Raw genomic sequence first — 144,179 nt, 5'->3', positions numbered from 1 at the left:
TGGAGGTCAAACAAGTCTTTCATGAAAATTATGTACTATCTTCCCTAAAAAGCCACCAAGCCCACTTTTACCATTTCACAAGTTCACAGACCCACTCGGAAACCATCCATGGGTCATAGATTAAAAGTTTCAGCTTCAAGGACAGAAGCTTAGGACTTAAGTGTGGGAGGAAGTGACATTCAATGGATGATGTGAGCAGGAATGACTTCCAACTCCACCTTTAGTCACATTTCTGGCTTCACCCTCTGGCTACCTGGGAGGTTTCCTACCCAATGGACTATAGAACAGACTAGTATAGGATTTCGTGTTCCCCGTGACATTTCCCTAGGAGGTTCATTGGAGAAGACAACACTCATCTACTCTACAAAAAGGACTTCCTTAAAAATCTATGTTGTATGTTCACTGAAGCACTGTTTACAATAGCAAAAAGATGGAAGGAACCAAGGTGCCCATTAACAATTAATCAATAAATAAATTATGGTATATTCACACAATGGAATACTATGCATCGATAAAGAACAATGATGAATCCATGAAACATTTCATAACATGGAGGAATCTGGAAGGCATTAGGCAAGTGAAATTAGTCAGTTGCAAAAGTATAAATATTGCATGAGACCACTGTTATAAGAATTCGAAAAAGAGTTTATACAGAGAAGAAAATATTCTTTGATGGTTATGAGTGTGGGGAGGGAGGCAGGGAGGGAGGGAAGGGGTTTTCACTAATTAGATAGTGGATAAGAACTATTTTAGGTGAAGAGAAAGACAATACACAATACAGGAAAGGTCAGTACGACTGGACTAAACCAAAAGCAAAGGAGTCTCCTGAATAAACTGAATGCTTCAAAGGCCAGCGTAGCAGGGGCAGGGATTTGGGGACCATGGATTCAGGGGACGTCTAAGTCAATTGGCATAATAAAATCTATTAAGAAAACATTCTGCATCCCACTTTGGTGAGTGGCGTCTGGGGCCTTAAACGCTAGCAAGCGGCCGTCTAAGGTGCATCACTTGGTCTCAACCCACCTGGAGCAAAGCCAAATGAAGAACATTAAAGACACAAGGTAATTATGAGCCCAAGAGACAGAAAAGGCCACATAAATCAGAGACTCCATCAGTCTGAGACCAGAAGAACTAGATGGTGCCTGGATACAACTGATGACTACCCTGACAGGGACAACAACAGAGAATTCCTGATGGAGTAGGTGAGCAGTGAGATGCAGGCCTCAAAGTCTTGTAGAAAGACCAGACTTAATGGTCTGACTGAGACTAGAAGACCCCTGGAGGTCATGGTCCCCAAACCTTCTGGTAGCCCAAGACTGGAACTATTCCCAGAGCCAACTCTTCAGACACAGATTGAACTGGACTGTAAGATAGAAAATGATACTGGTGAGGAGTGAGCATCTTAGCTAAAGTAGACACATGAGACTATGTGGGCAGCTCCTGTCTGGAGGAGAGATGAGAAGGCAGAGAGGGACAGAAGCTGGTGAATGGACACGGGGAATACAGGGTGGAGAGAAGGAGTGTGCTGTCTCATTAGGGGGAGAGCAATTAGGAGCATATAGCAAGGTGTATATAAATTTTTATATGAGAGACTGACTAGATTTGTAAACCTTCACTTAAAGCACAATTAAAAAAAAAATTATGTTGTAAATCCTAACCCCTACGCCTGTGGCTGGAGCTCTGGTGGTGCAGTGGTTAAAAGCAAGGCTGCTAACCAAAAGGTTGGCAGTTCGAATCCAGCAGCTGCTCCTTGGAAACCATATGGGGCAGTCCCTACTCTGTCCTGTAGGGTTGCTATGAGTGGGAATCAACTCGATGGCAATGGGTTTATACCTGTGGTTATAATCCTATTTGTGAGTTCTCTTTGAAATGGTAATGAGATAGTATTAGTGTAGAGTGTGTCTTAAGTTAATCTCTTTTGTGATATAAAAGATCAGATTGAGAGAGCAAGCAAGCTCAGATGGGGGAAGATAGATGCCATGCCACAAGAGGTCTTTAAGGAATCAAGAAACAGAGGCTGAAAAAAGACAAGGAACTTCCCCCAAAATCAACAGAGAAAACTTTCCCCTAGAGCCAGTGCCTTGAATTTGAACTTCTAGCCTCCTAAACTGTGAGAAAATAAATTTCTGCTTGTGAAAGCCACCTACTTGTGGTATTTCTGTTATAGCAGCACTAGATAGCTGAGACAATAGAGAGAAAGAGAGAGCACAAGAGTTTTACTTCAAGCAAATGGCTCACGCAACTGCAGGGACTAGTAAGTCCCAAATCCATAATTCAGGCAGGGCTGGAGACTTCTGCTGGCTCACAGGATTGTGGGAGCTGGTGAATCAAAAATCTGCATGTTAGGCAGCATGTCAGAGACTTTGTAGGCTTCCATCCCAGAAAATGGGGGTCAGACAAAGAAAAGAATGCAAGCATGCTTTGCCAGAACATTCATTTATATACTGAAGGCAGGCCACATCCCCAAGGAAACTCCCCTTTCAACTGATGGGCTGGTCATATCAGAGCACATCACAAAAGGTGATTACATTATATTGCATTACGAAAGAACAATTAGTCCACTGTCTGCCAAACCACTGAGAATCATAGCCCAGCCAAGGGGACACATAACACTGACCATCACATACACCACAGGATAACCAACAGTTAGCATTAGAGTCTCAGCAGGAAATGATGACCAGGTCCATAGCTCTGGAAATAGGCACAAATATGCACTGAGTATGGGTCATCAGTTCCCACCTCCAAAGTTTCCCTCCCACCTTCTGGTTTATAATCAGCACCATCAATGGGCTGAGGAAGAGCACAGTCAGTAAAATGGTAGAAGTAAATGGCAAAAATAAATGTCTGTCTGAAGGCCATACAAACAGTTCTCCTAAGGATGAAAGGGAGCCTTGATGTCAGTGGTTAAACCTCTCAGCTGCTAACTGAAAGGTGCGTGGTTTGAACTTATCAGCTGCTCCATGGAAGAAAGATGTGGCATTCTGCTTCCATAAAGATTTACAGCCTTGACTTCCGGCCAACATGGCACCATAGACAGAAGCACCATGCCGTCCCTCCAGAGCAAAGGCCCCTAAAAACTAAGTAAAACAGAGACAAACGCAATTCCTGGGACCCAAAGTGTCAAACAAAGAGATAACTCAGCCAAACACCAAATGGAATAAGAAACTGACAGAGGACTGAGAGCAAGGAGAGATACTTCCCAAGGTTCCTTTTCAGCTAAAACAGCATGGATTTGCCATCCTGGACTCCTGTTGGAGATCAGCTGACAGGGAGCACAGGGAGTAGCTTCACGAAGTTCCCAGCAGAAGACAGAGCACCCGGTAACCAGTGATACACGCTTTCCCACCCCCCATCCTCTTCCTGTTGCTCTACCTCTGAGCTTCCTGGCTGGCTGTGGTGGCTCGGCCAGCTGGAAAGCGCAGCATCCGTGCTGCTTGGATTCACCCAACCCACATCACAGATTGGTGGACAGGGAGTTTGGGAAAGCAGCTTCACGAAGTTCCCAACAGGAGACAGAGCACCCAGTGTTGAGCAATATAGGCTTTCCTAACTGTCACCCTTCTTCCCCTCCCCATTTGGCTTCTTCTGCTTCCCACCAGCTGCAGTCTTTTGGCCAGGAGGCAACTGCTTCCACCCGGGGCCACCTGGATTCACCACACCCATACTGGCCACGTCCCTGAGCTGGCGTAGCTTCTTTTCATCTCTTTTGGTTTCTTCAGTGCCTCCCACCACCTCCTCCTCCCTTCTCTTGAACACCTGGTTCCTTGTTCCATCTTTGCTTCTTCTTGAAAGGCTGTGAAAGCCCTGTTCAACTGGGGATCCTCTCCCCTAGCCCACAACACCACACTTGTGGAATCCCTGGGGCTGTTTTTTGGTTTTTTTTTTTTTTTTTTTTGCTTGTTTAGTTTTGTTTTACATTGTTCTATCTTGTTTGGTTGTTTTCTTTCTCTTTTCACACTTGGGAGCCCCTTCTAGCCAGGCTGCACTACATGGCCTAGGAGCCACTCCTTCAATCTGAGCACCCACCTAGGCAGGATCCCTGGGGCATTTCTTTCTTTTTTTTTCCCCCCTTTTTTTCTTTCTTTTTCTTTTCTCCTTCTCTTTTTTTCCCTTTCTGTCTTCCTTCATTTCTCAGTTGTCATCTATCTCTACTTACCTTCTTTTCCAGTCTCCTGAATACCTGGTACTGTGTAGTTTTTTTTTTTCTTCTTCTTCTTCTTTTCTTTTTTCCTTTTTGTTTCTCTCCATTTCTTGGGTTCTCATCTCTACTCCAACAGCAAGCTCCCTTTGCACTTTTTTTTTTTGGGGGGGGTGTGTGTGTTTTTTTCCCCTTTCTTTGTTTTTGGCTCCTGTTTCTCTCTCTTCTTTCCCACACCCATACTAGCTCCATACATCACAACCACCCCCCTCTTTGCTGCCTACCTGCACCATGCGCTGAACATCACACCTCTGAGCAGCACAGGCACAGCCTACCGGAACCTGCCCAGCACCGATTCCTGGCCTGCCCTGTCAGCCTTAGTATGTGCCACAAATAACCCATCCCAGCCCCTCCCCTTCAGCTCGATCTGCCCTGCTGCACCATAGCTGAGTGACTGGCCCTGCCCATTGGACAAGGAGGTGAAAAGTATTGTGACTACAGGCAAGCAAACAACAGAGAATGCACAGCCCGCCTGCTCAGACATAACCAAATAAAACAAAAAACCAGGACAAAACAAACAAATCTATAATCAAGAAGCAAAGAAAATAACTACTGAATATCTCAAAGACAGCAGACAATACCAAAACATATTTAAAAAAGGGGGGGGAGGGGAACAGGACGGTTCCAGTAGGTGTCCAAAATAAAATACCAGATGACTTTCCAGTAGAATAAAAGACACTAGAACTACCTGACAGGGAATTCAAATCTCTAATATCCAGAGCTATCCAAGAGCTGAAGCAAAAAGCAGACAAAAATAAGGAAAAAATAGACAAATTTATGGAAAAGGCAGACAAATTTGTGGAAAAATACAGGCAAAACAACGGAATAATTCAGGAAAATAATACAGGAACAAAATGACAAAATAAATTCACAACTAGAAATCATACAAAAACAACAATTAGAAATCCAAAAGATAAACAAAAAGATTTCAGAAATGGACAGTGGAGCAGGTTGAAGACAGGGTTACTGAAATTGAAGACAAACACTTGGATACAACTCTGGAGAAAAATCAGAAAAAAGAATGAAGAAAAATGAGGAAACCCTGAGAATTATGTGGGATACAGTCAAAGCAAAAATCTGTGAGTGATCGGAGTTCCAGAACAGGGAGAGAAAACAGAAAACACAGGAGGATCATTGAAGAATTACTGACGGAAAACTTCCCTAATGTCATGAATGATGAAAAGCTAACCATCCAAGCAGCTCAACAAACCCCATATAGGATAGAGCCCAAAAGAAAAACAAGGCATATCATAATCACACTTGCTAAAACCAAAGACAAGGAAAAAATCCTGCGAGCAGCTCAAGAAAAACAAAAAGTCACATACAGCGGAGAAACAATAAGACTAAGCTCTGATTATTTGGCAGAAACCATGCAATGGGATGCAAAACCAAGCAAAAACCAAGCAATGGGATGATATATATAAAACCTCGAAAGAAAAACATTGCCAACTGTGAATAATATATCCTGCAAAACTTTCATTCAAATATGATGGTGAAATTAAGACATTTCCAGATAAACAGAAATTAAGCGAATATGTAAAAACAAAACCAAACCTACAAGAATTTTTAAAGGGAGTCCTTCAACCTGAGAACAAACAACATCAGACCACAGCCTGAATCTAAGACGGAAGATTGTACCAGCCAGATACAAGGGAAATAGTAGTCCAAAGGACTAACGGACTGCATCTACCATGGCCTCCACCAGACTGAGTCCAGTACAATGAGATGGTGCCTGGCTACTACCACTGACTGCTCTGACAGGGATCACAATACAGGGTCCTGGATAGAGCTGGAAAAAAATGTAGAACAAAATTCTAACTCAAAAAGAAAGACCAGACTTGCTGGCCTGACAGAGACTGGAGAAACCCTGAGAGTATGACCCCCAGACACCCTTTCAGCTCAGTAATGAGGCCGCTCCTGAGGTTCACCCTTCAGCCAAAGACTGAACGGTCCCATGGAACAAAACAAGACTAAAGGGGTGCACCAGCACTGGGGCAGGGTCTGGAAGGAAGGAGGGAACAGGAAAGTTGGTAATAGGGAACCCAGGATTGAGAAAGGAGAGTGTTGACATGTCGTGGGGTTGTTAACCAATGTCATAGACTAATGTGTATACTAACTGTTTGATAAGAAACTAGTTCTGTAAACCTTCATCTAAAGTACAATTAAAAAAAAAAAAAAGATTTACAGCCTTGGAAACCCTATGGGGCAGTTCTGCTCTGGCCTATAGAGTTGCTATGAGTTGGAATTGACTTGATGATAACAGGGTTTTGTTTTGTTTTTTTACGGAAGAATGAATGAATTATATTTGAATAGTTGAGCTATGTGGGGACAAAAGCAATGGTGCTCAGACAATATTATACACTAAGCATCTTTAAGGCCAAATTATTAGTATCCAGAATTTACAAATCAGGTAAGAATAGTGAGACAAAGCAGAAGGCTTGTTTGCTCAAAGGGACAGAGGTAGCTGCAGACAAGAGGAATGGCTTATCCCAGGAGAAGCCAGGATGACTCCCAGCCCTGAAATTTAGCTGGCAAGTCAAGAGACACTCGGGTGGCTCTTGCCCCGGGGTTCAACAACCTTTTCAGAGAATTACACCAAAGCACCCATCCCTTTCTTTCTGATGAGTCCAGCTACACAAGCCTGGTCACTGAACAGAGAGGTTGGGGAGAAAGTCAAATTTCTCTCAAACACTGGCCTCCATGAAGACACAATGAGATAGTTTGGGAGGGATGGTAAGACTGATTAGTTCAGGAAATGTACATAGTATTTTTTTTTTTTATAGGGTGGAGGGTGAACGTAGTAACTAACGGATAACTAAAGAGGCTTGCATTTCTGGCAGGGCTGAGGCAGGATGCAATCATTCTAATAAAGTCTTCCAGGACAGTGGTCCCTCATTCTACAATATTAGACCCAAATACTTTGCTTAGTGCTATGGCAGCAAGTAAAGAGCTCGAGCTTCCCTTGAGCTTCATGCTGTCTTACTGAAACTTCTGGGGCAGCCATTCCCTTAAGAGGAACTGAAAGTCCTAAGCTAACAATTCACTTCAGAAACCTGGATGCTACGCTTTCATTCCACATTTGGGATACAATTATCTAATTTTTCCCCCACGATAAAAAATTCTAGAAGTAATACGCACAATTTTAGGACTTTTGATACATATACCCAAATGTCTAAAAAGAATGGTTGTCTCCAAAATATACGCGAACGGAAACGTCCATTTCTCTAGTCTTCTTTGCCATCTTTGCCATTCAGCAGGAAAATGGGGAACATTTTTCTCTGTCTCAATTGACTTTTTTTTATTTTAATTAGTAGTGAACCTGGGCTTTTTTTCTTATATTTATTTCTATATTCTTCTTTTGTGAATTGTTTGTCCTTCGCCAAATTTCTGTTGAAATGTTATCGTTTTCCTTAGTAACTTCTATGATATCTTTAAATCTGACAGCTATTAATATTTTCCTAGCTTGTCACGTGTTAACTTCATTTCATGATGTTTTGCCATACAAAATTTTGGGTTTTAATGCAGTCAAATCTACCAACCTTTCTCTTTATTGTTTCTGTCTTTGTTACCATCGTTAAGAAAGCTTTTCCCAGGCCAAGAGTATAAAAATATCAATACGTATATTGTTTTGGGTCTTTTGTTGGATCTGTGTTTTAGATTTTACATTTAATCCATCTGGGGCTTATCTTAGCATAAAGAATTAGGTAACTATATAACTATATTTTTTTCCCAAATGGTTAGCCTTTTATTGAATTATTGAACTGTTTATTGAATTATCTGCACTTCCCCTGTTGTGAAACGCATGCAAACAGGGGTAATGGATCTTTGGCAACTTTTCAAATCTATACTGCTGACAAGGATTTCTCTTTCCCACTCACCCTGTTCCCCTCCTTCCTGTTGAATATTTGCCTTAAGATGCAGGGGTTGGCTGAGTACTGGGCCTCATTTAAGGCCTGAACAAACACTGGTAAATATCTGTCTCAGGAGAGTTGGGTCTCTTGGAATTTCAACCCCAATCCCAGCTGCTTTCTCCCTCACTTTCCTTTCAATGTTTTCATTTTCCTAAAACCACTCCAGTGAATTTATACAGATTTGTGTAGAAAAAAAAAAAAAGTGACTACAGTCCCACTTCACAGCCGTCTTTCCCCACCAAAGGATCTAAAACTTGTGTCCTCAGGTCCACAGCTGGTACTGATCTCAACAGAACTGATATGCCCCAGTGACCCCGAGGCACTTGGTGCTGTTGTCAGTACGGTGCAATGAATTACTTAATATGGCCCTTCTAGCCACAGTCTTTGTGACTTACACACGGTCAATGAGTGGGACCATGCAAATAAGGTATATGAAACTCTAACAAGGGGATTGGTCAGTTTTGCCATCCCACTAGGCTTAAAACGAGTGATCCCAGAGCAGGAACATGAAGATCTCACCACCGCCCAAAAAGAAGAGCCGAGAGTGGAGCACATCCCAAAGGACCCAGGGGCCCTGCACTGAGAAGCTCCTGGAACCAAGAAACAGAGAGAGCTGTAACACTGAAGATGGCAAGAAGCAATGGCAGAAAAATGGCAGCATTAGAGGCAGGAGATCGTCAGGAGTCAGCACAGTTGGCTTCCCCGCCCATGGAGTGAGAAAGCGGAGCGCCTTCGTGTAGGAGGCTTGCTGGCGGAGTTGGGTACCTCTGTGTACTTGATGGAGCTAGGTTTGCTGACCCACGGAGCTAGGGCTGAGTGCCTTCAAATGGAGGCTTATTGGCAGAGTTGGGTGCCTCTGTGCGCTTATCAGCACAGCTAAAAGAGCTTTGTAACACTTGCCCAAGCAGGGCAGAGGCCAGCCCAAAGGACCAAGGGCCAGAGAGAAGACAGTACAGCTGAGAAGAGGCTGTCCTGATCAAAGAAGTATATCCTGACCGTTCCTCAATCTGAATTGTAACCTGTTAAACCAAACCAAACCCACTGCTGACAAATCGATTCCGACTCATAGCGACCCTATAGGACAGAGTAGAACTGCCCCATAGGGTTTCCAAGGAGCAGCTGGTGGATTCAAACTGCCGACCTTTTGGTTAGCAGCCAAGCTCTTAACCACTGTGCCGACAGGGCTCCTGTAACCTGTTACTTCCCTAATAAACGCCATAATGGTGAGTATTGTCTGTGAGTTCTGTGTGGCCATTGCAACAAATTATCGAACTCAGCAGAGAAGTGGAATGCCGCGGGAAGAACAGTTGGTGTCAGAATTGGTAAAAAGGTTGGCGCGCGGAGGCATGTCTGACCTCATAGGAATCAGCCTTGGGCTACTGATCTTGGTTCTCCTTCCCGCTTGTGAAGTTAGATGAGGAGATCAGACGCCCCTGCCACGCCATTTTTATAGTTAGCACTGAAATTATTCTGGGCCCTGGGAGGACTGCAGTCTGACTGACACATAGTCTTGGGAAGGAATGGAGTGGAGACACACATTCAGCACCCCACATCAATCATCAATCAGACTGGGCCTTTGCTTGTCTTGCTTGGGCTTTTAAAAAAAAAAAAAAAAAAGGTGCCTGTGGCTGCTCTAGAGAGAGTGGTGGTTGGACCTCTATCTCCTGGCATCCCTACCCGTCTCTCTCTGACTCTGGAACTAATGTCAGGAGAAGGTACCATACGGATCTCTGCAATCGTGCTGAGGTGGGTTGAGGAGTGGGGGGCTTCAGGGCAACTTCTGCTGCACGCTCCAGGGGCTTCTCTGCGTGATGGCTGCCAGCCTAGGCTTTGAGGAATGCGCTGTGTTTGTCTTCTCCACTAGACTGTCTGCGCCCTCTGAATAGGGATTACGTCTTGCTCATATTTATGTCCCCAATACCCTGCACAGCTTCTTACACTTAAAAAAGGACTCAGCAAATATTTGTTGAAAAAACTAAGTAATATTATGTTACAATAATTGACATTTAGGAATCAACGTATTATTTACATGACACTTTTGCATACTGTATGAAATTGTTTTGTGTTGTATTGTGTTGTGTAACAGATGTGTGGCTTTTAGGTAGATTGTACAACATTAGTAGTGGCATCCCCTTGCCCTTGTGTCAATTCCGACTCACAACAACCCTATAGGACAGAGTAGAACTATCCCATATGGTTTCCAAGGTGGTAAATCTTTATGGAAGCAGACTGCCACATCTTTCTCCTGCAGAGCAGCTGGTGGGTTTGAACCACTGACCTTCAGTTAGCAGCTGAGCACTTTAACCACTGTGCCACCAGACTTATATATTAAGAAGAAATAGTAGTACAACCTAACCCATTGCCGTCGAGTCGATTCCGACTCATAGTGACCCTATAGGACAGAGTAGAACTGCCCCATAGAGTTCCAAGGAGCGCCTGGTGGATTTAAACTGCTGACCTTTTGGTTAGCAGCTGTAGCACCTAACCGCTGTGCCACCAGGGTTTCCAGTAAGTATAGTAATAGATAGTATAGTAGTAGTATAGTAAGAGAAACATTCCTTATGAAGTCCTATATTTAATAGGATAGGTGAGTCTACTGAGTGGAAACTCTGGAGCTGGGTTCCTGGAGAAAAATAAACTGGGCAAGAGCTCTCCTGGATGAGAGGCAACAGAGAAGGCAATTCTGAAGGCAGAACCCACAAACAAATGTAGCCTCAGCTATCAGGAACTTAAATATCATTCCTCTTGGGGAGATCAGGATCTAATAAATGCATATCTGCAGGAGGCTGAAGGCATTTTTGGAAGCCATTATCTCACAAATAACTCAAAAGCAACCCTGCCTCCCTCCCAGGATCACACAGTAGCTGCTTGACGCCTCTGGTCTTGTCTCTGTTCAAAGAAGCCCCATGAAAAAGAGCTCCTATCCATTGAGCTGATTTTCAGGATTCACAAATTCTCAGTGCTTCAGTCACATCTTTAAAGAAGGAAAATCTCATTTGTCACCCTAGGAAATACTGTTTTCCCCCATGACTCATAGAGTACATGCAGAACTAGTTCTTCTAGGTTCACTTACACACCTGCCTTTACTCTGAAGAAGGACAGGAGAGCGCCTGGACCCTAGCCCTTCACATGATGCCTTCATCCAGCTTCTGTCTCTGCCACCTGACCCTATCCCTGGCCTTCTCCACCAAGAAACCTGTCCAGAGTCCCACAGCTAGTCAGTGGTGGTGCCAAGATGCAAACTCAAGACAGTTCCAGAACCCATCCCTTATTCATTATTCCTGTTGTAGGGGAAAAAAATCACAGTTTAGTAAAGCAAAAAGAGAGTTTTATTTGACATATATTCAAAAAGACAAAAGTGGGACACAGACAAGCATGCTGCCAGAGCTAATGTCTGCTCAAATCTGAGGAAGGGTACAGAATCATCAGTATATACTAACATCACAAAAATGGGTAGAACTGTCGAAAGCTTCACCTTTTCACAGATTGCCTAGAAACTGTGGTCTTACATTTTGAGTTATATTTCTTAACAATCATTGGCATAGATTCTGTAACCCGACAGTCAGGAGGGTCTTCATTGGTCCGACAAATTTATATTTGCTAAATGTTAACAGAAAAAGATAGGAGTGGAAAGTCTTTAGTGTCCTGTTTGATTGGCTTTATGTGAAAAGTTCCCTAAAAAAATATTTTTCTTCCCTAAAAGATAATTTCTAAAATTGTCCTATCTATTATCTCCAGGCCCAGTTAATATGTCCTTGTGAGTCCTTGCGGGCCCAGTTTCAGCTGGGTCATATTCTCTTTGCTCAGGGACAGGGAATAATTCCAATATTATTTTCTAAATCATTCCTCATCACTAAAAAGGTGCTGAGAAAGCGTATTAAGAGGGTCGGAAGGGTACAGTTCTTCCCCAGACTTCAGAATTCTCCTTCCAGGCCCTCGAAATCTAACCGTGCCATTCCAAATTATCCTTTCCCACAGCTTTGAAATGTTTGCTCCTTGCTGCAAAGCCCTAATTACAGAATAGTCTTTGCTTAGGCAGCAGCTCAACACCAACACTTTATCAACTGATTTCTCCCAAGATTCTATTTCCTTCCACCGATGCCCCATTTCGTGAATTGGCAGCTTCTTGATCATGTCATTTCTAGCCTTTGCCATTCGGTCGATTTCCACGCATAGCTACCCTATTAAAAAAAAAAAAAAAAAAAAAAACCCTATAGGACAGAGTAAAACTGCCCATAGGGTTTCCAAGGCTGTAATCTCACAGAAGCAGACTGCCACGTCTTTCTACCGCAGAGCAGCTGGTGGGGTCCAACTGCCCATCTTTCGATTGCAGCTGAGCGCTTTAACCACAGCGCCACCTTGCTAATCTTATGCACACCGCAGCCTCCGTCAGCTCTGCTCCGCGGTCAGGAAGAACCTTGAGGCTCAGGGCTCGGTCTGAGCCGAGCAGCCCGACCCCACGGCAGCCGAGCGCCTGGCCAGCCGGGCAGAGACGGCACGGCCTGGCGCTTGCCGAACTACGCTTCCCACCGTGCTCCGGGAAGCCGGGACCTCCGAGGCCTCGGCCCCGCGGGCAGGCGGGCTCGCGCGGAGGCTCCTGGGAGTTGTAGTTTGGCTCCGCTCGCGCCGGCGCGGCTGCGGGCTGACTGCCGGCCTTTGTCTGTCTGAGGGCGCGCGCCGCTGGGGTGAGTGAGGCCGCTGGCCCGGGTCAGCGCGCCGGGTGAGGCGAGGCGGGGCCGCGGCGTCAGGCTCCCGCCCCCGGGCCCTCGGCCTGCCAGCGCGGCCCCCGCGGCCCTGACCTGGCCGGCCTGGGCCCTGAGGGAAGCCTTCTTCAGGGGCGAGGTCTGCGGCCTGGAGAGGAGGGTTTAGCTGGACCCGAAATCGGGGGCGCTGAGGTGCAGGGTGAAGTCTCCAGGCGGTCGGGGAGGGTCTGCCTGGGAGGAGCCGGGGCCCCTTCGACTGCCCTGCCGCTCCGCAGGGCAGGTCCTGGGTGGAGACCCCGCACCCAGGAGGCGGTGAGGAGGGGGAGCCACAGGCAGGTGTGCTCCAGGTGCCTGCGGCGAGAGTTCCAGAAACCTGGACGATGGACAGCCAGAAAGTGCAGTCTCAAGAGAGAGAGGAGGCAGACGTGTCTGGGTGGAGAGTGGGAGGAAGGACAAACTGGATTCAGGGTGTGTGAGGAAAAGTCACACGTACCCAGAGTCTCCTGGTCGTGAACCCATCCCCCAAAAGGTTTACCCCTGCTTGTCGTCCTCTCCTTCCAAAGACTTTCAGTTTTAGGCCTTCGACCAGTAGGTCATCTCAGAGGCCCTTCACACGTGGTTTCTTACTTTCTCAGGAGCTACCTGAGACGTCATTGTTATTAACCTGTCTAGTAAGTGAGGAAGAGTCAGGACTGTGGTTACTTGCCAAGGTCACATACTGGGGAAGTCAGGACAAGAATCCAAGTCTCTCACAGCCTAATTCCAAGCTTTTTCCAAAGAATTTAATAGCCTTTCTGATAGGAAGTATTTTCTATTATAAAGCTACTTTGTCCAAAATCTTCAGGAAACTGATACCTCAGACTAACAACTTAGGAAGAAAAATATGCTGATTTCCTCTTACTAATCAAGGAGGTGCCTGAGACACAGCTGAGTTACTTGTTGAAGAGCGAACTTATAGCATGTGAAGAGGCAGACCTGTAAATTCTACCTATCCCTTCTGACTAAATTATTTTCTGGAATCTTCCCCGATAGAGTCCAACTTTAGGCAGTAAATGCCATGTACTTTTCCACTGACTCTGAAGTAGGTACTTAGTGGACGTGTAGTTGTTGAGCAATAGTATCTTAGACTCCCACTTCCAAGTGAGCATCCCAGCACTCTGATAGGGATTCCTTTGTAACTTATACTCCCAAGTTGGAGGTGAGTCCAGCCACGCCATGGGAGAAAGATACGGCATTCTGCTTCCCTTAAGATTTACAGCCTTAGAAACCCTATGGGGCAGTTCTATTTCCTGTATGGTTGCTATGTGTCAAAATCAACTCAAAAGCAACAGGTTTGGTTTTTGGTTTATTAGAGAGGAACAAAGACTACATTTTGAACCACTGGATAAATAAAGAGTAAAAATTCAGTAAATAGGATCCTGAAGAAAATATTCCAAAATGAAGAATGTAAAAAAAAGATAATGTGAGACACACACAAGTAGATTCCTGGGACCTGGAAGGAGAGTAATTCAATCTGGCCAAACACGACTCCCTTCTGTTCCGTTTTATAAGACTTCTCAACAGCTTTCTAGTGATGAAGAACTGGGGAATTATCTAATATAAGAGCATAGACTTTGGGTCCATAAAGTCTTGGATTTGTACCCTTGCTCCACCTTGACTCCTTGCTTCCTGTGGAACCAGGGACAAGTTACCTAACCTAGTTGGAGTTCCTGGGGCTTGGTTTTGGAATCCAGAATAGCTCTTCCTTTCCCCAAAATGGACAAGTGTTTACACTTCCTCAGAACTAGCATTCTCAAATCTTGAAGGGTAGGAGAGGGGTGGGTCTGGAACTTACTCAGAATTACTAAAAAGTAACATGTAATTCCTAATGTTGTTAGAACCTAGGGGGAACTGGAGAGGAGAACTGGAGGCATTTCCATCCTGGAACCAGCATAAAGGCTGAATTGTTGGTCTTTTAGATTCTGAATTCCTTTGGGGACTTGGAGGATGAAATAGCAGGTGGTTAGATGGACGAAGGAAATGGAAGATCCCAATCACATGCAAGACTAAGGTACAAACAGGAGTAATCATTATCTTAGAATTGACAAGAAGAGTTATGTGTTCATGTGTTCACTGCTTTCCTGCCTCCTGTTCCCTCCTGGACTCATTTGTGTGTGGTCTTGGTACCTTTGGGTCCAGCTTGCAGTTATAGGTGACTGTGAATTACATCAGGCAATCCAGATTTCCTCTATTCACTTGCACCCCAAAGTGGCACTCTTGCTGACTTTATCCTCACCACTTAACTCTCCTGCCCTGTCTTGTTTGTTTTTGTTGTTTTGTTTTTGTCTGTTTTTCCCCCCTCAGGTTTCCAAGAACAGCCCATGGAAAAGTTATATGAAGAGGTGGTGATTAAGGTCCTACAGCAGGAGTGGACATGTTTGGATTTCCAACAGCTACCCTGCTGGACTGTCATGGAAGATATGCCCAGAATGTAGCATTTTTCAGTGAGTGAGTTGGTTGATGGCTGGGATGTCCTCAGCTCGCAGAGTTCAAATCCCTGTCCTCAGAATGGGCCAGCAGTGAGGAAGCAGAGGAGACCTTCCCTTGGTGGAACTCACTGTTCTGGGGATTATAGGAAAAGCCTGCAAACTGGGGTTAGAAGTAATAGTAGAAACAGAGGAGGAACAGAATTTCAAAGCAAGAAAGAGAACAATCTTGATACGGAGATAGTCTTGAAGTAGTCTCTGAGAGAATGAATAAGCAGCTTTAAATCTCAGAGTGATCACTGAATAAGGGTAAGACAGGGGACCAAGGAGAAAATTTCCTGAGGCTGACACTAAGCAAACTGTTAATAGTGATAAATGCACCCATATTTACAGTACATTAGGAGGCTTAGATTAGAAAACACTGTAAGTATCTGCATGGGAAATGTGTTAGGATAACTTCCAAAACAAAATTAATTTCACTTCCACCCTAACTTAGTATACTGAAGACAGCATGGATTTTAAAGGAAAAAAATTCCTTGGATCAAATTCTATAATTGTCCCGACTACTTCTGTGATATCAGACAAGTTATTTCTTTGAGATTCAGGCCCTTCATCTGTAAAGTGAGACGATACGCTCCACCTTGTAGGTTTGTAGGAATTGGCAATACTAAAAGTAAAACACCGAGGATTCTGCTGCATATTTCCTGAGGTTCTGGAGCTTACTTCAGAGCCCTGGTGGCACAGTGGTTAAGAGCTTGGCTGCTAACCAAAAGGTCGGCAGTTCGAATCCACCGGCTACTGCTTGGTAACCCTATGGGGCAGTTCTGTTCTGACCTATCGGGCCGTTATGAGTCAGAATCAATTTGGGATGTATGGAGCTTACTTTACTGTCAAAGGAGTGGAATGTGGAGCAGAAGTGGAATTTTAATAAAGCTAATGAAATTTAAGCTTCAGGCCCCTCGCGTGCATTGGTCTCTTCCAAGTCTCTGTACCTAATTTTATACTTTTTCTTAAAGGGAGCCTCTAAAATTTAAAGCTTCAGGCCCTATATATCCTGGATTAACACCTGTTTTGGAGTCAGATGAAACCGAGGCACGAGGCTCTGTGTGATCCTGTGTAGTCTTCAGAGCCAGTTTTCTTACCTGTAAAGTGGAGATAAGCATGTTCACCTTACAAGGTTACCTGAGAGGCTAAATGACATCAAAATCGGAGGCAGGACGATGCTGTGGTGCATGCCTAGGTTTGAGTCCTGACTCTGTACTTACTGGCTGGGAGACCTTTAACAGCATCCGAGTGCTCTCATTTCCTCATCTGTAGCAGCCTCGTAGGATTGATTTAAGGATTAAATTACCTATGCGAAGTTTATAGCATAATGCCTGGCCCATAATAAGCACTCAAAGTGTTATGTTTCTTTTTTTTCTATTCTTCTCACTCAGCATATTGGTGCATCTTACATGACTTCCCTCTCATTTTACCAGATGTGATGACAGAAGCCCACCACAAATATGATCACTCTGAGGCCACAGGATCCTCAAGCTGGGATTTCCAGAATTCTTTCAGAAGAGAGAAGCTGGAACAAAAATCCCCAGATTCTAAGACACTTCCTGAAGATTCATCTGGAGTGAGACAGAAGGTCTATGATTGCCAAGAATGTGGAAAATCCTTTAGGCAAAAAGGTAGTCTAACGTTACATGAGAGAATTCACACTGGTCAGAAGCCCTTTGAGTGTACACATTGTGGAAAAAGCTTCAGGGCCAAAGGAAATCTTGTTACACATCAGCGAATACACACAGGAGAGAAGCCGTATGAGTGCAAGGAGTGTGGGAAAAGCTTTAGTCAACGAGGCAGTCTGGCTGTTCATGAGAGACTCCACACTGGACAGAAACCCTATGAGTGTATCATTTGTCAAAGAAGCTTCAGGAATCAAAGTAACCTTGCTGTTCATAGAAGAGTTCACAGTGGTGAGAAGCCCTACAGATGTGATCAATGTGGAAAAGCCTTCAGTCAGAAAGGAAGCTTAATTGTTCACATCAGGGTCCACACAGGCCTGAAACCCTATGCCTGTTCACAGTGCAGGAAGAGTTTCCACACTAGGGGGAACTGTATTCTGCATGGCAAAATCCACACAGGAGAGACACCCTATCTGTGTGTCCAATGTGGAAAAAGCTTCACTCAAAGAGGGAGTCTGGCTGTGCACCAGCGAAGCTGCTCACAGAGGCTCACTCTTTGACCACTCTCTTCAAGAGAAGTTCTCTTTTTGAATTAAATGTACAGAATCCTCCTTAAGACCAAGCAACCTATCCAATTCTAAGGAATGGAGAATCTTTCAGAAAAGCTATTATTGGGTAGGGCAAACTGACTTTTCCCTTTTCTCCCAAGTCTGGAAAATAAATGTCTTGTTTATTATCATTATCAGTTATGATTCCTAATTTCTGTCAGTTTATTTTTACCTGATTTCCCAAGGTTCCCCTATTAATCCTGAGCCACACTTGCGATTGTTCTGGGTGTAGCAGATACAGATTTTAAATTTATAGTTGATACCATCACCTTTAAAAAATATATATCAGCCTCTTATCAATCCCAAGGTTCTTTTCAGCCCTACATATTCAAATTTCTTGTTTTGCATTCAAGGCCACTAGGCAGAATTCATGGGGCAAATCTACATACATATTCTCTTATTATCCGGATGATACCCCCCAGTAATTTATTCTAGCAAACCACTCATGCCTGTAGAAAAGACTTTAGCCTCTCCTTTCAAAAGAATATTGCTTTCCCAGCCTGCAAAGGTTTGGAGTTTGTGCACTCAGATTTACTTCAGTCCTCCATTCCCAGGTGGAATGGAGATAATTAGCCTGTAGCCAAACAGTTGTCTATTTGGCAATTTCTTGAAAACTCTAAGCCTAATTATCATGCCTTCTATTTAAGGACTCTGGGGGACATAATGACTTTCACTCCCTCTTTGGCCATAGCAGCAATATGCTGGGGATACAGTCACCTAGAAAGGACACAAGGGGTCTTATTACTAAGCCCAGATTTGCAGTCAATAATTTCAGTCCTCTGCCAAAAGTGTTCTTTTCCTCCTACACAGAAACTTGGAAGTATAAACCACTCTAGTTTTGTTTACTTCTAGGGGGTGAGATTTGAAGGGCTGGAGAAAAGATGGTTTTCAAGGGAAATTTCCATTTTTTACCTTAGCCACCCCTACAATTATTATTATGAGCATCTATTTACTTAATTAAAATGATTATGTAAATGTGGTTTTCTTGATAAGATACCATTCCATTCTTTTTAAATAACAAAGTACTGATCCTCTACAAGAGGCATCTAATGTAATAAACTATAGACTCTAATCCCCCAAAATTTATCACACCAAATATTAAGCATCTAGAGAGGTAAATGATATCAAAGGTCTTTAAGCATTGAAACACTTTAGAAATACTATAGATTTGAATAATAATACAATATTGCTCCAAAAGATAACCTGGTAACATTTGATGATGCATACAAGCTGTTAGTAATATCCTAATAATAGCCACAAAATGGAAACACCCAACAATGGGTGAGGGATAAAGAAATTGTGGTATGTTCAAACAATGAAATATGACTCACCAATGAAAAAGCATACAACTGATACGTGCAATAATAGGGATGAATCTGAAACCCTTATGTTGAAGGAAAATCACACACACACAAATGTAGTGTATAATTCCATTATATGAACGGAATTTATTTAAAGAACAAGCAAAACTAATCTATAGCAACACAGTCAAACACTGGTTGCCTCTGGGGGGTTGGAGGGGCACGTGAGAATTGAAAGGGGAATGAGGGAACTTTACAGAATGAGAAAATGTTCCACACCTCACTTTAGGTGGTAGATGCCCAGGTCTATGTAGAAAGTCCAACCATCCTGAGACCACCATGCTGGACAAGCTGCACATAGCAAGCTCAGCTGAGCTCCCAGCAAACAGCGCCAACTGCCCGCCATGGGAGTGAACCATCTTAGATAGCCAGCCCAGTGGAACCTCCAGATGGCTGCAGCTCTAGCTGACATCTGACCCAAAACGCATGAGAGACCCCCAAGTAGGAACTGCCTTCTCAAATTCCTAACCCACAAAAGCATGAGAAAAATAAACAGTTCTGGGTTTATATCCCCATATTTTGGGGTAATTTGCTATGCAGCAATAATAAAACAAGTTATTTTAAAAAAAAGAAGCCATTGTGGAAAAAATCAGGAGGAGCAACTTTATATTATCTCACAGATTAAATCAAAATGGGAAATTATTATTTTATGATTCACCAGGAAGTTTAAGGTTTAAAAATGAACATTTCCTTTGACAAAATGGGCATCTACTACCTGAAACAGGAGGCAAGATAATAGATTAGTAAACTGGATCCAAGATATAAAGTGAAAAAATAGCTGCTGAGGACCCTGGAAGCATTGACCCTGTAGCTGAACTAGGACTCAGGTAATACAAAACCTCTCAATCAGTTAAAAGCCCTGTAATTGATGTTTTTTCACTATTGCTCCTCTCATCTGACTACTATTTAAAGTGGAGATATGACTTCAATGGAATTGCGCTCTCTTCCACCATGTTTGAGACTGGAAATGCAAAACTGCTCCCTCTGATGGATGATTCAATGTACAGAATATCTGGTAACCCCAATAAAGCTACATCAAACAGGAGCGGGCCAAAAAAGGAGACCAGCCTTTGACTCTAGTTATTATTAACACCCAATCATACAGTAGGAAAGTGTGATGGTTAATGGTATGTGTCAGCTTGGCTAGGCTATGATTCTCAGTGGTTTGGCAGACACTCTGCCATTACTTTCCATTTTATGATATGATTTGAGCAGCCAATCAGTTGAAAGTGAAGTTTTCTTGGGGGTGTGCCTACCTACAGAATATAAATGGGCAGTCTGGCAAAGCCGGCTCTTTTTCTTGCAATCCTCTTGTCACCTGACCTTCGGTATTGGGAGGTAAGCCTGCAGAAGTCTCTGGCCTGCTGCCTGACCTGATGATTTTGGATTTGCAAACCCATGTGATAAGAGAGGCCTTGGGCCTACACACAACCTGCAAATTTTGGGTTTGTCAGCTCCTGCAACCACGTGAGCCAACAGAAGTCTTCGGCTTGTTGTCTAATCCATGGATTTGCAACTTAGCAGCCCCACGATTGTGTTACCCACTTCCTTGAAGTAAATTTCTCTCTCTATGTATCTATGTGTGCTTTACTGATTTTGCTCCTCTAGAGAACACAGACTAAGACGTCTGGTACTGAGAGTGCTTTTAAAGGGACAGATTTAAAGGCACTAACGACTATTGTCAGCAGAAAAGAGGGCACTTTTAGTCCATGGTGTAGTATGCCAATAGAAATACACAAAATATCACCACGATTGGAACAAATATTTGTGAGAAATAAGGCTCTGGGTGGTTGTGTATTTTGTACCTTTATCAGCATTTCTGTCAAACTAAGAAGTATAATGAAGCTAGCTCGTTGGTCCTACTTTCACTAGACAAAGTGGAGAAAGCAAAAGGATGAGCTCAGGGCTTCAGAGTCCCAGCTTCGGTACCGCATAAAAGAACTGAATGTTGCTGTCTGTGCCCTGAAAGAAAGCTTTATGCTTCTTTTCTTATTTTTTGTTGTAGTTGAGAATATATATAGCAAAACATATACCAATTCGTTTCTACATGTACCATTTATTGACTCTCATTACATTCCTTGAGCTGGGCAACCGTTCTCACCCTCCTTTTCTGAGTTGTTCCCCCCTCATTAACCTAAATTCACTGCCCCCCAAGAGCCTTATTTCTTGTAATAACGGAACTGATATTGTTGAAAACCAAACCCAGAGTCTTATCCTAAGAGTGGCTGAATTACAATGCAATTGAATTCCCAACCTCCAATGGTGTCTGAGTTAAAGTGAGGGCATTGATTGGGAGGAAATAGGATCCTGAAATTTTGGATGGGGACATATGGGCAGATAATATTGAAGCCGGGGACATTGAGCCCCTAAATTCTGTTGAACCACCCTGCCAACAGAACCAGCCCTCTCACTCCCATCTAAAGAAATAACTCCAGCTTTGTCTCCTCAGCCACCTTCCCCAGTAAAGCCTTCCCTTCCACCCCCATCTGATGAGGATAACCTATCAGTGTCTGAAGAGTCCTTGTCTGAGACATTACCTGGGTCATTGCTTGGGGCATCGCCTGAGGCAAATGTCTTACATTGTTGAATGTCCCTAGGACCTACCCCACCACCCATTTTTGCCTTAGATTGGGTTTTCTAGAGAAGCAAAACCAGTGAAGCGTATATATATATATATATATACACACATAATATATATACACAGCACATGTGTGTATATAGATACAAAATATATATATATGTGTATATATATATATATACACATATATATATATATATATACGCATATATACAGAGAGAGAGATTTACATCAAGGAAATGGCACATGTGGTTGCAGAGGCTGGGAAGTCCCAAGTCTTGGGTCAAGATGGAGGCTTCTCCTGACTCATGTAGCTGCAGGGTCTGGTGAATCCAAGATTGGCAGGTCAGACAGCAGGCCTCTAGCTCACAAGCTGTGGAGGCTGACAAATCCCAAGATCAGCAGGTAAGCTGCTAGCTCAAGTCCCAAGACCTGGAGATCAGATGCAGGATCCAGAGCGAGCAAAAGCCAATGAGCTTTGCCAGAAAGTCTACATATACTGGATGTAGGTCACACCCCCAAGAAAACTCCCTTTCAACTGATTAGCTGTTCATAACAGATCTCATCATGGAGGTGATTATGTTATATCAGATCTCATTATAAAGGTGATTACTCCATTACATAGCTGCCAAGCTACATCATAACTGCCAAACCACTGAGACTTATGGTCCAGCCAAGTTGACACACAACCTTAACCATCACACTTCTAGATCTATAACTGGACTTAAGTTCCAGCGAGCCCCAAGAGGTAACGTACAAAGTATGACCCATGAGGAGGTACGCTACACTCCGAAAAGTACTTGATTTTTCTAATATGTACAAACAGAAACCTGGGGAATATGTATATGAATGACTATTAAGGGTGTAAGATAATGGTACAAGGAACGTAAAATTGGATCAGTCTGAGTTTATTGATATGGGTCCACTAAGCAGAGAATCTTCATTCAATGTTTCAGCTTGAGAGATTAGAAAAGGATCTGATAGTTTATTTGGTTAGTTGACTGAAGCATGCACCAAGAGGTGGCCCACGCTAAATGAAGTTGAAATGCCAGACCTACCTTGGTATGCTGTAGAAGAAGGTATCCAGAGCTTGGAGGAAACTGGAATGCTAGAGTGAGTTTATCTTGTGGGAACCACAAACCCACCCAGTGAATTCCCAGAGGAAACACCTTCACTACAACTATAAGGAATAAATTTGTGAAGGGAGCCCCAGCATCCTTGAAGCCTACTGTGATTGCTCTTATATTTAGGTCAGATATTACAGGGGGAGGAACCCTGGTGGCACAGTGGTTAAAGCAATCGACTGCTAATTGATAGGTCAACAGTTCAAAACCACCAGTGACTCCACAGGAGAAAGATGTGGCAGTCTCCTTCTGTAGGGATTTACAGCCTTGAAAACTCTATGGGGTCGCTAGGAGTCGGAATCGACGGCAGTGGGTTTTGTTTTTGTTTTTTTATTACAGAGGTAGCTGCCCTAACTGAATTAAGACACCTAACTACAATTGAGTGAGCCCTGGTGATGTAATTGTTAAGCACTTGGCTGCTAATGGAAAGATCTGGGATTCAAACCCACCAGCTGCTCCATGGGAAACAGATGTGGCTGTCTGCTTCTGTAAAGATTACAGTCGTGGAACCCTATGGGGCAGTTCTGCTCTGTCCTACAGGGTCACTATAAGCCAGAATCAAGTTGGCAGCAACAGGTTTTGGTTCATTACAAAGGGCGGGTGGCAGGTGTCACGTGATGGCACTTAATCACCAAAGACAAAGTAGGTGCGGTTACAGTAATGGATGGCAGACTCAAAGTAGTACTCAGAATAGTCCGACTCACATGAACATATGCCTATGGCTGCTTAGTCATGATGTCCCTAGGAGTGAAACAGATAGGAAACCTACTAAATATTTACTTGATCTGTAAAAGTGGGAGAATTCTAGGGTCAAGTGAATGGCAGAATAGAGAATCACCAGAACTGCAAAAATACGGTCACACCCCCTCAATCAATTCCCAGATTTGAGCCAGTTTACAGACCCATAACCCCTTGAATGAAGGGGAGTCCAGGACCCCTTGAGGAATGTTCCCACTATACTGACAAAAATTTATACTGTTAACTTTCTCCCAAACCTGTTGCCGTTGAGTCGATTCCAACTCATAGTGACCCTATAGGACTGAGTAAAACTTCACCATAGGGTTTCCAAGGAGCAACTGGTGGATCTGAACTGCCAACATTTTGTTTAACAGCCGAGCTCTTAACCAATGCGCCACAAGGGCTCCATCTTTCTCCTAGCTTTCTCCAAAAGTATCTATGGCCTTTTACAACAGTGACTGTACAAGCGACTAGAAAAGGAAATAATCCAGACTTTGGGAAGATTACTGGACAATGGTCTGAACTGACACTAATTCTAGGAGACCCAAAACCTCACTGTGGCCCACCAGTCAGAGTAGGGGTATATGGAGGTAAGGTTATTAACAACGTCTTAGCTCAGGTCCATCTCACAGTGTGTTCAGAGGGTCCTCAAAGTCACCCTGTAGTGATTTCCCCAGTTCCAGAATGCATAATTCGAATAGAAATACTTACAAACTAGCAGAACCCAGAAAAGTAAAAGATGGAAACAACCTAGATGCCCATCAACAGATGAATGGATAAACAAACTGTGGTACATACACACAATGGAGTATTACACAACGCTAAATAACAACGATGAATCTGTGAAGCATCTCATACCATGGATGCATCTGGAGGACATTATGCTCAGTAAAATAAGTCAGTCACAAAAGGACAAATATTGTATGAGATCACTACCGTAAAAGCTCATGAAAAGGTTTACATACAAAAAGAAACAATCTTTGATGGTTATGAGGGAGAGGAGGGGTGGAGATGGAAAAACACTTAATGGACAGTAGATATGCGGTAACTTTGGTGAAGGTAAGACAGTGCACAATACTGGGGAACACAGCACAGCCTGTACAAGGCAGGGCCACGGTAGCTCCACAGACACATCCAAACTCCCTGAGGGACTGAATTGCCGGTCTGAGGACTGTGGGGACCATGGTTTCAGGGAACATCTAGCTCAATTGGCATAACAGAGTTTATAAAGAAAATGTTCTATATTCTACTTTGGTGAGTAGCATCTGGGGTTTTAAAAGCCTGTGAGTGGCCATCTAGGATATTCTACTGGTCTCACCCCTTTGAGAGCAAGGAATAATGAAGAAAACTAAAGACACAAGGAAAAGATTAGTCCAAAGGACTAATGGACCACATCTACCATGGCCTCCACCAGACTGAGTCCAGTACAACTAGGTGGTGCCCAGCTACCGCCACTGACTACTCTGACAGGGATCGCAATACAGCATCCTGGACAGGGCTGGAGAAAAACGTAGAACAAAATTCTAACTCAAAAAGAAAGACCAGACTTGCTGGCCTGACAGATTCTGGAGAAACCCTGAGAGTATGGCCCCCAGACACTCTTTCAGCTCAGTAATGAGGCCACTCCTGAGGTTCGCCCTTCAGCCAAAGATTGAACAGGCCCATGGAAAAAAACAAGACTAAAGGGGCACACCAGCCCTGGGGCAGGGACTGGAAAGTAGGACAGAACAGGAAACCTGGTAATAGGGAACCTAGGGTTGAGAAGACAGAGTGTTGACATGTCGTGGGGTTGTTAACCAATGTCATACAACAATGTGTGTACTAACTATTTAATGAGAAACTAGTTTGTTCTGTAAGCCTCCAGCTAAAGTTCAATTAAAAAAAAAAAAAAACTAGCAGAACCCTCACGTTGGATCCCTGACATGTGCAGTAATGGCTATTATGGAGGGAAATGCCACACAGAAGCCATCAGAATGGCCCCTACCTAGGAAAACAGTAAGCCAAAAGCAATACTGCATTCCCGGAGGGATTGTATAGATTAGTGCCACCATGAAAGACTTGATGGATGCAGGGGTGGTGATTCCCACCATATCCCCATTCAACTCGCCTATGGGACCTGTGCAGAAAACAGATGGATCTTGGAGAATAACAATGGATTACTGTAAACTCAACCAGGTGGTGACTCCAGTTGCAGCTGCTGTTCCAGATGTGATTACATTACTTGAGCAAATTAATACATCTCCTGGTACCTGGTATGCAGCTATTGATCTGGCCAATACCTTCTTCTCCATCTAGGATACTAAAGATCACCCAAAGCAGTTTGACTTCAGATGGCAAGGCCAGGAATACACCTTCACTGTCCTACCTCAGAGGTATATCAACTCTCCAGCCCTACATCCACAGGGACCTTGATGGCCTTTCCTGTCCATAAGATGTCACACTGGTCCATTAAATTGATGACATTATGCTGACTGGACCTAATAAGGAAGTATCAATAACTCTAATAGTAACCCTATGTACAACAGAACAAAACACTGTCTGGTCCTGCACCATTCTCACTATTGTTGCTATGTTTGAGCCCACTGTTGGAGTCACTGTGTTAATCCACCTTGGTCTTCCTCTTTCTCGATGACCCTCTACTTTACCAGGCATGATGTCCTTCTCCAGGTACTGGTCCTCCTGATAACATATCCAAAGTACGAAAGACGACATCTCGCCACCCTCACTTCTAAGGAGCATTCTAGTTATACTTCTTCCAAAACAGATTTGTTTGTCCTTCTGGCAGCCCACGGTCTTCTTTATTCATATTGTCCAGCTTTTGCATGTGTATGAGGTGACTGAAAACACCACAGCTTGGGTTGGGCACACCTTAGTTCCCAAAGTGACAACTTTGCTTTTTAACACTTGTAACAATGGCATTGGGTCACTGCCTGACCTCCTCCAAATTCACGAGGGGTAAGGAGAACCAAGATCAACAGCCCTAGGCTGACTCCCGTGAGGCAGAGGCCAGACAAGGCTCCTCTCTCTGCCATCTCTACCGATTCTGACACCAACTGTCCCTCCCATAGCAATCTCTACTGGAATCAATAATTCATTGCAATGGCCACACCAAACTCTCAGACTATATGTCTTACCCATCAAGTGCTGCTATAACAGAAATACAAGTGGATGACTTTAACGAAGAGAAGTTTATTCTCTTACAATCTACTAGGCTAGAAGTCTGAATTCAGGGTGTCATCTCCAGGAGAGGCTTTCTTTCTCTGTCAGCTCTGGAGGAAGGTCCTTGTCATCAGTCTTCCCTTGGTCTGGGAGCATCTCAGCACAGGAACTTCAGGTCCAATGCACGTGCTCTGCTCCCGGTGCTGCTTTCTTGGTGGCATGAGGTCCCCATGTCTCTCTGCTTGCTTCTCTCTTTTATATCTCAAAAGAATTGGCTTAACACAGTATCTAATCTTGTATATCTCATCAATATAACTGCCACTAATCCATCTCATTATATCATAGTGATGGGATTTACAACACATAGGGAAATCACATCGATAAAATGATAGACAATTATACAATACTGGGAATCATGATCTAGCCAAGTTGACAGATATTTTGGGGGGACACAATTCAATCCATGACACCATATTCACAATTATGGGGCTTATTAGGGAAGTAACCCTAGTGGTGCAGTACTTTAAAGCTATAGCTGCTAAGCAAAAGGTCAGCAGTTTGAACCCACCAGGTGTTCCTCGGAAATCCTAGGGGCAGTTCTACTCTGTCCTGTAGGGTCATTATGAGTTGGAATCGGCTTGACAGCAATGGGTTTGGGTTTTTTTGTTGTTGTTGCTTTTTTTTAGGGAAACAACAGTTACAATTCAGGCTCAAGAACACTCAGGATACAGTTCTTCCATCAGGATAGCCTCTCCCCAGCTGTGTTCACAGGCACACCTCTCCCTGGCCCTTAAAAAAAAAACTCTGACCAAAGGTACTCACCTTTCTCTTTACACGGGCTGGGAAGCCCACCACGCTGTCTCCTGCTGCTGGGACTCTGCTACCTTGTTTCTCCTTCCTTGGTGTTGGGCTCCTCCTCTCTGCTCTGGAATTGGCTCTCTTTTAAGGCAAAACCGACCAATCCCCTTGGTAGGCCACAATTACCCTATCACACAATCACCTGGGTGGGAGTTACAAGACCATGGCTAGAAAGGCCACACACAAAACTAATTAATCACACTGCAACACTTTAAGGGGTCTTTTGCAGCAGATTTCCAATTGCAATATATTGTCTGATTTCTTGACTGTTGCTTCCATGGGCATTGATTGTGAATCCAGGTAAAATGAAACCCTTGACAACTTCAATCTTTTCTCTGTGTATTATGTTGCTTATTGGTCCAGCTGTGAAAATTCTGGTTTTCTTCATGTTGAGGTGTAATCCATACTGAAGGCTGTAGTCTTTGATCTTCGAGTAAGTGCTTCAAGTCCTCTTCGCTTTCAGTAAGCAAGGTTGTGTTAGGAAGTTAATGAGTCTTCCTCCAGTCCTGATGCCGTGTTCTTCTACCCATAGTCCAGCCTCTTAGATTATTCGCTCAGCATGTTGTTGTTGTTGTTGTTAGATGCAGTTGAGTCACTTCTGACTCACTGCAACCCCACGTACAACAAAAAGAAACACTGCCTGGTCCTGTGCCATCCTTGCAATCGTTACTATGTTTAAGCCCATTGTTGCAGCCACCGTGTCAATCCATCTCTTTCAGGGTCTTCTTTTTCCCTTTACCAAGCATGATGTCTTTCACCAGGAATGGTCATTCCTGATAACATGTCCAAAGTAAGCTAGATGAAGTCTTGCCATCTTTACTTCCAAGGACCACTCTGACTGTACTTCTTCCAAGACAGACTTATTTCTTCTCTGGCCAGTCCATGCTATATCCAATATTCCTCGCCAACACCACAATTCAAAGATGTCAATTATTCTTTGGCCTTCCTGATCGTTCGGCATACAGACTGAATAAGTATGATGAGAGGATACAACCCTGATGCACACCTTTCCTGATTTTAAACCATGCAGTATCCCGTTTTTCTGTTAAACAACTGCCTATTAGTTCCACATGAGCACAATTGTTTTGTAATTCCCATTCTTCACAATGTTACCCATAATTTGTTATGATCTACACAGTCAAATGCTTTCCATAGTCAATAAAACACAGGTAAACATCTTTCTGGTATCCTGGTATTCTCTGCTCTCAGCCAAGATCCATGTGACAACAGCAGTGATATCCCTCATTCCACGTCCTCGCCTGAATCTGGCTTGAATTCTGGAAATTCCTTGTCAATGTACTGCTGCAACCATTTTTAAATTATCTTTAGCAAAATTTTACTTGGGTGTAATATTAATGATATTGTTTCATAATTTCTGCATTTTCATGAATCACTCTTTTTTGGAATGGGCACAAATATGGGTCTCTTCTAGACCATTGGCCAGGTAGCTGTCTTCCAAATTTCTTGGCATAGAAAAGTGAGTGCTTCCAGCATTGCGACTGTTTGTTGAAACATCTTAGTTGGTATTCTGTCAATACCCGGAGCCTTGTTTTTTACCAATCCCTTCAGTGCAGCTTGGATTTCTTCCTCGATCATATGCTACATCCTGAAATGGTTGAAAGTGGACTAATTGTTTTTGGCACAGTGACTATGTGTATTCTTCCACCTTCATTTGATACTTCCTGCAGCATTTCATTTTTTTGGCCATAGAATCCTTCAATATTGTATCCCAAGGCTTGAATTTTTTCTTCAGTTCTTTCAGCTTGAGAAATGCCAAGCGTGTTCTTCCCTTTTGGTTTTCTAACTCCAGGACTTTGCACATTTCATTATAATACTTTACTTTGTCTTCTCAAGACACACTTTGAAATCTGTTCAGCTTTTTTACTTCATCATTTCTTCCATTCGCTTTAGCTGCTCTATGTTCAAGAGCAAATTTCAGAGTCTCTTCTGACATCCATTTTCGTTTTTTCTTTCTTTCCTGTCTTTCTAATGACCTTTTGCTTTCTTATGATTGATGTCCTTGATGTCATTCCACAATTCATCTGGTGTTCAATCATTAGTGTTAAATGGGTCAAATCTATTCTTGAGATGGTTTCTAAATTCAGATGGGATACACTCAAGGTCATACATTGGCTTTCATGGACCTGTTTTAGTTTTCGTCTGTTCTGCAGCCCCCCGGCCTCATTCTGACTGATATACTGAGCCTCCCCATCATCTCTTTCACCGATATAGTTAATTTGATTCCTGTGTATTCCATCTGGTGCATTCCACATGAACATTTGCCATATGTTGTTGAAAAAAGATATTTCTAATGAACATGTCGTTGGTCTTGCAAAATTCTATACTGCGATCTCCAGTACCATTTTTATCACCAAGGCTATATTTTCCAACTACTGGTTCTTCTTCTTTGTTTCCAAATTTTGTGTTCCAATCTCCAATAATTATCAGTGCCTCTTGAGTGCATGTTTGGTCAATTTCAGACTGCAGAAGTTTGTAAACATCTTCAATCTTCATCTTTGGCATTAGTGGTTGGTGCATAAATTTAAATACTAGTCATATTAACAGGTCTTCCTTGTAGGCGTACGGATATTATCCTACAGTGACAGCACTGTACTTCAAAATAGATCTTGAAATGTTCTTTTTGACAACGAATGTGATCCCATTCCTCTTTTTGTTGTTCCCCGCATAGTAGGCCATATGATTGTCAGCTTCAAATTAGACAATACCAGTCCATTTCAGCTCACTAATGCCTAGGATATCTATCTTCAAGCATTCAATCTCATTTTGACAACTTCCAATTTTCTTAGATTCATACTTTGTACATTTCAGGAATGCTAGAGTGTGGGAAATCAACCCGATAAAAATGCAGACACTTTCCACATCAGTGAAATTTCTAGGGGTCCGGTGGTATGGGGCATGTTGAGATATTCCTTCTAAAGTGAAAGGTTAGTTGTTCCAGGGAACACAACAGAGAACCTCTGAGGGAGCAGGAGAGCAGTGGGATGCAGACTTCAAATTCTCATAAAAAGACCAGACTTAATGGTCTGACTGAGACTAGAAGGACCCCAGTGGTCACAGCCCCCAGACCTTCTCTTAGCCCAAAACAGGAACCATTCCCAAAGCCAACTCTTCAGACAGGGATTGGACTGGACAATGGGATAGAAAAAATGCTGGTGAGGAATGAGCTTCTTGGATCAAGTAGACACTTCAGAATATGTCGGCATCTCCTATCCGGAGGGGAGATGAGAGGAGAGAGGGGATTAGAAGCTGGCGGAATGGACATGAAAAGAGAGAGTGGAGGGAAGGAGTAGGTTGTCTCATTAGGAGGAGAGCAATTAGGAGTATATAGCAAGGTGTATATAAATTTTTGTATGAGAGACTGACTTGATTTGTAAACTTTCACTTAAAGCACAATTAAAAAAAAAAAAAAGGTAAGTTGTTCCATCTGGTCACGCCTACAATTAAAAAGGAGTCACAACACCTGGTGGATTTCTATGGCTTTTGGAGGCAATATATCCCCCATTTGGGTGTGCTACTCTGGCCTATTCATTCAGCGACTTGAAAATCTGCTAGTTTTGAGTAGTGGCCAGAACAAGACAAGGCTCTGCAACAGACCCAAACTGCAGTGAGAAGTTCTCTGTCCCTTAGGCCATATGATCTGGCTGACCCAATAGTACTTAAAGTTTCAGTGGCAGAAGTTTCAGTGGCAGATAGAAACGCAGTTTGGAGTCTTTGGAAGGCCCCTATTGGTGAATCACAGTGCACACCTGGAGGAATTTGGAGTAAACCTCTGCCATCCTCTAGAGATAACTAGTCTCCTTTTGAAATACAGCTTTTGGTTTGTTACTGGGCCTTAGTAGATCCTGAATGCTTAACTATGGGCCACCAAGTTACCAAGCAGCCTGAGCTGCCCATCGTGAGCTTGTCATCAGTTTGGACAAGCACAGCAGCACTCTATCATTAAATGGAAGTGGTATATAGGAGATCAGACTGGAGCAGGACCTAAAGGCACAAGTAACTTACACGAGGGAGAGGCCCAAATGCTCATGATCCCCACTCCTGTCATATTACCTTCTCTCTCCCAGTCTGTACCTATGGCCTCATGAGAAGTTCCTTAAGTTCAGTTGGCTGAGGAAGAGAAAACTCATGTCTGATTTACAGATGGTGTGATTGTTAAGGTTGTGTGTCAACATGGCTGGACCATGAGTCTCAGTGGTATGGCAGTTATGATGCAGTCTGGCAGTCTTATAACATGTGATCAACTCCATGATGAGATCTGATATAATGTGATCACCTCCATGATGGGATCTGCTATTAGTAGCCAATCAGTTGAAAAGGAGTTTCCTTGGGTATGTGGCCTGCATCCAATATAGGTGGACTTTCTGGCAAGGCTAATGGACTTTTGCTCACTGAGAATTCTGTAGCTGGCTCCTGTTCATCTGACCTTCAGTTCTCGGGACTTAAGCTAAGAGGCTACCTGCCATCTTGCCTGCCAATCTTGGAATGTGTCAGTCTCCAAAGACAGTGAGCCAAAAGCCTACTGTCTAACTTGCCAATCTTGGGTCCACAAGCCCCGACATCTATGTGAGTCAGAAGCCTACTGTCTAACTTGCCAATCTTGGGTCCACAAGCCCCGACATCTATGTGAGTCAGAAGAAGCCTCCATTCTGACCCACAGACTTGGGACTTTCCAGCCTCTACAACCGTGTGAGCCATTTCCTTGAGATAACTCTATATAAGCTTTACTGGTTTTGCTTCTCTAGAGAACCCAACCCAAGGTATTTGGTACCAAGAGTGGTTCTAGAGAAACAAAATTGTAAGGATGAGTTTTTTAAATTGGTTCTCAAGTCTGGTTAGTCTTAAAGATGTTGACAACTATGCTTCCAGGAGTAAAGAGGGTACTGACAATCCATCGCATGAGGCTGCAATAGAAATACGCAAAATATCGCCACCAATAGATCAGGTATTGGTGTGAGGTGAGGGCCTGGGTGACTGAATGTTTGGTATCATTCTATAATTTTGTCATAATGAGAAGTATAAGGAAGCTGATTGGTAAGTCCTATTTTTGCTAGTCAAAGAGATGAGCTCAGGGATTCAAAGTCAAAGCTCAAGGGCCACATAAAAAAAAAAAAAAAGCCATATTTCTTATAGTAACAGACCTGATATTGCCAAAAACGAAACCAGAGTCTTATTGTAAAAGTGGCTGAATTACAACATCAACTGAATTCCCAACCTCAGATGGTGTCTGAAGTTAAAGTCAAGGCACTTTAAGAAAGAAATGTAAGAAATGGGATCCTGAAACTTGAGATGGGGATATATGAAAAAATAATCAGGAAGCTGGGGACACTGAGCCCACAAATTCCATTGAACCACTCCTGCAACAGAACCAGCCTCCTCACGCCCATCTGAAGAGATTACTACATCTTTGTCTGCTAAGCCACCCTCCCCAGTAAGACCGTTAGCCCCTCCACTCCCATTTGATATGTCTGAAGAGCCTTTGTCTGAGTCATTGCCTGGGGCATTGCCTGAGGCAGATGCTTACAAGATAATGATGAATGTTCTCAAAATACATCTCTACCACCCATTGTGGCTTCTAGACCTATTAAAAAAAAAAACACTAGACTTAAGTCACAGCGAGCCCCAAAAGATGAAGTACAAAGTGTGGCCCAGGAGGAGGTATGCTACTCTTCAAAAAAACTGCTTGACTTTTCTATAATATACAAACAGAAACTTGGGGAATATGCATGGGAGTGGCTATTAAGGATGTGGGATAATTGTGCAAGGACCATGACGATGGATCAGTCTGAGTTTACTGATATGGGCCCACTAGGCACAGATTATTCATTCAATGTTTCAGCTGGACAGGTTAGGAAAGGGTCTAATAGTTTATTCAGTTGGGTCGCTGAAGTCTGGATTATATGGTGGCCCCTGGGTTTTTTTTTTTTATCCTAAATCAAGCTGAAGTACCAGACCTGCCTTGGTATACTGTAGAAGCTATCCAAACTCTTAGGGAATCTGGCATGTTAGAATGGATTTATTGGGTTAGACCCACAGACCCACACATGGGGTGCCCAGAGGACACATCTTTTACCACAACAGTAAGGAACAAATTTGAGAAGGGAGCCCGAGCATCCCTGTGATTACTATCTTATATAAGCCAAATTTGACAGTGGGTACTGCCCTTACTGAATTAAGACATCTAACTACAATGAGGAAACTCTGGTGGCGTAGCAGTTAAAAGCTACGGCTGCTAACCAAAATGTCAGCAGTTCAAATCCACCAGGTGCTCCTTGGAAACCATAAGGGGCAGTTCTACTCGGCCCTTTAGGGTTGCTATGAGTCGGACTCAACTTGACAGCAATGGGTTTTTTATGGAAACTACAATGGGGCTGATTGGACCCCATGGTAGTAGGGGCCACGTGGCAGCACTCAATGACAAAGACAAGGTGGGCATGGTTACAGTAATGAACAACAGAGTCAAAGCAGTAATCAGAATAGTCGATTTGTATGGACTTATGGCGTTAGCTACATAGTCACGGTGTCCCTGGGAATGAAACAGTTAGGAAATCAATAAATATTTACTTGATTTGTACAGGCAGAAGCATTCTAGGTCAAGTGAACAGCAGTCTAACTGAAATCACTAGAATAGAGTCACAGCTCCTCAATCAATTCCCAAACTTCAGACAGTTTACAGGCCCAAGACCCCTTGAATGAAAGGTCCACTTGAGAAAAGACTCCAATACACTGCCAAAAGCTTATACTATTAATCTTTCTCCCACCCTTCCTCAAAGGAATCTGACTTTTTTGAGAGTGATTGTTCATTTGGGAAAAAGAAATAATCAGACATTTCAGGGATTACTAGATACTGGCTCTGAAGTGACACTAACTCCAAGAGACCCAAAACATCACTGTGGCCTACCAGAGTGGGGGCATATGGAGGTCAGGTTATTAATGCAGTCTTAGCTCATGTCAGTCCAACAGTAGGTCCAATGTGTCCCTGAACCCATCCTGCAGTAATTTCCCCAGTTCCAGAAAGCATAATTGGAAAAGATATACTCAGTAACTGGTGGAACCCCCATACTGGATCATAACAAGTAGAGTAATGGCTATTGTGGTAGGAAAAACCAAGTGGAAGCCATTAGAATTGCCCCTACCTAAGAAAATAGTAAACCAAAAGCAATAGCACACTCCTGGAGGAACTGCAGAGATTACTGCCACCATCAAAGACTTGAAGGATGCAGGGGTAATGATTCCCACTACATCCCCATTCAACTCACCTACTTAGCCTGTGCAAAAACCAGACAGATCCTAGAAAATAACAGTGGATTGTCGAAAACAACCAGGTGGGGATTCCAATTACAGCTGCTGCTCCAGATGTAGTTTCATTGCTCGAGCAAATTAATACATTTCCTGGTACCTGGTATGCAGCTATTGATCTGGCTAATGCCTTTTTCTCCATATCTATTTCAAGGGATCACCAGAAGTTTGCCTTCAGCTTGCAAAGCCAGCAATACATCTTCAGTTGCCTACCTCAGAGGTACATCAACTCTCCAGCCCTATGCCATAATTTAGTCTGCAGGGATCTTGATTGCCTTTCCTTTGCACAAGACATTACACTGGTCCATTACATTGAGGACATTATGCTGACTGGACCTAGTGAGGAAGAAATGTCAATGAGTCAGGACTTATTGGTAAAATATTTGCATGCTAGAGGGTGGGAAATTAATCCCACAAAAATTCAGGTGAATTCCACCTCAGTGAAACTTCTAGGGGTCTAGTGGTGTGGGTCATGTTCAGATATTCCTTCTAAAGTGAAGAAGTTACTGCATCTGGCCCCTTCCGTGACTAAAAAGAAGGCACAACTCCTAGTGGGCCTCTTTGGATTTTGGAGGCAACATATCCCTCATTTAGTTGTGCTACTCCAGCCTATTCATCAAGTGACTCAAAAACCTACTAATTTTGAGAGGGGCCCAGAACAGAGAAGGTTCTGCAACAAGTTCAGGCTGCTGTGCTAGCGGCTTTGCCAATTAGACCATAAGATCTGGCTGATACAATAGTATTTGAAGTGTCAGTGGTAGATAGAGATGTTGTTTGGAGTCTTTGGCAGACCCCTATTGGTGAATTAGTGAAGACCCTTAGGAATTTGGAGCAAATCCCTGCCATCCTATGAAGATAACTACTCTCCTTTTAAGAAACAGCTTTGGCTCATTACTAGGCCTTAGTAGAGATTGAACGCTTAACCACGGGCCACTAAGTCACCGTGTGGCCTGAGCTGCCCATCATTAACTGGGCGTTGAGTGACCCACAGAGCCATAAAGCTGGACACGCATAGCAGCACATCATCAGTAAAAGAAAGCGGTATATATAAGATCAGGCCAGAGCTACACACGAAGGCACAAGTTGCATGAGGAAGTGGTCCAAATGCCTATGGTCTCCACTCTTCTCCCATTACTTTCCATCTCCCAGTCTGAATCTATGGCCTCACGGGGAGTTCCTTATGATCAGTTGACTGAGGAAGAGAAAACTCATACTTGGTTTACAGATGGTTCTGTGCAATATGCAGGCACCACTTGAAAGTAGACAGTGGCAGCACTACTTCCCCTTTCTGGGACCTCCTGAAGGACAGTGGTGAAGGAAAATCCTCCCAATAGGCAGCATTTCAAGTGCAACTGGTTGTTCACTTTGTTAGGCAGGTGAAATGGCCAGATGTGCAACTGTATACTGATTCATGGGCTGTGGCCAGTGGTTTGGCTGGATGCTTCTGCCAAAATTACCATCCATGGATATAACAGAACGCCTTATTCACCATCATGGTATCCCACACAGCAACATCTTGGATCAAGGCACTCACTTCACAGCACTGAATGTAGCAATGGGCCCATGCTCAATGGAATTCACTGGTGTTACCCTGTTCCCCAACATCCTGAAGCAGCTGGCTTGATAGAACAATGGAATGGCCTTCTAAAGACATAATTACAGAGCAAGCTACATGGCAATTATCTTACAGAGTTGAGCAATGTTCTCCAGGAGGCTGTATATGCTCCTAACCAGCATCCAGTATATAGTGCTGTTTCTCCCACAGCCAGGATTCATGGGTTCAGGAATCAAGGGATGGAAATGGGAGTGGCACCACTCACTAATACCCCTGGTGACCCACTCACAAAATTCTTGCTTCCTGTCCTCATGACCCTATGCTCTGCAGGTCTAGAGGTCTTAGTTCCAAGGGGAGTAATGCTCTCACCAGGAGACACAACACTGATTCCACTGAACTGGAAGTTAAGAATGTCACCTGGCCACTCTGGGCTCCTTATGCTGCTGGATCAACAGGCAAAAGAAGAGAGTCACAATATTGGCTGATGTGACTGATCCTGATTACCAGGAGGATATCAGATTGACATTATACAATAGAGGCAAAGAAAAGTATGTCTAGAATGCAGGCAATCCCTTAGGATGTCTCTTAGTACTACTATGCCCTATGATTAAAGTCAGTGGAAAAATACAGCAACCCAATTCCAAAATTACTACTAATGGCCCAGACCCTTCTGGAACGAAGGTTTTGGTCACCCCACTAGGCAAAGAACTACAACCAGCTCAGGTGTTTGCTGAAGGCAAAGGGAATACAGAAAGGGTGGTAGAAGGTACTTCTAAATACCAGTTACAATCACGTGACCAGTTGCAGAAATGGACTATAATTGCTATGAGTATTTCTTCCTAGTACATGTGCATCAAATATTTTTGTTTTCTCCACTTATAAAATATAAGGTGTAAGCAGGGCTAGTACGTTTTCAGTTGTGCATGTGTTAGTTCTATCATGTTAGGCGCAAGTATGACTTTATAAAAAAAATTGTCTTTTATTCAGAGATTATGTATGGTTTAAGAAGACTTGACAAGTGCCAAGGTTGACAAGGCTTGTACTGTGATCATTAAGATTACATATCAACTTGGCTAGGCCATGATTCTCAATCATGGCACTTATGACTTAGTTTGGCAGTCTTATAATGATGAGATCCAATATAACGTGATCACCTCCATGACAGGATCTGCTGTTAGTAGTCAATCAGTTGACAGGCAGTTTCCTTGGGGGTGTGGCCTGCACCCAATATAGGTGGACTTTCTAGCAAGGCTCACGGGCTTTTGCTCGCTCTGGATCCTGTAACTGGCTCCTGTTCATCTGGCCTCCAGTTCTTGGGACTTGAGATAGCAGATCACGTGCCATCTTACCTGCCAATCTTGGGATTTGTCAGTCTCTGCAGGCTGTGAGCCAGAGGCCTGCTGTCTGATGTGCCAATCTTGGGTTCACCAGCCTCTGCAGCTGAGTCAGGAGAAGCCTCCAGTCTGGCCCACAGACTTGGAACTTTCCAGCCTTTACAACCACGTGAGCCACTTCCTTGATATAATTCTTTTTATATATTTATATGCTTTATTGGTTTTGCTTCTCTAGAGACCCCAGCCTAAGACAGATGGTTTGTGCGATATGAAGGCACCATACAAAAGTGGACAGTGGCAGCACTGCAGCCTCTTTTTGGGAATTCCCTGAAGGACAACAGTGAAGGGAAATCCTCTCAGTGGGCAGAATTTTGAGCAATGCACCTGGCTGTTAACTTTGCTTGGAAGGAGAAATGGCCAGATGTACATTTGTAAACTGATTCATGAGCTGTGGCCAATAGTTTGGCTGGATGGTAAGGTACTTAGGAGCAACATGGTTGGAAAATTGAAGACAAGGAGGTATGGGGGAGAGGTGTGCGGACAGACATCTCTGAATGGGCCAAAGCATGAAGGTATTTGTGTCTCATGTGAATGCTCAGTTGTCTTAGTTACCTAGTGCTGCTATACCAGAAATACCACAAGTGGGTGGTGACTTTAACAAAGAGAAATTTATTTTCTCACAGTTAGGAGGCCAGAAGTCCAAATTGACAGCACTGGCTGTAGTGGAAGGCTTCCCCTCTGTCAGCTCTAGGCCAAGGTCCTTGCTCCTTGGTTCCTTGGCATCTTCATGTGGTGTGGCATCCATCTTCACCCATCTCTTCTTGCTTCTCTGTATCGAATCTACTGGGTTTATATCTCAAAAGAAATTAACTTAAGACATGTCCTACACTAATATTGCCTCTTTAGCATAACAAAGAAAACCCATGCCTAAATGACATTATAACCATGAATACAGGAGTTAGAATTCACAAGACATATTTTCGGGGGACACATTTCTATCCATAACACATCAAACGGTGACCTCGGTAGAAGAGGATTTTAACAATCAAGTTGATAGTATAATGCATTCTGTGGATACCAGTCAGCCTCTTTCCCCAGCCACTCCTGTCATTGCCCAATGGGCTCATGAACAAAGTGGCCATGATGGCAGGGAGGGAGGTTATTCGTGGGCTCAGCAACATGGACTTCCACTCACCAAGGCTGATTTGGTTACAGCCACTGCTGACTGTCCAATCTGTCAGCAGCAGAAGACCAACACTGAGTCCCTGATACGGCAACTTTTCTTTGGGGTAATCAGCCATCAAGCTGCTCGCAGATTGATTACATTGCCCCACTTTTATCATGGAAAGGGCAGTGTTTTGTTGCTACTGGATAAACACTTAACTTCAGATACAGATATGCCTTCCCTGCACACAATGCTTCCACCAAAACTACCATCCAAGGAGATAACAGAATACCTTATTCACCATCATGGTATCCCACACAGCAACATCTTGGATCAAGGCACTCACGTCACAGCAAATGAAGTGTGGCAATGGGCCCATGCTCATGGAATTCACTGGTCTTACCTGTTCCCCATCTTCCTGAAGCCGCTGGCTTGACAGAACAATGGAATGGCCTTCTAAAGACACAATTACAGTGCCGCTATGTGGCAGTATCTTGCAGGGTTGTGGCAATGTTCTGCAGGAGGCTGTATAAGCTCCAAACCAGTGTCCAATATATAGTGCTGTTTCTCCCACAGCCAGGATTCATGGGTTCGGGAATTAAGGGGTGGAAATGGGAGTGGCACCACTCATTATTACCCCTAGTGATCCACTTGCAAAATTTTTGCTCCCTGTCCTCACAACCCTATGATCTGCAGGTCTGTAAGTTTTAGTTCCAAAGGAAGGAACGTTTCCACCAGGAGACACAACACTAATTCCACTAAAGTAGAAGCTAAAAATGCCACGTGGCCACTTTGGAACCTCATGCCTCTGGAACAACAGGCAAAAGCAGGGAGTTACCATAATGGCTGATGTGATTGATCCTGATTACCAAGAAGAAATTGGATTGATATAACGTAATGGAGATAAAGAAAAGTATGTCTGAAATGCAGGAGATCCCTTAGGGTGTCTATTAGTACTACCATGCCCTGTGATTAAAGTCAATGGAAAACAACAGCACCCCAATTTCAACATGACTACTAATGGCCCAGACCCTCCAGGAATGAAGGTTTGGGTCACCGCACCAGATAAAGAACCACGACCACCTGAGGTGCTTGCTGAGGGCAAATGGAATAAAGAATGGGTGGTAAAAGAAGGGAGCCCTGTTGGCACATTGGTTAAAAGCTTGGCTGCTAACCAAAATATTGGCAGTTAGAATCTACCAGCTGTTCCTTGGAAATCCTATGGGGCAGTTCTACTCTGTCCTATAGGGTCACTATGAGTCAGAATTGACACGACAGCAAGGGGTTTGGTTTTTCAGTTTTGATGAAAGTAGTTCTAAATACCAGCTATGACCACAAGACCAGCTGCAGAAATGAGGGCTGTAATTGTTACGAGTATTTCTTCCCTGTTTTGTTATGTTTGTGCATGTGCATAAAACACCTTTTCTTCCTTCATCCCATTACTTACTACAAAATACATGATGTAGAAGGGGCTAGTGAGTTTTCAGTTGCATGCATGTTAGGCACAAGTATGACCTTATAATTGTCTTTATATAGAGATTATGTATGGTTTAAGGAAATGCGTATAGGTGCCAAATTGACAAGGGGTGGACTGTGAGGCATAATGTTATGTGTCAACTTGACTAGACTATGATTCACAGTAGTTGGCAGACACTATGTAATCCATTTCCATTTTGTGATCTGATGTGAGCGGCCAATCAGTTGAAAGAGGAGTTTCCTTGGGGGTGTGGTCTGCCTCCAGTATATAAATGGATGTTCTACCAAAGCTCACTCTTTTTTCTCAATCCCGCATTCTTCTCTCTGCCTGACCTATGTTCTTGGGACATAAGCCTGCAAAACTCCCTGACCTGCTGCCTGACTTGCGCATTTTTGGTTTGTCATTCACAACCATGTGAGCCAACAGAGGTCTTCACCTTGTTGCCTAACCCATAGATTTGGGACTTGCCAGCCCCACAACTGCACGAGCCATTTCACTGAAGTAAATTTCCCTCTCTACAATTCTCTGGCTTGCTCCTCTAGAGAACCCATACTAAGACAGAATCTGTGGAAGAAAGATGATTCATATTAGATTTTACTAAATTATGAAAGGGATCAAATGATTCCAGTTTAGGACTAAACCAAAAGCAAAGAAGTTTCCTGAATAAATTGAATGCTTTGAAGGCCAGCGTAGCAGGGGCCGGCTTTGGGGACCATGGTTTCAGGGGACATCTAAGTCAATTGGCATAATAAAATCTATTAAGAAAACATTCTACATCCCACTTTGAAGAGCGGTATCTGGGGTCTTAAACACTAGTACGTGGCCATATGAGACGCATCAATTGGTCTCAACCCACCTGGAGCAAAGGAGAATGAAGAACACCAAGGACACAAGGTAATTATGAGCCCAGGAGACAGAAAGGGCCACATAAACTAGAGACTACATCAGCCTGAGACCAGAAGAACTAGATGGTGCCCACCTACAACCGATGACTGCCCTGAAAGGGAACACAACAAAGAACCTGAGTGAACAGGAAAGCAGTGGGATGCAGACCTCAAGTTCTCTTAAAAAGACCAGACTTAATGGTCTGACTGAGACTAGAAGGACCCTGGTGGTCATGGCCCCCAGGCCCTCTGTTAGCCCAGTACAAGAACCAATCCCAAAGCCTACTCTTCAGACAGGGATTGGACTAGACAATGGGACAGAAAAAAATGCTGGTGAAAAATGAGCTTCTTGATCAAGTAGACACTTCAGACTATTTGGCATCTCCTGGCTGGAGGAGAGATGAGAGAGCAGAGAGGATTAGAAGCTGGTGGAATGGATACAAAAAGATAGAGTGGAGGGAAGGAGCAGGCTGCCTCATTAGGGGGAGAGCAATTATGAGTATATTGCAAGGTGTATATAAATTTTTGTATGAGAGGCTGACTTGATTTGTAAACTTTCACTTAAACCACAATAAAGATTAAAAAAAAAAAAAATGGTTCCAGTTTAGAAAGTGGAGAATGTAAAAATCAGAAAAAAAAATCCTGATGCACACTGGGGTGTACAAACTCTAAACCTCTCGGTGACAGGTAAGCAAGCAATAAGCAGAAATACTCAACCTGTATACGCAAGCCCCTCTAACAGTGCAACAGTGTGAGTTAAATGTACCTGTTGGCAGAGCAATGAGTTATTTGGTACCCTGCATGGTAGAGGCTTTAAATAAATAGTTTTATTATACCTCAAGTCCAGGACAATGACTCTGCCTAATATAACTGAAACACTCCCCAAACCTATGACCATTTTTGGAGCCCTCGTGGCACAGTGGTTAACAGCTCAGCTGCTAACCAAAAGGCTGGCAGTTCGAATCCAACAGCTGCTCCTTGGAAACTCTATGGGGCAGTTCTACTCTCTACTACAGGGTCGCTATTAGTCAGAATCGACTCAATGGCAAGGGGTTTAGTTTTTGTTTGGATGACTATTTTGGGGATAGGTCAGCAATGCATGTGAAGTGGAAGAATAAACCACTGTCAGCCTCCATCTGAATCTAAATTACTTTTTCACTAAAAAGCATACTAAGTCCATCAAATGTTAAAAATTCTGTGGACTACATAATTCTGTGTTAAGTTTCAGCAGGAGAGTTTAGGCTTGCCCAGTTCCTCTGGATATAAAGTTATGTCTGCCCCTAGGGCTGAGGGTGGATGGAGTTGATAAACTATGACATTCCACAGGTTATTTCCTAAGTAATGGCAAACAAGGCAGAAAATCCAGTCCCTACTGCACCTACCTGTAGATCTTATTTTTCAAAAAGCTTCTCATGCCTATAAAACTAAAGTTGTATAAGGATAAAAACATTGCCGTAAGAAATAAGTAAATAACCTATAAAGTACAAAGAAAAAAAAAACCCACTGCCTAGTGTATATATTAAAAACATGTCTATAAATTCTTTGATACACCCCTTTGAAGAAGTTAAACTTAATCCTTCCCCCCTTGAGTGTGGCTGGTCTTAGCAACTCATTTCATCAGTTAGAATATGGTGGAAGGGACAGTGTGTCACATCAGAAACCTGGCCATAAAAGGCATTATGGTTCCCTCCTTGTTCACTTTCTATGGGATCATTTGCTCTGGGGGAACCCAGTTGCCATGTCATGAAGAAATTCAAGTAACCTTATGGTGAGACCTGAATGGTACGCAACTGAGGCTCCTGCTAAAAGCAATGTGATTGAACTACCTTGGAAATCAATCCACTAGCCTCAATCAAGCCCTCAGATGACGAAAGCCCCAGGTGACTTCTTGACTTCAGTGTCTTAAGAGACTTTGAGCCAAATCTGTGCAGCTAAGCCACTCCCAAATCCCCAATCTTAAGGAAATGTGCGATAATAAGTGCACTGTTTTAAGCTGCTAAGTTTTGGGGCAATTTGTTATGAAGTAATACAGGGTCAGCAAACTACATCCTATGGTCCAGCCACCTGTTTCTGTAAATGATTTTATTGAAACAAAGTTACACCCATTCATCTACATATTGTGGATGGTTACTTTCACATGAAAATGGAAGAGGTAAGTAGTTGAGATCATATGGCCTACAAGCCTGAAATATTGACAATCTGACCATTTAAGAAAAAATTTGTAAACACCTGCCATAATAGATAATTAATAAAACAGGCTTAGAAAACAAAAATTAGTCTCGTGGTTCTGTTTCTGGCAATGGTAGATTTGTTGACAAGCAATCTTCTCAATAAGAACAACTATAAAAGCTAGAAAAAATATTAAAAACAGAAAACTCTGCTGGAGGGTATTAAGAGACCTACCAAGGCAGTGAGAATTTATGGGGCTAATATCTGGAAGAGGAAAAGAGCCAAGAATTTGGAGCTGTTTTTCCTGATCAAGGTAATTGCTGATTCTGAAAGTGCCTTAGTCATCTAGTACCACTGTAACAGAAATACCACAGGTGGATTGCTTTAACGAAGACAAATTTATTCTCTCACTGCCTAGTAGGCTACAGGTCCAAATTCAGGAGGTCAGCTCCAGGGGAAGGCTTTCTCTCTCTGTCAGCTCTGGAGAAAGGTCCTTGTCATCAGTCTTCCTTGGTCTGGGAGCATCTCAGCACAGGAACCTCAGATCCAAAGGACACCCTCTGTTCCTGGCACTGCTTTCTTGGTGGTATGAGGTCTCCAACTCTCCGCTTGCTTCCCCTTCCTTTTATCTCTTGTAAGATAAAAGGTGGTGCAGGTCACCCCCCAGGAAAACCCCCTTTACATTGGATCAGGGATGTGACCTGAGCAATGGTGTTACATCCCACCCTAGTCCTCTTTAACCACAGGCAGAGGTTATGATTTAAAATACATAGGAAAATCATAAAATGGAAGACAACCACCCATGACCTAACCAAGGTGACATATTTTTGGGGGGCACAATCCAACCTAGTACAGAAAGCACAAGCAGTTGCTAAAAGTCTGGGTCACTGAACAGGCCTTCCAGACTCATATGCAGTTAAGTGACAAAAGAAAGTTTGGGGTAAAACAGGAGGTAGAGGCCCTGGTGAAATCACAAGGCCCTGAAGGACTAAATACTACACGTAAGAAACACGTAAGAGTGGACTATAAATAGAATAACAATCATAAGGCATGCATCCCAGCTTTGAATAACCTCAATTCCTGATCAAGAGAATCTTCTAGACTGCTCGCCAAAAGCAAAAGCAAATCATCTCTGGAGGAAGATAATATCATCCGGAACCTCAGATTATCTCTGTATTTTCATTCACAATGTTCACCACTCAATCACAAATAACTAGACATACAACAGAAAATAAAAAGACTGAAAATCAAGAGAAAAAAACAGGTAGTGAAAATAGACCCATTGGACACCCAAGCATGGACTTTCAAAATGCAATGATTAACATGTTGTTGTTGTTGTTGTTAGGTGCCGTCATGTCGGTTCCGACTCATAGCAACCCTAAGCACAACAGAACGAACCACTGCCCAGTCCTGAGCCATCTTCACAATCGTTGTTATGCTTGAGCTCATTGTTGCAGCCACGGTGTCAATCCACCTCGTTGAGGGTCTTCCCCTTTTCTGCTGACCCTGTACTCATCTGCAAGAAGTTAAATGCAAAGATACATATTTTCAGCAAGGAACTAAAAACTATTTAAAAAAATAATCAGATGAATATTCTAGAACTGAAATTAGGAACTCACTGTATGGGTTTAATACCCGATTAGGCACATGTGATGAGAAAGTTAGTGATATAACCACAAGGAAACATCAGGCAAACTCAAAATGAGGAAAATTCTTCCAAAAAAAAAGTATTTGTCAAAAATATTAAAGCCATAGGAGACAAAGGCTGTAAAAAAAAGTTCCATCTTAAACGAAACAAAGAGACATGATAATCAAAAGCAATACCTGAATGCAGGCTGAACACTGAAATAGAAGGGTTAAAGTGCTGTAAAAGTTGTTATTGGGTCAACTGACAAAACTGGAATATGGACTGTAGATTAAAAAAACATTAGATACAAGTATTATATCAATATTAAACATACTGAAATTGATAACTTTCTAAAAGAAAACTTATCTTTAAGAAGTATAAAAGTTGTGCAGAAATGAGAATGTTCACACATTGTGAAGAATGTAACCAATGTCACTGAACAATTTGTGTAGAAATCGTTGAATGGGAACCTAAGCTGCAATGTAAATCTTCACCAAAAACACAATCAAATACTGTTTAAAAAAAAAATAGAAAATCTGAAGTATTTAGGGGGGTAAGAGCCATAACGTAAAAAAAAAAAAAAAAAAAGAACAGAAACCTGAGATCTGTGGTAAAATGTCAAATACTCTAATACATGTGTAACTGAAAATCCAGAAGAACAAGAGAGAGAAGAGTGGGCAAAAGAAGTGTTTGAAGAGACACTAGTTCAGAATTTTCCAAAATTAATGAGACAATCCCAAGCAGGAAAGAAAAACAGGCCTAAATAGCACATACTCAAATTGCTGAAAACCAAAAATAAAGGGAACATCTTGAAAGCAATCAGAGAAAAAGAAACTACACAAATGGTAGAAATAATAAGAATGGCAGCTGGCTTGTCATCAGAAACAAGAGTCCAGAAGACAGAGGAGTGACAGCTTTAAAGTGTTAAACCAAAACAAAAACTGTCAACCTGGAATCTATAGACAGCAAAAATATTCTTTAAAATGAAAGCAAAATAAAAACATGTTCAGATAGACAAAAACTGAAAGAATTCATTTCCAACAAGCCTGTAGTATAAGAAACATGTTTTTTAAAAGTTCTATATACTTACGGGAAAAAAAATCTCAGATAGAATCCTGGTTCTGCAGAAGGCAACAAAGAATACCAGAAAGAATATAAAGGTCAGAAAATATAAAAGACCTTTACAAATATTATTCCTATTTTTATATGTATGTATTATTAAATTTCTTTAAAGATTTTTTGTTTTATAAAGTAAAAATAACAAAAGAACATGGAGTTTATAAAATCTATAAAAGATACATGACAACGAAAACACAAAGGAAAGGTAATAATTGAAAACTACATTAATAAAGATCTTAAATGTTAGTGAACTAATAGAATACATTTAATATAGATTCTGGTATTCTAAAGACATAAAGTATCATCTCCAGAGAAAGCACACACACCACACACACACACAAAGAAACAAAGCTAAAAAGTCAACACAACAGATAAAGTGGAACGCTAAAACACTTGATTTGGCCAAAAATGGGGGCTAGGGAAAAAAAGAACCTATTAATTTGAGAATTGGCCCAAAAAAAGAAGGCTGATCATCGTTAACATGGCACCAGCTAACATTTACCTTGTCCTTACTACGCATATGGCATTCAGCTAAGCACTTTACATTATCTCCTTTAAACCAGTTGGACAGTTTTTTTTTAAATCTGCACATAGTAGAAGCTTGGATAGGTTATATAACTTGTCAATGGTCGTGCTCCCTGACGTCAAAATTCGTGTTCCTAATTTCTGTCTTAAAGCTTTTAGATACTATTCTATGGCCTACTTTTTTTCACATAACATACTATCTACTCCATCCTTTTTATTGACTGTGTATGTTTCAATCACCTCACATGCATGCGAAAGCTGGACAATAAATAAGGAAGACCGAAGAATTGACGACTTTGAATTACGGTATTGGTGAAGAATATTTACTATAACATGGACTACCAAAAGAACAAACAAATCTGTCTTGGAAGAAGTAGTGTCAGAATGTTCTTTAGAAGTGAGGATGGTGAGACTTGGTCTCACATACTTTGGACATGTTATCAGGAGGGATCAATCCCTGGAGGAGGGCATCATGATTGGTAAAGAAGAAGGTCATCAGAAAGGAGAAAGATCCTCACTGAGATGGACTGACACAGTGGCTGCAACAGTGGGCTCAGACCTGACAGTGATCCTGAGGACAGTGCAGGGCCAGGCAGGCTTTTGTTCTCTTGTACGCAGGGTCGCTGAGTTGGAACCGACTCGACAGCACCTAGCGACAAAAACATTGTATTCCATGGGTAGACTGTATTTTCCAAAATGGTCACAGCATGATCCGATATTCTCTCCTTACAAAGTGATCCTGATATTCCACCCATGCAGAAGTGTGGTCTCTGTTCCCTTCCCTAGAATTTGGGTAGGCTTGACTAAGGCAGAAGTGATGCTGTTATTTCTGAGACTAGGTCATAACAGGCAACAGTGGTTCTCTACCTGGTTCTCTCGGAACACTGATTCTTGGAAGCCAGGCACCATGCTGTGAAGAAGCCCAAACAGCAACAAGAAAAAGCCATGTGTAGGTATTGCTGTCAGCAGCTCTTGCTGAGGTCCTATCCAACAGCATCAACCACCAGACTTGTGTGAAAATCTTCAGATCAGTGTTATCTAACAGAAACAGAATGTAAACCACAAACGGGGACCACGTATCACTTCAAATTTTCTACTAACCACGTTAAAACTTAATTTTAATATTAACAATATATTTGACACAAATTTAATTTTAATTATTTTTATTAAGTATTATTATTGAGATTTTTTAAAATAACTTTTATTGTGCTTTAAGTGAAAGTTTACAAATCAAGTCAGTCTGTCACATATAAGCTTATATACACCTTACTACGTACTCCCATTTACTCTCCAGCCCGCTCCCTCCTTCCAGTCTCTCCTTTCGTGACCGTTTTGCCAGTTTCTAACCCTCTCTACCCTCCCACCTCCCCTCCAGACAGGAGATGCCAACACAGTCTCAAGTGTCCACCTGATACAAGTAGCTCACTCTTCATCAGCATCTCTCTCCAACCCATTGTCCAGTCCCTTCCATGTCTGATGACTTGTCTTCGGGAATGGTTCCTGTCCTGGGCCAACAGAAGGTTTGGGGACCCTGACCGCCGGGATTCCTCTAGTCTCAGTCAGACCATTAAGTCTGGTCTTTCTATGAGAATTTGGGGTCTGCATCCCACTGTGAGATTTTTTTTTTAACACTGTCTTCAAAGTCTGATGTGAATTTTTCATTTACAGCATTTCTCAATTCAGACTGCCCACATTTCCAGTGCTCAGGAGTCACTAGTGACAACCATATCGGACAGTGCAGCTTCAGGTGATTCCACCACTGTCTTAGATTCCTGCCCTAGGCCAAACACCCAATAGTGGGCAGATGCACTTGACAGCTGTTTATAAGGCACGTACACTCATAGCTTAGGGGAAGGACATGACCTGCCATACTGGGACAGGTGGAGACTACACCTGGGAACAGGGTGAAGAACCAAGGGTTTTGGGAGGGAGCTTTATAGTACTAAGAATGTGTGACAACCCTTAGCTCCCATGGGAGGATGTGACTAGCTTGTTTGACTAATTCCATGGGCTGGCAGGGAACTGAAGCCCACTATTCAGCTATAAGCTGGAAACTGCACCTGGCCTCTGTGATAAGGAGAGTTGTTTGGCTAGGGGACCCTGAAGCAGAGTGGTGAGGGGAACTTAGAGCATTCGAAGCCCTCTTGATTTTATTAGATATCAAAGTAGCAGATAATATTGATCATTCATTTTAGGCCTTACATCGCAACTTCCCAACTGCCAAGTCACCTCAAGCCTTGAGTGTTCCTAGTTGAGACCTCAGTCCTTCAGACATGACGGAGTTGGAAAGCTGTTCCTAGTATGCCCTTTCTAAACTCCTCCTCACACACAGAATCAGTGAGCACAACAAAATGGTAACAACAGTAACTGGGATACTAGCCTATAAACATTCTATAATTTATTTAAACATTTCCCTATTTAGGTGTTTCTTCTACCTTCTTCCCAAATTTTTATTATTATGCTATGTTGAGCAATAATATCTCTGTAAGCTAGTTTAATTATTTCCTTATATAGTTTGAGAGTAGCATTTCTGGGTCAAGGCAAACATACTTTTAGTAGATTTAGATTCATATTGCCAAACTGCTACCTAATTTTTAGTTTTCACTAACAATCATGTTATCTCAAGAATAGACGATGCAGTGAACACTAATAACAGAAGACCAGATGAGTTGTGGAATGACATCAAGGACATCATGCATTAAGAAAGGAAGAGGTCACTAAAAGACAGGAAAGAAAGAAGACCAAAATGGATGTCAGAAGAGACTCTGAAACCTGCTCTCAAAAACAGAGTAGCTAAAGCAAAAGGAAAACATGATGAAGCAAAAGAGCTGAACAAAAGATTTCAAAGGGTGGCTCAAGAAGACAAAGTAAAACTATTATGATGACACATACAAAGACCTGGAGTTAGAAAACCAAAACGGAAGAACAAGCTCAGCATTTCTCAAGCTGAAATAACTGAAGAAAAAAATTCCAGCTTCAAGTTACAATAATGAAGGATTCTATGAGCAACATACTGAACAACGCAGAAAGCATCAGAAGAAGGTGGAAGCAATACACAGTCACCATAGCAAAAAGAATTGGTCAACATTTAATCATTTCAGACAGCAGCATAGGATCAAGGACCAATGGTGCTGAAGGAAGAAGTCCAAGCTGCACCAAATGCACTGACAAAAAACAAAGCCCCAGGAATGGATGGAATAACAACTGTGATGTTTCAACAAATGGATGCAACCCTGGAAGTGCTCATTCATCTCTGCCAAGAAATTTGGAAGACAGCTATCTGGCCAACCAACTGGAAGAGATTCACATTTCTGCTCTTTTCAAAGAAAGGTGATCCAATTAAATGCGGAAATTATCAAAGAATATCATTAATATCACATGTAAGTAAAATTTTGCTGACGATCATTCAAAAGGGTTTGCAGGAATACATCGACAGGGAGCCACCAGAAATTCAAGCCAGATTCAGAAAAGGACATGGAACAAGGAATACCATTGCTGATAACAGATGGATCTTGGCTGAAAGCAGAGAATACCAGAAAGATGTTTACCTGTTTTATTGACTATGCAACGGCATTCGACTTGGTGGACCATAGCAAATTATGGATAACATTGTGAAGAATGGGAATTAAGAACACTTAATTGTGCTTCTGATGAACTTGTAAACAGATCAAGCAGCAGTCATTTGAACAGAACAAGGGGAAACCATGTGGTTTAAAGTCAGGAAAGGTGTGCACCAGGGTTGTATCTTTTCACCATACTTATTCAGTCTGTATGCTGAGCAAATAATCCAAAGTTGAACTATATGAAGAACGGGGCATCAGGATTGGAGGAAGACTTCATTAACAACCAAAATTATGCAGACGACACAAACTTGTTTGCTAAAAGTAAAGAGGACTTGAAGCATTTACTGATGAAGATCAAAGACTACAGCCTTCAGTATGGATTACACCTCAACATAAAGAAAACAAAAATCCTCACAACTGGACCAATAAGCAACATCATGAAAAATGGAGAAAAGATTGAAGTCGTCAAGGATTTAATCTTACTTGGATCCAAAATTAACACCCATGGAAGCAGCACTCAAGAAATCAAACGATGCACTGCTTTGGGCAAATGTGCTGCAAAAGACCTCTGTAATGTGTTAAAAAGCAAACATATCACTTTGACAACTAAGATGTGCCTGACCCAAGCCATGGTGTTTTCAATTGTTTCATATGCGTGGGAAAGCTGGGCAACGAATAATGAAGACCGAAGAATTGAAGACTGTAAGTTATGGTGTTGGCGAAGAATGTTGAATATACCATGGACTGCCAAAAGAACAAACCTGTCTTGGAAGAAATACAGCCAGAATGCTCCTTAGAAGCAAGAATGGCGAGACTTCGTCTCACATACTTTGGACATGTTATCAGGAGGGACCAGTCACTGGAGAAGGACATCATGCTTAGTAGAGAGTCAGCAAAAAAAGAGGGAGATGCTCAAGGAGATGGACTGACACAGAGGCTGCAATAATGGGCTCAAGCGTAACAACGATCATGAGGATGGCACAGGGCCAGGTAGTGTTTCTTTGTGTTGTGTGTCACTATGAGTCAGAACTGACTTGACAGCACTTAACAACAATCACATACATGTGCCCAACTGTGACGTTTTTGATTAATTCCATCCTTTTCAAGTTTCTTGCACCAAAGGCTTACTTCCTTTCTTTTTTATTTTGTCACATTCTTCTATGATTTTCCCTTAAGTTTTAAACTACACCAGTGATATATTTTCATCGTAAAGATTCAAGTAATGCAATAAACTACATAGATGGGGTACTATGCCATTACTCTATGACTTGGCTTTTTAGATTTCCTCCAACTTTCTTTTTTAACTATCATGGGATCTTTCAATTGCTACATAACATTCCATAATAACTACATACTGATATACATTTAGGTTCTTCCCCCATTCCACTAGTCCAAACCCATACAATGAATATCCTCACAAGTGTAAAGTTCTCCAGGATTACAGGCACACAGAATATTTTTATTGAAAGAGCAGTTTTTTGAATGTCCCCTCTTTGACGTCAAAAGGAGTGAACTATTCTAAACGATTTACCACACTAATTACATTTGACAGATCTTTGTTATGAATTTTCTTATGCTGTTTAAGTGCTGAACTTTGGGGAAAGGCCTTCCCATGTTCATTACAATCATAAGGTTTTTCTCCAGTATGGAGTCTCCGATGTTCAACAAGGCTTGAGTTCTGTCTGAAGGCTTTCCCACATTTCTTACAGTAATAGGGTTTTTCTCCAGTATGAATTCTCTGATGTCCAACAAGGTTTGAGCTTTTTGTAAAGGCTTTCCCACAATCACTACACTCATGGGGTTTACCTCCACTATGAGTTTTCTGATGTCCAGCAAAGGATGAGCTATACCTGAAAGATTTTCCACATGTACTACAGTGATATACGGTTTCTCTCCTGTATGCATTCTTTGATGACTAATAAGAGTTGAGCTCTTCCTAAAGGCTTTTCCACATTTACTACACTGACATGGTTTCTCCCCCATATGGATTTCTGATGCTCCAACATGGTTGAGTTATCCCTGAAAGCTTTCCCACATTCATTACATTTAAAAGGCTTCTCTCCACTATGAATTCTCTCATGACGAGTAAGGGCTACGCTCTGAGCAAAGGCTTTGCCGCAGATGCTACATTTGTAGGGTTTGTGGCCAGTATGAGTTCTCTGATGACTTTAAAGGACTGAATTCTTTCTGAAAGTTTTTCCACATTCACTGCATTTATGAGGTTTCTCTTCAGAATGAATTCTCTTATGATTAATATATGTTGAGTGCTTTTTGAGGAATTTCCCACATTCAATACATATGTAAGGCTGCTTGTCTATGTGAATTTTATGATGATTTAAAAGGGATGAGCTGCTCATAAAGGCCATCCCACATTCTTTACATTTATGGGGTTTCTCACCAATATGATTTCTCTGGTGGTTAATAAAAGAGGAATTATATTTGAAGACTTTCCCACATTTCTTACATTTATAGTGCCTCTTCTCTGTGGATCTTCTGTCCTCCCAATCCAGACTTCTTTCCATTATGACACTTTTTGTTTGCTCTCCCAGAAGAGATTCTTCAGAAGTATTTTGCTTTAGAGTTGATATCTTTGCTTCAAACCAGTACTCCTGAACTAAAAGAAAAATTTTGAAAATTCAATTGTTCTCTATGTTGAAAATCTTAAAATAAGCGTTGCAGAAGGATAAGGATAATTCTACATAACCAAGGGTTATGTAAAATTAATGTGTCCCACATGCAATTCTTGCTAAGAAAGATAGTAAGACTAAAGATAGGAGAAGTGAGAAGGAGTCTAAAAAATCGGAAGAAAGTTATACTACAAATAAGGTATTTAAGGAATACAAAAAATATCTACGAGTTAGGAAGGTAAAACAGGAAACAGCCAAAAACAAAGAATAGATAGGAATGTGAAGGATGATCAGAGAATAAACACAAATTTGGGGAGAAAGCCAAGTTTCACAAAGCAAAAGTCATGATTACTACAGCAGATTCCTATAGGGTGACTGGTGTACTTGAGAACGTTACAATGTCCTCAAGAACTTGAGAATTAACATTTCTCTGTGACAATTTAACTGCGAATCAACATTTAACCATCTGAGAAGAAAATTTTAAAAGTATTGAAGGAATCAAAACAGTTGCCAAGCCAACAACATTTTAGCGTAACCTAATCTAAGTTTTAAACGTATCTTATAAAGAGCATGCTGATCAACAGGTGAACTATGTGATTTTTCTCTAGCTGATTACAAAAGTACAGACACAAGATGCAAGAGAGAGTAGGCAAAAGGGATTCTTTCAAGGAGGGTCTGCAAAACAAATGGAGCCAAACTTGTGGTAAAATCAACAATCGTTCAATTATTTTACAGAATGGATACTTTCTTTTAAAAATAATTTTTATGGAGACACCCCAAAAGTATGGCCCAGACACCCTTTTAGCTCAATAATGAAGTCACTCCTGAGATTCACCCTTCATCCAAAGATTAGACAGGCCCATAAAACTAAATGAGACTAAATAGGCACACCAGCCCAGGGGCAAGGACTAGAAGGCAGGAGGAGACAAGAAAGCTGGTAATAGGGAACCCAACGTTGAGAAGAGTGTTGACACGTCATGGGGTTGTTAATTAATGTCATAAAACAATATGTGTGCTAACTGTTTAATGAGAAGCTAGTTTGTTCTGTAAACCTTCATCAAAGTACAAAAAAGATAAAAATAACTTTTATGCATACGTTTGTGCAGGTGTCCATGTTTATATATTCTTATATATTTATATCTATCAGTCCAGGGGAAATTCCATAAATCAGAATTAGTTCAGACTAATTTTCTTCAGGAAAACCAAATTAGAGGTGAAGTCTGGTGAGAAATAGCCCAGATCCTTCAAATGGGCTTTAATGGAATATGTATTTAATACATAATGATGACACTAGAGAAAATTTCAGGATACTGATTGTAACGGTAGATGAAGGCAAATTAGTCAGATAAGGAGAAAGGCACACACACAGATACCTGCTCCATGACAAAGGCGGCCCTGAAGGGCAATGAGGAAAAGAAGAATTTGCATTGGCACACTTTTTTGGGGAAAAAAGTAAACATGAACCTTACTTCATACCATGCACACAAATCAAATTTAAGAAAAAAGTAGATAAAATGTGAAAGACCAACAATAAAGCTTCTAGAAGTTAACACAGGAGAATGCCTTCATGAAATTGGGGAAAGGAAAGATTTAATAAACAGGATACAAAAAGTATGGACAAGAAGTGAAAATATTGTTAAATTAGAGTTCAATAAAATTAAGAATTTCTGTTTATAAAAAGACAATTAACAGTAAAACTGCAAACCACAGAGAAGGGGTAATACTATATATGCAATCAACAGAAGGCTTTTTGAGTAGCTACTGCACAAAGATGATATGCAATGGCTAATAAACATTTGAAAATGTCCTCACTATCATTAGATATCTGGGATATTATCTGAATATTAAAACCACAACACACTACATACCCACCAGAATGACTAACTTCAAAAGACTGACAACACTGAGTGTTGCCAAGGATATGAAATAATGAGAACTCTCACACACTGATGGAGGAAGTATAAATTGGTACAAAACTTTGGGAAACAATTTGGCATATGTTGAAGACTTGAGTATCTTATGAAACAGAAATTCCACTGGCATATGCCCAACATAAATGTATCCACATATGAACCAAGAGATATGTATAAGAATGTTCACAACAGCATTCATAATAGTCCAAACCTGGAAACATCCAAAATACCTTTCAATGGTACGAGATAAACTGTGGAACAGTCATATAATGAAATATTCTATATCACTGGTTTCTAAGTATGGTCCCAGACCAGCAGCACCTGCATCAGCTTCACCCAGAAACTTGTTAGAATTCTTAAACCACATTCCAGACCTATTAAATAAAAAAAGTCTGCAGGTGAGGACTAGTGCTTTGTATTTTAAAATTCATTCTGATGCATGCTACAGTTTAAGAACCTTTGCTCCACAGCAAGGAAAAATGGATGAACTGCACAAAATGTTGTGTGTAATAAGCCAGACAAAAATACTACCTACTATATGATTCCATTCATATAAAGTTGAAAAACAGGCAAATATTAACTACAGTGTTAGAAACCAGAACAGTGATGACTTCAGAGGGGAGGGAAAAATATGCATAAGGACTGGAAGGTATCTAGATATAACTACTGAACAATGTCTTAAACAAATGGTACTTGCAAAGCTGGATTTCCACATGCAGAAAAATGAAACAAGAGCCATATCACATGCCATACATAAAAACTAATTCAAAATGGATCAAAGACCTAAACATTAAGTCTAAAAATCATACAGTTCTTGGAAGAAAATATAGGAGCAAAGCTTTGAGGCCTAATTTTATTGAATGACAGATTATCAAACATGACAATCAATGCACAAGCAGCAGAAAACAGATAACAGGGACCTCATAAAACTTAAATTTGTTCATCAAAAAACTTTATCGAGAGAGTAAAGATACAACCTATACACTAGGAAAAAATCTCCAGGAACGATTTAACTGATAAAGGTCTAAAATATATAGAAAATTTCTATGATGTAACAACAAAAAGACAACCCAATAAAAACTTGGCAAGAGCATGAAAAGGCACTTCACCACAGAAATGATGCTCAATGTCATTAGCTATCAAAGAAATGCAAACCAAAACTACAATGAGATACCATGTCACTCTCACTAGGATGGCCAACATTAAAACAAAACTGTAAAATAACAAGTGTTGGAAAAGGTGTGAGGAGACTGGAAAACTCATCCATTGCTGGTGGGAATGCAAAATGGTACATCTTGAAAGTACAGAGGAAAAGAACGAACAAATCTGTCTTGGAAGAAGTACAACCAGAATGCTCCTTAGAAGCAAGGATGGTGAGACTATGTCTCACATGCTTTGGACATGTTGTCAGGAGGGATCAGGTCCTGGAGAAAGACATCACGCTTGGTAAAGCAGAGGGTCAGGGAAAAAAAGGAAGACCCTCAACGAGATGGATTGACACAGTGGCTACAACAATGGGCTTAAGCATAACAATTGTGAGGATGGTGCAAGGCCAGGCAATGTTTCACTCTGTTGTACACAGGGTCTCGATGAGTGGCCGACTCAATGACACCTGACAACAACACAAAGGATATACAAAGTATAAATAGAAAAAAATGAGAACCAATAGCAAAGGAGAGCAGAGAGACAAGAAAGACAAGACCATTGAGAAAAGGGAAGAAAATGCTTTCCCATTAGTTTGCCAAAAATAACACTATCTGACAGTAAGGAAACGATGCTTCGGTTTGGAATCTGTCCCTGCCACTACGTGATCTTGAACAAAAAACATACGATCTCTGATTCTATTTTCTCTTTTTTAAATTGAAAAATTACAGCATAGGTTTCTAATCTATATTCCTATGAAGCTCAAAGTCAATTAAAGGGAAAAAAAAACTGGATGGACTAGAAACAATTCCAAAATTCGTCATGTGGGTTTAGCCAATGGTTAAACCAAAAAACCAAACCCATGGCAGTCGAGTCGATTCCAACTCTTAGCGACCCTGTAAGACAGAGTAGAACTTCCCCAATTGGGTTTCCAAGGAATGGTTGGTAGATTCGAACTGTCAACCTTTTGGTCAGCAGCCAAACTCTTAACCACTACACCATCAGGACTCCAGCCAATTGTTAGGTGTCCAAAAAAAGCTACAAAGGTGAGATACAAAAAACAGTGTACACAGCCATTTAACAAGCTAACCATGCGAGAATCTGAAAGGAATTGAGAATGGACAGAGGGCAGAAATGATCAAAAGATGGCCTGAAGAATGCCTTAAAACAGAGGGGGAAAAAATGCGTAAAAAGACTGAGGATTTCAAGGCAGGGAGTCATGTGCCTCAGGCCCTTATGAATGGAACTGCTCTCCGTAAGACTGAATGAGAAAAATGACACGTCATTCAACATGTTGTTGTTGTTGTCATTGTTAGCTGCCGTTAAGGATGATATTAAAAGAAGAAACTAGTGTCATGCCCCAGCCCTTCTGTGCAGACATAGGAGCTCTAGAATGAGCTCTCCTTACTAAAATCCCCAACCTGCTCTTCCTCACTGTTCTCTGTGAAATGGCTTTCACTCACCTGCACAGGTACATGATGGAACGTCTCGAACCTCCATCCGGGGCTCTGCCCCTTGCTCCAACTGGGTGATTAGTTTGGGTTTGGGAGACAGAAGTCCTATTCATAGAGAAAAAGAACGTGACTATGCTTATAACCACAAAGAGTCATCCTAGACCTCACTCTCAACTTAGGGGGTCTACAAGGAGCAAGGACATGTCAAGGAGGCCTAGAAGGTAGTGTGAAGGGTGTCCAAATCATGTAGTCATAGAAAATACATGAAGAAAAGTCAATTAGAAACCCAGGTCCTCCTTGAGGATGAGAAATTTGTATTTTTGGAAGCAGATGAATCGTGGCATAAAAAATTTAGAGAACTGGGCTAGCTCACACGACAAAGCTGCCTAACTCTGTATGGTTCTGAATTTTCTGAGGTATGGAAGGGGCATAAGCTTAAAAAAAAAAATCGCTTAAGAATTTTAAATACCCCAAATCATTTACCCTGTGAAAACACAAAGTTGCCCAGCAGACCCACTGTAAGTCAGGGAGAAAGACAGCCTTATCTGTGGACACCAGATTCCCATAGTTTTCCAGCATCACGTCTCTGTACAGGATCTGTTGAGTAGCATCCAGGTGTCTCCATTCAATCTGAGTAAACTATATACAGCTAACTCCCCAAACGTCAGTGATCCCTGCAAGCCAAACCCAATTCTGTTCTTCCAGGAATCCCAAAGTAGACAGCCAGGAAGGCTTCGCTGGAGAAGAAAAGCAAGATGTTCAAGGCCAGCTTTCTGAAATTTCAGACTGTGTTTACAGGGAAGGGAATGAGACACCATTAACAAAAGGACCAAGAAGACAAAGCATAGGACATACTCAAGTAGCCGACTTGTTCCACTGGAATAAAGAATCAAAAGAGAAGGAGCTGGGGCAGGGTGAGGTCTGCAACCCCTCACTGTAGCCACGCTGCCCTCCTCAACATTCTTCCAACATGCCCACTATGCTCCCACCTTAGCCTGGCATTTGCTCACCCCTCACTTCATCGGGTCTTTGCTTAAACGTTACTTCATCAAAAAGGTCTTCTCTTTTCTCCTCCCCCATTCTCTACCACTCTCTATCCTATTGTTAACTGCCATCAAGTCGACCCTCAACTTATAGCAACCCCGTGCACAATGGAATGACACACTGCCTGGTCCTGCGCCACCCCCATGATCGGCTGCAGATTGGACCGTTGCAATCCACAGGGTTTTCGTTGGCTGATTTTTGGAAGTAGATTACCAGCCTTTCTTCCTAGTTCATTTTAGTCTGGAAGCTCTGCTGAAAACTGGTATCATAGCAACACACAGGCCACCACTGACACGGGTGGTGGCGACACATGAGATGTACTGGCTGGGAACTGAACCTGGGTCCCCTGCATGGAAGGCAAGAATTTTACCACTGAACCACCAATGTCCTCATCTCTAGCCAGGTATCCAGCTTTATTTTTCTTCACAGCGTTTCTCATTGTCTGGCAGGAGAGGTTTATATTTACTGTCAGTATTCAAGCATTTATTCAATCAACGAATAATACAAAGTCTGAAAGACATACTTTATCCTAGAATTTACAGTGACCATGGTCTGATTCTGGGGCAGATTACTTAAAATCAGAATTGCCTTTTACAGAAGCAACTTAATATTTACCAGCACAGTGCTATGATCTAAGGTATATATCATCGCTTTGAATTTCCACATCTGTGTCAGGCATTACGGAATCTATTTTGTGGACAAGGATACCAAGGTTGAGAGTTGAGAGAACTTGATCAAGGTCACAGGACTGAGGAGTGGAGTATAAAAGGCAGCTATAAAAAGTGGTAACAAGGCTATGAGCAAATTGGAGATAATAACTATTAACATATTAAAAGGAAAAAATGGGTAAGCCTAAAAAATACATATGCGAAGATGTTTCCAATAAAATAATTTGTTTTGTTCAGAGTGGTAGGAATGTGGGTTATCTTTGATTTTTAAAATTCTCTTTGTTACTGTCAATGTGCATAATAAAAACAAGTCATTTTAAAAATATTCAAATATTATTTGTTTATTCCTTTCAAAATGCTCATTACTTCCTGTCAACTTCCCAAAGTCCTTCAAAACCCAGTTTTCTCCAGGATAAAGGCATTCTAAACCCTGAATATTTCCAACTTGCTCTGGGGTCAGTCTGTTAGTGTCTTCACTCCTTTTTCAGGGCATTCCCCTAGCCACACCCCATCCTCCGTAATTGTGCAACTTTCATTTATTTTCAGGAAGAGCTAAGATGATCACCTCCACCACTCCACCGCGCCCTGAAGACTTCAGAACTCTGCCTTCCCTGTGTCCTGTGCATCACTGATACTTTAGCTTCTAGGTCTCAGGATGCTAAACATGTCTGTTTTTCATTCTCTGTGAATCTGCAAGGTCCTTGGGGGCAACAGCTACACCTTGCTTATGAAGTATTCTTCAGTTTCTAGCACTCTAGAAAGTATGGATAGCAATAATCTATTTGGTGGGTGTTAGGGATTGAACTGTGGAATCCTAACCTCTATATATGTGGATGTGATCCTATTTGGAAGCAGGGTGTTTTTTGTTATGTTAATTAGGTCATGTCACCGTAGGATATCTGAAACCTAATTATTTCTGAGTTATAAGGAACAGCACAGAGACGAGCAAGCACAAACGGGGAAAGATAAGTGCTATACCACATGACCATCGCTAAGGAACCGAGGAATGCTGAAATAGACATGGATCTTCCCCCAGAACTGACAGAGAGAGAGCCTTCCCCTAAAACCGGTACTCTGAAATCGGGCTTCTAGCCTTCTGAAGAGTAAGAAAATAAATTTCTGTTACAGTAGCACTAAGAAACTAAGACAGTGGATGACTATGTGGAGAGAAGAAGGCATGAAAAGACGACAGTGGGGAGGGGGCCTTTCTCTGTAGAGATGGACCCATCCAGGATTGGTTCAGGCATCTTGGTCCAAACTCCGTGCAGAGAAGTTTCAGGGCAAGAGGCATAAACCCAATCTCCCTTCGAAATACATGGTAATTTCTCAGGAAAAGGGAAAATCAAACTTGCCTGGATTTGGGCTCTTGGTAGTCTTGGGGCCATGTGTCTTGACTGTTCACCCAGGCAAGGGCAGACAATCTTGTGCAAGTCATTCTGGGGAAAAAGAAAGGAAATATGAGGAAGTCCTCCCATGTCCTACACTAACTAAAACTTACCACAAGCTGGATGAAACTAATCACTGCCCTCCCTACTCCCTATAAAGGTCACTAAAAAGGTGAAGGTAGTTAAGCTCAGGAAGAAAGCCCATCAAACTGTTGCCTGGAACCTGGCTTTGAGTCCAACCTTGCAGCACCCTCCGGGCCAAGCTGAGGCTGTTAGTCAAGCACCTTCACAGACGCGGATGGAAAGTCTCACGGGTGACTCAATGTTTGAGGCCTCAGCACAAGCCTTTAAGCTCCCTATGATGTGCCCATCACAAGTGAAGAAAATATTAGCTCCAGATGATGAATACTGCATAGCTCCTGAGGGTGGGACCCTGCACCACCTTCCCTCCTCTCCTACCCCAGCTTTTCCTTGACCTGGCCCTCAGGAAAGAAGGGGTACAGGCAGCTGAGGTCTCAGCACCCCAGCCTGGTGGCTGCTGCTCCCACACCTAGCCAGGTGGTCCAAGTAGGGCTAAGCCACGTACTCAGCGGGGAAGTGACATTCCACAGGGACCCCAGCCAACACAAACCCCAAGCTATGCAGGACTCACGCCCAGGAGGGCACAGTCAGAAATGGAAGTGGCCACCTCTGAGACCTCTGGGGAATGTAGTCTGGGAAATACGCCGGTGTCTTAGTGTCCCCATTCTGGACACACACTGGTATTACCTTGGAATCTTTAAAAACCAGATACCTTTCTTTCCTTTGGGAACCTGATCCAGGACCTTCGTTTACTTATATATGGCTAATATTTACTGAGCCCTTACACAGCAGATATCATGCAGAATTTTCACAGCCAAGAAAAGCACAATTATTTCCATTCAGTAGCTATGAGATCTGATATAATGTAATCACCTAAATGATGGTATCTGTTATGAGCAGTCAATTAGTTGAAAGAGAGTTTCCTTGGGTGTATGGCCTACATCCAATATAAGTGGACTTTCCGGCAAAGCTCACTGGCTTTTGCTCACTCTGGATCCTGCAGCTGGCTCTTGTTCATGTGTCTGCCAATTCTTGGGACTTGAGCTACCAGCTTAACTACCCATCTTGGGATTCGTCAGCCTCCACAGCCTGTGACCCAGAGGTCTGCTGTCTGACCTTCCAATCTTGGGTTCACCAACCTCTGCAGCTACATGAGTCAGGAGAAGCAACCAGCCTGACCCATGTACTTGGGACTTTCCAGCCTCCAGAACCACAGGAGCTATTTCCTTGATATAAATCTCTCTCTATATATTTTTATATGCTGCACTGGTTTTGCTTCTCTAGAAAACCCGCCTAAGACATTTGGTACCAAGAATCGTTCTACAGAAACAAAACTGTAAGGATGAGTTTTCTAAATTGGTTCTCAATTCTGGTTAGTCTTAAAGATGTTGATGACTCTCCTTCCAGGAGTAAAAACGAACTGCTAATCCATGGTGTGAGGTGGCAATAGAAATATGCAAAATATCACCACTAACAGATCAGGTATTGGTGAGAGGCAAGGCTCTGGGCGATCGGGTGTTTCATACCTTTCCACAATTTTGTCATAATGAGAAGTATAAGGAAGCTGGTTGGTTGGTCCTACTTTCGCTAGGAAAAGTGGCCCAAACGACCATAGTCTCCACCCGTCACATTATCTTCCCTCTTCCAGTCTGCAGCTATGACCTCATGGGGAACTCCTTATGATCGGTTGACGGAGGAAGAAAACACTTATGCCTGGTTTACAGATGGTTCTACATGACATGCAGGTACCACTTGAGAGTGGACAGCGGCAGCACTATAGACCCTTTCCGGGGCCTCCCTGAAGAACAATGGTGAAGGGAAATCCTCCCAATGGGCAGAACTTCCAACAGTGCACCTGGTTGTTCACTTTGCTTGGAAGGAGAAACGGCCAGATGTTCGATTATATACTGATTCACAGGCTGTGGCCAATGGTTTGGCTGAAAGGTCAGGGACATGGAAGGAACATTATTGGAAAATTGGTGGCGAAGAGGTATATGGATAGACATCTCTGAGTGCTCCAAAGTGAAGATATTTGTGTCTCATGTGAATGCTCACCAACGGGTGACCTCAGTAGAGGAGGATTTTAACAATCAAGTGGATAGAATCACACATTCTATGGAAATCAGTCATCCTCTTCTCCCAGCCACTACCGTTATTGTCCAATGGATTCATGAACAAAGTGGCCATGGTGGCAGGATGGAGGTTACGCATGGGCTCGGCAACATGGACTTCTACTCACCAAGACTGACTTGGCTACAGCCACTGCTGAGTGCCCAATCTGCCAGCAGCAGAGACCAACACTGAATCCCCGATATGGCACCATTCCTTGAGGCGATCAGCCAGCAACCTGGTGGCAGGTTGATTACACTGCACCACTTCCATCATGCAAAGGGCAGCATTTTATTCTTACTGGACTAGACACTTATTCTGGATATGGATTTGCCATCCCTGCACACAATGCTTCTGCCAAAACTACCGTTTATGGACTTACAGAACGCCTGATCCACCATCATGGTATCCAACACAGCATAACCTCAGATCAAGAGACTCACGTCGCAGCAAATGAAGTGCGGCAGTGGGCCTGTCCTCATGGAATTTACTAGTCTTACCTGTTCCCCATCATTCTGAAGCAGCTGGCTTGACAGAATGATGGGATGGCCTACTAAGACACAATTACAGTACCAGCTAAGTGGCAATACTTTGCAGGGTTGGGACAATGTTATCCAGGAGGTTGTATATGCTCTAAACCAGCATCCAACACATGGTGCTGTTTATCCCACAGCCAGGGTTTATGGGTCCAGGAATCAAGGGATGAAAATGGGAGTGGCACCCCTCACCATTACCCCTAGTGACCCACTGAAAATGTTTACCTCCTGTCACCGTGACCGTATGCTCTGCAGGTCTAGAGGTCTTAGTTCCAAAAGGAATGCTCTCACCAGGAGACACAACACTGATTCCATTGAACTGGAACTTAAGAATATCACCCAGCTACTTTGGGCTCCTCATGCCTCTGGATCACAGGCAAAAGAAGGGAGCTATTGTATTGGCTGCTGTGACTGATCCTGATTACCAAGAGGAAATCAGATTGATAACGGAGTTAAAGAAGAGTATGCCAGGAATACATGAGATCCCTTACAGCAGCACCTCTTAGTACTAACATGTCCTGTGCTTAAAGTCAATGGAAAACTACAGTAACCCAATTCCGACACAACTACCAATGGCTCAGAACTTTCAGGACTGAAGGTCTGGGTCACCCCATCAGGCAAAAAACCATAACCAGCTGAGGCTAAAAGGGAATATTGAATGGGTGGAAGAAAGCAGTTCTAAGTACCAGCTACAGCCATGTGACCAGTTACAGAAACAAGGACTGTAATTGTAAAGAGAATTTCTTCCTTGCCTATGTCCACTGAGTACTTTTGTTTTTTTCACTCATAAGATGCAAACAGAGCTAGTGCATTCTCAGTTGTATGCATATCGTGTCATGTTAGGCGCAAGTCTGACTCTATAATTGTCTTTGTATAGAAACGTGAATGGGTGCGAAATTGGCAAAGGGTTGACTGTGATAGTTAAGGCTGTGTGTTAACTTGGCTGGGCAGTGATTCTCAGTAGTTTGACAGTTATGATACAGTTTGGTAAAACTATGCAATGATATAATCACTTCAATAATGAATTCTGATATAATATAATCATTTCTATCATGAGATTTGTTATGAGTTCAAAGAAATCAATTGAAAGGGAATTCCCTTGGGCATCCAGCCCACATCCAATACAGGTGGACTTTCTGGCAAAGCTCACTGGCTTTTACTCACTCTGGACCCTGCAGCTGGCTCCTGTCCATCTGACCTCTGGTTCTTGGGATCTGAGCTAGCAGCCTGCCTGCCGAACTTGGGATTCATCAGCCTCCGCGGCCTGTGAGCCAGAGGCATGCTGTGTGACCTGCCAATCTTGGGTTCACCAGCCCCTCCAACTACATGAGTCAGAAGAAGACTCCAGCGTGACTCACGGACTTGGGACTTTCCAACCTCCAGAACTGTGTGAGCCATTTCCTTGATATAAATCTCTCTCTATATATATATTTGGAGAAAAGGCCTGGCAAACTGCTCCCTTAAAGCTTACAGCCTAGGAAATCCTATAGGGCAGTGCTACTCTGTCCTATAGTGTTGCTATGAGTCAGAATCGACTCAGTGGCACACAACAACAACAAGAGAACTATGTGAACCATTTCCTTCATATAAATCTCTCTACATATAATTTTATGCTTCACTGGTCCTCCTTCTCTAGAGAACCCAGCTTAAGATACTGTGCATTAGTTCACCTGCCTTGGAAAACAGATATAAACCCCATTGCTGTGAACCTCAGTACCACTATTTAGGTAAAAGGGCTTCTACAAAGGTTCATCACCATATTGTGAGCTTCTCAAATAGGACCTACAAGGCCTAATCAGTGGTAAAGATGATGAAAGGGGGATGGACCAACGTCCCAGAAGAAATCCAACAGGACCATCCAGGGTTGTACCTCTCACCCATCCTCTTCTCCCACCAGTTTCTTGCATGGGTTCTCAGATCATACATGAGAGTCTGCAGACAGCACAGAGCAGCTCCATGTTCCCAAGTTCATCATAAGCTGTCAGCTTTGCCATGAATGCGCTGCAGCTAAGGACTGTTGATGCCGTGGCCTCTCCAGCTCTTTTCCTCCACTACCCCTCTGCACCAGCCCCAGCCCGCTATGCCTCATGACCCTAGAACCTTCAACTTTTCATTGCAACAGTCTCTGAGTGCTGCACCAGTCCTCGCAAACTTTCTGTGCTTAATTAATAATGATGCTTCCTCACGGAATTTGGGTTTGAACTTTCCCAACGTGACTCTATCAGTGATCTACTAGAGTCTTCGTGGAATAAGTGGAGTATATAATGAACATACCAAAATAAAGGACATCTGTGTCTATGTATAGGAGCCCTGGAGGCATGGTGGTTAAGAGCTCGGCTGCTAACCAAAAGGTCAGCGGTTCAAACCCACCAGCTGGTCTGTGGGAGAAAGATGTGGCCGTCTGCTTCCACAAAGACTGGAGCCTTGCAAGGTCACAGATGCTCCACAGACATATCCAAACTCCCTGAAGAACCATATTGCTGGGCTGAGGGCTGTGGGGACCATGGTCTCAGGAAACATCTAGATCTACTGGCATAACACAGTTTATAAAGAAAATGTTCTACATTCTACTTTGGTGAGTAGCGTCTGGGGTCTTAAAAGCCTGTGAGCAGCCATCTAAGACACTCCACTGGTCTCACCCTTCAGGAGCAAGGGAGAATGAAGAAAACTAAACATACAAGGGAAGGATCAATCCAGAGGACTAATGGACCACATCTACCATGCCCTTCACCAGACTGAGTCCAGTACAACTAGAAGGTTCCCAGCTATCACCACTGACTGCTCTGACAGAGATCACATCAGAGGGTTCTCGACAGAGCTGAAGAAAAATATAGAACAAAATTCTCCACTCACAAAAAAACACCAGGCTTACTGGCCTGACAGAGACTGGAGAAATCCTGAAAGTATGGCCCCTGGACACCCTTATAGCTCAATATTGAAGTCACTCCGGAGGTTCACCCTTCAGCCAAAGATTAGACAGGCCCATAAGAGACAGGCCCAAAACAAGACTAAAGAGGCTGAGGTGGGACCAAGATGGTGGAGTAGTCAGATGCTTCCGGCGATCCCTCTTACAACAAAGACCCAAAAAAACAAGTGAAATGATTATATTTAGGACAAGCTAGGAGCCCTGAACATCAAAGGCACAGTCAGAAAACGGCCTGAGTGACAGGGGAGGGAGAGACAGGTTCAGAAGCAGACAGGAGTTGCTGGACCTGAATCGCAAGGTTCCCTCAGGCACCATTCCCGGGAGCGACTGCAGCAGGCTGGTAGTAACATTTGGCCATAGTTCCCTCAGGGAAAAACAGCCAGCTGCACAGCCTACTCACACCCCGGAACCAGAGAAGAACGGTGCTCTCAGCAAAAGCCAAGTAATTGTGTATATTTTACCACACCGTCCCTTGCCCCTGTCCCCAAGCCAGCTTCATTGGCTGTCAATTTCCCTGGGCCTCAGATATGCCCTGCTAAAGGCCCTGAGCCATTCTCCCAGCCTTGGAGAAGGAATAAATTCAAAATTGGGGAAAAAGATGAATTTGCTAGCTCCACTAACCTGGGGAGCTCAGGACAGACACAGCTCCTGTCCAGGCATAAAAGGTCCATGGACTTTGAATACCCTTCCCCCCTGCATGGACCTGTGTGGGCCTATTTCAGGAGAACAGGCCCCTGTTGGCAGACTGCAACCATTTCAGCTGTGCAGTGGAGAGGTGGGTGTTTGATGTCTGACACCGCTTTCCATATTAAACAGGGTCCTCACCTACCCACATCAGGGGCCTAAGGGCTGGTAGCTCCACTCAGGTCACCCAACCACCCGCGACAGGGGTCCAAGGATAAGTGGTACCTCCCAGTCACTACAACCAAAAGCACTGGGTACCCATGGTCCGTCTGCAGAAGCCACCCACCTGTGCACTCTAGGGAATAGAGACGCACTTTCCTCATAGACACTCGGGGGACGGCTGTCAGTCCCTTGCCTTGTTCAGAGTATGACCCCCTGCTGTAACCAGATAGCTGTGCCTACACCAATCACTCCTGCCCCTCTAAGACTGTAGGACAGAGCCTGTACCACACACTTGATAACCAACTACCTGGACACCTGAGCTGAATCCATAAAGAAAAGTGAAAGGACTCCTAAGCTGATATACCTGATAACAGCTGCAGCCACCTGATGACAAGACATTAGAGCTTCAAAGGTGAAAATAATCAAGCTTGCTCACTCAAGCAACCTATTTGGGCATATCAAAAGGAAACAAAGCAAGAAGCTAGGATACAGTAAGCAAACATAAAATAAACTAATACAATAACTTACAGATGGGTCGGAGACAAAAGTCAATATCAAATCACATAAAGAAGCAGACCATGATCACTTCAACAAGCTCTCAAAACTAAGAATCAGGGGATCTTCTGGATGAAGGTGCATTCACAGAATAGCCAGATGTGGAATACAAAAGATTAATATACAAAACTCTTCAAGGAGATTAGGAAGGAGAACATGCAATACACAGAACAAGCCAAGGAACACACAGATAAAGCAGCTGAAGAAATTAAAAAGATTATCCAAGAACAAAAAGAAAATTTAATAATCTGCAAGAATCCATAGAGAGACAGCAATCAGAAATTCAGAAGATTAACAATAAAATTACAGAGCCCTGACAGGGAACACAACAGAGAACCCCTGAAGGAACAGGAGAGCAGTAGGATGCAGACCCTAAATTCTCATAAAAAGGCCAGACTTAATAGTTTGACTGAGACTAGAAGGACCCCTGAGGTCACGGTCCCCAGACATTCTGTTAGCCCAAGACAGGAACCATTCCCAAAACCAACTCTTCAGACAGGGATTGGACTGGACTATGGGATAGAAAATGATACTGGTGAAGAGTGAGCTTCCCGGATCAAGTAGACACATGAGACTATGTGGGCAGCTCCTATCTGGAGAGGAGATGAGAGGTAAGAGGGGGTCAGAAGCTGGCGAATGGATACGAAAATAGAAAACGGAGGGAAGGAATATGCTGTCTCATTAGAGGGAGAGCAACTAGGAGTATATAGCAAGGTGTATGTAAGTTTTTGTATGAGAGACTGACTTGGTTTATAAACTTTCACTTGAAGCACAATAAAAAATAAAATATTCTGCATCCCACCTTGGAAAGTGGCGCCTGGGGTCTTAAACGCTAGCAAGTGGCAATCTAAGATGCATCAACTGATCTCAACCCACCTGGAGCAAAGGGGAATGAAGAACACCAAAGACACAAGGTAATTACGAGCCCAAGAGACAGAAAGGGCTATGTAAGCCAGAAACTACGTTAGCCTAAGACCAGAAGCAACAGATGGTGCCCAGCTACAACCAATGACTGCTCTGACAAGGAACCAACAGAGAAACCCTGAGGGAGCAAGAGAACAGTGGGATGCAGACCCCAAATTCTCATAAAAAGCCAGATTTAATGGTCTGACTGAGACCAGAGTGACCCCGGAAGTCATGGTCCCCAGACCTTCTGTTAGCCCAAGACAGGAACCATTCCCAAAGCCAACTCTTCAGACAGGGATTAGACTGGACTATGGGATAGAAAATGATGCTGGTAAAGAGTGAGCTTCTTGGATCAAGTAGACACATGAGATTATGTGGGCAGCTCCTGTCCGGAGGAGAGATGAGAGGGGAGAGGGGGTCTGAGGCTGGCCAAATGGACACGGAAAGACAGAGTGGAGGGAAAGAGTGTGCTGTCTCATTAGGGGGAGAGCAACTAGGAGTATATAGCAAGGTTCATATGAATTTTTTATAAGAGACTGACTTGATTTGTAAACTTTCACTTAAAGTACAATAAAAACTTTAAAAAAAAGAGAGAGACGAAAGGGGCACACCAGCCCAGGGACAAGGACTAGAAGGCAGGAGGGACAGGAAAGCTGGTAACAGAAAACCCAAGTTCAAGGAGAAAGACTGTTGACATGTTGTGGGGTTGTTAACCAATGCCATAGAACAATATCTGTACTAACTGTTTAATGAGAAACTAGTTTGTTCTGTAAACTTTCATCTAAAGTTCAATTAAAAAAAAAAATCACACTGAAAAAAAAAGATTACAGCCTTGGAAACTCTATGGGGCAGTTCTACTCTGTCCTATAGGGTCGCTATGAGTCAAAATTGACTAGACCGCAATAGGTGGTTGTCTATGTATAACTGATTGTCGTTAAGACAGGTATGTGTGTCGTTATAGGATGTGTGTGCGTGCGAACCAAGTGTGTATGGATATGCGTGACTGGGAAGTACGTTGTGTATGAAACCAAAGTATACAGTGGGTGTACTCTATGAGCATGAGGGTATGAGGTATTAGTGTAAGAAAGTGTATTAAGTGTGTGAGGATGTGTGCACCTGGGGGGGGTAGTATGATGTGTGAATAAATGTGTGATGGTGAGTTTGTAAAACAGTGTGTGACAATGTACCAGTCAGCTATTGTCACGATAATGTTATGTACCAAAACACCCCAAAATATGGAAGCTTACAACAACAATCACTTGTTTCATGTCCATGAATCTGCAGGCCAGCTAAGGTCTGGATGATTTAGGCTGGGCATAGTTGGATATAACCTCAGGCCACAAGTCTGCTCCACTGTCTCTCATTTCCCCGGCACAAGTGGGCTTCCCAGGCAATGGGAGAAGCACCACAGAACAAGTTCAACCCTACATGCATTTTTAAAACATCTGTTCACATCACATCTGATTTAGGAGTTAAAAGGGGAGCCATTTTTCCCTGTCGTTGAGTAAAAAGAATGTAACCCAGCTGGAACTGGACTCACAAGGACACATTAACTGGGCCCTAGGATACAAAGACAACAGGTAGGACTATCTTGGAAAACATTTTTTAGGGAATGTTTCACATAAACAAATCTTAGAGCACAAAAGACCCACGTATTTTCCACTCTTACCTGTTTTAAACAGCAGGATTCGTTGGACCAATGAAGATCCTCCTGACTGTCATCACTGAAACTTGTACCCATGATCATTAAGAAAGACAATTCCAAATGTAGAATCACAGTGATTTGGCAGTTTTTAGCCAATCTGTGAAAGGGTGAGGGCTTTTAATAATTTTACTCATTTGTAATGCTAATATATACTAATGATGCTGTAAAATTCCTTGGACTCAGGCAGACATGGCTCTGGCAGCATGTTTGTCCATTTCCCACTTTTGTCTCTTGGAACATATGCCGCATAAAATCTTGCTTTTTGCTTTGCTATAATTTTGTAGTGATTTTACCCTAGGACACCCCAAGCAATATTTTATCAACTAAAGCAAGTGACATCGCCAAGCCCAGCATCAATGGGCCTGGAATTACATTCTGCCTCTAGTCCAGAAAACACAAATTTAGGTGGAAAAGAATTGTCAACAGGGTGAAAACTTAAAACAGGGACCTCCAGGCAATAAAAGGATAAAAAAAGAGAGTACTATAAACCACTCTACATTCATAAATTCAACAATTTAGAGTCCATAGACCAATTTTTTAAAAACTACCAAAACCCTATTGCCGTCGAGTCAATTCTGACTCACAGCAACCCTACAAGGCAGAGCAGAAGTGCCCCACAGGGATCCAAGACTGTAATCTTTACACAAGCTGACTGCCACATCTTTCTTCCAAGGAGCAGCTGGTGGGTTCAAATTGCCAACCTTTTGGTTAGCAGCGAAGGGCTTAATCACTGAGCCACCAGGGCTCCTCTTAAAAACCACAAATTACCAAAATGAAACAAATAATCTGAAGAGTCCTATAACCATTAAAGAAATTGAGCTTGTAATTAAAAGAAAAAAAGAAATCTCCAGGCTCAGATTGTTTCACTGAAGAACTTTACCAAGTATTATTATAAGAATTAACATCGATTTGACAAAATCACTCCCACAAAAAAAAAAAGGAGAAAACATTTTTCAACTCATTTTATAAGGCCATATTATTTGATATCAAAATCAGACAAAGACGGTACCAGAAAACAAAAACTACAGAGCAGTATCTCATGAACTTAGATGCAAAAATTCTCAACAAAATATTACCAAATCAAATCCAGCTATGTATAAAAAGGTTTCTACACCACAACCAAGTGGGATTTATTCCACATATGCAAGACTGGTTCAATATTCAAAAATCCATCAGTGTAATCAACCCTATCAACAAGCTAAAGAAGAAATATAATACAATTCTATCAATTGGGACAGAAAAAGCATTTGACAAAATCCAATATCTATTTATGATGATAATGCTCAGCAAACTACGAATACAACGGAACTTCCTAAAGTTGATAAAGATCTAAAGCTAAAAAAAAAAAAGCTAACATTATACTTAATGTTAAAAGACTGAATGCCTTCCCCCTGATGTTAGAAACAAAGAAAGAATGTCTGCTTTCACCACTCTTATTTGATACAGTGCTGGAATTTCTGGCCAGCATTGTAATGTAATAAAAAGATATAAAAGGCATACAGATCGGAAAGAAAGAAAACTTTTCCCTATTTGCAGAGGACATGATCGTCTACATATAAAATGTGAAGGAATCTAAAAATTTAACTTCTACAACCACTGAGTTCAACAAGGTCACAGGATCCAAGGTCAACAAACAAAAGCCAATAGTAAGCAACAAACACATGAAAACAATCTAAAGACACAATGCCATTTTAAATCTTTGCAAAGAAAATTAAATACTTCGGTAAAAATCTAACAAAACATGTACAGGATCTATATCCTGAAAATTACGAAATGCTAATGAAGGAACTAAAACCAAAAACCAAACCCACTGCAGTTGATTCTGACTCATAGTGACCCTATAAGACGGAGTAGAACTCTCCATAGGATTTCCAAACCATAAATCTTTATGGAAGCAGACTGCCACATCTTTCTCCTGCGGAGTGTCTGCTGGGTTTGAACCACTGACCTTTAGGTTAGCAGCCAAGCACTTGCCCACTATACCACAAGGGCTCCTTGAATGAAATAAAACAACGCCTAAATAAACAGAGGTATACCATGTTCATAGGTTGGAAGATTCAATGTAGTCAACAAAGTAAATCTCCAAATAGTAAAAAAAGATGCTTCCAAATTATATCTATATATTTAATGCAATTCTTATCAAAATCCCAGGAAGGGCTTTCGTAGACATTAACAATCATATTCTACAATTTATATGGAAAGTCAAAAAGAACCTAGAATAAAAGAATTCTGAAAAATAAGAATAAAGTGGGAGGAACCACTCTACCTGATGTTAACGCTTACTACAGGCTACAATAATGAAAACAGTGTGGTACAGGCTGATAAATGGGACAGAATACAGAGTCTAGAAATAGACTTGCACAAACATGCCCAACGGGTTTTTTACAAAAGTACAAAAGCAATTCAATGGAAGAAGGGTCTTTACAACAACAGTATCGGACAACTGGACATCCCAAGGCAAAAAAAAAAAAATGAAACTTGTCCTCAATGTTACAATTTGAAAAATCAATTCAAATTAGATTACAGACTTACATGTAAAATATAACAGTTCAAAAAAATAGGAGAAAAATCTTTAAGACCTAGGGATAAGCAAAGATTTCTTAGACTTGACACCAAATGCACCCTCTATTCAAAGAAAAATTGATAAACTGGGCCTCATAAAAAATTTTAAAAAAAACAACTTTTGGTCTGAGAATGACCCTATGAAGAAGATGAAGAGATAAATCACAGACTATGCGAAAAGGTTTCCAGACCTCCTATCTGACAAAGGCCTTGTATCAAGAATATAAGGGTAAGTCAAAAAGCACAGCTACTAAGGTTCTAGTTCATACATGCACACAGTTTATTCCAAACAAAATGTGTTTAAACAGGTCTCTGTGATCAGTGGGTGGCTACAGACAAGTTCTGTCAGTAATACACTTACTCTCCCTTAGGGCTAGCCTTCAAAAAAAGAATACTTCTTGTGTCATGGAAAAAAACAATTTTGAAGTCAGGGCTAATATCAAATTTTTAACAAAACTCAAGTGGACATCTTCCCAAATCACTGAACCTTTGCAACAAGTTTATGGGAATGCTGCCCCACATAAAACAAGTTTTTAGATGGATCATTTTAAGGAAGGTTGGTAAGACCTCAAAGATGAACCAAGAGAGGGAAGACTGCTCAGAAGGTTTCAGCAACAGTTTTTCGGTATTCCCAAGGGGTAATCTTCACAGATTTTCTTAAAGGACACAAGATGATCACAGGCACTTATTATGAAGAAGTTTTAAGAGAACTGGAAACTGCATTGGTGAGAATAAGGCCAAGAAAGTTGCACCAAGAAATTTTTTTCCCATCATGGCAATGCACTGCCCATTCTTCAAGGGCAGCAAGGGCTGTCCTATGAGAATTTCATTGGGAAACCTTATCCCATCCACCCTACAGCCCTGATCTTGCCCCTTCAGACTCAAAGAACTCAAAGAACATTAAAAAGGAACACTGAGTCCCTTGAATATACCAAAACTGCCGTTTTGATGTTATGTAAATCAGAGAGTGCAGAATTCCTCAGGGAAGGATTAGAGAGATAGAAACACCACCTTCAGAAGCATATAGACCTAGATGGAGGATGTGTTGAGAAACAGCAGCTTCACATTTTGATATTTTTGTTTAATAGAGGTTTCTATGAGTTTGTAGCAATACTTTTTGACTTACCTTCACATATAAAAAAAAATTCTCAAAACCCCGCAGTAAAAATAAAAGCTATCCAGTTAGAATACAGGCAAAAAGACAAGAACAAACAGCTCACTAAAGTGAAACCAAGGCACTAAATATCTATGAGTGGCTTAAAAAAAAATCGCAACACCCAACGCTGGCTGGCTCATTAGGATGCATGGGACGATTACATGAAATAAAAGTATAGTATTTGGCACATACATGCTAATTATTGTCCTCAATTTGTTAAAGGACACATACAAAACGAAAATTTTAGCTGGCATACTGTCTTCTCCCTTGCTAGACGAAGAAGTGTAAGAGAATAAATGTGTTATTGGACACCACTCAATCTGTGGTCATTTGTTACCGCAGCAACAGGAAACTGCTACACCAAGGAAGCAGGTAGCTATAGAGGAGAGATCCAGGCAACCGCTCCCGACTCCCAGGATAAATTTGAAAGGAAGAAGTTGAGAGAAAAACAAATGGGCACCTCTGTGTCACTCCGGGAGAGATAAAGTAAATGGAAATGCTGCCACTCCCTTGAAGTCATGAACAACGAAAACGATGTGTCCCATGATACACGGTAATACTGAACTAAAAAAGCAAACTGCAGGTCCAGATATATGACAGGACCCCATCTTCTGTTTAAAAAAATATATCGATATTTATGTATAAACAGATATGTCCGTGTATGTGACTGCTGAGTGTCCCCTAACACCCTCACCTCCTCAGTCTTTCTTTGCTCCTGTGACCCCTATTCGAAATCGCAAACCGCCTCCCCACCTACACACACTCACACCAGCACTGCTAAAGTCCCTGACTCAGCTCTTTTTTTTTTTTTTTTTTACCGTGTTATCACTTTACTACGCCCTATATTAAAAAAAAAAAAAACAACCCAGCGCCGCCAGTGGATTCCAACTCACAGCTACCCTATAGGACGGAGTTGAACTTCAGCCACAGTTTCCGAGGAGCGGCTGGTGGGTTCGAACTACCAACCTTTTGGTTAGCAGCGGAGCTCTTAACCACCGGGCCACCAGGGCTCCCACACACTATATACCACTTGTTACATTTATGCATGGCTCGTCTTTCCCACAGAATTTAACATTCGCAAGGGCAGGGATTTTTGTGTAAGCGTCTTGAACAGCTCCTGGCACACTGTAGGCCCTTAATATTTGTTAAATGAATGAACTTCGGAGGTAAGATGAGAGATATTTAACTGTAAGCAATTATTTCAAAGTATTTTTAAAGGTAAATAAAGAATTGCGGGTGATACTTACATTCTTTTTTCCCCACAGCTGTACTGTAATAAAATGAAAAAATTTAGTAAGTATTCTCAAAATACATCTTTTGTAATAAAAAACCAGAAAAATAATTTGCACGAACTAGCCGCCGAGCGCAAACATCGCTAAGAGCCGCGCGGGAAGGCCGGAAACCGCCGTCAGGCACCCGCCCGCGGAGCCCGGGACTCAAAGCCAAGAGGGGCCGGAAGTGGGCTGGCCCGACCGCGGCTTTCTGGGACTTGTAGTTCGGGGCCCTCGGGGAGGGCGCGGGTCCGTATCCGGAATCCGGCGTTTCCCGGTGTCGGGTTCCACGTGGGAGGTGAGACGGGCGTGGACGCGGGCGCGGCTGAGGGGAGTCGTCGTCGGGTCGGGATGTGGGCGTGGCCGCGGGAGTGGGGCTGGGCCGCGGGCACCGGGCAGCCGGGCGCGTTCCGGCCGCCGCACGTGTGGCGGCACGTGGCTGCCGAGCCTTTGCACCTCCCGGGCCGGGCCGTGGTCACACGTGGGCGAGGGCCCTTCGCCTGGGAGCGGGCGGCGGCTCCGCGGGGCCCTCCGCTCGCCGGGCTGAGCCCTGGCCTTGGCCAGCCTGGGGCCCTGGTAGGTGGCCACGGCGGCGCGGCCTGTCGGGGCCGGTGACTGACCTTATTCCAAGGAGGTTTTGGTGGGTGTTGGGCGTCAGAGAGGAGCTTCCGAGAGGCATCTGCCCCACAGCACTGTCCTCGCTAAAGTGACGTTACATCAGAGGCTCCAGAAACTAGTCAGGCTCCTGAGAAGGAGGTCAGGGAAGGCTACCTGGAAGGGAATGCCACCCCGCGATGCTTCTGCCCGGGAGCTCTTACTGTTCCTGCTAGAACAGAACGTTAGGGCAGAAACCAGAAAGTCGGAGGCAGCGGACACGTAGCTGCAGGGTCTGCAGAATGTACCGGCTCTCAGGGGCCTGCCGGGAGACCTGGCCTGTTAGGTCCAAAACCTGGTGGAGAGAAGTGAGAGAGGTGCAGAGTGGGGCGTCAGGAGAAGGGATCAGTGGGGGAGCTGGTAACTGTGGCCCCAACCTTGCCTGCCTAGCTAGTGTGTCCTGCAAGGTAGACTTGGTTTCACAAGGCTTTTTCTCCCTCCCTAACTCTGCCTTTCCAGAGCTCTGTCTTTCCCTGAAAGGAGGAAATGACCAAGTTTCAGGTGAGTTCGAGTTTCTTCTCTCCTAAAATGCCTTCTGAGAATGATCAGAACTGTTCTTTCCTGGGCTAAAGAAAAGACATCATTTATTGAGTGCCTGTTTGGTGTCATGTCCCGACTCTGTACCGTGCGTTGTTTTTCTCTTTTAATTGTCACACTGCAGTGTGAGGCATGTGGTATTTAATAAATACAGGTGTAGAGAGATTAACATGCTAAGGGCGTATAGCTACCAGATGATGTCGCTAGGATCTGCTTCTGTATCTGCGACATAAAATTCCACGTTTGTTTTCACTCCCCCACCCAGCCTCCATGAACTTGGCTAATCCCAAGAGCACTGGGAATGTTCTCTTTTATTGAAATACTCCACAGAAGATCTTTACCTGATCGTCTCTCTCAAAGCCTGCCTTTTTCTGCCAGGCATTTCACTCACACTCTGAGTTATGCAAAACTATTACATGCCCAAACCAGTACTAATTAATCTCAAGGAAACAAACAGAATTTTAAAATATGGTGCTTTTCTTAAGGAGCTTACAGTCTATGAGCACATTACATGTACACAAAAAGCACACACATTAATGGTAAGCATTTATTACACATAAAAAAGTTTAAAACATTTGAAAGTTTGTTAAATAACAGCACAATAGTGACAAAATCACTCCTGGAAGTGCTGCTCAACCCAGCTGTGCATCAGAATCATTTGTGGTGATTTTTCAGAAATAAAGTTCCTAGGCCCCTCTCCACATCTACTAAAGGGAAAATTCATTCTCTTTGTATCCCACTGATATTTGTACATCCAAAGATTCATTGCGTTTATTGTAAAATATCTCTAAATTCTTGCTGTAAGAGACTGTAAGATAGGTATCTTAGTTAACCTGGTGCTGCTGTAACGAAATACCACAAATGGGTGGGTTTAACAAACAGAAATTTATTTTCTCACATTTCAGGAGGCTAGAAGTCTGAATTCAGGGTGCCAGCTCTAGGGGACGGCTTTCTCTCTCTGTTGGCTCTGGGGGAAGGTCCTTGTCTCTGAGCTTCTGTTCTTGGGTGATCTTCATTTGGCTTGGCATATCTCTTCCCCCATCTCTGTTGCTTTTCCCTTGCTTGTTTAACCTCTTTTATATCCCAGAAGAGATTGACTTAAAACACACCCTACACTAATCCTGTCTTCTTAATATAACAAACAACCCATTTCCAATTGGGATTATAACCACAGGCAGAGAGGTTAGGATTTACAACACATATTTTTGGGGGGCACAATTCAATTCATAACAGGTAAAATGGGTTATTCATCTTTTATGCTCTTGTTGCTGTTTTTCCTTTCACCAACCTATCTGCATACTTAATGGGTAAAAAAAAAACCCAGTGCCGTCGAGTCAATTCTGACTCAAAAAATTTTTTCATTTGCTTCCAAAAAACCATTTTAAGAAAGTTACCTCAGGATTGGCACTTAGAATCACAGAATGTTTAAGATGGAAGGGGTCAGCCAGTGCCGTCTCTTCCTGAATGCTGGCATTTTACAAAGGAGAGCCCTAACTCTTAAGAGAACTGAAGGAAGTGCTGCCTGCAGATAGCAGCACTGTGGGCAAACTCCACTCTCTTCTTCCATATCTGAATAGATCATACACTAGAAGTTATTTGAATAAAATGTCAGGCTGGATTTCGAGGAAGAAAAAAGTTGGTGCTTAACAACACCACCAACAAAGGCCATCTTTTTGCTTGGGGAGTACAATACACTCCTCAAGAGACCATAGACTCTTAAAAGATCACTTTAGAAGACAGTAAAGGAGCCCTGGTGGTACAAATGGTTAAGTGCTCGGTTGCTAACCAAAGTGTTGGCAGTTAGAACCCACCCAGCAGCTCTGTAAGAGAAAGACCTGGCCATCTGTTTCTGTAAAGATTACAGCCATAAAAATCCTATGGGGTAGTTCTGCTTTGCCACATAGGGTCACTATGAGTTGTAATCAACTTGATGGCACCTAAAAACCACAACAGGTCAGTAAGCTGACTCAAGATACTGAGAACATGGCACCTCTGCCTTGGAGAGTAATTGAGGACTAACATGAGTAAGGCCCTGTGCTCAATATATTTTCATTTCTTTTCTTTTGCTTATTCCTCAATAAAGGTATTTATTCACTGCTAATGAAGTTGAGGGTTGCTGGTATAATAAATTTTGAGATCCTGCTATATGTTAAATAATATCTTGTAAAATTTAATTAAAGAAATTTATTTTGTCAATATTGAGTGCTTTCTATGTATCAGACATTGTCCTTGAGTCTACTGAAAGGCAGGAATCCCAATTTAACCCATCCCACTTACTCCGGCGACCATGAGTAAGTCACTTCACCATTATGAACTTTGGTTTTCTCATCTGTAAAATGAAGATGTTGGGTTTGCTTATCTTTAGATTGTTTTTAGTTATATCATTTCATTATTAATTTAAGTTTAATGTAAATTTATAAATATTTATAACTTAGATTCTAAGTCAGGTGTACTAGTTTTTGGGAATTTGAAGATGAATTGAGCGTAGCCCTGTGGAGCTTTAAGATTGAGCATGGCCCCTGGCCTTTAGAATCTTAGTGCTAATTAGGGAGACTGATTTAATAGCTGTAGTACAGGTATGTGAAAGAGGCCGTGAAATCTCAGAAAAGAAGGAAGCATCTAACTCAACCTCAAGCTTCAGAAATGGAGTGAGTTGTTGATTGTCCTAACATTGAAAAGAATTCCAGAATGAATGGGAGAAATATAAATCAGGGCAGAAGCAGTGTGTAAAGGGGTATTCCAGACATGTTTGGTCTAGTACAGGTCATCCAGTTTGACTGCAGCTCCGTCAAGATGCCTCCTGCCTTCTGCATTACTGTTACCTACCCCTAAGGAAATTGGTAGATCCAGCAGGGACGAGGTCTGGAAGGGAAGTTGAAAGCCAGATGACAACTTGTATGTAGTTCTAAGGAGCTGGGAATTTGTTGGGTGGAAATGGAAAACTGATGTTTGTGTGACCTTCCTGCTTGGTTGGCCTTCAGGATAGTGAGTCCGCTTTTCCCTTGAGCTTAGCCTTGGGGTGACCCATTAGCTCCCTTAATACCAGGGTTAACTATTCATTTTCGGATACTTGTGGTCTTAGCTTTGCTCTGCTTTAGCAGGAGCACTATTTTCTTTCCCTTTCTCCCTTTCCCTGTCATACTGATTGCTCTCATTTGTTTCATTATCATACCCTTTCTCAGAATTTTTGACCTATTACAAAGTTAATAGTATCAATATATCCTTTCCATTCTTAGCATGGGATTCCTCCTACCTTGTAATCTGTGGAATCTCAAACAGGGAAGGGGCTAATTTTTTTTTTCAGTTGTTTAAAAAATTAATAACTGCCTGATTTATGATCGAAAGGTGGCAAAACTCATAATACGAAGACTTGATAAGTGGTTACTGTGTCTAGGTAAGAATAGAGGCATGGTGGTGGTTCAGTGGTAGAACTGTCACTTTCCATGCAGGAGAGCCAGGTTCAGCTCCTGGCCCGTGTACCGCATGCACAGCATACCGTCTGTCAGTGGAGGCCTGTGTGTTGTTCCAGTGCTGAACAAGTTTCAGTGAAACTTCCAGACTCAGACAGACTAGGAAGAAAGGCCCAATGATCTACTTCTGGAAATCAGTCAGTGAAAACCCCATGGGCCACAACAGTCTCGTCCGCAACCTACCACGGGATGGCATAGGACCAGATAGTGTTTTGTCCCATTGTGCATGGGTCGCCATGAGTCAGGGCTGACTAGATGGCAGCTAACAACAACAAAGGTAAGAAATGGTGAGGGCCTGCCCTAGAGGAATGGAGATGAAGGCAGTGGGAATGAAGAGGTAAAATCGGAGGGATATTTAGGAGACAGAACGGACAAGCTCTGATTAGATTTGAATATTGTTGAGGCAGAGGGGTCTTAGCCAATCCAAACTACTGTTTTTGATGTCTAGGTAAAAGATGAATTAAAAATAGAGGAGAAAAAGATAATTAATAGACTAAAAAGAGGAAGGGATTGAATTTAGAATGTCTAAGAAATAATGACAAGGATGCCCTTTATCACCACTCTTACTCAACATTGTGCTAGAGGTCCTAGCCAGAGCAATTAGGCTAGATAAAGAAATGAAGGGCATCCAGATTGGTAAGGAAGAAGTAAAAGTATCTCTTTTTGCAGACAACATGATCTCATACACAGAAACACCTAAAGAGTCCTCAAGAAAACTACTGAAACTAATAGAAGAGTTCAACAGAGCATCAAGATACAAGATAAACATAAAAAACCAGTTGGATCCCTCTACACCAACAAAAAGAACATCGAAGAGGAAATCACCAAATCAATACCATTTGCAGTAGCCCCCAAGAAGATAAAATACTTAGGAATAAATCTTACCAGATGTGAAAGACCTATACAAAGAAAACTACAAGACATTAAGAAACCAAAAGAGACCAACATAAATGGAAAAACATACCTTGCTCATGGATAGGAAGACTTTACATTGTAAAAATGTCTATTCTGTCAAAAGCGATCTATAGATACAATGCAATTCCAATCCAAATTCCAATGACATTTTTTAATGAGATGGAGAAACAAATCACCAGCTTCATTTGGAAGGGAACGAGGCTCTGGATAAGTATAAAAAAAAAAAAAAAAAAGCATTACTAAAAAAGAAGAACAAAGTGGGAGGCCTCACACTACCTGATTTTAGAACCTATTATACCACCACAGTAGTCAGAACAGCCTGGTACTAGTACAACAACAGATACATAGACCAGTGGAACAGAATTGAGAATCCAGACATAAATTCATCCATATATGAGCAGCTGATATTTGACAAAGGCCCAAAATCAGCTAAATGGGGAAAAGACAGTCTTTAAGAAATGGTGCTGGAATAACTGGATATCCATCTGTAAAAAAAATGAAACCAGACCCATACCTCACATCATGCACAAAATGTAACTCAAAATAGAATGTCTAAGGAGAAATTAGTGTTGGAGAGAAAGAAACCTTTTTCTCTGAGGTAGGAAGGAAAAGATCTGGTTGAAAAGAGTAGCTAATCCAGTTGCTTGGTGTTCAGTGGGCCATGTTTTATGAAGGGTTGTGTTTATGGAGCTCTCAGGCAGGCACCTCCACTTCTACCTCTCACTCTCACCTTTGCTCAGGAACTTGCAGGCTGTTTTTTGGCCAGTCGTTCATCACACTTCCTCAGACACAGTGGAAACTCTTGACCTTGAAAGGAGAGGTTGGGGAGAAACTGCCGCTTTCCCTCATTTTTACCTTCTCCATTTGTGACTATACGAGTAAATCACGTCATTCCTGCAGGGCAGGCCTGCTTGTCCTCAATTTAGAGAGGAAGGAGTGAGTGGTGCCTCTTCAGCTTCAGGCCTAAGCTGTTTCAACTAATCCAATGTGCCAAAGAGACAGCCCTGCCTTCTAAAGGTTAGTGGGCACTTCCTTGGCTTCATTTGACTCAGTTGTTTTGCATATATTATGTCACTCTGCTTTGCAAGGTGTGCTGTGATCTATTGACTGGTGTCAGTCCACAAACCGATTGACACCAGTGTGCAAAGAAGTAAGTACAGAAGTGGAGAGTCAGCGTTTAAAAATTTACAGCAATATAACTTATTTTTTTGTCTATTGAATCTAATTGTTAAAAATTAGCGTCAGCATCTTGTGTCTGGGTTTTTATTTTCTAAGTAATTTTTTAAATTATATTTTACCAAAGTATGGGTCTGTAACATACTAGAAATTTAAAAAATAAAAAACTGGTCCTTCACCAAAGGTGGTTTGAGAAGTGCTGCTCCATCCTATTGAACCCTAGAGGGAACCAGACTCACTCTGAAGTTAACTGAATAAATATTTTGAACTCCTTTTATGGGGCTAAGGAGCCCAGCTGGTACTGTGGTTAAGTGCTCAGCTGCTAACCGAAATGTTGGCGGCTTGAACCCACCAGCCACTCCACAGGAGAAAGACGTGGCAGTCTGCTTCCGTAAAGGTTTACAGCATTGGAAACCCTGTGGGGCACTTTTACTCTGTAAGTCAGAATTGACTCGATGGCAGTGAGTCTGGCATTTTTTATGTGGCTGACTCTGCTTGACGTCTTGGGGATACAGCAGTGAATAAATCAGACAGCATTGTTCTTAGTGAACTTACATCTTAGCGGGGAGAGATAGACGATAAATAAGAAAGCAAAAATAAAATGAGATAAGGCATAAGCAGTATGAAGAATTAAAATAGGGAGAAGTGATAGTTACTGGGTGCTACTGTGGATTATGGAATCCCTAGTGGTGTAGTGGTTAAGAACTACAGCTGTTAAGCAGAAGATAGGCAGTTCTAATCCACCTGGCGCTTCTTGGAAACCCAATGGGGCAGTTCTACTCTGTCCCGTAGGGTTACTATGAGTTTGAATTGACTTGATGGCAACAGGGTTTTTTTTTTGTTTTTTTTTTTTACTGTGGATTAGATGGCCAAGGAAGTGCTTCTCTGAGGAGGTAACGTTTCAGCTGAGACTTGAATGTTAAGAAGGAACCAGGTATGTGAAATCTGAAAGAAGAGCGTTCTTGGCAAGGGGACAGCTACTGCAAAGACACTAAATTGGGGATGAGTCTGATATGGTTTAAGGGCCTTCAAGGCCATTGAGGCCAAATGTGGTAGTCAGAGAGGAATGACTCAAGTTGGATTTGGAGAGGCAGCAGGAACTGGATCTGTAAAGCCTTGCTGGCCAGAACGAAGAGTTTGGGTTTTACTCGATGTGTACTGAAAAGCCTTTGGAGGGTTTCATGCCTGACCTCATTTGTGTTTTAAAAGATCACCCTGGCTGTTGTATAGAAATTCATTGTGGGTGGGGGAAGCAAGAGTGGACACAGAGACAAATTAGGAGGTTGATGCAGGTGAGAGGTAATGATGGCTGGAACTCATAGGGATAGTAACGGGCAGTGGAGAGAAGTGGATAGGTTCAGATGTGTTTTAGAGGTAGATAGTTGATAGAACTTGGTGATGGATTAAATGTGAGGAAGAGGGAAGAGAATCAAAGTGACTTTTAGGATTTTGGCTTGAGCACTTAGGTGGGTTGTCCGGCTGCTAACCAAAAGGTCAGCAGTTCAGATCCACCAGACGCTCCTTGGAAACTCTATAGGGCAGTTCTACTCTGTCCTATAGGGTTGCTAACAGTTGGAATTGACTTGACAGTGGGTTTTGGGGTTTAATACTCCATTTGTGTGCATACCACAGTTTATCCATTCATCTGTTGATGGGCATCTAGGTCACGTATCCAACTTCCCATCTAACATCTGCACTTGGATGTCTACAAGGAACTTAAAACTTAACAGGCCTTAGACAGAACTCTTGTCTCGCCCTCAACAATCCTCATCAATATCTGCTCTTCCCTATTCCTTATTCCTCTCTGTTTTAGTAAACAGCTGCATGACCCACCTAATTGCTCAAGCCAGAATCCTAGGAGTCACTTTGATTGTCTTAGTTTAGAAGAAGAAAAGACATGATTGATGCGATGAGGAAAAAAATTAAGGTAAAAAATGTAATGTGGCTGGGAGAAAAAAAAAAAAGAGGGTTAGAGAATGATGATTTTGATGGAACAGGTATGGTGGGAGGGGAAGAACATAAAGAAAATGAAGATATTTTTAAGGTACAGGATATTAAGAGATTAGTATTTCAAAAGTAGAGTGCTTCCACATAATGGCCCTGATTATGGTGGTCGGAGTTTGATGAAATGGCACTATGAAGATTAAGAAATGCAAGGTTAGAGTGTGGGACAAATTGTTCTCCTGGCTGACAGGGTTGTCCGGATAATGATAGGAATGGGGTAGAAAGGGCATCTAAGCAATAATCATGAGATGACAGTGACAAGGAAAGACTCAGTAGCTGGATAGCTTGATCTTGGGCAGCTTATGGGCGGAAAGGGAAGGATTTGGATGGAAGTTGCAAAGTAGATAAGAAAGGAAAGATTTCCTAATAAAACCTGACTGATCATTCAGTTCCCTGAACTTCATGTTTCTCATAGACCCTTTTTACCTTTCCCAGTGCTACCCACTGTCACCTTCCTCCCGTGGTATTTGTGCAGATGGTTATTGGATGAGGAGGAATGTGCTTAATGTTTTAGGAACCAGTAACATTCAAGGATGTCTCTGTGGACTTCACCAAGGAGGAGTGGGGTCATCTGAACCCTGCTCAGAGGAACCTGTTCAGAGATGTGATGCTGGAAAACTACAGGAACTTGGTTTCGGTGGGTAGGAACATCTATGTCTGGACACCTACCCATTGGAGTCATTGTTTCCTCAATTTTAAACAGTGGTGGGGCCCCAGGGGCTGTGGTTCAGGTGTCAGAGTTTTCTAATTTCTTTTTGGCACAAAAGGATGTTTCTAAGCAGCTAAAGAATTTTATTTGGTAAGAACTGGACAATGGTAGCTTTACCTAAGCTGTCTCAGAAACTATACCTGGTTTGTCCATTATAAGCCAGAGTTTGGGACTGATTTTGCGTTCCATGTAATCACCCAAGCCCTGTGTATCTCCCAGATGTGATCCTTCAGGGGGAGCAAGGTAAAAGATTATTACACAGTGGAGAATGAACTCCAGAGAGAGTCAGGCATCATTCCAAGTTACAAATTCAGGCTGATCCATGGAAGAGGAATCCCTTTTAAAACACCATTCAGGTGAAGAACCCCAAAGACTCAAGGAAAATATGAGCCCAAGAGACAGAAAGGGGCCACGTAAACCAGAGACTCTATCAGCCTGAGAGCAGAAGAACTAGATGGTGCCCAGCTACCACCAGTGACTGCCCTGACAGGGAACATAATAGAGAATCCCTGATGGAGCAGGAGAAAAGTGGGATACAGATCTCAAATTCTAGTAAAAAGACCAGACTTAATGGTCTGACTGAGACTAGAGGGACCCCAGAGGACATGACCCCTGGACTCTCTGTTAGCCCAAAACTAAAACCATTCCCGAAGCCAACATTTCAAAGATCAGACTGGACTATAAGACTGAAAATAATGCTGGTGAGGAGTGTGCTTCTCAGGTCAAGTAAGACACATCAGACTACGTGGGCAGCAAGATGAGAAGGCAGAGAGGGACAGGAGCTGGTTGAATGGACACAGGGAATACAGGGTGGAGAGGAATGTGCTGTCACATTGTAGAGAGAGCAACTAGGGTCACATAATAATGTGTGTATAAGTTTTTGTATGAGAAACTGACTTGAATTGTAAACTTTCACTTAAAGCACAAGAAAAAAAGAAAATACCAGTCAGGGAGTTCTCTTTGAAGTTCTCTGATCTGTGGAGAAAGCTGGGGCTTCTAGGGTAGCTTCCGCATTACTATTTTGCCTCTTAGCCACTTACTCTCCCTTCTGCATCTTCAGAAGGTTGTGAAAGAATGTGAATTCTTTCCCGTTCACATTCACCTTCTTGCCTGTACTCTGTTTTTTTCCTACATTTTCCCCACGTTCGTGTACCATCTCTGTTTGGACTTTATATTCATTGTCTCCCCGATCTGCAGTATCTAGTCTCCGTCCCTTCTAGTGCTTCTTTTCTTACACATTCAGGGATCGATCCATCTCTCCTCCTAAAAATGAGGCAATGCTGGTGCGTTAGAGATAGAAAAGGGGTATAAAATGCTGTGAGTCAGAATGGACTGGACAGTGGCAGTGGGTTTGGTTTTGGTTTATCCTAAGGAAGTATTCAGTAACTCCAACTGAAAATTATGAACAAAGATAGTCATTATAAAATTCTTTAAAATAGTTAAAAAAAAAAAGTTATTCACCAAATGTATCACAGAAAATTGATTAAATTATGGTGGATCATACAAAAGAAAAAGATATGACTGTAAAAATATGGTGATAAAGAGTATTTAATTAGATAGGAAAATGCATGTATACCCACTAGGTTGACCCGTGTGAAATCGCCATTTTATAGTAAAATACATACATAAAGGCCTAAAGAGAAAGACCCAGTGATAGTGGCTTTCCGATTTTTGGTTTTTCCTGCTGCAGTGCAGTGCGGGCTGTGGCTCAGCCCCTCAGTGGCTGTGGCTCCCTCCGGCCGCTGTTTTCCACCGAGCTGGGGAGTGAGAGAGCTCTACTAAGTGAAGTGATGACCTCCACTGGTGAGGTCATGCGCTTCCGTTTTCTTGACACACACTTGGTGCTTTTTCTCTTTTACCAAAAATGACTGACTTGCAGGTCACCACTGAGCTTTTTCCATTTCAGAGTTTTTTCCACTTTTAATTTTTCTTTCAGAGTATTTAGTGTTACTAATTTTTCCGATGGTTTTGATGGTGTTGACCTCCTCTTGGTATTCTTTTTTGACTTATACGAAATCTTAGTTTCCCTGTTTCCCCCAGCCTCTCTCTTATTCTTTTTGCCTGCTCCTTCACTAGCTTCTGTGTCTGTAAAAATCCCAAATGGGCCCTTTGCTTTTCCATTACTGTATACCAGTGTTTCTCAACCTTTTTTTAAAATTATCACCCACCCCTGCCCAAGGACACAAAGTTCTCCCTAATGAGAGAGACTAAATGCTAAGGAATAAGATTTTGTCAGGCAGGATTGAGTTTTGGAGGGTCACAGACCGTTTCTAATAGGACAGCTTTTTGTGCCTCCCCTCGAACCAGTTTCCACGCCTTTAGTAGTTCCCCGGTTGAGAATGAATACTGTCTACGTACACTTGTCTGCATCTCTGAAGAGCTGTTGTACATTTAAATGGCTTCGCCTGTCCTTTGTTTTAATAACCCTAGTGTCTCTATTTCCCATCCTTCTGGTAAACTCTATTCCTTTTGTTTTTTTCTTGGCTAAGATATATACACTTGAATATCCAGTGTCACTTCAGAATTAGTGTGTTTGGAATTTTAAATTTTATTTTCCTTTTTAACTTCCCTTCCCATATTCCCACTTCTGTCAGAATTAAAGTTCTTCTTCCAATCCCCCTAGAAATAGGCCACTATTAGGTTTCTCTCTCCCCATGTTCAGTGTATCCAAATCTCTTACCAGTTATTTTTTGGCTTTGAATTCTTTTAAATTTATTAACACTGTTAATTCCCACAGATAACAACCTAAAATGGATCCACTTAATGCTTGAGTTATGGTATAAATTAGCCAGGTTTGTTGACATCATTTTTCAAGCTCAAAGCAGATGTTCCAAGTAGATGCATCTCCTTAAACACACCATTTTGGATAAAACTGGAATTACCCTTAGTCGCTGGCGTAGAGCACTTCAACTCTCTGCCTGGCTCTGGAGGTGTTGTGCCCTAGAGAGCGCTGTCCTCTGCTCCCAAGCTTACCCACCTCTGCAGTCTATTTTCCAAAGGTCCTCCATGCTTCCTTGCTCTGGAGTCTTTGATTATTCCAAGCTCTAGTTCCTGATTAATTTTGTTCTTTAAGATTTTTTCAAAGTCCATTTCCTGTGTGCAGCCTTTGATCGCTCCTTTCAGTTGACCCCTTGTTCTTAGAACTTTCCGTCTGCACATTCTTTTGTATGCTTTTGTTTGTTTGTTTGTTTGTTTGTTTTTAAACCAGTGCATCTGTGACTCTGATTTATTTCCCTTGTTTCCAGCCAGGTTCCTGGAGGGAAAGCAATGTATTTAATACTTCCATTTTTGTGTACATAGTATTTAATAATTGTTAATAATTTAGCAGAGAAATATTTCTTTACAGTCTTGTGTGAGAGACATTAAGTAAACATACTCTAAATCTGGTAAGTCCTACAAAGGGTACTGCAGAACTCTGGGATAATGAAGGGATGTGATGGGATGAGGTGATGTGTGTCATTGAGAGTTTCAGGGAAAGCCTCTAAAGTGGCAAACTGAGATCTAAAGGACCAATAGGCATTAAGCAGGTGACTAATGAGGGGAAGAATATTCTAGGAAGAGGGACTAATGCAAGGGAAGACCCTCAGACCTGGAAGAAGGAGTGTGGCTAGTACACAGGGAGTATCTGGGAAGAATCGAGTGGGAAGAAGTGGTAAGGAAGGCCTGGCTCATTTGTGGCATTGAAGGCATTGGTAAAAAGTTTCGATTTCATTCTAAGATCATTGGGAAGCCATTGGAATAAGGGAGTGTCATGCTCTGATTGGAAACCCGGGTGGTGTAATGGTTATAGAGGTATGGCTGCTAACCAAGAGTTTGGCAGTTCAAAGCCACCAGGCACTCTATGGGGCAGTTCTGCTCTGTCCTATAGGGTCTCTATGAGTCGGAATCGACTCGATCGCAATGGGTTTGGTTTTTTTGGTTTGGTGCTCTGATTTACCCGGTATCACTGAGGCTGTTTTGTGGAGAAGGATTCACAGAGGGGAAAAAAATGAAGTAAGATGTGGGCTTCCAGTTTCAAGCTGTGCTTTAGGTTTTCACTTTTATTGATACAAAATTGAACATAGTTGTCCCGTATTTGTATATGCAAATAAGATATAAAAAGTCCCCAGAATACAAACAACACAGAAATACAACATGAAATCAGTAATAATATTTTGTGTACCCTGTTTTTTCTGTGTACTTCATACATACATGTGTACATTACAAATGTATGTGAAAATGATTGGATTCTACCAAATGCATTTTTCAACCTGCTGTTTTGTGTAGTACATTGTAGAGATTTTTTATGTCTGATTAACTCCCTATAGAAAGATTCCTTTTCTGATTATGGCACTATTTCCTCCTCATAATACCAACTCACTTTTTATATTATTTTAAAAATATTTTAAAAAAAAAACCTAATACTAGTTTCATTGCTACTTATAAAACCTACCATTAATAAATTCCTTCCCTGTTGATTTTCATATACCTGCAGTTTCTACAACCACTAGCTGTTCCCACGTGTTGTACAGTACAGATATCGAAGCAAAATCCTTTGACCATTTAACAACAACTTGGACCCCCCTCATAATTTAATTGCTCCAAACTACACTGTTTTTCTTTTATATTTCCTTTTTTTGCCATTACTTTTAAAACTTGTAAACAAAGTAATACATTCACATAGGTAAACCAAGTATCATGTCAAAAAGCTTATAACAAAAACCAGCAGTCCCTGCTCTGGTCTTCCACATGCCACATTTGTTTTCTCAAAAGCAATCAGTTTTAATCCTTTCAGCTGTTCCTTACGGTGTTTATTTTCATATTTCGAAATATGTTTACACAGCTATTTATTTAATTTAAAAGCAAACGCACTTACATGGTTAAAAAAGTGCACAATGAAAAGTTCTTCTGTGTCCTTAACTCTTCTCTACCTGGTTCTGGTCATTTGCTACTGCAGATAACCTGCAGTGAGTAATGTTGTGTAAACGTTGTTTCACAGCTATGCGTGGAAATCTGAAGACTAAAATCCCTGAACGGGAATCCTGAGTAGTATGTACATTTGTGATTTTGGTAATTGTCAAAATGTCCTTAATGGACTGGGGGCCAGTGATTCAAATTTACACTCAACAAGCAATGTGTGTCTTCAGGCTTATAGGTTTTGGCTGTGTGACAGATGGAAGATGGTACCTCAGTGTACTTTTAATTTCTCTCCATGACCATCACTTTTATAATTTGTCTTCTGATTTGCTCCTTCAATCTGTAATTTTCTCTGTACCCAAAGTCTTGCTATCTTCCAGTGGTGTTTATAAACACAAAGTTAGTCACTTTACTCCTAATTTAAATCCTCTAATAGTTTTAAAAGGAGCCCCGGTTACGCAGTGGTTAAGCACTTGGCTGCTAACCAAAAGGTTGGTGGTTCGAACCCACCAGTGGTTCCTCAAGAGAAAGATGTGGCCATCTACTTCCATAGAGATTACAGCCTTAGAAACTCTGTGGGGCATTTCCGCTTTGTCCTGTCGGGTCTCTCTGAGTCAGAATCAGCTCAACAGCACACAGCACACACTAGCTGTTCTTTAAATTCTCAGTGTTACCCAACGAGCCCTTCATCCTAGCTCCTCTCTTCCTCTCCAGGGCACATTCTTTACCACTTTTACCTGTATTATATCCTTCATGAGAAGCTTCTTGTCATTTTCCTAAGCATGTCATTTTCTCTCTCCACATTTCACTTATTTCTTTCTGTCATTTTCTCCCAGAACTCTTCTCCAAGGCCTTCTAGTTTGGGTGAAGCACCCCATCCAGTGCACCTGTGCATACATCTGTCACAGCACAAACATTGTGTTATCTTTGTTGACATACTTGTGTGTCTTCCCATCAGGCTCTAGCTTGTTAAGTAAAAGGATTTCAGTTTTTCTCCTTGTATCCCCAATACCTGTTAGAGTAGATTACCAATTAAATGCAACTTTAATTAAATAAAATGGAGTAAAGTGAAATGAAATGTTATTTGTGACAAGGATGTAGGATTCATAGCCTTCTGCAGGATTAGGGAAGGAATACTTTTACTGACTACACTTAAGAAAACAGGGAATTCCTGTCTTATGTACCCAAGCCTTCTCTCTCTCTGACATTAACCTAAAGGGTATGACTATAAGGATAAGAAGCTTAACACTTCCTAGTTAGTAAGTCTTCAGCCTGTAGCCACTCCTGAAATCTTAAATCTATTCATTTGTATCACTGAATTCTCTTGTTCCCTAGGAGACCTGAATGGAAATTCTGAGGAGACTCTTCAAGAGAAAGAACTTAGGCATCTTTTACATGAAGAGCTTTCCTGCTGGCCAATTTTGGAAAAGACGGCCCAAACAGTACCTGGGAGTCAGGATTATACCGTGACTCTCCGGGAGGAAGTGTATGGAGACTCAGACCTACATCTTGCCCCTTGTCAAAGGTGGAGAGAAGCTTTTTCTCATATTTCCAGAAATAAGAACGTGGTGACTCTTCAAAGTGATGATTTAAAAAACATGGAAAGTAAAGAATATCTGTCTTTGAAAGTCCCAAGCCAAATGCCCACACAAGACTCTTTGGTGAAGTTCTGTAAGAATGAGCCACAGGATTCTAAGGAAAGCAAAAGTCTCTTTGTAACGGAAGAAAGCACTGAGAGAAAAGTGATATGGGGGGAAAGTCCTCCCATGGACCATTGTTCAGACAGCCTTCAAGTTAAACTTCTGTCAGGTGTAACAGAACTGGTCCCTCCATTATTCAGTGGTGAGGCAATCTGCCAAAACGGCCAGTTGAAAGAATCCTTGGATCCCTTTGACTATAACCATAAAGACATTTATGGTTGTAAATCACAGTTTGTTAGTTATTGTCATCAGAAAGCTCATACAAGTGAGAAACCTTGTAACTGTAATGACTGTAAAAAAATACTTAAGACCAGCCCAAATGTTCGTCCATATGAGAGAATCCACTCAGAAGAGAAACTACATAAATGTGTTCGTCAGAGTTCAGAACTACTACATCATCAGAGAAACCACACAGAAGAAAAACCCTATAAATGTGAGCAGTGTGGGAAGGGCTTCACAAGGAGCTCGAGTCTCCTCATTCATCAAGCAGTCCATACTGATGAGAAACCTTATAAGTGTGACAAGTGTGGGAAGGGATTCACAAGAAGCTCAAGTCTCCTTATTCATCATGCAGTTCATACAGGTGAGAAACCTTATAAATGTGACAAGTGTGGAAAGGGCTTTAGTCAGAGCTCCAAACTGCACATCCATCAGCGAGTACACACTGGAGAGAAGCCCTATGAGTGTGGGGAGTGCGGTATGAGCTTCAGTCAGCGCTCTAACCTACACATCCACCAGCGCATCCACACAGGAGAGAGGCCCTACAAGTGTGGAGACTGCGGAAAGGGCTTCAGTCAGAGTTCAAACCTTCATATTCATCGGTGCATACACACCGGAGAGAAGCCTTATCAATGCTATGAGTGTGGGAAAGGCTTCAGTCAGAGTTCAGATCTTCGCATCCATCTCCGAGTCCACACTGGAGAGAAGCCCTATCATTGTGGCAAGTGTGGGAAAGGATTTAGCCAGAGTTCCAAACTCCTCATTCATCAGAGAGTACATACTGGAGAGAAGCCCTACGAGTGCAGCAAATGTGGAAAGGGCTTCAGCCAGAGTTCCAACCTTCACATCCACCAGCGGGTTCACAGAAAAGATACCTGTTAAATGATGGGAGCCCACTCAGGTCTGCAGTCAGAGTGCTTGTCCTGTAAAGACTGTTAAATATTTTTAACAGCACTTTTACCTTTATAGTCTACAAAGGAGAGAAATAGTAAAGATTATTCAGATATGCTCCCCCACTGAAAAGCATTCATTTATTTTAAAAGTATTTAAATACCAACCTTTTTTTATGCTATACAAAGAGTGGATTGCTCTGACTCCTCAGATGCAGAGTGAAAACATCTGTACTTTATAATTCAGCCAGTGTTATTAGAACTACACTCCTGCCCAGTATTTCTAACCACAAGTACTTTATATTTGTCCAACCAGGACATGGTTCCCTTGCTGACATTCTCTAACAAATGGGAACTCTGATGTCTCTTCAAATCACGTGCCTTGTGTTTTTCTGTACTTCTTTCTGGCCCTGAGTAGCTCTCTCTAAACTGATTGTATCATATGCCAGTTTTAGGCTGAGGGGGTGGCTGGTAGTATGATGGACATGGAAATTCTTAGGCGGCAGCTACACGAGGAGTGAAAAAATTAGTAATGTAGTACATCCCCATACACTATTTTGGTATGACGTTGAACCTCCCTCTCTCCTCCTTGAAGCAACGGTTCAGAAACATAAAAACCAGCTGTCTAGTCAGTTCCAGCTCATGGTGACCCCATGTGTCTGAGTAGAACTGGGTACCATAAAGTTTTCAGTGGCTCTTTTTCTTCAGAAGTAGATCTCCACGCCTTTCTTCTAAGGTGCCTCTGGGTGGACTCAAACCTCCAACCTTCAGTTAGCAGGCAAGCACGTTAACAGTTTGTGCCACCCAGCAACTCCTCGGGAATATAAGTAGTTCTTTTTCCTAGGCATGGCTGATTTACTCGTATACTTCCAAACCTCACCACCTCAGGTGACCTCCCTCAAACTAAAGCCAAGTAGGGTGCATACACCATGTTGAAACATGTCAAGTGAAGCTGAAATATGTTTTAAGAATATTTTATTCCTCTCAACACTTCTCTGCCTTGTTGCTGTAAATTTCTTCACCATGTTCTATACAAAGCAAAACAAAGGGAAAGTTTCTTATATTTTTCATTTCAGGCTTATCTCTGGTTCTGATACTTGATGTATAAACCCATTGCTGTCAAATTGATTGCAACTCATAGCAACCCTATAGGACAGAGTAGCACTGCCCCATAGAGTTTCCAAGGAGCACCTTGTGGATTCAAATTGCCAACTTTTTGGTTAGCAGCCATAGCACTTAACCACTATGCCACCAGGATTTCCATTTGATGTATAGTACCCCCAAAATGTCATTTGAATTTTTACAGCATCCCTAACCTCCTTAGAAGTCACTATGGACATCTGACACTTACTTGTACAATTTTTATATTTGGCTACATCACATAAAATTTTTTTTTTTTTCAAGGAAGGCATAAAGTGCAAAAAAGAAAGCCTATCTAGTTGGAATGATCAGGGAAGTCTGCATGAAAAAGGCAATTTAAGAAAGCTCTTTTTTTATTAACATAGATTTTTAAGAACTATATTTAGTATGTTCGGGAAGGCCAGGCTTATCACTTGGGTATTATGGGTGGAAACGGATGTGGGGATCGATACCTCAAAAAGTGAGGCATTCATTCCCTACAAGTTACTAAAGAAGCTCATGCAACAGCTGAGGGTAGAAAAACAATTCAAATGCATAACTAAATTGGAAATTACTAGACAGTGAGCTCCAAATTACAGCCCTGTTTTTCTAAAAAAAAAAAGTTTTTCTAAACAAAGGTTATATTCTTCAAGCAGTGCTGAAGAGGTTGCCTAGTATTCTATATCCGTTTTCCCCCAAATACAAGTATGCATATATAAAAAATAGCAGACAGGGAAAATATGGATACCTTATTAACTTAGGAAGGGGGACTGCAACTGAGAGATCTATCTAGACCAAAGGTAACCTTAGGCAGTTCACTGGGAATAAGCAGGCGAGGTATTATACATTGAAGCCATTAAATCAGGGGGAGCATAGCTAATCTCTAATATGGAATGAAAGAGTAAAACATTTGCCTCCCTTCAAAAGATGGTCCCAGAATATTTGACTCCAACTCCAAGCATGACATGTGGGGATGATTTAGGGTGATGACAGCATTGCATAACACCCCTCCTTGCCTGCTTGGATACTATGAGGCAGACTCATAAATGAGGTGATTGTTTCAGTGATCTCTAAAACAATGAATGCCCTCCCAGTTCCTCCCACCCTTTTATAACATTGAGCCTGAACATCTGTTCTTGTGGATTTGACTTTTCTATTTCATGTGTCTTCTAATTGGCTGGTAATACATAAATCTAATGGGGATTTGGAGCCAAATAAGTAACACTAGGACCCATTTGGAAACCCTGGTGGTGTAGTGGTTAAGAGCTACAGCTGCTAACCAAAAGGTTGGCAGTTCAAGTCCACCAGGTGCTCCTTGGAAACCCTGTGGGGCAGTTCTACTCTGTCCTCTAGGGTCACTGAGTTGGAATCAACTCGATGGCAACGGGTTTGGTAATGGGTTTGGGACTCATTACACAGTAAGGCCAGAGGATAGGTCTGAACTCTCATCAAGTCTTAAAAAAAAAAAAAAAAAAAATTTTTTTTTTTTTTAAGTATTAAGTGAGTATTAAATCAGACTGTTCTAAATTTCCTTTTATATATACCTTGAGTTATCAGTGTTTTTAACTATGTTTAATTTTTACTGTTCTCTCTTACACATTTCCTCCTGAAATGTGATCAAAGCCCTTGGGGAGCATTTCTATGATTATAGGAAGTCTGAGGAAACCAACAGATTGGAGAAAGAGGGACTCACGCACAAAGATGCAGGAGGAACAACAGGAGATAGGTCACATTTCATCAGATCTTAAGATACCATGGATTATGAAAAAAAAAAAAAAGCAATTAAATTACATACCATTAATTTTAAAGCACACCTGTTTCAGAAATGTGAAAATAAAAACTGTGTCTTAGGATTGCTGAAAAATGGTTCCTTTTCAGAGTTCAAGGGTTCATCTAACTTGATGCTTTATTAGTATTTACTGAGTTGAACTGAGATTTTTGGATAGTCTCATTAATTACCCATCATATTCAATTGATAATTCTATTACTAGCATAGCAAAAGATCTAGGTTACAGATTATTTAGCATTTGTAGAGTATGTGGGACTCACTTTTCCAGTGCTTGCAATTCTTACCTATCAAATGGGTGCTATTTGCTTTCTATGTGGATTTACCTTCCAGGCAAGAGATGGGAACTTTCTTCTCTGCAGAAAGCGAGTGGTCCCAAGGGAGAAACCTATTCTGGCATTTGAGAGTCCAACAGTAAAGCAGCTATGTTTTCGTTCCAACATACATAGAACAGAGCTTCAAATTTCATGAAATAAAAACTGATAAACTAGGAAAATTCTCAATTATAGTAAGATTTGAACATTAATTGGTAGCACAAGTGGACAGAAAAAAATATAGAAGACTTGAATAGCACTATCAATTAACTGGACTGACATTTATAGAACATTCCACCCAACAATGGCAATATACATTCTTTTCAAATGCACATATTATAGACTATAAAAAGTTAATAAAAAGGATTAAAATCATACAAATTATGTTCTGTCACCAGAACAGACTTAAGCTAGAAATCAGTAACAAAGAACTGAAGAATCCTCAAATATTTGGAAATTAAACAACGGTTCTAAATGAGCCATGGGCTAATGAGGAAGTAATAAGGAAAATTTGAAAATATTTTGAATTGAATGAAAATTCCTCAAAATTTGAGGGATGCAGCTAAAGCTCATTAAATACTCAGATAAGAAAAAAAGCCCAAATCTATGATCTAAATAAACTCCCACCTTAAGAAACTACAGCAAACATTATACTTAATGGTAAATTACTGACATTATTCTTTCAGAAAGAGGAAGTAACCTAAGAATGGATACTGCCAACTCTTCTATTCAATATATGGTCAGGTCCAGTGCAATAAGGCAGGATAAAGACATAAAAGGCCTAACAATTGGAAAGAAAGAAAATGAACTCATTTGTAAATGACATATTTGTCTAAATACAGAATCCGAACGAGTCTACAAATTTTATAACAGTCAATTACTCAGGGTCTCCAGAGACAAGATCAATATATACATAACCAGTTGTATTTCTATATACCAGTGACAAATACAAAAGAAAATATGATAGCACTGAAACCCACAAAACACTGAGTGAAATTAAAGATTTAAATAAATGAATGGAACATACTATGTTCTCAATATCAAAAGATGTCAACTCTTAAAAAATTGATTTAAATTTGATTAAAGCAATTCCAATAACATCCCATTAGGGTTTTGTTTTTTTTAATGTCAAGCTGATTTTACAATCAATAAAATGCAAGGAGCTAAGACAATCTTGAATAAGAATACTGCCTGGTATTAAGATATAAAAAGACATAACATTAAGACATAACGTTGACCCAGGAATAAACAGACCAATAGGAATACAGAGCTCCAATCAATTACGACAGTGGCACAGCAGTGCAGCGAGGAAAGGATGTTCTTTTCAAACAAATGAAACCATGTGAATAGGGTAAACGTATGAGGAAAAAAGAATCAATCTTTACATCACAGTGCCCACAATATATTTTTGTGAACTGCAAATCTAAATAAGAAAGACTTTTAAAACACTCTTAGTAGAAAATGTAGAATAACCTCTTGACCTAAGAACAGGCAAAAAAAAAAAAAAGACACAAAGAACACTAACCATGAAGAAAAAAAATATTAAATTGGAACACATTAAAATTAATATTCCCTGTGCAAAAGATAGTATTAATAAAAGGAAAGCCACAGATGGATGAAGATATTTGTAATACTTATATCTGACAAAGGTCCTATATTGAGAATATGTAAATAACACATACAAATTAATACAGGCTGACAACTCAGTAGAAAAATGGTTAAGTCTTAAGCATTTCACAAACTATATCTAAATAAAAAATAAACAGATGAAGAAATATTCTACTTCATTAGTCATCAAGAAAATTCAATTCCAAGCACAATGCAGTGTAACACATCCACCATAATGGCTAAAAGAGAGAAGCAGATAATACCTCCGCTGGTGAGGATCTGCAGACACGACGACTCTCACGCACTGCTGCTGAGAACATAAATTGAAGCAATCATTTTGGAAAACTGCCAGAATCTACTAAAGCTGAATACATGCGTACAATATGACCCAGCAATTTTATTCTCGTTATATGCCCAACAGAAGTGGGCCCATATATTCGTCTAAAGGAATGTACTAGAATGTTCATAACAGCACTGTCAGAACCAAGACCTGAAGAACTCCGTGATGGTCATCAACAACAGAGTGGTTAAACTGTGGTATACTCACACAGGGAATATTGTACTGGGTGCCAACAATCCACAATTACACACAATAGTGAGAAGTCTCACAAAATGCTCAATGAAAAGAAGCCAGACACGGAAGAAAATACATACTGTTTTGATTTTATTTATACCAAATGAGAAAAATTTTAGTCCAGGATGGGAAGAAAAATTCAGCTGGAGACAAGCAAAAACAAATTTTAAAAAAATCAGATGGAGACAGCCCTGCCATATGTGGTGTCTGTTATTTGACACCAGATAAAGCCTGCTGCAAAGAGAACACATTTCTCCCAAGGGTAAGGTTATGCTACGTATGTAAAATGTCACGATGACCTTCTTGAGTAACTGCTGGCTTTTTACTAATGATGTCCCAACCCTGCTTTGCTATCCCCACCTGCTGAACAAACATTACTGAGATACCTAACTGCTAAACTGCCCTCACCTCACGACAGCAACCAATTTAGAGCTGATCCCCACTTCCCACTAGCTTCTCCTCAGATTTAATATAATTAAATTTAATTTACATATAAGCCAAAGCCTATATGTAAAGCTCTCCACACTCCCTCTTCTTAAAAGATGCACTCTGTGGTTCCTCTGAGGTGCCCTCCATTGTTGCAGCAAGCCAGTAAGCCTAAATTTCTTAGACTAGTTTTACCCTTGCTGGTATTTGGCTGTTAGTTTAATAATACATCAAAAACAGGCAAAAATAATCCACGGAGTTAAAGTCAGGATATGAGTTAACATGGGAGGGGTAAGGAAATGAGAGGGGGCACGAAGATGGCTTCTGTAGTATTGGTAATATTTTATCTCTTGAACTGAGTGGTGGTTATACAGGTGTGTTCACTTTGTATTTAACTGTACACTTACAATTTCGGCACTTATCCGTGTCATACTTCAATAAAGTTTCTTTTAAGAAAATGCAGTCTCTCCACTTCTGTGTCCACCCAGGCTGTTCACAGGACATCCAGTTTGTCCTTCATACCTACTTATAATTTATTTATAGTTAACGGGGTCACTAGAAGCTTTATCTCCTATGGGGAACAAATCTTTGCAGTGAGCACCCCTCTTGGAACTTTTTGAAATAAATGATCCTGCAACACACAGTTGGACTTTATTTTATACCTGGTATTGTGTCCACTTGTACTGAACAGTTTTTCTGGTTCTTGGTACAGCTGCTAATTTTTCTGGAGCAATCCTGATTTCCATAGTCTAACCTTAACCCTCCTTGCACAAACAGAAACTGATTTTTAATTTTTGGCAGATGTATTTAATAGAAGAGACCAGTTACATATATTCTATAGATTTATCATGTCCATATAGGAAACAGAACCCTCATATACAGCCATGGCAGAAAACAGGTTCTATGGCTTTCAACTATTAAATTACGAGTCTTTAGGTTTTGTGTTTCAGAGCATAAAAATAACCCTGGTTGAAGGGAAGGCATGAGGAAATGTATATAAGAGAACAGTAATAAACTTTGCTCAAGACTTAGCTGTTAGACTTATTCAGCTGACACGTAAAGAAAGGGACACAAGGCTTGGAAGCTAAGTTGGCAAGTGAAAGAGAGGGCTCCCAATGCCAAGCGGAAAAGTACCTAGTTCTGAAACCTAATACGGCGGGAACATGGAGAAGCAAGGGAATCTAACACCTCAGAAAAAGAACACGTTAACAATTTTATTGATTACAAAAAATGAAAGCTACAATGTAACTTGTTCCTCACCCTGAGCTAAATCCCTTAGTTCAGGGGTTCATGAATACTGGTTTTACTCAATGTTCAAGGTTAACTTTTCAGTGATTTCTCCTGGAAATAAGATTTACAATCACCACGCGTTTTCAGACAGTAGGAGAATAACCCAATGTATTTTTTATGACCTTGTTCATCCAAACACTCCCTGTGTACTGTATTGTACAATGTATGTCAGAAGAGGAATACTGTGTGGGGCTATAACTCCATTAGTGCTTAAAATTTAATTTGTGCAACAATAAAATGGTAATTTAATAAAACGGCAGCAACAACAGGCCCCATAGAAGTGATGTGTATCCCACTCCCCACCCAGAGATGCCGTGCTGAGGCTGTGGAACCTAGAGATAGCAATCCCTTAAATTGTTTAACCTCATGAATGTTTTTATCTCAGGTGCACTTCAGACTGACCCTGACCTTGTCCCACAGTTAACCAGAACCCACTTGGCACTCTAAGTAGCATGAAAAAGCTGACCATGACAGCAAAGGGTACCCTTCTCTGGAATCTCCTATGCCCATTTCTGCCTCAGAGATGATGTCTGAACTACTGATGGGGAGGAACCTAGTTGTCCTGTGGTTGAGATCATCATGGGTTTTGCAGCCAACAGAAAAGCTATTTCTGGGTCTGCTGAAGTGGCTTTGGAATTTTCAGAAAAGGCAATTTGTGATTTGAGATTGCAAGTGCTGCTACAAATTCCACAGCTGCACGAGAGGGTGGAGATTTTCGTTTGTGTGGGTTCATGCATCTGGAAAGCAGTCTCAAAAAGGAAAGCTAACTTACGGACTAGTGATGGGGCAATTACAGCAAGTGCCCCAGTATCCGGGACTAACGCACAGCTGGCACGCTCAGCATCAACCACGACTGCCCTGAGATAGAGGGTAATGAGTCTGCAACCCCCAGCCTTAGGAGCTGAGCCACTGCCAATACGGGAATGGGGACAGATAGGCCTGCAGCATGTGGCTGCTCATCCAATTCAGGCTGCTGCTACCATTGCTAGGACGTTAGCAGACAAGACTGTGCCATCTGCCCCTGCAGCCCTCCCTGGCCAGGCTGCTGGCCCTGGGGCTGCTGCCACTACTGGGACATGGGCTGGTAGGTCTGTAGCATCTGCCCCTGCTGCCCTCCCTGGCCAGGCTGCTGCTGCTGCTGCTGCTGCCATTGCTGGGGCATAGGCCGACAGGTCTGCAGCATTTGCCCCAGCTGTCCTCCCTGGCCAGGCTGCTGACCCTGGGGCTGCTGTTGCCATTGCTGGGGCATAGGCTGATAGGTCTGCAGCATCTGCCCCTGCTGCCCTCCTTGGCTAGACTGCTGACCCTGGGGCTGCTGCTGCCATTGCTGAGACATGGGCTGACTGGTCTGTAGCATCTGCCCCTGCTGCCCTCCTTGGCCAGGCGGCTGCTGCTGCTGCTGCTGCCGTTGCTGGGGCATAGGCTGATAGGTCTGCAGCATCTGCCCCTGCTGCCCTCCTTGGCCAGGCTGCTGCTGCTGCTGCCGTTGCTGGGGCATAGGCTGATAGGTCTGCAGCATCTGCCCCTGCTGCCCCCCTTGGCCAGGCTGCTGGCCCTGGGGCTGCTGAGGCTGCTGCCGCTGCCATTGCTGAGACATGGGCAGATAGACCTGCAGCATCTGCCCCAGTTGCCCTCCCCGGCCAGGCTGCTGGCTCTGGGGCTGCTGCCGATACTGGAATGTGGGCCAATAGGTCTGAAGCATCTGTCCCTGGTTCCTTCCCCGGCCAGGCTGCTGGCCCTGGGATGGCTGCTGCTGCCATTGCTGAAGCACAGGCAGATAAACTTGCAGCATCCGCCCCTGCTGCCCCTGCTGCTGCTGCTGATACTGGAATGTAGGCAAATAGAAGCGCAGTATCTGCCCCTGCTGCCTTCCCTGGCCAGCCTGTTGCCCCTGGGGCTGCTGCTGATACTGGAACGTGGGCAGATAGACCTGCAGCATCTGCCCCTGCTGCCCTCCCTGGCCAGGCTGCTGGCCCTGGGGCTGCTGCTGTTTCTGCTGCCATTGCTGGGATGTGGGCCGACAGGACTGCTGCATCTTCCCCAGATGCCCTCCCCGACCAGGCTGCTGCTGCTGCTGCTGCTGCTCACACTGCTGAGACGTGGGCCAATAGGCCTGCAGCATCTGCCCCTGCTGACCTCCCCAGTCAGGCTGGCGGCCCTGGGGCTGCTGCTGATACTGGAACGTGGGCAGATAGACCTGCAGCATCTGCCCCTGCTGCCCTCCCTGGCCAGGCTGCTGGCCCTGGGGCTGCTGCTTCTGTTGCCACTGGTGGGACAGGGGCTGGTAAGTCTGCAGCATCTGGCCCTGCTGCCCTCCCTGGCCAGGCTGCTGCTGCTGCTGCTGTTGCTGGGACGTGGGTAGACAGGGCTGCAGCACCTGCCCCTGCTGCCCTCCCTGGCCAGGCTGCTGCTGCTGCTGCTGTTGCTGGGACGCGGGTAGACAGGGCTGCAGCACCTGCCCCTGCTGCCCTCCCTGGCCAGGCTGCTGCTGCTGCTGCTGTTGCTGGGACTTGGGTAGACAGGTCTGCAGCACCTGCCCCTGCTGCCCTCCTTGGCCAGGCTGTAGTAACTGGGTCTGCTGCTGCCATTGTGGGGACGTGGGCTGATAGGTCTGCAGCATCTGGCCCTGCTGCCCTCCCTGGCCAGGCTGCTGGCCCTGGGATGAAAGATATTGCTGAAGTATCCTCTTGAGGCTCTGATCTAAGAGCAACTGCCAAGAAGGAAACTGTCGAAGCAGCTCTTGGAGCAGCCTTCTCATTTCTGATTGTGGCTCTCTCAGGCCAAGAAGTATCTCCTGGGGGTTCTTTGGGTGCTGGGATTTTAGAAAATTCTGTAGCAGAGTCCTGAATGTTGGATTCAATAGCTGTTCCCATTCGGGACATTCCTGCAACAATTGCTGTAAGAGTTTGCGGTCGAGTTGCTGAGACAGCCCTATGTCTTCCCTGTAGGAGTCAGTCAGGGACCTAAGAGAGGCCTTTATCAGGTTTGGGTTTTGATTCTGACTCCCCTGTTCCCTAGACAAAAGAGAGACGCTGGGAGAAAATGTTGAAAGTGAGAGAGCAGTCTGAGACTGGACTGTTGGGCTGCCAGTGGAAGAGGGTGAACTGTGCAAGGCCCAAGAAGGTCCCGAGTTTGCCCCGGACATCACAGACGGATCTAGGGCCACGCTTCTGCTCCTGACTCCAGGGCTTCCAGATCTGGACTCCTGCCCAGGAGCACGTTCTGTCTTCCTGGGTGAGCTGAGGGCAGCAGGATTCTCATCAGGGGCCTTTAGAACAGGCTCTTCTTGTCCAGGGACCTGGCCTTGTCCCCAGGAGGCCATTGCTTCTTTCCTTGCCTGTGTCCAGCTCTTCAATCTGAAGCCAAACTGAGAGAATAGGAAGAGAGTGTGTTACTGAGTCACCACTTTGGTCTCCTCAATGCTCTACCATGAAACAAGGAGTATTTTATTACTAAGCTCAATCTCAGTATTATGGTTACCTAGGCAGTCACCTGAGGCTAGAGACACAGCTCATATCCTTAGCCCAAATTCAGGGATCTCCAGTCTGGCTCCATTCTAGCTTTCTATGATCTTTCCTTGGTACTCCCTTCCTTACAGGCTTCTGGATACCCACTTCAGTTGACCATGTTCTCCCACCAACATGCCTTGACTGAAGTCCTTCCCATTATAGCCTCCAAACCTTGATAACCCCTTTTTATCTTCCAAGACACATGTGGAAGGCAATCTGTGTCCGCTGGAATAATTACTCCTATGATGACACCACATCTATACCTTATCTGTGGGAGGTCACATATTGGAGAATGACAGACTGTGGGCAAAGGCAAAGTCTACAGTGCTGTTTTCAACAGAAGCACCTGGGGAGCTACTAAAGCACACAGTGGGCCCTGGCTGGGCCTCTGTAGTTTTACCAAGCTTCCCAGGTGATTCTTATGCAAACCAAAGTTTGAGAACATCCAATCTAAAGTCTCAGCGGAGAGGCTTAAAGTCCTGCTCTAACATCTGTCAGGTGTGTGGCCCTGTGAAGTCAGGAATCTTATCTAAACCCCACTTTCATCGTGGAAAAAACAGAGGTATTGAAACATGCCCTACAATTCTTAAAGGTTTTTGAAGGTGAGTTGAGGGGTCTAGAGCCTGAAGGGTACTGTGCAAGTGTGTCTCTATCACGGGAGGAGACATGCCTGCAGCCAAGCCTGAGGACACTGCTCATCCCCACATTAGGAATCTCCTCCTCCACTCCCCCTTCCCAACAGGCAGGAGCAGATTAACCACTAAACCAAGGTAGTAACAGGTTTACAGTACGCAAGGTAGGCATGGGCTTAATTCTGTTTACATACTAATCTGTGGTACACAATTTCACATCGGTTTCACTGCATCTTTGTGAAGCTGTGCACCACAGATTTGTAAGTGAACACAAATAAGGCTGGGTGTACCTTTTTTACTGAGCATCCCTGCCTACAGGTGAGGTTCAGAAGGACTTTGCTAGGACAGGATTTAGAGCCAGGAAAAATGTGATCCACACATTGGTTAACCTTTTTAAAAAGCTATTTAAGCATGTACAACATGCTAGACAATTTCAAACTTTAATTCTCGTAACAGCCCTCAGATGGCGCATTATCTTGCGAAGGATCTGATACACTGACTTGGATGTTCAAGTTACAGACAGAAGTGAAGAAAATACAGCATTGTGAGCCCTTCATACCGACAGCCAAGTGACTACCTAGTGTTCCCCCAGTCCTCTCCACAGAGAAAAGGGCAAGGAAGCTATGAAGAGACTATGAGATAAAAGTAACAAACACACGAGACAGTGCTCCCAATGTCCCATCCTCTCTTACTGGAGCACTTGAGCCCCCTCAAAGAGAACAGGGCAGCATGAAAACTCATGCTGGACCCAACACACTGATTCCCACCCAGAAGCCCAGCACTCTGAGAATCTGGTGTCAAAATATCCAAGTCCAGGGTCTACTTGTAATGAGGCAACCAAGATGCCTGGTGCTTCTCAGGCTTTTTATGCCTTTTGCAAAGCTGCTTACGATCAACCAAATCATCTGGCAGCTTCCTTTCCAGACACCAAGGTCTGCCTTCCCTCCAGTAAATTTTGTGAAACTGTGATCACAGAGCACACCAAATCATCTCTTCCTTTTCTCCCCCCTCCTTTTTTTTTTTTTTTTTTTTACTACTGACCTACCCAGGGCTGGGCAAGAGTGGTGCTAGAGGACACTCAGGGCCCAGGGCTGCCACTGAGTATGAGGGTCTTAGTCTCTGGGCCAGACAGCGATCCTCATTCCTGCTGCTCACTAGCAGCATCTGGAGACCTTTGTAAAACTTGAATCTGAACTTCTAGAGGTGATTCCAAAGTACTGTGAAGATTAAGAACCTCTATCTGGATGGCAATTATCCATTTGCCCACAGGTAAAAAGCCATTCTAACGCACCCACCCTGCAGACACCAATGAAGCAGGACAGAAATGGTTCCCCCAAAGCTACTAACCTTAGTTGAGAGAGCGTCTTGTTCCCTCCCCACCACCAACTCCTATCTCCACGGCAGAGCCCTTGTCTTTTTATAGCTTGAGTTTTAACAATTAGCTACTTAAATCACCTGGAACTGACTTTCGTGCGTGAGGTGAGGCTCCAAATTGAACTGTTTTTCCACATAACATTTCCTGCCTGTAAAATCAGAACCTAAAAGTAACAACTACAGTAATAATAATACTGAACGGCAAAGTGAAGTATGTACCCCAAACATTGCTAACGGCACTGTAAATTGGTGCCATTTGATTAAAACCACTTGTCAGAAGAATAGATATTGTCTCCAGACCTTGTAAATCTCTTTCAGGAGATTCTAAAAGGAATCACTCTCTACAACGCGGTGGTTCTCACGGTGGGGTCCCCAGACTAGCAGCATCAGCATCAGCTGGGAATTTGCTAGAAATGCGCCTTCTCATATCTGTCCCGAGTCACGAACTCCAGGGACAGGGCCCAGCACTGTGCTCTAAGAACGCCTCTGGGTGACTCTGATGCACACTCAGGTTTGAGAAGCACTGCTATAAAGCAGGCAGTGTTCTCAAACTGGGTTGCATATTGGTGCCACTTGTGCAGCTGAAGAAACTCCCACCTGAGAGATTTTTATTTAATTGCCTTGAGGTATGTCCTAGGCGAAGCTCCCAAGGTGACTGGAATGTGCTGTCATGTTTAAGAGTTGTCCCAGTAAAGAACGGTTTCATCAAAAGCTTTCAATGCTACATTTTGTTTTGTTTTTGTCAAGTGGGGAAGATGTGTATGCAATTTAAATCTCGCCATTTTAAAAGTTCAGGTATAGCCACGCAAGTTGGAAATCATAAAAATTATATTTTAAAAAACTACTGGGATATAATTTATGCATCAATTAATTACGCATATTTAAAAATTCAGTATTACCTATAAAGAAAAAAGACTAAAACAAAGGAAAATGTTAAATGTACTTGTGTGTTGTAAGCTGTAATTTTTTCTATTGATCTACACTTCTCAAATGCTTTTAAATGTGCAAGTGTTTTTAAATAATTAAGATAATTTTATTATTTTTTCAAAAAGTACTTGATATTTGTCTTTTGTTATCATGCCTTAAGATACAGGCAAGTAAATGAATGGGCAAAGAAATTTAGGTACACTCAAACTCTATTACATTTTTAAGGTACAACTTCAAAGAGGGTAAAACGGTATCACTCTACCGCAGCACACGGTCCAGCGTTTTCTTAATTGGGTATATTAACCTGGATGAAACTAAACCTAAGTAACAGGGTCAGCCCTGAAGGAGCATGGGGACCACCTGACTGAGAAGATAAAGACGAATAAATTGATAGGGTAAGAACCTCTGAATCAAAATGGACTTCGGTCTTCCACATCTTGGAGACAGAGAGAGAGAGATCGAGAGTGACCTAGTGCCTGATTTATCTTTCGGAAAAAGTCCATTATTCATTGTTTCAAATTCTTAGAACCACAAACTGAATTTAAGGCCTGTCCTGATACCTCTAACCCATCCTACACAATGTGATCAAAACAGTCAACTTCATGAATGCTTTCAAGGAGTAAACTACCAGAGGAAAACAGAATTCAATTTTAAGCATGCTTTGAACGTTTAAAACAACTACATAGAAACACATAGCTACTTTGAGGCAGAAGACTTCCAATTACACGGGAGGAAATTTTGTTTCCCCTACTATTTCAGAGCCTAAGAACATCATGACAAATGGAGAAAATATTGAAGTTGTCAAGGATTTCATTTTACTTGGATCCACAATCGACGCCCATGGAAGCACCAGTCAAGAAATCAAATAACGTATTGCACTGGGCAAATCTGCTGCAAAAGACCTCTTTAAAGTGTTAAAAAGCAAAGATGTCACTTTGAGGACTAAGGTGCACCTGATCCAACCCATGGTGTTTTCAATCGCTTCACATGGATGTGAAAGCTGTACAATCAATAAGGAAAACGGAAGAAGAATTGATGACTTTGAATTATGGTATTGGTGAAGAATACTGAATATACCATGAACGGCCAGAAGAACAATTCTGTCTTGGAAGAGGCACAGCCAGAGCGCTCCTTGGAAGCTAGGATGGTTAAGACTTGTCTCACGTACTCTGGACACATTATCAGGAGGGACCAGGCCCTGGAGAGGGACATCATGTTTGGTGAGGGTGAGATGGATCAACGCAGTGGCTGCAACAACGCGCTCAAACATAGCAACGATTGTGAGGATGGCTCAGGACCAGGCAGTGTTTCATTCTGTTGTACAAAGGGTTGGCAGTGCCTAACAACAGCAACATTTTGCTTTATTTGAAAAATAATTTATCTCAGCTTTTGTAGTTCTCTTAAATAAAATCTGCCTGGTACCACAAAATGCTGGAAACTGTGTTTTTTGCATTTCTTACAACCTGAATCAGGTTTTCTACGTTTCTACTACTCAGGGATTAGTTTCAGCAAATCGTACAGAGCTTCTGCTATCAGATAATCTGATGTCAGAATAGTCTCCAAATATTCAGCTGTTTTAAATAACAGCCTTATTGAGTTATAATTCACATACTAAAAATGTCACCCTTTGAAAGTGTATCAATTACTGGTTTTAGTATATTCACAGAGTTGTGCAACTACTACCTAATTTTAAAATCTTTTAATCACCCCAAAAAGATACATCTCCATTAGCAGTTATACCCCACTCCTTACCCTGAGCCCTAGGCAGTCACTAATCTATTTTTTTGTCTCTATATATTTGCCTGTTCTGGATATTTCATATAAATGGAATTACACAATATATGGCATTTTGTGTGCTTCTTTCATTTAGCATAATGTTTTCAAGGTACATCCATGTGGTAGCGTATCAGTACTTCATTCCTTTATAGCTGAATAATATTTCATTGTATACGTATACCACATTTTGTTTATCCACTCATCAGTTGATGGCCATTTGGGTTATTCATCATTTGGCTGTTATGACGGATGCTGGAAATATTTGTATCGTCCAACATATGGATATATATTAGACATACGTTATCAATTCTGCTGAATATACACCTAAGAGTGGAATTGCTGGGTCATACGGTAACTCTATGTTTAACTTTTTGATGAACTGAGAGACTGTTTTTCAAAGTGTTTTACATTCCCACAAGCAATGTATCAGGGTTCTGATTTCTTCCCATCCTCGCCAACATTTATGGCCCGTCTTTTTATTACAGCCAACTTAATGGTTATCAACTGGTATCCTGGAGATGTCATTCTCTATGGAGCACTACTACGTGATTAAGGAATTATGTAACTACATAAATGGTGTAGGAAAAAAATTTCCTTCTCTACGAATTCCCCAAAGTGAATGCTAAATCAAAATATAAAATTCCCTAAAAAATATATACCTCCCTCTTCATAGTGGATTTTTTTTTTTTGCTTATTTTTTTTCAATTGTGCTTTAGATGAAGGTTTACAGAGCAAACAAGTTTCTCATTAAACAATTAATACACATATTGTTTTGTGACTTTGGTTGCCAACCCCATGACATGTAAACGCTCTCCCTTCTCAACCCTGGATTCACCATTACCAGCTTTCCTGTCTCCTTCTGCCTTCTGGTCCTTGCCCCTGGGCTGGTGTGCCCATTTAGTTTCATTTAGTTTTATGGGCCTGTCTAATCTTTGTCTGAGGGGTCAACCTCTGAAGTAACTTCATTACTGAGCTATAAGGGTGTCCGGGGGCCATACTCTCAGCGTTTCTCCAGTGGATCTTGCTCAACAAACAACCAAGTACAATAAATAGGAAAAAGGAAAAAAGTGTTCATGTTACAGACCTAGTATTCAAGTCTCTGGAGTGGTATATCCCCCAGAATAAATCAATAAATAGGACATCCACATTTCTGTGCTTGGGTATCCTAAGTCAGACTGCATGCATGAGTTTGGTGAACTCTAGAGCAGCAGAAAATCTATTCGTTGTTGATTAATTTGTTTTAGTGAGGTAATTAATACCACTGAACTTAATTTTTATTTTCCATGGACATATGAAATATGTGAAGTAGCCAACAACTACTTCAACAAGATGGACATAGAAAGTCACTTTGGAGAAATTCACTGACCCTTTCCTAAACATCCTGTGATCCGTTACAGGCATCCATTCCAGAAGGAAAGGTATAATGTGGTGTGTGTCTGTGTGTGTTCTGACAAAGGTTGACTTTTTGGGAGTCTTTGATCCCTGAGGATACAGAACTAGGCAATGTGCTGAGAACCTCCTAGACCCAGGCCAAGAATGATGCCAAAACACAGGGAGATTTCCAAGGAAAGCCAGGCCCACAGATGCTGAAAGGAAACAAGGATCTTCTCTAAGAGCCAACAAAGAGAGAAAGAAAGCCTTCCCCTAGAGCCAGCTCCCTGAATTCAGCCTTCCAGCCTCCTTAACTTTGAAAAAATAAATTTCTGTTTGTTAAAGCAATCCACTTGTGATACTTCTGTTACAGTAGCACTAGATAACTAAGACACCAGTAAGGTAGTTTCATGGGCTAATATAAAGGCCAGTTTTATTTTGTATTGTAACTCACTTGTTACATGATTTAAAACACATATGCATAAAATAATGTTGTTGTTGTTAGGTGCCATCGAGTCAGCTCTGACTCATACCAACACTTTGTATAACAGAACGAAACGCTGCCTGGTCCCACGCTAGCCAGACAACAGGAGGTGTATCTGAGCCCATTGTTGCAGTTATTGTGTTAACTGATTTTGTTGAGGGTATTCCTCCTTTTCACTGACCCCTCCACTTTACCAACTATGATGTCCTTCTCTGGGGACTGGTCCCTCATGATAACCAAAGTAAGCAAGATAAATTCTCAGCATCCTCAATTCTAAGGAGCATTCTGGCTGTACTTCCTCCAACACAGGCTTGTTCATTCTTCTGCCAGTCCATGGTATATTCAATATTCTTTGCCAACACCACAATTCAAAATAAGTAAAAATTAAAAACTTTTAGACCCATACCTCATACCATGCACAAAAATTAACTGAAAATGGATCAAATTCCTAAATACAAAATCCAAAAAGATAAAGATCATTGAAGAAAAAATAGGGACAATGCTAGGAGCCCTAATACATGGCATAAACAGTATACAAAACATTACTAACAATGCACAAACACCAGAGGAGAAACTAGATAACTGGGAACTCCTAAAAATCAAACACTCATACTTCATCAAAGGAGTAAAAAGACAACCAAACCAAAGGCTTTACCAAAAGAGTAAAAAGACAACCTACAGACTAGGAAAAAAATTTTTGGCTATGACATAGCTGATTAGGGTCTAATCTCCAAAATATACAAGATACTGCAAAACCTCAACAACAACAAAAAAACACGACCCAATTAAAAAATGGGCAAAGGATATGAACAGGCACTTCTTTCACTAAAGAAGACATTCAGGTAGCTAACAGATACATGAGGAAATTATCACAACCATTAGCAGTCAGAGAAATTCAAATCAAAACTACAATCTCACTCCAAAAAGGCTGGCATTAATCCAAAAAACACAAAATAATAAACGTTGGAGAGGTTGTCAAGAGACTGGAACACTTATACACTGCTGGTGGGAATGTCAAATGGTACAACCACTTTGGAAATCGATTTGACGTTTCCTCAAAAAGCTAGAAATAGAACTACCATACGATCCAGCAATCCCACTCCTTGGAATATATCCTAGAGAAATAAGAGCCTTTACACGAACAGATAAATGCACACCCGTGGTCGCTGCACCACTGTTTATAATAGCAAAAAGATGGACGCGGCCAACGTGCCCATCAACAGATGAATGCATAAACAAATTATGTTATATTCACACAATGGACACTATGCATCAATAAAGAACGATGATGAGTCCGTGAAACGTTTCATAACATGGAGAAATCTGTAACGCATCAAGCTGAGTGAAATTAGTCAGCTGCAAAAGGACAAATACTGTATGAGACCACTATTATAAGAACTCAAGAAATAGTTTAAACAGAGAAGAAAATATTCTTTGATGGTTATGAGAGTGGGGATGGAGAAAGGGAGAGGGGTATTCACTAGATAGTAAACAAGAACTATTTTAGGTAAAAGGAAAGACAACACACAATACAGGAGAGGTCAGCACAACTGGACTAAACCAAAGAAGTTTCCTGAATAAACCAAATGCTTTGAAAGCCAGCATAGCAGGGGTGGGGGTTTGGGGACCATGGTTTCAGGGGACATCTAGATCAACTGGCATAATAAAATCTATTAACATTTGGCGAGTGGCATCTGAGGTCTTAAATGCTAGCAAGTGGCCAGCTAAGATACATCAATTGGTGTCAACCCACCTGGAGCAAAGGAGAATAAAGAACACCAAAGACATATGGTAACTAAGAGCCCAAGAGACAGGAAGAGCCCCATAAATCAGAGACTACATCAGCCTGAGACCAGAAGAACTAGGCGGTGCCCAACTATAACCAAGGACTAACCTGACAGGGAACACAACAGAGTATCCCTGATGCAGCAGAGGAGCAATGGGATGCAGGCCTCAAATTCTCATAAAGAGACCAGACTTAGTGGTCTTACTGAGACTAGAAGGACCCTGGAGGTCATGGTCCCCAGACCTTCTGTTAGTCCAAGACTGGAACCATTCCCAAAGCCAATTCTTCAGACAGGGATTGGACTGGACTATAAGATAGAAAATGATGCTGATGAGGAGTGAGCTTCTTGTCTAAAGTAGACACTTGAGACTATGTGGGCAGCTCCTGTCTGGAGGGGAGATGAGAAGGCAGAGGGGGACAGAAGCTGACTGAATGGATACGAGAATACAGAATACAGAGGAGTGTGCTGTCTCATTAAGGGGAGAGCAACCGGAAGTATATAGTAAGGTGTATATAAATTTTTATGAGAGACTGATTTGATTTGTAAACTTTCACTTAAAGCACAATAAAAATTTTAAAAAACTTTAAAACTTTTATTCTTCAAAAGACTTTACAAAACAAGTGAAAAGACAAGCTACCAAATGAGAGAATATTTTCAGAAGCCATATATCCAACAAGAATCTCATAATCAAAGTACATATAAAACTTTAACCACTTAACAACGAAGACAAGTAACCCAATCATAAAATGGGCAAAAGACTTGAATAGACATTTCACCAAGGAGGACATTCAAATGGCCACCAAACACATGAAAAGATGCTCAGTGTCATTAGCCATCAGAGAGTGGCAAATCAAAACCAGAATGACATACCATTTCACTCCCACTGGGATGGCTAAGGTTAAAAAAAAACAGAAAATAACAAATGGTGAAGATATGGAGAAACTGGAACCCTTATCCATTGCTTATGGAAATGCAAAATGGTACAGCCATTGTGGAAAACAGTGTGGTGGTTCCTCAAAAAACTAAAAATAGAAGCACCATATGACCCAGCAATTCTAATCCTAGGTATACACCAAAAAGACTTGAAAGCATAGATTCAGAGACTTGTACACCAATGTTCATTGCAGCACTATTCACAATAGTCAAAAGGAGGAAACAACCTAAATGCCCATCAACAGATGAATGAATAAACAAAATGCAGTACATACATACAATGGAATACTACTCAGCCAGTAGGACAAATGAAGTCTTGACATGCTACAAAACGGATGCAGCTTGAAGACACTATGCTGAATGAAATAAGTCAACCACAAAAGGTCATATATTGTTATGATCTCACTAATATAAAAAGATAAGAAAAGGCAAATGTACAGAGACCAAAGTTTATTAGTGGTAACCAGGGGTGGAAAGGAGGAGGAAAGAGGTTATTGCTTATGGAGTACTGAGTTTCAGTGTATGGTGATGAAAAAATTTCATTGATTAAGGGTAAAGTTGTACCACTGATTATTATTAAGTGCTCTCAGTAAGCTGTATACCTGTAAAAAAAATTGAATTGGCAATCGTTGTGTGACAGGCGTATTTACAACAATGACAAAAAAAAAAAAAAAAAAAGACAGCTGCTGAGGCTGCTTATGTTCAACCAAACACCTCACGGGATTTGGCTCCATAGTTTGAAGGTTTAGGGTCATGGTTTCATGGGACATCCAAGTTAACTGGCCTAATATTTTTATTGCTTCTGTTCTACCTCTTAGCTCATTACATAGTGCCTGGAGTTTTTTAAAAAGCTTTCGAACAGGCATCCAAGGCACAACAATTGGCCTTATTCATCTGTAGCAACAGAGGAAGAATGAGAGTCAGGAATAGGAAGAGGAAATGGAACATGTGGCTAATTACCTCCATGAACAAGTGCCTCCTTTGCCACGAGACCAGAAAAACTGGATGGTACCCGAAAAAAATTGAACATTCTAATCAAAGATTCCATAGAAGAATCCTGATCAAAGGGCAGAGAGAATGCAGAACAGAATTTCAAATTCTCCTGAACTTTACAATTTCTGGAGCCATGAAGGGTAGTGAATTGCTGAAACTATTGCCCTGAGATAATCTTTAAACCTTCAGCCAAGAATATCCCCCTGAAATCTTCCTAAAACCAAATAATAGTTTAGCTTAACGAGTAAAAAGGGTCTGCCTTTAGCATTATTCTCACTTAAGAACTATCTATATAGGATCAAACCGACAACAGCAACTCAAAATATTAGACAGGAACCTTAGGGGGCAGTGAGTTTATGTTAATGGGGGAGGAACAACTCAGAAAAGAAGGATGAGAATGACTGCACAACTCAAAGAACATAACCAATGTCACTGAAACATACCTGTAGAAACTACTGAATTGGTGTACGTTTTGCTGTGTAAATTCTCAACAACAAAATAAATAAAATTTAAGAAAGATAATTAATCACTAGCAGTCCTGCATAATAAAAAATGCTAAATGAGTTTCTTCAGACTCAAGGGGAATATAGAAGGAAAATTCATTCTCAGGAACAAATAAAGAGCATGGGAAATGGTAAATTATTCCAGCACAGAATTTTCTTCTGTTTTCCTTAATATACATCCAACTGTTTAAAGAAAAATTTATAATATTGTCTTGTGTGGTAACAGTGAAGGAGGCTAAAGAGAACTATATGATGACAAAGTTTCTACAGTTTACTTGAAGTTGTACAACATAAACTCTACACAAACTGTAAAAAAAATTAACGATGTACATTGTGTACATACTGCAACTGCCAAAAAATAAAAAACACAAAAATACATTGCTGAAATGCCAATAAATTAAGATGAATTATAAAATATGTTTAAATAGCCAAAAGGGGGGGGAGGCAGAAAAGGAGAACTAAGAACAAAGGACAGAGGGTGCAAACAGAAAACAGTGAAATCATAAACCTAAAACTAATCATCTCAACAGTTATAATAAATGTTAATGGAGTAAATATTCCAATTAGAAGGCACACTTTGTCAAACTGAATCAAAAAACAAGACCCAACTATATTCTCTTTACAAGTGACACACTTTAAATATAAGGACAAAAATAGGTTTAAAGAACACGGAAGGAAAAATATATGCCATGGAAACAGAAACAATAAGAAAGCTTGAATATCTACGTGCAATATCAGATGAAATTGACTTCAAAACAAAGATTATCATCATATATAGAAATATGCTTCATAATGAAAGGGACAACAGGCTTACAGTATAAATGTGTATGCATCAAAATACATGAAGCAAAAATTAACAGAACTATAGAAAGAAAGTGCTACAAGCACAGTTGGAGATTTTTAACAGTTGATAAACAAAAAACTGATAGACATGGAAGATCTGTAATACTATCACCAACATTAAATTTAATTCATATTTGTGGATTATACCCAATAAAGGCAGAATACACATTCTTTTCAAGTACAACCTGAGATGTTTCCCTAGACCATATTCTATGACATAAAGCAAGCCTTCGTAAACCTAAAAGGATGGAAATAATACTTTGTTCTCTGATCACAACTGAGTTCAAGCAGAAATAATAAAAAGATGTCCATAAAACTGGAACGGGGCATCAGAATTAGAAGAAGACTCATTAATACCCTGCATTATGCAAATGACACAACCTTGCTTGCTGAAAGTAAAAAGGACTCTAAGAATTTACTGATGAAGATCAAAGATGACAGCCTTCAATATGGATTACAGCTCAACATGAAGAAAACAAAAATCCTCACAACTAGACGAATAGGTAACATCATGATAAACAGAGAAAAGACTGAAGTTGTCAAGGATTTCATTTCACTCGGATCCACAATCAACACCCACAGAAGCAGCAGTCAAGAAATCAAATGACACACTGCACTGGGCAGTTCTGCTGCAAAAGACCTCTTTAAAGAATTAAAAAGCAAAGATATCACTTTAAGGACTAAGATGTGCCTGACCCAAGCCATGGTGTTTTCAATCGCCTCATATGCATGTGAAAGCTAGACAATGAATAAGGAAGACCAAAGAAGAACTGATACCTTTGAATCATGGTATTGGTGAAGAATATTGACTATACCATGGACTGTCAGAAGAACAAACAAATCTGTATTAGAAGTACAGACTTCAGGCCAACATGGCACCATAGACAAAAACACCACACTATCCCTCCACAACAAAGACCTGAAAAACTAAGTAAAACAGAGACAAATGTCATTCCTGGAACCTGACATGCCAGATGAAGAAATAAAGAACTCAGCCAAGCACCGGATGGCATAAAAAACTGACAGAGGACAGAGAGCAAGGAGAGATTCGTACAGAGGGCACCATCAACTAATGCAGCACAGGTCCGCCATCTTGGACTCCTGTAGGGATTGGCAGACAGGGAGCGCGGGAAAGCAGCTTCGTGGACTCCCAGCAGGAGACAGAGCACCTGGTAACCAGCAATACACACTTTCCCACTCTCACTCCCTACAGCTCTACCTTCGAGGTTCCTGGCTGGCTGCAGTGGCTCAGCCAGCTGGCAAGTGCAGCATTCGTGCCACTTGGATTTGCCCCAACCACATCGGAGATCGGAGGAACAGGGAGCATAGGAGAGCAGCTTCACAAAGTTCCCGGCAAGAGACAGAGTGCCCGGTAAAGACTGATATATGCTTTCCTAGCTCCGCCCCGCACCAACATCTCCCCTACCCCCGGCCTCCTGTGCTTCCCGCCAGCTGCAGTCTCTTGGCTGGGAGGCAACTGCTTTGGCCTCAGGCTGCTTAGATTCACCCTGACCAGACTGGCTGGGCCCCTGAGTTGGTGTTGGTTCTTTCCATCTCTTTTTGTTTCTTCCATGCCTCCTACCACCTCCCCATCCTTTCTCTGGAACACCTGGCAATGTGTGCCATCTTTGCTTCTTCTTCAAAGTCTGTGAAGCCACACATGATGCGGGAACCACTCCCCCGGCCCGCGCGACACCACGCTGGTAGAATCACTGGGGCTTTTTTTTTTTCCTTGTTTTGCTTTGTTCTGTTTTGTTTTGTATTGTTTGTTTTTTCTTTTTGCAGCTTGGGAACCCCTTCTAGCAGAGCAGTACTGCACGGCTTAGGAGCTACTCCCCCAATCTGTGCAGCCACATACATAGGTGGGATCCCTGGGGGGCATTTCTTTATTCCTTTTTTCTTTTCTTTTTTTTCTCTTTTCTCCCTTTCTGTCCTCCTTCATTTCTCATTTCTCGTCTCTCTACACTTACCTTCTTTTCCTGTCTCCTGAATACCTGGTGCTGTGTGACATCTACACTCCCTCTAGCCAGGCAATACTGCAAAGCCTGGGAGCCACTTCCCTGGTCTCAATAGCCCCACGAGTGGATATCCGGGACTCCTAGGGGCTTTTCTTTTATTTTTCTCTTTTCCAAGTTTTTACCTAGTTTTTTTTCTTTCATTTTCCTTTTTTTTTTTGCTTTTGTCCCTTTCTCTGTTTCTTATCACTCCAATCCAATGGCAAGCTCCCACGGCACTTTTTTTTTCTCTCTTTGTTTCCTTGTTTTTGGCTCCTGTTTTTCTTTCCTCTCTCTCCTTTTTCACAAACCCATATCAGCTCCACACATCACAACCTTGCCCTTCTTTCCTGCCTACCTGCACCATGCACTGAACATCACACCCCCGAGCAGCACAGGCACGGCCTACTAGAACCTCCCCAGCACTGATTCTTGGCCCGCCCTGTCAGCAACAAGCAACCCATCCCAGCCCCTCCTGTTCAGATAGACCTGTCCTGCTGCACCATAGCTGAGTGACTGGTCCAGCCCACTGGACAAGGAGGTGAAAAGTATCATGACTACAGAAAAGCAAACAACAAAGACCACATAGGCCACCTGCTGAGACATAACCAAATAAAACCAAAAAAGCAGGAGGAAACAAATATAAAATCAAGAAATGAAGGAAAAAACTACTGAATGTCCTGAAGACAGCAGATAATATCAGAATGTATTTAAAAGAAAAAAAAAAAAAAGGACAAGATGGGTCCAGTAGGCATCCAAAATAAAACACCAGATAATTCCAGTAGAAGGAAAGGCACTAGAACTACCTGACAGGGAATTCAAATGTCTAATATTCAGAGCAATCCAAGAGCTGACACAAAAGGCAGACAAAAAATGAGGAAAAAATAAACAAATTTATGGAAAAGGCAGACAAAAAAAAGGAAAATACAGACAAAAAAATTGGAACAATTCAGGAAACAAATACAGGAACAAAATGCCAAAATAAATTCACAACTAGAAATCATACAAAAACTAGAAATCATACAAAAATAATTAGAAATCCAAAGAAAAACAAGATTTCAGAAATGGACAGTGTCATAGAAGGGCTGAGGAGCAGGTGTGAAACGATGGAAGACAGGATCAGCAAAACTGAAGACAAACACTTGGATACAACTCTGAGGAAAAATCAGGAAAAACAACAAAGAAAAATGAAGAAACCCTGAGAACTATGTGGGATACAATCAAAAGCAAAAATTTGTGAGTGACTGGAGTTCCAGAACATGGACAGAACACAGGAAACACAGACAGGATCACTGAAAAAATCCTGACAGAAAACTTCCCTAATATCATGGAAGATGAAAAGCTGACCATCCAAGAAGCTCAAGGAACAGCATATACAACAGACCACAAAACGAACACACCAAGGCATATCATCATCACACTTGCTAAAACCTAAGACAAAGAAAAAAGCCTGAGAGCAGCTCAAGAAAAACAAAAAGTCTTATACAGAGGAGAAACAATAAAACTAAGCTCCCGTTATTTGCCAGACACCATGCATGCAAGAAGGCAATAAGATGACATATATAAAACCTTGGAAGAAAAATCTGCCAACCAAGAATAATAAATCCTGCAAAACTTTCATTCAAAAATGATGGTGAAATTAGGACATTTCCAGATAAACAGAAATTAAGAGAATATGTAAAAACCAAAAAAAAACTTACAAGAATTAGTAAATGGAGTCCTTTGATCTGAGAACAAAAAACATCAGACCACAGCCTGAATCCAGGATGCAAGACTGTACCAACCAGATACCAGCCTAGAAAATTAACTCTGAAGGACTATCCAAAACTAAAACAATCACAACAGGGAACCAGAGAGGCTAATCTGTAAATGACAACAACATCAGAACAATAAACGTAATAGGTACAGAACTTTCTAGTGGAGAGTAAGGCAAGGCAATACCAAGTAATAATAGACTGGTTCAAACCTGGGAAGATGAGGGTAAATTTCAACGTAACCACAAAGAAAGTTAACAAACCTACTCATCAAAATAAAGAAGAAAAACAAAGTCTCAATAAAAACAAAATGTACAAAAACAAAAGAAGTCCACAAACAAAAGGAACTCAGCACAGGAGAGTAAGAGGAACAAAAAAACGTTAGCGCCACAAAAAAAAAAAACTACAAAATGACAGCAATAAACTCACACCTATCAACAATTACACTGAATGTAACTGGCCTAAAGGCACCCATAAACAGACAAAGACTAACAAAATGGATTTAAAAAACGGGATCCATCAATGTGCTGTCTACAAGAGATGTACCTTAGAAACAAAGATATAAATTTATTAAAAATCAAAGGATGGAAAAAATATATCAAGCAAATAACTACCAAAAAAGAGGAGTGGCAATACTAATCTCAGATAAGATACACTTTAAAACAAAGTCCACCATAAAAGACAAAGAAGGGCACTATATAACGATTAAAGGGACGATTCATCATGAAGACTTACCCATAACAAACGTCTACACACCCAATGACAGGACTCCAAAATACATAAACTCTTAACTGCACTGAAAACAGAAACTAACATTTCCACAATAATAGTAGGAGACTTCAACACACCACTCTCAGTAAAGGCCAGAACATCTAAAAAGAAACTCAACAGAGATACAGAAGAGCTAAAGAGCACAATCAGCCAACATGATCTCATAGACATACATAGAACACTCGACCCAACAGCTGCAAAGTACACATTCTTTCACAATGCACACGGAACATTCTTCAGAATAGACCATATCTTAGGCCGCAGAATAACCCTCAACAAAATCCAGAACACTGAGATAATGCAAAGTATCTTCTCTGACAACAATGCCATCAAAGTAGAAATTAACGACAGGAAGAGTAAGGAAAAAAAATCCATTACGTGGGAACTGAATAACTCCCTGCTTAAAAACTATTGGGTAATAGAAGAAATCAAAGATAGAATCAAAAAGTTCCTAGAATCACAATGAGAATGAAAACACATCATACCAAAACTTTTGGGACACAAGGCAGTCCTCAGATGTTAACTTATACCACTAGATGCACACATCAAAAAAGAAGGGACAAAATCAAAACATTAGTTACAAAACCTGAACAAACAGTGAAGAGCAAAAGAAGCCCACAGCCACCAGAGGAAAGTAAATAGTAAAGATCAGAGCAGAAATAAATGAAATAGAGAACAGAAAGACAATAAAAAGAATCAACAAAACCAAAAGTTGGTTCTTTGAAATGATCAACAAAATCAACAAACCACTGGCCAAACTGACAAAAGAAAACCAGGAGAGAACAAAACTAACCCAAATAATAAATGTACTGGGGGACATTACAATAGACCCAACTGAAATAAAAAGGATCACAACAGAGTATTATGAAAAACTACAATCCAACAAATTTGAAAACCTAGGGCAAATGGACAAATTTCTAGAGACACAATACCTACCCAAACTAATACAAAATGACACTGAAAATCTGAATTGACCCATAACAAGAGAGGAGGTTGAAAAGGTAATAATAACGAAAATAAAAACAAAAAATAATAATAATAAAAAACTCCCAACCAATAAAAGCCCTGGCCCAGATGGCTTCACTAGAGAATTGGACCAAATATTCAGAGAAGAGTTTATACCAGTACTACCAAACTATTTCAGAACACAGAAAAGTAAGTGATACTTCCAAATTCATTCTATGAAGCCAGCATAACCCTGATACCAAAACCAGGCAAAGACACCACAAAAAACGAAAATTACAGACCAATATCTCTCATGAATATAGTTGCAAAAATTCTCAACAAAATTCTAGCCAACAGAATTCAGCAGCATATCAAAATAAATAATATACTATGACAAAGTAGGATTCATACAAGGTATGCAAGGATGGCTCAGCATCAGAATATCAATCAATGTAATCCACGACATAAAAAGAAAGAAAAGAATTACACAATCATCTCAATCGATGCAGAAAAAGCATTTGACAAAGTCCAACACCCATTCTTGATAAAAACTCTCAATAAAATAGGTATAGAAGGGAAATTTCTCTAACCAGGGGTGTAAAAGACCTATACAAAGAAAACTACAAAACACTACTCCTAGAAACCAAGAGATTTACATGGAAAAACACACCATGTTCATAGATAGGTAGACTCAACATTGTGAAAATGACAATTCTAACCAAGCAATTTACAAATACAATGCAATACTGATCCAAATACCAACAACGTTCTTTAAAGGGATGGAAAAACTTATCATTAACTTTATATGGAAAGGAAGGAGGCCCCAGATAAGTAAAGCGCTACTGAAGAAGAATAAAGTAGGAGGAATCACACTACCTTACCTCAGGAACTACTATACAGCTACAGTAGTCAAAACAGCCTGGTACCGGTACAATGACAGATACACTGAGCAATGGAACAGAATTGAGAACCCAGATGTAAATCTATCCACCTACGGTCACCTGATCTTTAACAAGGGCCCAAAGTCCATCAAAAGGGGAAAAGACAGTCTTTTTAACAAATCATGCTGGCAAAACTCAATGTCCATCTGCAAAAAAAATGAAACAGGACCCATACCTCACACCATATACAAAAACTAACTCAAAATGGATCAAAGACCTAAATATAAAGCCCAAAACTATGAAGTTCATAGAAGAAAAAACAGGATCAACGCTAGAGGCCCTAATACACGGCATTAACAGGATACAAATCACAACCAGCAACACACAAGCTCCAGAGGATAAACTAGATAACTGGGATCTTCTAAAAATTAAACATTTTTGCTCATCAAAAGACTTCACCAAAAGAGTAAAAAGAGATCCTACAGACTGGGAAAAAAAATTTGGCTATTAAAAATCAGACAAGGAGGCGGGGCCAAGATGGCGGACTAGGTGGATGCTACCGCGGATCCCTCTTGCAACAAAGACTCGGAAAAACAAGTGAATCGATCACATACAAAACAATCTACGAACTCTGAACAACAAACACAGATTTAGAGACGGAGAACGAACAAATATGGGGAGACAGCGATTGTTTTCAGAGCCAGGAGCCAGCGTACCAGTCAGGTGACCTTCGGAGCCCGATTTGGGGCAAAGCCCGGGGGACAGACGGCACAGACAACGGGCCCAGCCCTAGCCCCCGAACTCATCCCGGGAGGGAGCCCAGCCGCTTCGCGTGGACGGCGTGGCGGCGCAGCCGGTGGGAGAAGTCCCTGGGAGGCAGTGACAGGTCTTGGAGCGGGGAGAGCAGCGTCCCAGCCGGGGAGCTGTCCCGCCGGGATTTAGGTGGGGAGTGGGCGTGGCGCGAGAGTGAAGAGCAGCTACATTCCCATGAATTGACCCGGGGGGGGGCCCAGGCGTTCGCGCGGGTGGCGCCCACCCGGTTCATGGGGGCGGCGCAGCGGCGCAGCCGGTGGGAGAAGTCCCCGGAAGGCAGTGAGTGGTCTTGGAGCGGGGAGAGCAGCATCCCAGCCGGGTAGCCGTCCCACTGGGATTTTGGCAGGCACGGGCGGGACGTGAGCGCGGGGTGCAGCTCCATCCCCGTGAATTGACCCCGGGGCGGTCCCACCCGGTTCGCGCAGGCGGTGTGGCGGCGCAGCCAGTGGAAAGAAGTCCCTGGGAGACAGTGGCTGGTCTTGGAGCGGGGAGAGCGGTGTCCCAGCCGTGACGCGCAGTCACGGCGCAGGCACGGGGAGCTGCTCCACTCTCCTGAGCTGACCCCGGAGGGAGGGAGCCCACCCGGTTCGCGGGGGCGGCGCGCGACGTGGCTGGGGAGACGGGGAGTCCCCGGGAGGCAGCGACTGATTTTGGAGTCGGGAGTGCACCGTTCCAGTAGGGGAGCCTTAACCTTGGGGGTGGGGCTGACAGCGGAGGATCTGAACGTTGACACCAGCGGGGCCAGACCCCCCGGGGGGCAATCTCCACACAGCCAGTACATATAGGCGACGCGCCCCGCGGAAATCTCAGATATAATAGTCACTCCAAGTAAGACAAGCAACACGGGCTATATTCTGAGGTGCTACTCTCCTAGCTCTCTGATCCCTCCCCCACCCTCCCCAGGCGGCTCCATTAGCATCCGAATAGCCTGAGCCAGAGGGAGAACTCTGATAGGGATCTGACTGCATTTTTTTTTTTAGCGGATTTTCTGGAAAAACTGGTTTCCCAGTGATGGCTCGGAGACAGCAGTCCATATCAAACCACATAAAGAAGCAGACCATGACAGCTTCTCCAACCCCCCAAACAAAAGAATCAAAATCTTTCCCAAATGAAGATACAATCCTGGAATTATCACATACAGAATATAAAAAACTAATTTACAGAATGCTTCAAGACATCACAAATGAAATTAGGCTAACTGCAGAAAAAGCCAAGGAACACACTGATAAAACTGTTGAGAACTCAAAAAGATTATTCAAGAACGTAGTGGAAAAATTAATAAGTTGCAAGAATCCATAGAGAGACAGCATGTAGAAATCCAAAAGATTAACAATAAAATTACAGAATTAGACAATGCACTAGGAAGTCAGAGGAGCAGACTCGAGCAATTAGAATGCAGACTGGGACATCTGGAGGACCAGGGAATCAACACCAACATAGCTGAAAAAAAATCAGATAAAAGAATTTAAAAAAATGAAGAAACCCTAAGAATCATGTGGGACTCTATCAAGAAGGATAACTTGCGAGTGATTGGAGTCCCAGAACAGGGAGGGGGGACAGAAAACACAGAGAAAATAGTTGAAGAACTCCTGACACAAAACTTCCCTGACATCATGAAAGACGAAAGGATATCTATCCAGGATGCTCATCGAACCCCATTTAAGATTGATCCAAAAAGAAAAACACCAAGACATATTATCATCAAACTTGCCAAAACCAAAGACAAACAGAAAATTTTAAAAGCAGCCAGGGAAAAAAGAAAGGTTTCCTTCAAGGGAGAATCAATAAGAATAAGTTCAGACTACTCAGCAGAAACCATGCAGGCAAGAAGGGAATGGGACGACGTATACAGAGCACTGAAGGAGAAAAACTGCCAACCAAGGATCATATATCCAGCAAAACTCTCTCTGAAATATGAAGGAGAAATTAAGATATTTACAGATAAACACAAGTTTAGAGAATTTGCAAAAACCAAACCAAGGCTACAAGAAATGCTAAAGGAGATTGTTTGGTTAGATGACCAATAATATCAGGTACCAGCACAATACAAGGTCACAAAACAGAACGTCCTGATATCAACTCAAATAGGGAAAGCACAAAAACAAACAAATTGAGGTTAATTCTAAAAAATAAATAAAATAATACACATAACAGGGAATCATGGAAGTCAATAGGTAAAAGATCACAATAATCAAAAAGAGGGACTAAATACAGGAGGCATTGAACTGCCAGATGGAGAGCGATACAAGGCGATATAGAACGATACAAGTTAGGTTTTTACTTAGAAAAATAGGGGTAAATAATAAGGTAACCACAAAAAGAAATATCAACTCCATAACTCAAGATAAAAGCCAAGAAAAACGTAACGACTCAACTAACATAAAGTTAAACATTATGAAAATGAGGATCTCACAATTTACTAAGAAAAACGTCTCAGCACAAAAAAGTATGTGGAACAATGAAATGGCCAACAACACACATGAAAAGGCATCAAAATGACGGCACTAAAAACTTATTTATCTATAATTACGCTGAATGTAAAAGGACTAAATGCACCAATAAAAAGACAGAGAGTCACGGACTGGATAAAGAAACATGATCCATCTATATGCTGCCTACAAGAGACACACCTTAGACTTAGAGACACAAACAAACTAAAACTCAAAGGATGGAAAAAAATATATCAAGCAAACAATAAGCAAAAAAGAAGAGGAGCAGCAATATTAATTTCTGACAAAATAGACTTTAGACTTAAATCCACCACAAAGGATAAAGAAGGACACTATATAATGATAAAAGGGACAATTGATCAGGAAGACATAACCATATTAAATATTTATGCACCCAATGACAGGGCTGCAAGATACATAAATCAAATTTTAACAGAATTGAAAAGTAAGATAGACACCTCCACATTTATAGTAGGAGACTTCAACACACCACTTTCGGAGAAGGACAGGACATCCAGTAAGAAGCTCAATAGAGACACGGAAGACCTACTTACAACAATCAACCAACTTGACCTCATTGACTTATACAGAACTCTCCACCCAACTGCTGCAAAATATACTTTTTTTTCTAGTGCACATGGAACATTCTCTAGAATAGACCACATATTAGGTCATAAAACAAACCTTTGCAGAGTCCAAAACATCGAAATATTACAAAGCATCTTCTCAGACCACAAGGCAATGAAACTTGAAATCAATAACAGAAAAACTAGGGAAAAGAAATCAAATACTTGGAAACTGAACAATACCCTCCTGAAAAAAGACTGGGTTATAGAAGACATCAAGGAGGGAATAAGGAAATTCATAGAATGCAACGAGAATGAAAATACTTCCTATCAAAACCTCTGGGACACAGCAAAAGCAGTGCTCAGAGGCCAATTTATATTGATAAATGCACACATACAAAAAGAAGAAAGAGCCAAAATCAGAGAACTGTCCCGACAACTTGAACAAATAGAAAGTGAGCAACAAAAGAACCCATCAGGCACCAGAAGAAAACAAATAATAAAAATTAGAGCTGAACTAAATGAATTAGAGAACAGAAAAACAACTGAAAGAATTAACAAAGCCAAAAGCTGGTTCTTTGAAAAAATTAACAAAATTGATAAACCATTGGCTAGACTGACTAAAGAAATACAGGAAAGGAAACAAATAACCCGAATAAGAAACGAGAAGGACCACATCACAACAGAACCAAATGAAATTAAAAGAATCATTTCAGATTACTACAAAAAATTGTACTCTAACAAATTTGAAAACCTAGAAGAAATGGATGAATTCTTGGAAAAACACTACCTACCTAAACTAACACATTCAGAAGTAGAACAACTAAATAGACCCATAACAAAAAAAGAGATTGAAACGGTAATCAAAAAACTTCCAACAAAAAAAAAGTCCTGGCCCGGACGGCTTCACTGCAGAGTTCTACCAAACCTTCAGAGAAGACTTAACACCACTACTACTGAAGGTATTTCAAAGCATAGAAAAAGACGGAAAACTACCCAACTCATTCTATGCAGCTACCATCTCCTTGACACCAAAACCTGGTAAAGACATTACAAAAAAAGAAAATTATAGACCTATATCCCTCAGGAACATAGATGCAAAAATCCTCAACAAAATTCTAGCCAATAGAATCCAACAACACATCAAAAAAATAATTCACCCTGACCAAGTGGGATTTATACCAGGTATGCAAGGCTGGTTTAATATTAGAAAAACCATTAATGTAATCCATCACATAAATAAAACAAAAGATAAAAACCACATGATCTTATCAATTGATGCAGAAAAGGCATTTGACAAAGTTCAACACCCATTTATGATAAAAACTCTTACCAAAATAGGAATTGAAGGAAAATTCCTCAACATAATAAAGGGCATCTATGCAAAGCCAACAGCCAATATCACTCTAAATGGAGAGAACCTGAAAGCATTTCCCTTGAGAACGGGAACCAGACAAGGATGCCCTTTATCACCGCTCTTATTCAACATCGTACTTGAAGTCCTAGCCAGGGCAATTAGGCTAGACAAAGAAATAAAGGGTATCCGGATTGGCAAGGAGAAAGTAAAGCTATCACTATTTGCAGATGACATGATCGTATGCACAGAAAACCCTAAGGAATCCTCCAGAAAACTACTGGAACTAATAGAAGAGTTTGGCAGAGTCTCAGGTTATAAAATAAACATACAAAAATCACTGGGTTTCCTCTACATCAACAAAAAGAACACCGAAGAGGAAATAACCAAATCAATACCTTTCACAGTAGCCCCCAAGAAGATAAAATACTTAGGAATACATCTTACCAAGGATGTAAAAGACCTATACAAAGAAAACTACAAAGCTCTACTACAAGAAATTCAAAAGGACATACTTAAGTGGAAAAACATACCCTGCTCATGGATAGTAAGACTTAACATAGTAAAAATGTCTATTCTACCAAAAGCCATCTATACATACAATGCACTTCCGATCCAAATTCCAATGTCATATTTTAAGGGGATAGAGAAACAAATCACCAATTTCATATGGAAGGGAAAGAACCCCCGGATAAGCAAAGCATTACTGAAAAAGAAGAAGAAAGTGGGAGGCCTCACTCTACCTGATTTCAGAACCTATTATACAGCCACAGTAGTCAAAACAGCCTGGTACTGGTACAACAACAGGCACGTAGACCAATGGAACAGAATTGAGAACCCAGATATAAATCCATCCATCTATGAGTAGCTGATATTTGACAAAGGCCCAGTGTCAGTTAATTGGGGAAAAGATAGTCTTTTTAACAAATGGTGCTGGCATAACTGGATATCCATTTGCAAAAAAATGAAACAGGACCCATACCTCACACCATGCACAAAAACTAACTCCAAGTGGATCAAAGACCTAAACATAAAGACTAAAACGATAAAGATCATGGAAGAAAAAATAGGGACAACCCTAGGAGCCCTAATACAGGGCATAAACAGAATACAAAACATTACCAAAACTGATGAAGAGAAACCAGATAACTGGGAGCTCCTAAAAATCAAACACCTATGCTCATCTAAAGACTTCACCAAAAGAGTAAAAAGATCACCTACAGACTGGGAAAGAATTTTCAGCTATGACATCTCCGACCAGCGCCTCATCTCTAAAATCTACATGATTCTGTCAAAACTCAACCACAAAAAGACAAACAACCCAATCAAGAAGTGGGCAAAGGATATGAACACACATTTCACTAAAGAAGATATTCAGGCAGCCAACAGATACATGAGAAAATGCTCCCGATCATTAGCCATTAGAGAAATGCAAATTAAAACTACGATGAGATTCCATCTCACACCAACTAGGCTGCCATTAATCCAAAAAACACAAAATAATAAATGTTGGAGAGGCTGCGGAGAGATTGGAACTCTCATACACTGCTGGTGGGAATGTAAAATGGTACAACCACTTTGGAAATCCATCTGGCGTTATCTTAAACAGTTAGAAATAGAACTACCATACAACCCAGAAATCCCACTCCTCGGAATATACCCTAGAGATACAAGAGCCTTCACACAAACAGATATATGCACACCCATGTTTATTGCAGCTCTGTTTACAACAGCAAAAAGCTGGAAGCAACCAAGGTGTCCGTCAACGGATGAATGGGTAAATAAATTGTGGTATATTCACATAATGGAATACTATGCATCGATAAAGAACAGTGACGAATCTCTGAAACATTTCATAACATGGAGGAACCTGGAAGGCATGATGCTGAGCAAAATGAGTCAGAGGCAAAAGGACAAATATTGTATAAGACCACTATTATAAGATCTTGAGAAATAGTAAAAACTGAGAAGAACACATACTTTTGTGGTTATGAAGGGGGGAGGGAGGGAGAGGGTTTTTTATTGATCAATCAGTAGATAAGAACTGCTTTGGGTGAAGGGAAAGACAACACTCAATACATGGAAGGCCAGCCTAATTGGACTGGACTAAAAGCAAAGAGGTTTCCGGGATAAAATGAATGCTTCAAAGGTCAGCGGAGCAGGGGCAGGGGTCTGGGGAACATGGTTTGGGGGGACTTCTAAGTCAATTGGCAAAATAATTCTATTATGAAAACATTCTGCATCCCACTTTGAAATGTGGCGTCTGGGGTCCTAAATGCTAACAAGCGGCCATCTAAGATGCAGCAATTGGTCTCAACCCACCTGGAGCAAAGGAAAATGAAGAACACCAAGGTCACACAACAACTAAGAACCCAAGAGACAGAAAGGGCCACATGAACCAGAGACCTACATCATCCTGAGACCAGAAGAACTAGTTGGTGCCCGGCCACAATCGATGACTGCCCTGTCAGGGAGTACAACAGAGAACTCCTGAGGGAACAGGAGATCAGTGGGATGCAGACCCCAAATTCTCATAAAAAGACCATACTTAATGGTCTGATTGCAACTAGAGGAACCCCGGCGGCAATGCTCCCCAGACCTTCTGTTGGCACAGGACAGGAACCATCCCCGAAGACAACTCATCAGACATGAAAGGGACTGGTCAGCGAGTGGGAGAGAGACGCTGATGAAGAGTGAGCTAATTAAATCAGGTGGACACTTGAGAGTGTGTTGGCAACTCTTGACTGGAGGGGGGATGGGAAGATAGAGAGAGAGGGAAGCTGGCAAAATTGTCACAAAACGAGAGACTGAAAGGGCTGACTCAATAGGGGGAGAGCAAGTGGGAGAAGGGAGTAAGATGTATGTAAACTTACATGTGACAGACTGGATCTGTAAATGTTCACTTGAAGCTTAATAAAAGTTAATTAAAAAAAAATCAGACAAAGGTCTAATCTCTAAAATCTACAAGAGAATCCAACACCTCTACAACAAAAACACAAATAATCCAATTAAAAAACGGGCAAAGGAAATGAACAGACACTTCACCAAAGAAGACATTCAAGCAGCCAACAGACACATGAGCAAAGTCTCACAATCTCCAGCCATCAGAAAAATGCGAATCAAAACCACAACGAGATACCATCTCATCTTGGCATTACTGGCACGAATCAATAGAACGGAAAATAAGAAATGCTGGAGAGGTTGCAGGGATATCAGAACTCTTATGCACTGCTGGTGAGAATGCAACCATTTTCGAAAACAATATTGTACTTCCTTAGAGAGCTAAAAATAGAAATACCATATGATCCAGCAATCCTGCTCATAGGAATATATCCTAGAGAAATAAGAGTCATCACACAAATAGATGTGTGTGTACCCATGTTCACTGCAGCATTCTTCACAATAGCAAGAACATGGAAACTATCTGGATGCCCATCAACAGATGAACAGATAAACAAACTGTGGTACATACACACAATGGAGTATTACACAATGAAAAAGAACAATGACAAATCTGTGAAGCATCTCATAACATGGATGCATGTGGAGGACACTGCCCGTTGCCCGTTGCCGTTGAGTCAATTCTGACTCATAGCAACCCTATAGGACAGAGTAGAACTACCGCATGGGGTTACCAAGGAGCGCCTGATGGAGTCAAACTGCTGACTTTTTGGTCAGCAGCCATAGCTCTTAACCACTATGCCATCAGGGTTTCCCTGGAGGACATTATGCTGAGTGAAATAAGGAAATCACAAAAGGACAAATATTGTTATGAGACCACTACTGCAAAAACCCATGAAAAGGTTTACATACAAAAAGAAACAATATTTGATGGTTACAATATGTGAAAGGTAGCGGAGGGGTGGGGATAGAAAAACACTTAATAGACAACAGATAAGCAGTAACTTTGATGAAGGTTAAGATGGTACACAATACTGGGGAAGCCAGCACAACCTGTACAAGGCAAGGCCAAGGTAGCTCCATAAACACATTCAAACTCCCTGAGGGACAGAACTGCTGGGCTGAGGGCTGTGGGGACCGTGGGCCCAGGGAACATCTAGCTCAATTGGCATAAGAGTTCATAAAGAAAATGCTCTACATCCTACTTTGGTGAGTAGCGTCTGGGGTCTTAAAAGTCTGTGAGCACCCATCTAGGATACCCCACTGGTATCACGCCCCTTTGGGAGAAAGGGAGAATGAAGACGAACCAAAGACACAGGGGAAAGATTGGTCCAAAGTACTGGCGGACCACATCTACAATGGCTTCCACCACACTGAGTCCAGTACAATGAGATGGTGCCCAGCTACTACTGACTGCTCTGACAGGGTTCACAATAGAGGGTCCCGGACACAGCTGGAGAAAAATGTAGAACAAAATTCTAACTCAAAAACAAAGACCAGACTTGCTAGCCTGACAGAGACTGGAGAAACCCTGAGAGTAAGACATCCGGACACCGTTTCAGCTCAGTAATGAGACCATTCCTGAGGTTCACCCTTCAGCCAAAGACTGAACAGGCCCATGGAACAAAACAAGACTAAAGGCACGCACCAGCCCTGGGGCAGGGACTGGAAGGCAGAAGGGAACAGGAAAGCTGGTAATAGGGACCACAGGCTTGAGAAGGGAGAGTGTTGACATGTCATGGGATTGTTAACCAATGTCATACAACAATGTGTGCACTAACTGTTTGATGAGAAACTTGTTTGTTCTGTAAACGTTCATCTAAAGTTCAGTACAAAAAAAAAAAGAGTAGTACAGCCAGAGTGCTCACTGGAAGTGAGAATGGTGAGACTTCACCTCACAAACTTTGGACATGTTACCAGAAGGGACCAGTCCCTGAAGAAGGACATCATGCTTGGTAGAGTAGAGGGTCGGCAGAAAAGAGGAAGACCCTCAATGAGATGGTCTGACACAGTGTCTGCAACAATATGCTCAACGATGATCATGAGGATGGCAGAGGACCAGGCAGTTTTATTCTGTTGTATGAAGGGTTGCTATGAGTCGGAACTGACTCAAAGGCACCTAACAACAACAACATATTACCAAAACAAAGAAGAAAAGACCAGATGATAATTCTTTTTTGTTTTTTTTTTTTTGAAATCATACACAACACTCTCTCCAGAAATGGAGAAATAACCACAGGTTGGGTCCCACTGTAAGAATGAGTTGGACCAACACGCCATCTTTTAAGATGTTTCTGAGCTCAACTTTGACGACAGCTTCATTTTGGGCCTTTGGGTATTAGCATCTACTTGGAGCCAGTCTATTACAACACACACTTGTTCTCATAGCAGACATTGATTGCCAGTTGTTTTGGAACGTGCTCTACCCAAGTAAGTCCCTGTAAAAGGAAATATAGAATCTCAAGTCCCACCCCACTCCTAATGAATCAGTCTGCATTTAACAAAATCACCAGGTAATCAGTTTGCACATTAAACTCCAAGAAACACTTGTCAAATCCTGATTTTAAATCTTAATTCAGCAAGTCCCCGGGTAATCATGGTGGTCCACAGACAAACTTGAGAGTAGCTAGACTATGTTACAGTATGCCAGGAGAGTTCTGGCATCTCAACGTCATTGACTATGAGCCACAATTGATCAGCACCACTCCCTGGCATTCAAGGCAATATGTGAAATACTAGATCTCAGATAAATTCACCTATGTTAGTGAATTCAGCCAGATAGAGTACATATTTCATCATCCTTGGTTTAACACCATTAGAACACTTCCTATAATGTCCCCCTCTCCCCAGCATCCTGCCATTACAGGTTGTTAATCTTTTGGTGTATGTACTACTCCTGTAGCAGTCCTTTATTTCTCCGACTTAGATGTTTAATAATGGGCCTTGAGGCAGTGAGTGGTGATGTGATGGATGTGTACCCTGAGAAAAATTAGCATCAGGGAAAAGTACCTATGATCCAGTCATCTAAAAGCTTTGATGTGAAAAAATTATACCTTCTTCAGACAGAGACTGTCTTCACAAGCAAGGTATTTTCAGAAGTAATCTGAGGATTCAAATTCTTAGCCCCAGATAAGAATATTTACCCCAATCCTACAACTAAATTAAGGCAAACCAAATCCATGGCTTAGGATTCAGAATAATGGTTTACTGAATCCTAAACCATTAGGTGGTATGGGCTGCAAAGGGGCAAAGGGAGCCTCCTGAGATGTTAAGTACTATTAATTGACCTTGGTGATGGTTATATTGGTTTATATACATATAAAAATTGATACCTCAAAAACACTACAAAAAAATCAAAATAGAATTCTAAAAACTGATCAAGTAACCCACAGGAAGGCAGAAAAACAGAGACAAAAAAAAAAAAAAAAACAGCAAGAACTAACACAAAATTAAGAAAGAAATGACAGGTTTAAACCCCAATTACATTTAATATAAATGGTATAACACACCAAAGTCAGAGATAGGTAGAGTGCATTTAAAAAAAACATGATCCGATTCCCTGGAGCGGTGGCGGCGGGCTGTTACTAGCATTCAGCCACACTTTCCTCAGGGAGAAGCAGCCAGCTACACGGCCTACTCGCACCTACAGACCCAGAGAAGAACTGCACTCTTGGCAAAAGCTAAGTACTTGCATATATTTTACCGCGTACGCCCACCAACAAGACGGCTTCAGCAGCTGAATTCCCTGGCACTGAGATAGGCACTGTTGACTGCCTAGAGCTATCCTCCTAGCCTTGGAGAAGGAAAAAATTTGCAATTGGTGGGAAAAGATAATTTCCCAGCTCCACTAACCAGGGGAGCTCAGGACAGAAGCGGCTCTTGTCCAGCCATAAACAGTCTGTAGACTTTGAGCACCATTCCCATCTGCATGGACCTCTGTGGGCCTATTTCAAGAGAACAGGCCCTTGCTGGCAGACTCCAGCTGTTTCAGCTATGTGGTGGAGAGGTGTGTGTTTGATGTTTGACACCGCTTTGCCAAATACACAGGGTCCTCATCTACCCACATCATGGGCCTAAGGGCTGGTAGCTCTAATCAGGTCACCCAGCCATCCACGACAGGGGTCCAAGAATAACTGGTACCTCCCAGTCCTTACAACCAAAAACACTGGGTGTCAGTGGTCCATCTGCAGAGCCCACCCACCTGCACACTCTAGGGAATAGGGACGCACTTTCCTCAGACACACTTAGGGGTCGGTTCTCAGCCCCGCCTTGTTCACAGCGTGACCCCCTGCTGCAATAACATACCAGTACCTACACCAATCACCCCTGCCCCTCTAAGACTGTAGGACACAGCCCGTACTACACACTTGATGATCAGCTATCTGGACACATGAGCTGAATTCATACAAGAAAAGTGAATGGACTCCTAGACTGATATACCTGATAACAGCTCTAGACATCTGGGGACAGGACATCAGAGCTCCAAAGGCAAAAATAATCAAGCTAGCTCACTCAAGCAACCCATTTCAACATATCGAAACAAAACAAAGAAGCTAAGACACAGTAAGCAAGCATAAACTAATACAAAAACTTATACATGGCTTGGAGACAACAGTCAATATCAAGTCACATAAAGAAACAGACCATGATCACCTCAACAAGCTCTCAAAACAAAGAATCCAGGGATGCTCCAGATAAAAGTGCACTCCTGGAATTACCAGAGACAGAATATAAAAGATTGATACACAGAACCCTTCAAGACATCAGGAAGGAAATGAGACAATAGGGAGAACAAGCCAAAGAACATGGAGACAAAGCAATGGAAGAAATTAGAAAGATTATTCAGGAACACAATCAAAAATTTAATAAACTGGAAAAATCCATAGACAGACAGCAATCAGAAATTCAGAAGATTAACAATTACAGAAATAGACAACTCAACAGAAAGTCAGAGGAGCAGAACTGAGCAAGTAGAAGCCAGAATTTCTGAACTTGAAGATAAATCACTTGCACTAATATATTTGAAGAAAAATCCGATAAAAGAATTTTAAAAAATGAAGAAACCTTAAGAATCATGTGGGCCTCTATCAAGAGAAATAACCTACAAGTGACTGGAGTACCAGAACAGGGAGGGATAACAGAAAATACAGAGAGAATTGCTGAAGACTTGTTGGAAGAAAACTTCCCTGATATCGTGAAAGATGACAAGATATCTATTCAAGATGCTCATCAAACTCCACATAAGGTAGATGTTAAAAGAAAGTCACAAAGACATATTATAATCAAACTCGCCAAAACCAAAGATAAAGAGAGAATTTTAAGAGCAGCTAGGGACAAATGAAAAGTCATCTACAACAGAGAGCCAATAAGAATAAGCTCAGACTACTCGGCAGAAGCCAGACAGGCAATGAAGGCAATGGGATGACTTATTCAAAAAATTAAAGGAAAAAAATTGCCAGCCGAGAATCATATATCCAGGAAAACTGTCTCTTAAATATGATGGTGAAATTAGGGCATTTCCAGATAAACACAAGTTTAGGGAATTCATAAAAACCAAACCAAAACTACAAGAAATACTAAAGGGAGTTCTTTGGTTAGAAAATCAATAACATCAGGTATCACCCAAGACTAGACCACTGGGCAGAGCAACCAGAAGTCAACTCAGACAGGGAAATAAAAAAAACAAAGCAAGATTTAAAAAACAAGCTCAAAACACAATAACAGCGATGCTATTATATAAAAGAAGACAACATTAAAACAATAAAGAGGGACTAAGAAACGGAATCATAGATCTTCCATATGGAGAGGAAGATAACGGCGATACAAAAAAATAAAAGTTAGGTTTAAATTTAGAAAAATAGGGGTAAAAACTAAGGTAACCACAAGGGAGACAAACTATCCTACTCATCAAAATAAAATACAAGAAAAAAAGAGACTCAGCAGAAATAAAATCAGCAGCAATGAATATGAAGAAAAGACAACATATAATCTACTCAGCACATAAATTTAAGTGGGAAAAAGAAACTGTCAACAACACACAAAAAAAGACATCAAAATGATAGCACTAAAAAAGAAAAAAATTCATACCTATCCATAATTACCCTGAATGTCAATGGACTAAATGCACCAATAAAGAGACAGAGTGGCGGAATGGATTAAAAACACGATCCGTCTATATGTTGCCTACAAGAGACACACCTTAGACTTAGAGACACAAACAAACTAAAACTCAAAGGATGGAAAAAAATATATCAACCAAACAACAATCAATAAACAGAAGGACTGGCAATACTAATTTCTGACAAAATAGACTTTAAAGTTAAATCCATCAGAGAGGATAAGGAAGGACACTATGTAACGATTAAAGGGACAACAGACCAAGAAGACATAACCATATTAAATATTTATGCACCCAATGACGGGGCTGCAAGATACATAAAACAAACTCTATCAGCATTGAAAACTGACGGCTCCACAATAGCAGTAGAAGACTTCAAAACACCACTTTCGATGAAGGACAAGGACAACGAGAAAAAAGCTAAATAAAGACACAGAAGATATAATGCCAAAATCAACCAACTTGATCTCATAGACATATACAGAATACTCCACCCAACAACCAAGGATACTTTCTTTTCTAGTGCACATGGAACATTCTCTACAATAGACCACATATTAGGTCATAAAGCAAGCCGTAGGAGAACCCAAAACACTGAAATATTACAAAGCATCTTCTCTGACCATAAGGCCATAAAAGTAGAAATCAATAACAGGAAAAGCAGAGAAAAGAAATCAAACACTTGGAAATTAAAAAACACCCTGCTCAAAAAAGACTGGATTATAGAAGACATTAAGGATGGAATTAAGAAATTCATAGAATCCCATGTGAAAGAAAACACTTCCTAACAGAACCTTTGGGACACAGCGAAAGTGGCGCTCAGGGATCAATTTATTTGAATAAATGCACACATTCAAAAACAAGAAAGGGCCAAAACCAAAGAATTATCCCTACAACCTGAACAAATAGAGGGCAACAAAAGAAACCCTCAGGCACCAGAAGAAAATGAATAATAAAAATTAGAGGAGAACTAAATGAAATAGAAAACAGAAAAACAATTCAAAGAATTAAAAAGACCTAAAGCTGGTTCTTGGAAAAAAATCAACAAAATTGATAAACCTTGGCCAAACCGACAACAGAAAAACAGGAGAGGAAGCAAATGACCCAAATAAGAAATGAGATGGGTGATACAACAACAGACCCAACTGAAATTAAAAGAATCATATCAGACTACAATGAAAAATTGTACTCTAACAAATTTGAAAACCTATAAGAAATGGATGAATTCCTAGAAACACACTACTTACCTAAACTAACACAAACAGAGGTAGACCAACTAAATAGACCCATAACAAAAGAAAAGATTGAAAAGGTAATCAAAAAACTCCCAACGAAAAAAGCCCTGGCCCAGACGGCTTCACTGCAGAGCTCCACCAAACTTTCAGAGAAGAGTTAACACTACTACTACTAAAGGTGTTTCTGAGCATAGAGAACTCATTCTATGAACCCTCCATATCCCTGATACCAAAACCAGGTAAAGACACCACAAAAAAAAGAAAATTACAGACCTATATTATTTTATTACTCATGAACTTAGATGTAAAAATCCTCAACAAAATTCTAGCCAATAAAGTTCAGCAACATATCAAAAAAAAAATTCACCATGACCAAGTGGGATTCATACCAGGTATGCAGGGATGGTTCAACATTAGAAAAACAATTAATGTAATCCATCACATAAATAAAACAAAAGAATCACATGATTTTATCCATTGATGCAGAAAAGGTATTTGACAAAGTTCAAACCCATTTACGATAAAAACTCTCCACAAAATGGGAACAGAAGGAAAATTCCTTAACATAATAAAGGGCATTTATACAAAGCCAACAGCCAACACCACCCTAAATGGAGAGAGCCCAAAAGCATTCCCATTGAGATTGGGAACCAGACAAGGATGCCCTTTATCACCGCTCTTATTCAGCATTGTTTTGGAGGTCCTAGCCAGAGCAGTTAGGATAGATAAAGAAATAAATGGAATCCAGATTGGCAAGGAAAAAGTAAAATTATCTCTATTTGCAGACGACATGATCTTATACACAGAAAACCCTAAGGAATCCTCAAGAAAACTACTGAAACTAACAGAAGAGTTCAGCAGATTATCAGGATACAAAAAAAATACAAAAAATCAGTTGGATTCCTCTACACCGACAAAAAGAACATCAAAGAGGAAATCACCAAATCAATACCATTTACAGTAACCCCTAAGAAGATAAAATACTTAGGAATAAATCTTACCACAGATATAAAAGAAAACTACAACACAGTTCTACAAGAAACCAAAAGAGACCTGTGTAAGTGGAAAAACAAATCTTGCTCATGGATAGGAAGACTTAACATTATAAAAATGTCTATTCTACCAAAAGCAATTTATGCACTTAATGCAATTCCAATCCAAATTCTAACATTCTTTAATGAGATGGAGAAACAAATCACCAACTTCATATGGAAGGGAAAGAGGCCCCGGATAACTAAAGCATTACTGAAAAAGAAGAACAAAGTGGGAAGCCTTATTCTACCTGATTTTAAATTGTATTATACCGCCACAGTAGTCAAAACAGCCTGGTACTGGTACAAAAGATACGTAGACCAATTGAACAGAATTGAGAATCCAGATACAAATCCATCCACATATGAGCAGCTGATATTTGACAAAGTTCCCAAAACAGTTAAGTGAGGAAGAGACAGTCTTTTTAACAAATGGTGCTGGCGTAAGTAGATATCCATCTGCAAAAAAAATGAAACAAGACCCATACCTCACTCCACGCACAGAAACGAGATCAAAATGGATCAAAGACCTAAATATAAAATCTAAAACGATAAAGATCATGGAAGAAAAATACAGACGTTAGGAGCCCTAATACATGGCATAAACACTATACAAAGCATTACTAACAATGCAGAAGAAAAACTAGATAACTGGGAGCTCCAAAAAATCAAACACCTATGCTCATCCAAAGACTTCACCAGAAGAGTAAAAAGATTACCTACAGACTGGAAAAAAGTTTTTAGCTATGACATTTCCGATCAGCACCTGATCTCTAAAATCTACACGATACTGCAAAAACTCAACTGCAAAAAGACAAATAACCCAATTAAAAAATGGGCAAGGATATGAACAGACACTTCAGTAAAGAAGACTATCAGATGCATGAAGAAATGCTCACGATCATTAGCCATTAGAGCTAGAAATAGAACTACCATATGATCCAGCAATCCCACTCCTTGCCATATATCCTAGACAAATAAGAGCCTTTACATGAATAGATATATGCATACCTATGTTCATTGCAGCACTGTTTACAATAGCAAAAAGATGGAAGCAACCAAGGTTGCTTCAACGGATGAATAGATAAATAAATTATGGTATATTCATACAATACTACGCATTGATAAGGAAGAGTGATGACTTTGATAAATTTTATAACATGGACGAATCTGGAAGGCATTATGCTCATTGAAATTACTCAGTTGCAAAAGGACAAATATTATATGAGACCACTATTATAAGAACTCCAGAAATAGTTTAAACAGAGAAGAAAATATTCTTTGATGGTTATGAGAGGGGAGAGAGGGGTATTCACTAATTAGATAGTAGATAAGAAGTACTTTAGGTGATGTGAAAGACAACACACAATAAAGGAGGGTCAGCACAACTGGACTAAACCAAAAGCAAAGAAGTTTCTGGAATAAGCTGAATGCTTTGAAGGCCAGCATAGCAGAGGCGAGGGTTTGGGGACCATTGTTTCAGGGGACATCTAAGTCAATTGGCATAATAAAATCTATTAAGAAAACATTCTGCATCCCACCTTGGAGGGTGGCGTCTGGGGTCTTAAATGCTACCAAGCGGCCATCTAAGATACATCATTCGGTCTCAACCCACCTGGATCAAAGGAGAATGAAGAACACCAAGGACACAAGGTAACTACGAGCCCAAGAGAAAGAAACGGCCACATAACCAGAGACTACATCAGCCTGAGACCAGAAGAGCTAGATGGTGCCTGGCTACAACCAATGAGAGCCCTGACAGGGAACACAACAGAGAACCCCTGAAGAAGCAGGAGAGCAGTGGGATACAGACCACAAATTCTCGTAAAAAGACCAGACTTAATGGTCTGACTGAGACTAGAAGGACCCCAGTGGTCATGGCCCCCAGACCTTCTATTGGCCAGGATAGGAACCATTCCCAAAGCCAACTCTTTAGACAGGGATTGGACTGGACAATGCGTTGGAGAGAGATGCTGATGAGGAGTGAGTTTCTTGGATCATGTGGACACTTGAGACTATGCTGACATGTCCTCCCTGGAGGGGAGATCGAGAGGGTAGAGGGGGTTAGATGCTGGCGAAATGGACATAAAAAGAGAGTGGAGGGAGGGAGCGGGCTGTCTCATTAGGCGGAGAGGAATTGGGAGTATGTAGCAAGGTGTATATAAGTTTCTGTGTGAGAGACTGACTTGATTTGTAAACTTTCACTTAAAGCACAATAAAATTTTTTTTAAAAAAATGATCCATCTATCTCCTTTTTACAAGAAACATACTTCAGACTTAAAATACAGATTGGTTTAAAGTTACAGGATAGAAAGAAATACATACCACAAAAACATTAATTTAAAAAAGCAGGGTTGGCTATGCTAATATTCAATAAAGTAGACTTCAGAGCAAATAAAATTGCTAGCAACAAACAGACAGATTATATAATGAAAAAGCTCAATCTACTGCGTGGCCATAACAATCCTAAAATGTATGCAACAAACAGAAGAGCCTCAAATCACAGGAAGCAAGATCCGATACAAATGAAAAGAGAAACAGATAAATGCAGAATTCTAGTTGGCACTTCGGTACTTCACCCTCAATAATTATTATAACTAATAGCAACCAACCAACAGGATCTAACGGACACATACAGACCTCTCTACCCAACAATAGCAGAATACACAAACCGCAACAAGAAGGACTGAAATCATATACAATGTGTTCTCCAACCACAATGGAATCGAACTAAAAAATCAGTAAAGAAAAAGATAACAGGAAATTTTCCAAACACTTGAAAATTCAAAAACACACTTCTAAATAACTCATGGGTCAAGAGGAAATCTCAAGGGAAATCAAACTATACAATGAACTGAATGAATATAAAAATACAACATTATCAAAATTTGTGATACACAAGCTAAAGCAGTGCTCAGAGGGTGATGTGTAAGACTCAACAGTTATTTTAGAAAAAAAAATTTTTTTTTTTTTTTTTTAGAAAAGAAGGTCTCAAATCAATAATCCTAGATCCCACCTCAAGAAACTAGAAAAAGAATAAAATAAACCTAAAGCAAGCAAGCAAGCAGGGAGATAGAAACAATAAAGAGCATATATCAATGAAACGGAAAACATAAAAGTAGAGAAAATCAATGAAACAAAGAGCTGGTTCTTTGAAGAAATCAATAAAATTGATAAACTCCTAATATGAATGACAAAGAAAACCAAAGAAAATTACCAATATCAAGGAATGAAAAAAAGGATATCACTACAGAGCCCACAGATACTAAAAGGATTATAATACCATGAACAACATTATGCACATAAAGTCAACAACTTAAATAAAATGAAACAATTCCCTAAAAGGCACAACTACCAAAATTAACACAATATGAACTAAATAATCTGAATAGTCCTATAGTTTTTAAAGAAAATGAATTCATAGTTACAAACCTCCCTAAAAAGACATCTCCAGGTTCAGACAGTTTCACTGGGGAATTTTGTCAAACATTTAAAGAATTAACATGAACTTCATACAATCTCTTCCAGAAAAACAGAAGATGAGGGAACACTTCCCAACTCATTTTACAATGTCAGTATTATCTTGATACCAATCTTAGAAAAAGACAGTACGAAGAAACCTACAGATCAATATCGTTCATAAATACAGACACAAAAAAAGTCCTCAAAAATATCAGCAAACCAAACTCAGAAATACAGAAACAGAATCTTGTGCCAAAACCAAATGAGGACTAGTCCAGGGATGCAAGGCTGGTTAAATATATTAATCCACCATATCAACAGGATAAACCAAAAACCAAACCCACTGCCGTCGAGTTGATTCTGACTCACAGCGACCCTATAGAGCATAGAAGAACTGCCCCATAAAGTTTCCAAAGAGCGCCTGGCAGATTCGAACTGCTGACCTTTTTGGTTAGCAGCCATAGCACTTAACCGCTAAGCCACCAAGGTTTCCATTAACAGGATAAAAAAAGAAAAATCACATGGTTATTCAATTGATGCAGAAAAAACATTTTACAAAATTCAACACCATTCATGATAAACTCTCAGCAAGCTTAGAGGAGGGGAGCCTTCTCACCACGACAAAGAGTACTTACAAGATACCTATGGTGGGATCATACTTAATGATGAAATACTGAATGTTTCTTCACATGATGGGAGCAAGGCAAGGATCCCAAACTCACTACCCTTACTCAACACAGTACAGGCAGTCCTAGTCACATCAATAAGGCAAGAAAAAGAAATAGAAGGCACACAAATTGGAAAGGAAGAAACAAAACTGTCACTATTTGCAATGACCTAATGGACTGTATAGAAAATTTATAAATACATATACACAAAAAACTGCTAGAGCTAATAGGAGTTCATCAAGCTCACTAATAAGTTCATCAAGGTCACAGGACATACAAGGACAACATGGCCAATACCAATTTCAATTCTATATACTATCAATAATCATATGGAAACTGATATTTAAAACCCAGGACCATTTACAATCTCTGAAAAAAATAATAAGGTATAAATCTAAAAAGTACATATGGGAACTGGATGTTGAAAATTATGAAACACTAATGAAATCAAAGAAGATCTAAATAAATGGATAAGTAAATCATATTCATGTATAGTAAAGAAGTAAATTCTCCTCAAATGAATCTAGGGGTTTAACGTAATTCCTATCAAAATCGGCAAACTTTCTAAATTTTACTTAGAAAGGCAAAGAACTAGAATGGCTAAAATAATTTTTAAAAATAATAAAGACAGAGAGCTGACTCTACCCATCGAGACTTTTCTTATAGTTACATCAATTAACACAGAGTGTTAACTGCCAAGAAGGACATACACATAGTTCAATGGAACAAAAGTGAGAATCCAGAAAGAGACCCCTACAACCACAAGCAACTTATTTTGATAAACACACAAAAGAAAATCAATGGAGGAAGGATAACCTTTTCAACAAATAGCCCCGGAACAACCACATATCCATAGTTAAAAACAAAAGAACTTGATTCTAAGCCCTACATTTTATACAAAAACTAACTCAAAATGGATCATGGTTTTAAATGTTAAAACTATAAAACTTGTAAAGAAAACACTGAAAATAATCTTCAGAACCTAAGGGTAACAAATGAGTTCAGAGACATAATACTGGAAACATTATGCATTAAAACAAATGTGAAAATTGGACTTTATCAAAATTTATAACTTCTATACTACGAAATATATACTATGAAAGCGGAAACCCTGGTAACATAGTGGTTAGCTGCTAACCAAAGGCTTGGCAGCTCGAATCTGCAAGGCACTCCTTGGAAACTCTATGGGGCAGTTCTACTCTGTCCTATAGAGTCGCTACGAGTCGGAATCAACTCGATGGCACTGGGTTTGGTTTTGGTTTGGTTATACTATGAAAAACGCCATTAAGCAGAAGAAAAGACAGGTTACAGACTGGGAAAAAATGTTAGTTAACCACATATCTGACAAAGGGGTTGTATTATAAGAACTCTCAAAATGCAACAGGAAGCATTTGGCAGCAAAAAAAAAAAATACAGTAAGGCACCTTGAGACCAGAAGAAGTAGCTGTTGCCCAGCTAACATTACACAGCATTGTGATCAGAACCACAACAGATGAATCCTGATTTAAAAAAAGAGACAGAGAAAAATATGGAACAGAACTTCAAATTCTTAAAGAATTCGTATTTACTGGACCTACTGATGCCGGAGGAGTCCCCGAGAGTATGGCCCTGAGTTGCACTTCAAACCTTGAACTGAAATGATCCCCTGAAGTCACCTTTAAACTAAGTAACAGGTTAGCCCAAAGAGTAAAGACTGTTACCCTTGAGTATTGTTTCTTTAAAAAAAAATTATATGAGACCAAAGGGTCAACAGCTATTTTAAAGCACAGATGGGGGCGGGGGGGAAGGTCAGGGAATTTAAGTAAATGGAAGTGAAACAACTAGGACACAAATAGCAAGAATGCTGACACAATATAAAAACATGAACAATGTCACTGATCATTATGTCTAGAAACCGTGGAAGGGGAGCAGGTTTTGCTGTGTGTATTTTCACCAAAAATAAAATTAAAAAACAAACAAGTGAACGAAAAATCCTCAAGAGTAAGAAAACAACCCAAATAGAAAGTGGGGGGAGAAATAAAGAGCTATTTCATCAAACAGGAGATACAGATGGCAAATAAGCACATGGAAAGATGTTCAACATCATTAGCCCTTAACCCACTGTCCTGGAGTCTATTCCAACTCCTAGTGACCCTGCAGAATGGAGCAGAATTACCCCATAGGGTTTCCAATGCTGTTATCTTTATGGAAGCAGATTGCCACATCTTTCTCCCATGGAGCGACTAGTGGGTTCACATGACTGGCCTGAGTTAGCAGCCGGGTGCTTTAATCACCTCACCACCAGAGCTCCTCCATTAGCCATTAACACAAATGCAAATTCAAACCAGAATGCTATCACTGAACACATATTAAAACAGGTAAAATTGGGGAAAAATTACTAAAAATCCCAAATATAGGTAAGGATGTGAAGAAAATGGGTCTCTCATACATTGCTAGTAGGAATATGGAATGTTACACCCAGTCCAGAAATTAGTTTGGCAGTTTCTTTAAAAAACTAAACATACACTTACCATATGACCCAGAAACTGTGCTCTTACACATTTATTCCAGAGAAATGAAAACTTATGTTCAGAGAAAATCCTATACGTATTTAAGGGTAAGGAAAAATTGTGGAAATGAAGTGTTGATGGTTGCCCAACGTGGTGAATGTAATTAATATCACCGAATTGTACATGTAAAAATGGTTGAAATGGCAAATGTTTGCTTATATATACAAAAAAAAAAAAAAAGCAAGATATGGAAAAAAAACCTACATCTAAATATTTATAGAAACTTTATTCATAATAGTCCATAACTGGAGAAAACCCAAATGTCTTTCAACA

At 41.5% G+C, this 144,179-nt stretch overlaps 3 protein-coding genes across 7 annotated transcripts; 2 read left to right on the top strand and 1 right to left on the bottom strand.

Moving 5' to 3' along the window:
* Positions 1-13,023: 13,023 nt before the first annotated feature.
* On the top strand, positions 13,024-17,689 carry ZNF32 (zinc finger protein 32). The gene is made up of 3 exons (XM_003408917.4): positions 13,024-14,862; positions 15,156-15,295; positions 16,756-17,689. The coding sequence occupies exons 2-3, from the start codon at positions 15,226-15,228 to the stop codon at positions 17,505-17,507; spliced, it is 822 nt and encodes a 273-aa protein (XP_003408965.1). The 5' UTR covers positions 13,024-14,862; positions 15,156-15,225; the 3' UTR covers positions 17,508-17,689.
* Positions 17,690-41,777: 24,088 nt separating this feature from the next.
* On the bottom strand, positions 41,778-75,230 carry ZNF485 (zinc finger protein 485). 4 transcript variants are annotated; one of them, XM_064269812.1, is made up of 8 exons: positions 74,972-75,230; positions 57,729-60,393; positions 57,255-57,350; positions 52,573-52,722; positions 47,413-47,583; positions 47,105-47,194; positions 45,992-46,022; positions 41,778-44,790 (listed from the first exon to the last, which is right to left on the bottom strand). In XM_064269812.1, the coding sequence occupies exons 3-8, from the start codon at positions 57,289-57,291 to the stop codon at positions 44,787-44,789; spliced, it is 483 nt and encodes a 160-aa protein (XP_064125882.1). In that variant the 5' UTR covers positions 57,292-57,350; positions 57,729-60,393; positions 74,972-75,230; the 3' UTR covers positions 41,778-44,786. The 4 variants fall into 4 exon arrangements, with proteins under 4 accessions (XP_064125882.1, XP_064125881.1, XP_064125880.1 ...); XM_064269811.1 differs by lacking the exon at positions 45,992-46,022 and having other exon boundaries at positions 41,780-44,790; positions 57,729-57,982; positions 60,310-60,393; positions 74,972-75,175; XM_064269810.1 differs by lacking the exon at positions 45,992-46,022 and having other exon boundaries at positions 41,780-44,790; positions 74,972-75,175.
* A 318-nt stretch (positions 75,231-75,548) lies between these two features.
* Positions 75,549-96,902, top strand: ZNF239 (zinc finger protein 239). 2 transcript variants are annotated; one of them, XM_023547140.2, is made up of 2 exons: positions 75,549-76,150; positions 90,692-96,902. In XM_023547140.2, exons 1-2 carry the CDS (start codon positions 75,892-75,894, stop codon positions 92,155-92,157), a joined length of 1,725 nt encoding a protein of 574 aa, XP_023402908.1. In that variant the 5' UTR covers positions 75,549-75,891; the 3' UTR covers positions 92,158-96,902. The 2 variants fall into 2 exon arrangements, with proteins under 2 accessions (XP_023402908.1, XP_023402909.1); XM_023547141.2 differs by lacking the exon at positions 75,549-76,150 and adding an exon at positions 82,689-84,388.
* Positions 96,903-144,179: the final 47,277 nt, after the last annotated feature.

This window comes from Loxodonta africana, chromosome 16 (genome assembly GCF_030014295.1).
Source record: "Loxodonta africana isolate mLoxAfr1 chromosome 16, mLoxAfr1.hap2, whole genome shotgun sequence".
NCBI lineage: Eukaryota > Metazoa > Chordata > Mammalia > Proboscidea > Elephantidae > Loxodonta > Loxodonta africana.
This window is presented reverse-complemented; position numbering and strand designations above follow the sequence as displayed.

Excerpts from the sequence above, each read along its gene's own strand:
- ZNF485 (XM_064269810.1), bottom strand. The coding sequence starts at position 57,291 with ATGGAGGTTCGAGACGTTCCATCATGTACCTGTGCAG. Across the intron at positions 47,584-52,572 it reads AGAGAAGAGGCACTATAAAT|ATAACACTGATCTGAAGATT; the intron begins GTAAGAAATGTG and ends TGTTTCTGTTAG. Across the intron at positions 47,195-47,412 it reads CAGTGTTCCGAGAGAACCAG|GTGCTGTCGAGTCGGTTCCA; the intron begins GTAGAGAACCAC and ends TTTTGTCGCTAG.
- ZNF32 (XM_003408917.4), top strand. The coding sequence starts at position 15,226 with ATGTTTGGATTTCCAACAGCTACCCTGCTGGACTGTCATGGAAGATAT. Across the intron at positions 15,296-16,755 it reads CCAGAATGTAGCATTTTTCA|ATGTGATGACAGAAGCCCAC; the intron begins GTGAGTGAGTTG and ends TCATTTTACCAG.
- ZNF239 (XM_023547140.2), top strand. The coding sequence starts at position 75,892 with ATGTACCGGCTCTCAGGGGCCTGCCGGGAGACCTGGCCTGTTAGGTCC. Across the intron at positions 76,151-90,691 it reads AGGAAATGACCAAGTTTCAG|GAGACCTGAATGGAAATTCT; the intron begins GTGAGTTCGAGT and ends CTTGTTCCCTAG.